We start from the raw sequence: 144,179 nt of genomic DNA, 5'->3' as shown, positions 1-144,179 counted from the left end.
TTGTAATTTATGTTGATTATCTGTGATTATTGTTGATCTTTTCAAAATCATTGTAATCTATGTTGATTATCTGTGATTATTGTTGATCTTTTCAAAATCATTGTAATTAATGTTGATTATCTGTGATTATTGTTGATCTTTTCAAAATCATTGTAATTTATGTTGATTATCTGTGATTATTGTTGATCTCACCATATCCGCTGGAATATACATTTGAGCCGCGCTCTGTGAAAAGGGGGTTTAATGCATGTGCGTAAAGTGCAGTCCACATAGGCTAATCAGGGACGGCACTTTCCGCTTTTATGATATGTTTTGTTAAAAGAAAGTCTCTTCTGAGCAAAAATCGAGTTTATCGGAAAGGTTTGTCCCTAATTAGCCTGTACGGAATGCACAGGCTAATATGTGACGACACCTTACGCACATGCATTAAACCCCCTTTTCACAGAGCGAGACTCATTTGTAATCTGCGATTTTTGTTTATCTATTTCGAATCAATATGATTAAAATATATTTTTGGTGAGTTAGCTTTTTGTCTCATTGGAATCATTGTGCGAATTGTCAACAATTACATGTAAATCTGTAATTCCTTCTCAAGTTGCACATAGGCCAGTTTAATGTTTTGCGTATAAGCTATTATTGCGATACGGGATATTCTTTGCAGCAATAAAACAATTAATCTGCATATGTTTGGTTCGTTTTGTTGTTAAAGACACTGATCTTGTTTGCGTTCAACCGCTGGGTTTTTCAATGTTTTTCACAGTATAGTTAGACTTATCTCGGTGAAGTGTACTTTGTCATGGATGTAGTATGCCTTCAGCTTTATTTTAAGTATTATCTCCAACAATCATATTGTAAGATTGTCAGGATTCTCACGTTACACATAAAGACATTATATTGTATGACCAATATGAAGACACTAGTGATTTGCAAGGCGCCCATGTAAAGGTCAATAGTTATTATTATATTTAAAGTTTCGGATCAAAAGATAATGGTATACACCTAAAATGAATACTATGTCTTGCAGAATAAGAGGAATCGATTGTTTTATTTGCTTCATGATACCTCTCTCCTTATAGGTCCACATTATTTATCATTATGCAACTAAAAGAAAGATACCTTTTTTTTAATTAACAAGATACAAGATACATGGCATTTTTTAGAAACTGTAATTTTAAAACTTGAAACAAATAACAGCAAACAAAATAAAGTTAGATCCAATATGTCTGTTGTTGTTTCAAATCCCCCAAAAAGGTTGAATATACCGGTAGGCCTCGTTAAATGAAGCATCCCACAGCGTCAATATAGGCAGCATATTATACGGCCCCAATATTGGTAGCTCCTCAATGCATAAACATAGAAAGAGCAACACAAAATCAAATTCAGTAGCATTACACGGAATCAATATAGGTAACGTTGGTTAACGAATATCAAAAATGACAGCTGTCTTTTAAAGAACTACAAACTGTCGTATGATATTATGATTTCCTTTTACGGGTCAATGTCAATTCCCATTTTTGATGTTAGAAGCATTTTGCTGTCATTTCGTCTTGCCCTCTCCCATCGGACACCCAACGTTCCCTTCTGGAGAGCGTTTCTGCTTGTTGACACGGTGTCAAATTTTCGTTTAGGTTCCTTCCGTTTTGGAATGTCAAATTCGTGGTCCCTGAAACATGATATTTGTTATCGAAAACTATTTATTTTACAACATTTACCATCTTATTTACTGAGAGCGAGTTTTTCAGCTTGACATCATCCGAAGCAAAGACAATAAAATGTAATCACATTTTATGTCGAATCATGAATTATTAACAGTACTGAGTATCATTTTCAGGCAATTATGACCCCTGTACTCGTCGACGGTTCGAACCCGTGTCCTAGACTCTTAGTGAATACATGAAATTGATCTTCTTCAACTTGGCAATTAACCTTTTTGACGACAGATGCAAATTAATCCTGTTGAATATTACGTATTGATAAGTTTATATAACGAATTTCACATTTTAGGAAACATCTGCATTAGACACATATAATCCTCTTCATTACAATGCATTTTCTGAGCACGTGCCTCAGTGTACAAAGCATACCTTTAAAATAAAATAAATGTTGACTGTCTCCTGGCAATTAAATAATGATTCATTTTAAAAAGACTTTTGTTGTAGACATCTCTAAACCTAAAACATTTTTAAATAATTTTAAATCACAGGATCTTGGCTTACTTTAATCTTATTTTTCGAATGATGTCATTCTGCTGTTGCGTATTGCATCCGTCACTGTTGGTCGGCTGTGCAGTGCTGCTCTCAGTTGATCCAGTCAAGCCATACACATGGGAGCGACTAGTACGGTAAAAAAACTTCCTGAAATCATAAAATTTGATTTAGATTATTTTCTGAAAGCCAATGTGAACACAATCGGTTTGAATTATATCATACCTATATATTTTGGTATGCAATGTAAACGATATTCTTCAAATACCTGATTATTGATTGTAACAATTACCTACTTATTTGGTAAATTATTATATAGAATGGTGGTACGGTAGTCGAGTGGTAACACAATGGTCTACGAATTCAGTGGTAATATATAATCATATCGCCTGTCGACTGTCGCGTTTTCAAAAAATCAGGGGAGACAAAAAGGGGCTATTTTTACTGCATTCATAATCCGAATGTCAATTTCAAATGCTTCGATTGGTTTTATTGCTCGTTTGTGTTTTCTAATTGCATAACAGTGCTTTCGAAACATTGATTTGGCGTGTTATTATTCTGATTTTATTTTTGGTTTTACAAATGGGCAACATTATTTGTGTTTTCAATTTATTCATTAAGAGAAATAAGATAACATTGGTTGTTATATTTATCCTCATCTGATGATGCGGATGGAATTAAATTATGTTCATATATTGTAATAAGTAGGTATGTCTCTTTTTATCATGGTTAGGTTAAAACAAACAAGCAAGTAAGTTTATCTGGACGAAGCGGGTACAGATTTTTTATTCGAATGAGTGGTGTTGCTCTCAGTAATTTTAATCAGGCTGACAATATATGAATGTGCTAATTAATATTAAGAATGGGTTTTAATATTCTCAAACTTTTTAGACTCGGAAAATTGGGCGTCGCTCTGCGAAAAATGGGTTTAATGCATGTGTGTAAAGTGTTGTCTCAGATTAGCCTGTGTAGTCCGCACAGGCTTATCAGGGACGACTCGTGCCGCTTGTATGATTCTTTTCGTTTCAGAAGTCTCTTCTTAGAAGAACGCCCAGTTTAGACGGAAAGTGGCGTACCTGATTAGCCTGTGCGGACTGCAAATGCTAATATGGGACAACACTTAACGCACATGCTTTCAACCCCCTTTTCACAGAGCGAGGCTCAGTTCAATTTTGCTATTATATTAAATTTATACTGGTACGTTGCTAACGGAGACGCCGTGCTACAACCTGTAACTCGAGCCCATTGTCGTAAAGTGTCTCAACATTCAGGTGTTCAATACGTTTTCCCAAACACCGTATATTTTGTTTTTATTAACTTTCAACATTTTAGTAAAATGCTCGTGTGCCGAAAATATAGTATTATGAATTGCGGAACAGTAGCAACACTGTAGAGATGATTCTCACAGTTCTTCTATAAATTGTTCCCTCAATCTTCACAGCTGAGCAAAACATATGCATACAATTGTGTTCATTCAAATTGCATTCTTTAACTACCAAATCTTAATATTAAGATAATATTTAATATTAAATATATTTGGACAACTAACAAAACAGCATGAGAAAAATAACATTCCGACAAATTATTTTTCAATTCTTTTGAGATCTTCATTTTACAATACTCCGCTCCGAATCGCGATTTATTTTATGATGATAATGGCGATGAAGATGGAGATGATGATGATGAAGATGTTGATGATGATTTGATTTGAACAGTACATATCGAGTATCGCTTCGTGTGTCGTGTGTCGCGGTCTGAAATTAGACCGCGTTACACGAAATTCGGATAATATGGGCGATATTTGAATAATAAAATATCGCGCGTCGCCGCGACTGTCGCGCAAAATATCGTGTATCGCTTCGTGTGTCGTGTGTCGCCCTTGATGAAAGAAGGGCAAGAATATAGATGTCACTATCCGGATTCCGTAATCTTAACCAACCTGCGTTTGCCATAATCCAGCTTCAGCAAACTGCGTTTGCTCAACCAACCCGCGTTTGTAAATTTTTGAAATAGCAAGAACTGCCCAAATTAAATATAACAACAACAACTTATATCGCAAATACAATAAATCATCAAAAATTAAGCATCGTGTGCTCTCATTTTTCTAGAAATATGATTTATTCGTGAATGGAAAGTAAAAAAATATAAAATCAAACTGCGTTTGCATCGAAAATCTAAAGTTTGTGTCGAAGTGTTCTTAAAAACTGCAAAGCTTCGAAACAAGTGCAATGCGTCTTAATATGCGAAAAGGTATGAAGCATGTCATAAGCTTTGTATTGTCCAGAAATTTTAACATATTCTCTATAAAAAGATGAAAATTACCTGACGGAGCGGGATTCCTGATGTAATTCAACAACCTGCGTTGACTTTTGTGGTCACGTGACAAAAGTTGTTCATCCCCGGTGATGATGAAACCTTTAGTTACATTCACATTTGTTTTTCAAAATCAATAAACTGCCTTTGATCTATAATCTGTTTTTTTTTCTATTTTATTCCAGCTTTTTATTAAATTCCATAGCTTTTCACGGAATTCCACGGCATTCTATGGAATTCCACGGCATTCTATGGAATTCCACGGCATTCCATGGAATTCCACGGCGTTCCATGGAATTCCACGGCATTCTATGGAATTCCACGGCATTCTATGGAATTCCACGGCATTATATGGAATGCCACGGAATTCTATGGAATTCCACGGCATTTTATGGAATTCCATCCCATATCAAGTCCCCCTTCTGTTTTTTTTTCACTTTTCCATTGATTGCATGGAATCGGATGGAAAGTTAGTGCCAATACTCCACGGAATTCCATCTAACAATTTCCATAGAATTCCATATGATTCCACGGCAGATCTACAGACGGGGAGGACATACAATCAATGCCTGTTCAACATTATCTTCTCTTATTTTATTTGAAATAGCTCCCATAAGACAAAAGGGTAGGGAAATGTATGGAGTAAATTTGGTCCAATACAATGAAAATGCATGTGTTGCAAAAGCATTTGGATCTGGCATCCATGAAACATACACCTCTTATTGACAATTAAGCCTTGAGGCAAATAAATCACGATTTGGATGTACAAGTTGTGTGATCAGTCTAGAAAAAATGTTATTTTTAAGCATCCATTCAGTGCTATATGAAAAATCTCTGAGAAGAAATCTGCTTCTACATTATTCTTTCCTGGTATATGATATGCTGTTATGAAAACATTTCTTGCCAAACACCATTCCCAAATATTTTTCGCCAGACTATCTAAAGTCGTATTTCCCATTCCACCAAAATCATTTATATATGCAATGGCTACCATGGAATCTGACTGAATCCCTACATGTATGTCATGTTTATCTGATACCCAAGATTTCAATGCGAAAAATATTGCAAGTAATTCTGAGAAATTAATATGGTTTTTTGATTCCTTAATAAGCCATCTTCCATTTGTTGATAGTTTCTTCTCAACACAATAGGACCCAAAACCAGCATTGGAGGCATCAGTTTGAATCCATAGAGTAATTGGATTCTGACGTATCATTTTGCCATGTTTGTTTTGAACATTTTCAATCCACCAATTAATCTCCATCAAAACTGCAGGATTTAACTGAATTGTCGAGTTAAAATCTGGATTCTTTTGCAAAGCCTGAACTTTGAACCTTTCTAATGTTCTGTAATGTAACGGTCCTTCAAGGACAGCATCAAATGAACTTATGATCAACCCAATGAAAGATGCCAGCTCTCTTATTGAAATTAATTTTTATGTCCCCCACTATAGTAGTGGGGGACATATTGTTTTTGCCCTGTCTGTTGGTCTGTTGGTCTGTTGGTTTGTTTGCGCCAACTTTAACATTTTGCAATATCTGTTGCTATATTGAAGATAGCAACTTCATATTTGGCATGCATGTGTATCTCATGAAGCTGCAAATTTTGAGTGATGAAAGGTCAAGGTCAAGGTCATCCTTCAAGGTCAGAGGTCAAATATATGTGGCCAAAATCGCTCATTTTATGAAAACTTTTGCAATATTGAAGATAGCAACTTGATATTTGGCATGCATGTGTATCTCATGGAGCTGCACATTTTGAGTGGTGAAAGGTCAAGGTCATCCTTCAAGGTCAGAGGTCAAATATATGTGGCCCAAATTGCTCATTTTATAAATACTTTTGCAATACTGAAGATAGCAACTTGATATTTGGCATGCATGTGCATCTCATGGAGCTGCACATTTTGAGTGGTGAAAGGTCAAAGTCAAGGTCATCCTTCAAGGTAAGAGGTGAAATATATGTGGCCCAAATCGCTTATTTTATGAATACTTTTGCAATATTGAAGATAGCAACTTGATATTTGGCATGCATGTGTATCTCATGGAGCTGCACATTTTTAGTGGTGAAAGGTCAAGGTCATCCTTCACAAGGTCAAGGTCATCCTTCAAGGTCAAACGTCATATAGGGGGACATTGTGTTTCACAAACACATCTTGTTAACTTGATCAATTCACACCCATGGTCTTAATTTTTTTGTATTTTATCCTCTGGCAAGAAAATCTTAAACAGCTCTGAGTCAATCACAAACCCAAAATAGTTAATCCTTTAAACGGGCTCTATGACAGATTTCTTGTCATTAATAATAAAAGCCAAAGACTCCAATATTTTAATCATTAGTTCAGCATTTGACTTACACAATTTTCTGTCATTATTCATTCCCATTGTTTATGCAGTCCTGATGAATGGGAATAGACCAATAAGCTGAACGCAAATCCAGGGAAATAAACCAGTCATTTGGTTGTATTAGTTCCAAAACAAAGGCAAAAGTTTCTTGTTTGAATTTATCATAGTGAACATATTCATTCAGCTGCTTTAAATTTATAACTGGTCTAAATTTACCATTTGGTTTAGAAACTTAAATAAATTTGATATGAATTCTCCATTCTCATGAGTAGAATACTCTATTGCACCCTCTCTAAGCATTTTGTTTACTACTTGGTCAATCAAGGTTTTTTCAATCTCAGAAAATTTGATTTGATTTGGAATATTTACTTGTATTGGAACCTGTTCAAAATTAATTTTGTATCCTTGAACAGTGTCTAAAATCCATGAGCTTGAAGTTATATTTTTCCATTCATCAAAACATGACATTAATCTTTTAAAGTTATTTACAGTAGCATCAAAATCTTTCGCCTTCAGTTTGGGCCAGCTGATGTTGCTGTTGCTACTGCTGCGGGTTCTGCCCCCTCTTGGCAGGTTGTGCTGATAGCCAAATTGTCCATATGGACTGGGTTGTCTGCCCATACCCCTTGTGTTAAAGCCGTAGCCGTGTGTGGCATAATTGTATGGCCTCGAGCGTCCAGCTCCCCTATAGCCCAGATTCCTGGTTGGGCCGAAACCCTGTGAATATTTAGGGTATCTGTTATTTGAGACAAATTTTCCGATTTTGACGGTAGTCTAATATTTTTCGGCGAAGCTGTATACGCCAGCTTTTCACCTTACCTGACCTTTGTAACTGTCCAATAACATTCAAATAAAGTTTCCCGCGGCTAGGTCAGAATGAATACACTTCATTTATCCCATAGTCTGATTTGAGCATACGACCAGAACATTGGAAACATGTCCGCGTCTTTGTAACACTGTTTTACTGCGTGTTCAGCATGAAACAATTATATCTCTAATGAAAAGACTTAATAGATAGAACAGTTAAACACTCAATCTCAACATCAATACAGTTTGAGCGTGCACCTTTTATTTTCCGGAGATTCCCAGAGCGAGAACGTTTGTACTTTAAGGCTTTGTTCTCGTATTTAGTACTAACTTCTATATTCCTGTGTTCATGTTAACGTGTAAAAGTATGAAGAGCAGTGGAAGCGAGACCTCGCTGTAATGATTGCATTTCAACCCGCGAGGTATCGGGTCAATTCTCGGTTAGTGTGTTTGAATGTCAGAGTTTATATACAGGTCATCGCTGCGTCTTCAAGACTACATGTACCTTATGTGCTGACCGAGTTCGCGGCCAGTAAAATAATAATTATAATATAAAGGCGCTATAGCTCGGTGAACTGGAATTTTCTTTAGACCAGAAAGATGTTAAATGAAGATATCCAGCGATATAATATGGCATGTCAATAAAAGATTCTTCGTGTGTTTTCAACAATACCATGATAAATATTATTTTTATTAAATTTAACAAGAATTATTCCACCATATTGACTAATGTATTGAGCATGAGCGCGATGATTCTCGATACTGCTAATAATCGAATCAAATAGCAATGACCGACAAACCTAAAACAGGTTTGTTTGAAGAACGCGAGTATAAATATTTAAAATATGTACGGATGATTCGCGTGTGGCCGGTTGACTCGTTTGTTTTAATTTCAGTTCCATTCTTCTTTTGGTGTTCTGTTTTGTATCTATAGGTTTATGACCAGAAATATGTAATAATGTAAAATAAATTGCGAAATCTCCGCGTAACATCCCGTACTGCGTGTGAGGCAGCTAAGAACTGCACAGAAAAAGACATTCGCTGTCCTTGATCTCATTCATTGAACTCTTTACCTGTAATAAACTCCAACCAAAATCAACGCTGTATATCTTTTTTAAAGATATTTCTTGTTTCAATTATCTTGACATCATCTCCAAACAAATATGATGTAATGGGGGTACTCAGACTACAAATGTAGGAATATTTTGATTTAATGAGGGTCTTAACAAAAACCACCTCCTAATACTCAGATGAAACTGAGATTGTCCCAGTAATGTCAGTGCATCAGAAATGTAGTCTTTAGCTCCAGGAAGTTGGGCAATATGTGGCTTAATAATATTTGCCAATGACAAAATTGGGATGATTCCAGCTGTTATCAGCCCTTGAATGTCTCTTAAAGACTTGTCTGTTGTCTGAACCCTTCTAGACTTCATCAAATCACTCCAAATTTCCTCATTTACACAAGGAGCTGACATAAATTCACAATTTGAGGGAACTTTATATTTGTCAATAATTTTGTAAACCTGACATTGCTGAGTACAAGCTGTATTGATAAGTGATGCCAGTGACTCAGAAAGTAGGTCGCCCTTGTCAGGGGCCTTCAATTTTGGCATATCACCCTTGTTCTCATTCTCATTGAATAATGAATCACTAATGTTAAGGGCCAAATTATTGTCCGAATCGGACACATCCGAATACCCGTGCAACGAGGCATATTCCTCTGGACAAGTTAGGTCAACAGACACAGAATTAGTTTGAGCGAAAAATACATCTAAAACTAAAATTGACCGTAATTTGTTGATCGAATCTCCATTCACATTATCAAGGTTCATTGCACTCGAAGCCAGAGAATTTGCCCTCAGACGATTTGAAAAGTGACAGGACATCGTCCTTGTCGTGTTTTTTAGACCTACTTGACATGGTCAATCAAAAACACAGTAAACAATATGCCGGCTAGCACGTGCACAACACCAAAGTATGCACAAATAGTATCGATATATTTAAAACCTCGCCATATAATTCCTGTAACAAAACAAATAATGCCGGCGTACAAAAAACTGTAGAAAGATAATTCAAAATGACAACGCAAAAGCCTTTCTTAAAAAAGGTTGAAATAACAGAAATATCATTTCACGTGGTCTTTACTCACCCAAAGAACGTACTCAGCTTACGTTCTAGAGGTATCTGTACATAGATGACGGTCGCTGAAATAACTATGAGCGCCTCGTGCATTTTGTTGTCTTTATAGATGGTAATCACGTGATGTCAAAATTTTTACCTTTAAAACAGCGAAATAGACTGGTCACTGGAGTAATATGCTTGTATACTGTAGGCTGGAGGCCTTGTGAAAATAATGTCACAATGTGTAGTGGATATGGTGTCCGCTTAGTGATCAGGAAATCATGGGATCAATGCCTACTGAGGAGTTCTTTCCATCTCTGCCAAATACACCAAGTGCTGGTTCTAGTCCCAGGAAACAGACTCAAGACCTAAGGCTTTTGATGCAATCAAGCTAAAATAAATATGTTTAAACTAGTGCTTTAATAACTTGGGCCACATTTATGACTCTTGATGAAACTTGGTGAGACTGTTCATCTTAACAATATGAAGGTCATGTTTGAATTTGGGTTAAGAAAAATCAATGAAGACAGCAAATTGTCTGATATTTACCTTAAAAAAACTGTATTGATGGATGTATCTTTGAAAAAATGGATCTTTTTTGTACTGTTATATTATGGGTAATATTGTTATTTGGCGTTAAGAATCACAGCAAGGTTGAAGTCCTTGCCTCATGAACTAATAACACAGTGATTTTTTCAGATTAAATTAATTTGAGGCGATTATGTCATCCATAGATTATTCTTAATATTGTCTAAGATGAACTGCATTCAAAAATTTGTCCATCCAGATGACTGTAGTGGATCTGCTTAGGCAAATCTTCCTAGCCCAAAAAATCATAGGAGCTGTGCATTGTGAAAAGGGGGTTTAATGCGTGTGCATACAGTGTCATCCCAGATAAGCCTGTGCAGTCTGTGCAGGCTAATCTGGGACAACACTGTACGCAAACGCATTAAACCCCTTTTTTCATAGAGCACAGCCCATATTAATTCATACTTCCTCAAGTTTATAGCAAATTGGATCGTATATATTGTTCTTGAACTTCAGATCAGATCATGCATTAAATCATGATACATGCAATAGACGCATTTGTAATGCATCACAACCCACTGTATTCATATCTTAACATTTATGCAAACATCACAATGAACCATAGCCTGAATTCTCATTGAAAGGCCTTTATCAGCTACCAATGGCAAATTGTGTGATCATGGACAATAAAGGCACACAGGTGTTAATCAAGTATTTATAGATAAGTTTCTTGACAACCCTGTTATTCTGTTATGTTTTACAGTGAGGAGCATTTATATTCTTGATATTTGCAATATAGAAACTTGTGAGATTGTTTAACATGGATACAACCTGAATACATTTTAATTATCAGTAACATAAAGTCAGGATTGAGATTGTTAATATTATGTTTTGTAGATACTTGCGTCCTGTCATTTCCACATTAAAGGGGCCTTTTCACAAATTTTGGCATATTTTAAAGTTTGTCATTAAATGCTTTATATTGATAAATGTAAACATTGGATCTTAAAAGCTCCAGTAAAAAATCAAGAATAAAATTTAAAAAAGGAAAAAAAAGTAGCCAGTACCAGGGCTTGAACCAGTGACCCCCGAAGTCCTGGAAATAGTCTAAAGTAAAAACGCATTAGCCCTCTTGGCTATTCCGCCGGGTATACACAGTTTAAGTATTTTATACCTTATATAAGCAATCTTTGTAGTTTCGTAAATTTAAAAGACAACAACAGAACTCTCCAAATTATTCAATCGTTTCGCGTTGCAGCGCTTTATAATTTTTAGGTTTTCAAATCGTCAAAAGATACATATAATGGCTATATTGGACTATGGTAAATGTTCAGTATATTGTTTCCTCACAAATATCATAACTAAAACGAAAATTGGCAAATCTGAAACAACTTTTTTCAATTTTGTCAATTTACCAAACCGTGAAAAGATCCCTTTAGTACATGATTTTAATGCTACCACAAAGTGGAACTCTGATTTAAGCATTTCTATTGTCTGTCTGACTTTCTTTCCACACTATCCACAATTTTTTATCTTGACAGTATATAGCACATGTATGAAATTAGATCAAGTGTGGTCAACAAATAGGCCACTTCTCACAAACCATGTATTACCATGTTAAAAGCAACAGTTTTGACTAAGTCTTGATTAACCATAATAAGAAAAGGTCAATTTAGGTAAAAACAAGATGTTTTGGTGAAACACTATGTCCCCCCCCCCCCCCCCATATATTTGATCTTGGACCTTTAAGGATGACCTTGATCTTTCACCACTCAAAATGTGAAGCTCCATGAGATGCATGGCAAATATTAAGTTGCTATCTTCAATATTGCAAAAGTAATGGCCAATGTTAATGTTCTACGCAAACAAACAAACCAACAAACAGACAGGGCAAAAACAATATGTCCCCCAGTTGGTTGTACTTTGAATTCAGGTGAGATGGTGGACTGCTATGGGCCTCTTGGTCCCTATCATAGAAGATAATTATAGTAAACATCATTTTGTGTAGTTGAGCTTTTATTACTGCCTTTTGTCTCTCTTGCTCCCAGTTGTTCGGTTTGAAATAGGGTTAATTAATATCAGAACTAGTGAACTAGGTCTAATGAAATAAACAGCTTTTAAACACTATACCTCACATTATTGGTCCTATCATGAATAAACTTGCTCAGAATATTTGATCTTAAGAAATATCTCAGCAGGAATTGAAAATGATTCCACTTCTTTTGAAAAACATGGCCACAAGGGATGGGGCAGAAGTGCGAGAAATTATTTTTCTGTATGCAACACTATAGTTTGCAGAGTTATATACTTTCTAACTTTGACAATGTTAGATACTTACATTATTGTACATGTTAACTGTTTTCATACTTCTGGGTGTAAATGACCACATCCCAAGGTTCACATTCATAATATGAACATACAAGAAAATAACTGTAACATCTTCGTCTGAAGAACAAGGCCCAGCGCTTTGATATATACAGTAGACTCTGCCAATACCGGACTCTCCAAATACCGGAAATCTCCCGATTCCGAAAGGTTGAGCCAGCCCCGTATTTCCCCTTCTATTTCTTTGTAAAAAAAATGTTGAATAAACCGAACTCTCTCAAAACCGGAAACTGAAGGGAAAACTCCTTGAATTTCGTCATTTTCAGCGTAAAATACATTGAGAACACCAGACGGTCTTAATTCTCAAGATGCCCGAGGCTTGTAAATTACAATACCTAGTCAGCACCGCGCGTGTGGTGTTACACATTCCGCTCACGCGATTATTGATAATCGGATTAAACATACCATAAAGGTGTCAAGTCGTTTCCGCGCTATTGAAGTCCGATTAAATAATGTAAAACAAACTGTGAATGTCTGTTATAGACGTGCGGTAACACCAAAAAGTGATTGACGTGATCGTCTTATGATAAACAATTTAATTACAAAATTATTGCATGCTGTTGCGACAAGCACTTTCTTGTGATCTTCTTTGGTATTTTAAAAGATCTTATACATGTAGCCATGTTTTTAATACTTAAATGGTTGTTTGTTGGTTTGTCAGATAAAACTGTAAGAAATATGACCGTTAAATATCCATCCATCTGTCTGCAAATTCATGGATTGCCTCATCGTAATTTCAAACGCATCTTTAGTATTAATAATCTAAAATCGGTATGGAATGGTTTTTTTTTGTTTTAGTCGAATAAAAACACATTTTTTGAAGAATACTTGAAACATAAACATGACATACGTACAGTTATCACATGGTTCATGCAAATGTATATAGTTTGTTTTATTTTTATATGATTTTATACACAATGCATACAAAGTATATGTAGGCAATATGCTTACTCTTGGTAAACCGGAACTCTCTGAATACCGGATGATCAGGCCGGTCCCTAGACCATCCGGTTTACAGAGAGTCTACTGTACTATGTAATTTCAGATAGTGGTCTTCTACAAATTAATTTTAAATCCTGTCTCTGGGTTCAAAACCGACCACACCCTAGAAATATCATAATATTTAAAGACTCAAAAAGCAAACTAAAGAGCAAGAACAGTCAATATTGGTAAGAAGCATCTTTTAATCAGGTCCCCTGCATAGTTTGTTTAACCCTTTCCCACTCAGAGGCAAAGTGAAAATGGCTATGTGCAAACAGCATAAAACCACAACGGTCTGCGAGTAACTCAAAGTCTGTTCAGGTTTAATGCTGTTTGCTGCTCATCAGTAACTGAGGGTCGGAAATGAAGCATGTAAAACATGAATCTAGTAAGAAAGGTCTTTAATGAAATTTTACTTTCTGAGGGACTACAAATGTGCAAAAATACGTATCTAAGTGGTAAAGGGTTTGAATGTATGCTCCTGAAGTCAAAGTTGCTTCAGATCAGCGTTTTTTTGAGTATTATTCCTCTGAGCTACAGGTGAGCTTTCATGGATCCTCAGTGTCCTCTTTTTTTGGTCTATGTCTGACTATTTGTTGCAAAGTTATATGCCCTCCAACTTTGATTCAGATCGGAATGCACTTTGCTTTTTGTCTGTAAAAGTGTGTGATCAACTGTTAAGGCAGCAAACGAAAATCAAAGTTCTGACTACTGGTGTGACGATGCTTTTGAAGAAGATGGATATAAAAGCATCAATTTAAGTTGATCTACGTCATCACAATTGTAGATGTGGGTATGAAAAAAAAAATTGGTACGAACATTTTGGAAACAAAAAAATTATGCCAAAAAAAATTTAGTTACGAAAAAAAATTGAGTACGAAAAAAAAATGGGTACGAAAAAAAATTGAGAACGAACAAAATTTGGGAACGAACAAAAAATTGGGTACGAAAAAAAAATTGGGTACGAAAAATTGTTGGTACGGAAATAAAATTGGGGGTACGGGGACGTAATTCCACTGGGTAACTTGACCCACAATCGCACATTCTTGGCCCTTTCTGTCAAACATCAGATAAGTACCTCGATGGCAATAGTATGAATACACATTTATGGCTTACCATTTGGGTCGAAAGTCAACAAGACCTAGTAGGTAAAAAGAGAAATGTACTTTGACGTACAATATGTAAGTCGAAGTACATTTTTATGCCCCCTTTCGGACTGTCCGTCTGCCTGTCCGTCTGTCTGTCCGTCTTTCCGTCACACTTTGCGTTTAGGTTTCGAAAAATGCTCATAACTTCTATGTCCCTTGAGATATAATCTTTATATTTGGTATGCATGTGTATATGGACAAGGCATTTCCATACGCACAAACATTTTTACCCCTGTGGCCTTGACCTTGAACTTAGGGTCCGGGTTTAGGTTTCGAAATCTGCGTTTAGGTTTCGAAAAATGCTCATTACTTCTATGTCCCTTGTGATATTACCTTCATATTTGGTATGCATGTGTATATGGATGAGGCCTTTCCATACGCACACAAAAATTTACCCCTGTGACCTTGACCCTGAACTTAGGGTCCGCGTTGAGGTTTTGAAATCTGCGTTTAGGTTTCAAAAAAAGCTCATAACTTCTATCAAGCGTTATATATATGGTACGCAAACTTTAACATTTGCATGCTAACGGGAATGCTAACGCCGACGCCGGGGTGAGTAGGATAGCTCCACTATATATATTTCATATATAATAGTTTAGCTAATGAACTGTTCTGCATATAATTTGCCATTTTGATAGGTGTTTGTTAAGTGATTTTAAAAATGTGTAATTCCCTTCAAATTTGATGATAAAAGTGTAAAAGAGTTGCATAAGCACAAAAAAAACATGGAACAAGTATTTCTACTATTGACAAAAGTGTCAACAATGTTAAGATCAAGGATAGTATTTGATGTTTATAGATAAATTGTTCCGATTGACACAAACCACAAACTCTTAAATTCTCTTATTATGGACTTTAGTGAGCCTATGGTAAACAGTAAAAAATGTGTATACCAAAAAACATTCCCTCATATGAAGTCAAAGTCAAGTAAGGGGAGGCTATGCTAATAGTTCCATGATTTTTTCAAAACTTGCCTGTGCTCATGCAATATGCAGAGAATGCTTCTACCTATGAACTATTAAAGGAGAAGATACAGATTGCTTTGAAGGTCAAGGTTTTAATCTTTTTTTTAAATATGAAATGTTTTTTGACTGAACACTTAGCCATGACAATTAAAATCATCATGCTAGTTTGTTGTGAGGAAAGGATACAACTTTTGAGGTAAACAGGCTAAAAGTCGATGTCCCAGAGATGTTTGACATTATAAATTCTTAGAGCATTTTTTTCTGCAGGATATTTATAAAATATGACAAATTTGAACAAGTAAAGAAGTTATTCCATAAAAGACAACAACGCTTATTATTTATTAGCTTGACTTATTGTCAGATGTCAAACATCTCTAATTCTTATGCAGTTTAAATTATGGTTATTGTATTATTTGTGCTAATTATTGTTTCAGTTTTTGTGGGAGTTCCACCAGAAGAAACAAGAAATGGGCAGAAGTAGTGTAAGTGATTTTCTATTAGAGTTATGGTTCGACACTATATTGATAGACCAGTATAAGTTGGCTATAATGCAGAGATCATGAATTATCCCTCAGCTGCAATATTTTGACCCCATCAAGATGTCTTAGTTTGAAGAACATATCTTTGTTATGATGCTTTGGATGTAAAGTAAATGCCTTTTGATTTTGAGGTCAAATGTCAATGTCATACATGCCAGCTGTCCCGATCTTGGTGGGACAGTCCAGTGCTTTTGGGGTGTTTGTCCCTGTGTCCCGATGTGACACAATTTGTCCAAACATTCGTACACAACGACATAATGTGCTATCAGGTCACAGTAAAATTTGCTATTCAAGCTCTATATTATATATATATATCTTTATTGCCTCCATTTTCTGAAGATGTACATGATACAAACAAACGATACAAACATAGCATAAATACAAAAGACAGGCAATGTAAATAAGTAGAAATTAAGTCAAATTGTTATAAATATATATATCGTCGCCACATAACTAGGTCTTGTATCGACACCCCGCTATACAGGGAACAGGGAATGTCAGTATATATATATATATATATATATATATATATATATATATATATACAGTACAGCCAAAGCGGAACAAACGTATTTCGCGATCCGCGGCGGCAAGGCGAAACGAGTCGATGCCGCGTCAGTCGTTGAAGCCGCGTCAGTATGCGGCGGCAAGTCGCATTTCGCCGCGAAACTTCGCATCTGTCCGCCGAGGCATGCCGCGGTCCGCGACATGATGCCGAGTCGATGCGATCATGAAATATTTTTTTTTAATTATTAGTTACATGTAGTTAACAAATTTTGAAAGAACAATTATAATAATAATTAAAATCATAATAAATTTATTGTGCGCGGATTGTATTAGCATATACATGTAAGCATAGTTAATGTGTCTGGCCAATTATTAAGTTTGTTTCCCGCCCGTAGCGTATGTATTTCACACATAAACAAGGTCACGTAATTATGTTTTCGCACATACAAGTGGTCAAGGCTCCAGCATATGGTGGATTTATAAATTAATTGCATGTTGATTCCGCTATTATATTTTAGCTGAGAAAATTAGCAGTTTGAAGCCACATCAATAATCAAGACGGTGACGACGTATTTGTAGTTTTGTTAATTATCAGCTTATTATAACTATTGTTTGAATATGCGTATATAAACACGTTTTATTTTGTTCATATTATACAGTTAATATCGCTACTAATTACCCGATAATCCCGTATATTCCAGTTTTAAAGCAAATGCTGGTAAATATTTACGATACACAAACATTCTCGATATTTCCTTATGAATCAAATACATTTTGGCATTTGTTACTATTTATAGAGATGATGAAATAACGTCTAATCGGGGCGTTTTTTTTCTCCACTGAACACGCGATTTACGCCTGACGTGATGTTCATGTATTTATTCAACACAAAATACACCCAAACTTTCCAAACGACGTTCTACATGTCTGCATAATTTTCGCGCGCTTTTTATGAAACAAAGGATATTTTAGCACTGTTTATTTGACGCTAGAATTTGCCAAAGGACGCGTTAGCATTAAAATTCGGAAGTGTGTTTCGGATTACAAATTTAATAATGATAATCGAACGAAACATAAACAGTTGCGCGTAATTAATTCTACGCTACACATACATGTATGTACATGTAGGTGGATATCTTTTCACTCGATCCGCCGCGTACGTATGCGGCGGATTTACTCCGCGAAAGTACGCGTGGTTAATACAGACTCGGCGTCGTTGCGCGGATCGATGCCGAGTGCCACGGCGATACGCCGCGTGAACACACGATTCGGCCGCCGCGGACTAATAATCTGGCCGTGGCGTAGCCGCGGATTATGTTTGTGCCGCTTTGGCTGTACTGTATATATATATATATACATATATATATATATATATATATATGTTTTTTTGACACCTTATCAGTGCTCTATCGGCAAATTATTGATTTTGTCAGGCATTCACACCATGGTGTTTGTATGATAGGATCGCTAATTTCTAACGATAGATGCATCGTAGTGAATTTAAAAGCAAACTGCTTTTGTATTTCATGGACCAAATCAAGTCCAAAGATTTTATTACGCTGTATACTGAGTATTATACCACCTGGGGCTGAGCTAAAAAAAACTGTCAAAACACTAGTTTTGTAGATCAAACAAAATGAGCGCTGACCGTTCGTTACACATTGATGTCTCATATAAATTTACTTTCGTTTTTGACTCATTTTCAAAAAACAATTTGTACCTACATGTATGAAGCCTATTGAATCAATCTAATTTTAGAGTTAATGTTGATTGGTTTGATAAAAACAGTGCTCAATGCGCGCACAAGGCGTCGAACGATAAACTCATGCCTCTGTCCCAAATTGAAGTCAAATAGAGTCATCAGCATAGTGCACATGTGTGTTTACTTCCGGAAAAATGGAGAGCGTCTATGTTCATGAAATTCTTATACACATTTATCATCAATATTTGCCAGAAATTATGAGGTTTTGTAAGCAATATACTGATTACTGACTACTGTAAAGGTGGCATGATTGATCGTTTTAGGCGTCAACGCTTTTTGATCAAATGTCCTGACATTTTTAATGGAATGTTCCGATTTTGCCCAGAACATTTCTGGCATGTATGGTCAATGTCAAAGGATTGAATATGATGAAGTTAAGACAATTATGCTTCAAATTATTACTTGAAAATGCTTTGACCTACAATCATGCAGTTTGATATGATTGTTACAGTGTATGAAAGAATACCGGAATTAACCCCCTGCGGAAGAAACAACCTTCCCTAAAAACGGCATAGCGGAAGAAACACCCTTTCACATTTTGCATACATGGAAGAAACACCCTTCCATAGCGGAACAAACCCCCTTCAAGTTTTCAGACAGGCTGAATAAACCCCCTTCCAAAATCCATAATTAAATGAAGGTGCGAAAATCTGATAAAAGAAGTGTACCCGCCCTTTGTTCACAAGTTGTTAATGATACACAATATATATTTAAGCTTTGAATCTCAAACATCGTTATTGAGATAATTGACCCATTTGAAAGATACTTGGTTGTTAGAATTAATCAAGATGATAGTAAAACAAATAATTTATGATGGGGGGAAAAATAATTATTATTGAAGGATAAAATAGACAAAAATATAATAACATGTATTTACATTTATTTACAAAGATTAAACAAGCATATATTAAAAAGCAATAAACACATTGTTGATGAAAAACAGACACGCATTTATTGTGGTGGTAAAAGCCGCCCTGAACAATAAAAAAGATAAATGATAAGGTATTTGGTCACAGTGATGTGAAATATGTAGAAAACAGCCCTGTAAGTCAGTAAAATCCGACATCGTCGGAGGAAATTACAGAAATTTATGGATATTTACCAATATTCCTTTTAAGTTTTAAATCCTTAAAAACCAGAATTATACATTATCTTAATATGAAATAATTAATACTTCACTTGTTTTTGTTGATAATAATAGAAATAGATATATAAAATGTAATTTAAAAAACTGTACATAAATTCACACGAGCAGCACTTTTTCAGAAATGAATGAAATACATCACCGATCTTGACACAACTTCTCATAATTATCTACAATAGCCGGTACATTACAGAATATTGAATATAATGAAATGAAGGTGCGAAAATATATTTCCAAACTGATTTGTGCTGATTAAAGAAGTGTACCGGCCGTTTGTTCACAGGTTGTTAATGATGAGATGAACGTTACCTTTTATTATGTGGCTCGTCACAGTGAATTTTTCTTGCACTCGTGAAAGTGAGATGATACAATTTTTATGCCCCCCTTCGAAGAAGAGGGGGTATATTGCTTTGCTCATGTCGGTCGGTCGGTCGGTTCGTCCACCAGGTGGTTTCCGGATGATAACTCAAGAACGCTTGGGGCTAGGATCATGAAACTTCATAGGTACATTGATCATGACTCGCAGATGACCCCTATTGATTTTGAGGTCACTAGGTCAAAGGTCAAGGTCACAGGTGAAGGTCACAGTTACTGGAAATAGGCATTTTAAGGATTTAGCATGGTTCAAACAAGGGAAACAACTACCGTTTATGCATGTTCTTTTTATTACAGCATTTGCCTCCCTTTAATTCATTTAAAATCTCATTTTACAGCAGAGATTCCAAATCTGACCTGTAAATGAGCCCCATATTTACTGCCAGTGCTAGGTTACCTTTTCCCATTTGATCATTCTTAAGTATTGGTATTGTAATGCTGCTGCTACTGCTACTGCTACTGCTACTACTACTACTACTACTACTACTACTACTACTATTACTACTACTACTACTACTACTACTACTGCTACTACTACTACTACTACTACTACTACTACAACTACTTCTACTACTACTACTACTACTACTACTACTACTACTACTACTACTACTACTACTTCTACTACTACTACTACTTCTACTACTGCTACTACTACTACTACCACCACTACTACACCACCACCACCACCACCACCACCACCACCACCACCACCACCACTGTTCACAGTGACAAAAAACGTATTCACACAATGGCTGCTACTACAACTTATAGCCCATATAGGGCGGCATGCATGTTTTACAAATAGCCCTTGTTATATGTGTTAAATTGTACTATATTGAGAAAAATATGTTACAAAAACACAAAATAGGCAAGAAAAATTATACATTGAAGACGAATTTCATAAAATGTAGCAAAGACAAATTAGCGCCCGAGCCGATTGTGACGAAGATATTTCGTACATATTTTCCTACAAAAACCCAAGCATCAAAATCGTGCATTACCTCCTTAAACACTCAATATTACTTTCTTATTCTTATCCCTTAAAACGGCACAGCGGCCGAAACCCCCTTTCATAATTTGCATACACATGCTTTCACTATGGAAAGGGATTGTTCCGCTATTGACGGGTTTATCCTGCATATGCAAAACTAGCGAGGGTGTTTATTCCGCATATGCAAAATATGAAAGGGGGTTTCTTCCGCTATGCCATTTTTAGGGAAGGGTGTTTCTTCTGGAGGGGGTTTCTTCCATACACCTGTATGAAATAAAGACCCCTATCAATGTTCAGGTAGTTTAGTATAATTTTAAGATCAAAAGCCATTGTGAAATGAAACTTAATCCAAAAGGATATTTTTCCGATTATGTTAGTGTATGTATGTCCTCTTAATGCCTATATGCCAAGTTCAGTGGTCATGGTCTCCACGAAGTCGGACATTGGGGTATATTGGAGTCACAAGAACAACGTCTGCTAGTGGGGAAAATTGAGTCACTCGAACAAAGTCTGACAGTGAGGTATATTGGAGTCACTCAAACAAAGTCTGACAGTGGGGTATATTGGAGTAACTTGAACAAAGTCTGACAGTGGGGTATATTGGAGTCACTCGAACAAAGTCTGACAGTGGGGTATGTTGGAGTCACTTGAACAAAGTCTGACAGTGGGGTATATTGGAGTCACTTGAACAAAGTCTGCTAGTGGGATATATTGGAATCACTTGAACAAAGTTTGACAGTGGGGTATGTTTGAGTCACTTGAACAAAGTCTGATAGTGGGGTATATAAGAGTCACTTGAACAAAGTCTGGTAGTGGGGTATACATGTATTGGAGTCACTTGAACAAAGTCTGCCAGTGGGGTAAATTGGAGTAACTCTAACAAAGTCTGCTAGTGGGGTATATTGGAGTCACTCGAACAAAAACCAACAGTGAGGTATATTGGGGTCACTCGAACAAAGACCGACAGTGGGGTATATGAGAGTCACTCGAACAAAGTCTGACAGTGGGGTATGTTGGAGTCACTTGAACAAAGCCTGATAGTGGTGTATATTAGAGTCACCTGAACAAAGTCTGGTAGTGGGGTATATTGGAGTCACTTGACCAAAGTCTGCTAGTGTGGTAATTGGAGTCACTCGAACAAAGTCTGGCAGTGGGGTATATTGGAGTCACTTGAACAAAGTCTGCTAGTGGGGTATATTGGAGTCTTTCAAACAAAGACTGACAGTGGGGTATATTGGAGTCACTGGAACAAAGTCTGACAGTGGGGTATATTGGAGTCACTCAAAAAAAGTCTGACAGTGGGGTATATAGAAGTCACTCAAACAAAGTCTGGAAGTGAGTTTTATTGGAGTCACTGGAACAAAGTCTGACAGTGGGGTATATAGGAGTCACTCAAACAAAGTCTGGTAGTGAGTTTTATTGGAGTCACTCAAACAAAGTCTGATAGTGGGGTATATTGGAGTCACTCGAACGAAATCTGAAAGTGGGGTATAGTGGAGTCACTTGAACAAAGTCTGACAGTAGGGTATATTGGAGTAACTGGAACAAAGTCTGTCAGTGGGGTACAAGTATATTGGAGTCACTCAAACAAAGTCTGACAGTGGGGTATATTGGAGTCACTCGAACAAAGTCTGACAGTGGGGTATATTGGAGTCACTCGAACAAAGTCTGACAGGGGGGTATATTTGAGTCACTCAACAAAGTATGACAGTGGGGTATATTGGAGTCACTCAAAGAAAGTCTGACAGTGGGGTATATTGGAGTCACTGGAACAAAGTCTGACAGAGGGCTATATTGGAGTCACTTGAACAAAGTCTGACAGTGGGGTATATTTGTGTCACTCAAGTAAAGTCTGAGAGTGGGGTATATCACTCGAACAAAGTCTGACAGTTGGGTATATTCGAGTGACTCAAACAAAGTCTGACAGCAGGGTATATTGGAGTTACTTGAACAAAGTCTGACAGTGGGGTATATTGGAGTCACTCGAACAAAGTCTGACAGTGGGGTAAATTGGAGTCACTTGAACAAAGTCTGCTAATGGGGTATATTGGAGTCACTCAAACAAAGTCTGACAGTGGGGTATATTGGAGTCACTCGAACAAAGTCTGGAAGTGAATTTTATTGGAGTCACTCGAACAAAGTCTGATAGTGGGGTATATAGGAGTCACTCAAACAAAGTCTGGTATTGAGTTATATTGGAGTCACTCAAACAAAGTCTGATAGTGGGGTATATTGGAGTCACTCGAACAACGTCTGATTGTGGGGTATAGTGGAGTCACTCGAACAAAGTCTGACAGAAGGGTATATTGGAGTCACTCGAACAAAGTCTGTCAGTGGGGTATATTGGAGTCACTCGAACAAAGTCTGACAGTGGGGTATATTGGAGTCACTCAAACAAAGTCTGACAGTTGGGTATATTCAAGTGACTCAAACAAAGTTTGACAGCAGGGTATATTGGAGTTACTTGAACAAAGTCTGACAGTGGGGTATATTGGAGTCACTCGAACAAAGTCTGACAGTGGGGTAAATTGGAGTCACTTGAACAAAGTCTGCTTATGGGGTATATTGGAGTCACTCAAACAAAGTCTGACAGTGGGGTATATTGGAGTAACTTGAACAAAGTCTGACAGTGGGGTATATTGGAGTCACTCGAACAAAGTCTGACAGTGGGGTATGTTGGAGTCACTTGAACAAAGTCTGACAGTGGGGTAAATTGGAGTCACTTGAACAAAGTCTGCTTATGGGGTATATTGGAGTCACTCAAACAAAGTCTGACAGTGGGGTATATTGGAGTCACTCGAACAAAGTCTGGAAGTGAATTTTATTGGAGTCACTCGAACAAAGTCTGATAGTGGGGTATATAGGAGTCACTCAAACAAAGTCTGGTAGTGAGTTATATTGGAGTCACTCAAACAAAGTCTGATAGTGGGGTATATTGGAGTCACTCGAACAACGTCTGACAGTGGGGTATAGTGGAGTCACTCGAACAAAGTCTGACAGAAGGGTATATTGGAGTCACTCGAACAAAGTCTGTCAGTGGGGTATATTGGAGTCACTCGAACAAAGTCTGACAGTGGGGTATATTGGAGTCACTCAAACAAAGTCTGACAGTGCGGTATATTGGAGTCACTCGAACAAAGTCTGACAGTGGGGTATATTGGAGTCACTCAACAAAGTATTACAGTGGGGTATATTGGAGTCACTCAAACAAAGTCTGACAGTGGGGTATATTGGAGTCACTCGAACAAAGTCTGACAGTGGGCTATATTGGAGTCACTTGAACAAAGTCTGACAGTGGGGTATATTGGAGTCACTTGAACAAAGTCTGATAGTGGGGTATATTGGAGTCACTTGAACAAAGTCTGACAGTGGGGTATATTGGAGTCACTTGAACAAAGTCTGACAGTGGGGTATATTGGAGTCACTTGAACAAAGTCTGACAGTGGGGTATATTGGAGTCACTTTAACAAAGTCTGACAGTGGGGTATATTGGAGTCACTTGAACAAAGTCTGACAGTGGGGTATATTGGAGTCACTTGAACAAAGTCTGACAGTGGGTTATATTGGAGTCACTTGAACAAAGTCTGACAGTGGGGTATATTGGAGTCACTTGAACAAAGTCTGACAGTGGGGTATATTGGAGTCACTGGGTCTGTCTGCATAAATGTGGAGCAAACTACTTTCTCATTTCTCAATAGATTTAAATAAAACGTGCATGACCAAAAGCTGTTTCAATGAACAGATGCACTTTGTACTTAAAATGATTACTAGAATATGTTAAGAACATGAATAAAGAGCAGTTTGACTATGTGAGTTATTTAATGTTGCAGAGGTGTGTTAAAGTGCTTTAATATTTGTTTTGTTCATTTACATACAGGATTTCATGTTAGATGACTTTAGATAAATATAAAATTACACAAAATAGGTACATAGGAAATACACTAAAACGCTGGGTTTAACGCGCATTTATGTATAATGCACTTTTTGAAGCAAAAAAATCGGGAAAAAAGTTTTTGAAGCTAAAAAAAATGGGGGAAAATTTCCATATCGTAACTAAAAATCGTTTTTATTTATATTGCTGATCTTGCGCGTTATTTTATTGTTTCAATAATTAATTATCTTGAAGACGATAACCATAAAGATTCAACTTGTTTGTGTTTTTTTATAAACGTAAAAATAAATATTTCGATTTAAATGAATTATGCATGAAATGCACAATTTCCACCAGGATAACATCGAGGTTTTCATCATAAGTCTCCAAAGTAACTGTCCACATTTTTATCGTGGAAGAGTATACATTACGGACTGATTAGTGTGCTTGGTATAACTAAGACACTGACATTTTTATTGGTATTGGCACAGGGTTATTCACGCATGTCTAATTCACAACCGGGCGTTTTTATTTACATTGCCCATCTCAAGCTTTCTTTTTGAGCATCTATAATTGACAGGAGACTTCAACGACTCAGACTTCTCAACACCATTACTGACATTACCGGCGATAAACAAACAATGTATATATGAAGCCGTTTGCTGGTTCGCATGTTTTGATAAAACCCCAGCTAAACAAAACTTGACAGGTGACGCAAATTACTGGATAATCACAACCCCAATCTTGACAAGACGTATGAAAACACATTAGAAAAGCAAGAAAAATAATCATAAATATATTGGGAAATACCTTGCCGACATACTATTGTAAATTGACAATAGCCCCCAAATAAATTGTGTAACCCTAGTACAGTAGGGTATAATATTGTGGGGAAAAACAATAACATTTAAATAATCAAAGCGCTGAAGGCACTGAAGATGTTCGCTATTGCATAATTTAACACGCAATTCATTTTTGAAAATCAATCGCAAGTTTAAAATGAACACACGCCATTCAACTTTATTAAGTGTGTGTCATAGCGCACTAGTCGAATTTTGTGTGCACTTTTTATCATCCTTATTATTTCATAGAAATAACTAAGACAAAATAAAAACAACATGCTTTTTTGGAAGTTCTGAAAGCATAGAAAGTATGATGAAAATGGTTATGAGAACCACGGAGTGTATATTGAAAGGAGATGAATCGAGTATTTGACCCTTACTGTAGTAAATTCAATCTTATGCAAAAAGTAGTCATCCGATTTTATTGGTTTATACGTTATCTTGTTGCTTATTTATTCCTCTTTCAAAAAAATATAACTTTTAGTATATCCCCGTTGTTATTAATGGATTTATAGCGAGTTAAACACAAGAAATACACATTTTATGTTTACCACCGCGCGTTTTACCGTGTTGTGGCTATCGATCTTTTACAATTAGCGTACAGCGAAGCGCCGAGGTTATACATTTTGATGTACCTTCTCACATCTTTTGTTAAATTATAGTTTCATTTCTCGGCCGATTTTGACAAATTATATATCATTAGAAAGCTTACGTTACATAGTAAACAGATATATAAATATATATTAAGTTTTTCATCTGATTTCGACAGCCCGGCGAGTTATAACTTTAACTTTTGCAAATATCATGCCGTTTTGAAGTTTTAGAATCTAGATTTACGGTTGACATGTTCGTATTCAATACCAATTTGTAGCGTTTATATTTGGAGTTCAGTTTTAAAAATTACATCTTGCTTAGGAGAATAGAGTTCTGTATACGATAGAAAAAAAAAATTTGTGTAAAAACGAAAGTAATTAAGGAATGAAGGCGGAAGAAAGTAGTGCGAGTTCCTAACGCACTGAACTGATGCTACGGTCTTGGCGATTATGCTTTTGTTTAGAAACCGGCCATTGAATTTCCTCTGCCATATTATTATATTTTTTATGGAATATATTATAGTATTTTGTTCACGAAACATATCAATAAAGCTTATTATAAATGAATCTTAATAAATTAACGATTTCAGCTCTTGTTTATAACACAGAAAGGGTGTTAAATTTATGATGAAACAGCGTATATAGCGGGCCCTCTCGATATTATTCGGCTTTGCATGCATACTTGAAATAAAATGGGTGTCAAAAACATTCATCGTTTGCTGTTTATTATCAACGAGGTAATTATGTATAATTATATGAAATGTTATTTACCTTAAATTATTATTTTATTAAAGAATCTTGAAAATCACGGTCGATGTTACGCGGGTCAGAAAGATACTCATAACAAGGCATATGAGGACACATATGAAGTGCTCTCCAGTAGTATATTTTTTATTTACTCACACTAATGTGTGGTTTGACAATGCTAACACACATAACATGTGGTGAATATGCAGCTTACAAGTGAAAAACACAACACAATAGTTACACTTTTGTTTAATTGTATTTAATTATTTAGAAAAGTAAATTGCTAACTTTATTTCAAAGTCAGCGTATACGCCGACTACATTTTTAAAAGACATTTATTGTTATAAATATATTTAATATAATATATTTAGTTGTTTTCGGTTTTAGTGATTATAAAGCATTTTCGAGGTTGCCTATAGTATGCCTGTAGTAATTGATGAACCCATATCCAACTGTCTATGTATTGAGAACTGTGAATATAAACAAGCTAAACCTTCTACTTACCTTCTACTTCTGCGTTACTAGCACCCGTAAATACAAAGATCGCCGCTATCTGTTCAGAACCAAAGAACGTTTTTAGAAATACCCGCTGTAGTAGCATGAACGAGGTAATGAAACAGGTCATCCGTATTATTATTATAAATTGTTTGTTATATTCGGGTTTAGCGATTATGAAACATTTTTTTTTTGTTTTTGTCTATCGTATCGCTGAAGTTATTGTTGAACTTATGTTCAACGTTTTATAAATTGAGAATATAAATAAGCGTCAACTTTTTCCCGAATCTCTCAATTTATGACCTGTACTACGTCATTGAGTTGTATGTGAGAGCATAACCTATTGCGTTGTTATAACCCGTAAACTTTCCAATGTTTATCGACAGGCGCATCATTTAATAGCCTCATATCATGAATGCCAAAACACCTGCGAAAAAAGAACCACGTGACCAAATAGGACGCTTAACGCAAAAACCAAAGAACCACGTGACCAAATAGGATGCTAAACGCAAATACCATGCGACTACGACTTTTATTATCGCTCCACAATTCCTTTGAAGCCGGAGCCTTGTGGTTGCTATTACGTAAAGAATTGACCTCTAACTGAAGTAAGCAAAGGAAACGCAGCACCCATTTGACCCATTCCTTCTATGTGCGAAGGCAGATTGAATTTTACTAATGTATGGTTTGCCTATTATAACACACATTATAATGCGGTAAATATGCGACTAACAAGTAAAAAACACTATTATTAAACGTTTGTTTTGAATTAAGTTATATAGAAACCAAAATTCCAAACCTTATTTCAAAACAGCAAGATTACATTTTTTAGAGAATATTCTTGTTATATTTAAATGTTTTTTAACAGTTTCAGCGATAATGAAACATTTTTTACGTTGTCTATCGTATCCCTGTAATAATTGTTGAACTCGTGGTCAACGTATTATTAATTGAGACCTGTCAATATAAACAAGCGTAACCTTATGCTAGTGCATTATTCTCACCCGGACTCCCCTTTGTTTATCGCCAGCCGCAGAGTTATGAATGAGCTGAGCGAAAATACTACGTCACGCAGACGCAGCAGAAAGTGGACTATTTTAATCATTCATAAACAATCTCCTCAGCGACACGTACAATACGATCATTGTTTATTGATTCTTTTCTATAAAACACCGTTCAAAAATATTAAATGTAACACGATATTAATATAATGTTTCCATTTGTGAATACACATAATTGGAGAACTCAAACCTCTTGCATAAATTATACAACTCTTTCTTGCGCGGATACGCAAGCGGGTGTTGGGTTAATCATACCTAGGCCGTATCGACCTGAATTTCAGATCAAGCACTTTAGACGGTCGCTAAAGCAACCATCTAAAAATGGCTTTCTTGTTTTTCATTTTCTTCTTCAAATTTATTTGATTTCAATGCTCTGTACGTACCTGAAAAAGATAGAAAATATTAATGTAAACTTTTTAACGTTTGTCCATGTATATTCAGATCGTAAATATAACACAATTATTAACATAGTTACAGTTAAAACAACAGAGAGCAGAATGGTGCGAGTTACAGTAATTCGGTAACTGACAGGGAAAAAATGTCTTGGCAGGGCTGTAGTTGTGCATAACGCGCATTAAGTTTTTATGCCCCCCTTCGAAGAAGAGGGGGTATATTGCTTTGCTCATGTCGGTCTGTCGGTATGTCGGTCTGTCGGTCGGTCTGTCCCTCCACCAGCTGGTTGTCAGACGATAACTCAAGAACGCTTGGGCCTAGGATCATGAAACTTCATAGGTACATTGATCATGACTCGCAGATGACCCCTATTGATTTTGAGGTCACTAGGTCAAAGGTCAAGGTCACGGTGACCCGTAATAGTAAAATGGTTTTTGAATGATAACTCAAGAACGCATACGCCTAGGATCATGAAACTTCATGGGTAGATTGATCATGACTCGCAGATGACCCCTATTGATTTTGAGGTCAGTAGGTCAAAGGTCAAGGTCACGGTGACCCGAAATAGTAAAATGGTTTTTATATGATAACTCAAGAACGCATACGCCTATAATCATGAAACTTCATGGGTAGATTGATCATGACTCGCAGATGACCCCTAGTGATTTTGAGGTCACTAGGTCAAAGGTCAAGGTCACGGTGACCCGAAATAGTAAAATGGTTTTCGGATGATAACTCAAGAACGCATATGCCTAGGATCATGAAACTTCACAGGTAGATTGATCATGACTCGCAGATGACCCCTATTGATTTTGAGGTCACTAGGTCAAAGGTCAATGTCACGGTGACCCGAAATAGTAAAATGGTTTCCGGATGATAACTCAAGAATGCATACGCCTAGGATCATGAAACTTCATGGGTAGATTGATCATGACGCGCAGATGACCCCTATTGATTTTGAGGTCACTAGGTCAAAGGTCAAGGTCACGGTGACCCGAAATAGTAAAATGGTTTTTGGATGATAACTCAAGAACGCTTTTGCCTTGGATCTTGACACTTCATGGGTACATTGATCGTGACTCACAGATGACCCCTATTGATTTGGAGGTCACTAGGTCAAAGGTCAAGGTCACAGTGACAAAAAACGTATCACACAATGGCTGCCACTACAACAGACAGCCCATATTTTGTATATTAAATATTGTGTTAATGTTTAATTTTGTTGCTTAATACAAATATGAGCAGGACAGGGGAGGTAATACACTATTATATCTACCTATATACAGGGGAAACAAATGCAATAAGTTTAAATTTATTGTTACAGCATTTGCCTAACTGCATTTTTGTAATGCACACTACTACTACTACTAGTGCTGTTGCAGCTGCTGCTGCAGCTGCTGCTGCTGCTGCTGCTGCTGCTGCTGCTGCTGCTACTACTACTACTACTACTTCTACTACTACTACTACTACTACTACTACTACTACTACTACTACTACTACTCTACTACTACTACTACTACTACTACTACTACTACTACTACTACTACTACTACTACTACTTCTACTACTACTACTACTACTACTACTACTACTACTACTACTACTTCTACTACCACCACCACCACCACCACCACCACCACCACCACCACCACCACCAGTGACAAAAAAACGTATTCACACAATGGCTGCTACTACAATTTATAGCCCATATAGGGGGGCATGCATGTTTTACAAACAGCCCTTGTTAAAATTAAATTTGGGGGTAAAAAAGTGCGCCTTATACACAACGTTTTACGGTAATCATGAGATGTTAGGTTTACACATGAGAATGAATGTCACTGTAATATGCACAACCTTTTTTCACCAGAGGCCAATCATCTCAGTTTATTTAAGAAAGTTAAATTTGCATTTCAGTTAAAACATTTGTAACATTTATAAAACAATTTACATTCTGTTAAAAAGCAATGTGAAGGTAATGCACTTTTAAGCTCACATAAGCATAAAGTGCTTGATGTGATCGACTTATGATTGTGCGTTATCAGTCATGCATAATCATATTTTAGCTTATTATCACTTGAGATGACACATTTTTTTTTCCAATCTTGGTAAAACTTGGTCAGAATATTTATCTTGACAATTTGTGTGTCAAAATACCAGGTAACTAGGTAACTAAATCAAATCTCATACAAAATATTGGTAAGCTCTATAGGCGACATCGTTGACATAATCTTGATGACACTTGGTCAGTATGTTAATCTTGAATTGTCTAGGCTATTTTAAATCTTAGTGTGAATCCAAAAACAAGTTCACCAGGTCAAATCTTAGAAAAAAATGTGTTGCTGCTCTAGAGGTCAAATTTTTAGCTCAATATTTAAAAAAAAACTTGGTCAGAATGATTTTCATAAAGATGTCAATGTCTAGATTGCATATGGTTCACATATGTCCAAAATCTAGGTCAAACAACAAAATCTTAGAAACACCTCATTACTACTCTAGAGACAAGAAGGCCACATTTGCAATTTAATCTTGATGAAACTCGGTCAATGTTAATTTTGACAATATCTAGGTTAAGATTGAAATTGGGTCACATGTGTAAACAAATTAGGTCACCATGTTAAATCTTAAAAAAACATATTACCACTGCAGGATCACACTTGTCTTGATAAAACTTGGTCAGATTTAAAGAAGAGGGTGTATATTGTTTTGCACATGTCGGTCCGACGGTCGGTCCGTCAGTCCACCAAATGGTTTCCGGATGATAACTCAAGAACGCTTAGGCCTAGGATCATAAAACTTCATAGGTACATTGATCTTGACTGGCAGATGACATCTATTGATTTTCAGGTTACTAGGTCAAAGGTCAAAGTCACAGTGACTCGAAACAGTAAAATGGTTTCAGGATGATAACTCAAGAGCGCTTACACCTAGGATCATGAAACTTTATAGGTACATTGATCATGACTGACAGATGACCCCTATTGATTTTCAGGTCACTATGTCAAAGGTGAAGGTCACAGTGACTTGAAACAGTATAATGGTTTCAGGATGATAACTCAAGAGCGCTTACGCCTAGGATCATGAAACTTCATAGGTACATTGATCATGACTTGCAGATGACCCATATTGATTTTCAGGTCACATGGTCAAAGGTCAACGTCATAATGACTTGAAACAGTAAAATGGTTTCCATATGATAACTCAAGAACGCTTACGCCTAGGATCATGAAACTTAATAGGTACATTGATCATGACTGGCAGATGACCCCTATTGATTTTCAGGTCACTAGATCAAAGGTCAAGGTCACAGTGATTAGAAACAGTATAATGGTTTCTGGATGATAACTCAAGAACGCTTACGCCTAGGATCATGAAACTTCATAGGTACATTGATCATGACTGGCAGATGACCCCTATTGATTTTCAGGTCACTAGGTCAAAGGTCAAGGTCACAGTGACTCGAATCAGTAAAAATAAATCCGGATTTTAACTCGCAAATGCTTACGGTTAGGATCCGGAAAGTCAATGGGGACATTGGTCAGGAGTCTAGGTCAAAGTTCAAGGTCACAGTGACCTGAAGCCACTACAACTGACAGTCCATTTGGTAGGCATGCGTGTTTTACAAACAGCCCTTGTTTATCAATTTATATCAAGGCCATGATTAAATATGTTACGTGGGGTCAAACACCGTATCACTAACATGTCTTTGTCAACTAGTGAACCCTGAACTGAGGTGGTTGCTAATGGGCCTTCATGGCCCTCTTGTTTTATTACTAGAAGTTTTTTACCTGACCAGTAAGCGTCCCATGTATTGGATGCAGTTCTTTTAAAGCCCCTTGTTTATATATTGTTATTAATGATGGATTGTTCCTTGTGTTATACCTCATTAGTTATAATCTGACACTGACTTCTGTGCATGTATGTATTTTTAAAGTCAATAACACAATGTTTGTTACGTACTGGTATCAAGTAAATAATATATTATAATTTCCCACTAACTGTTACAATATCACTAAACCTTTATGAAACTTTCATTAATAAAGTTGAGAATGTATATAGGAAAGACTTCAAGCATTCAATTGATGCTAATAGACCTCTTGTCTACCATGTGAATGTTGGCTAGTTATACACAAGAGTTTAAATGACAGTATTTTACAATTGTGCTATTTTATGTTTTATGAACTTGTATGGAAGCAGAGTGCATTCATTTGATAGAAAAGATATCTATGTATCAATTATATTATAGTTGCCATATTTTTAGAAAAAAAACAATGAAGTAAGGGATTGCATAAATACAATAAGAAACACACTTTTTTAAAGAATTTTTTATTCACTCACACAAGAAGGTATACAACAATAACATGTAGATTGTGCTTATCAGAGTTGTTCTGTTGCTTTTTCACAATTATTTACAAGTTAAATTATATATCAGATGTTTTAAAAAATTGTTATCAATGTCATTAAACAAAGTTTGTTATCATGAGACTGGCTTGTGGTCTAAATTAATTATATGGACAAATTAATAAAAATCAAATGCTGAGTTGTCCTGTTTAAATGATGGCTTATTAATTGGCATTCTTTTTTTCATGTAATAAGTCAAATCATATGATCAAACTGTCATTATAAACTCTTTTTTTTATTAAAGAAACTAAGCTGTTTTGCACATCTCTCAGTATGACACTAAATGTTTTTAAACAGAGGACCAAAACTTCCACACAATGTGATAATGTTATTATCCCCCGCCATAGGTAGAAGGATATTGTTTTGGCGTTGTCCGTCCGTCCATCTGTCTTTCCGTCCGTCCGGAGCCATATCTTGAAAGTGCTTTGGCGGATTTCATTAAAACTTGGTATGAATATGTATATGGATAAGAGGATGATGCAAGCCAAATGGCATTGTACACCATCAGTTAATAACAGAGTTATGGCCCTATGTATCTTGAAAAAATGCTTTTTTGTGTGTCCGGAGCCATATCTTTGGAAGTGCTATGGCGAATTTCATTGAAACTTGGTATGAGTATATATATGTATAAGAGGATGATGCACACCAAATCGCATTGTGCATCATCAGTTAATAACAGAGTTATGGCCCTTTGTATCTTGAAAAAATGCTTTTTTGAGTGTCAAATATAATACTTTTGTGTCCAGAAGCATATTGGCGGGGGATATCAATTCAACGAATTTGCTTGTTGTCATCATGCTTCAATTACAATGGAATAAAGTTTGCACCATTGTCAACCAAAATGGTTGACCTTTTACAATAGTAATACCACAAACATAACTAAAGGTTGAAATCAGAAACTAAGGCAATGCAGGGAAAACACACATACAGTTCAATTTAAAACATCAATAAATGTCAACAGATAGAATAGAAAAATAGAAAATGAAAGTATTTCATGATTTAACTACATTTTATTTTCTCTACCAATGTTAACATCTGACTCTTTTAAAGTTAAACAATTTCTTTAAAACATGCATGAGATTGATGTGGAGTCCAACATGTTATTAAAATACAGCTACTTTTGAAACTGATAAAATTATATTATACTAAGCTTTGCAAACAATTGAATAGTTTTGAATATGTCTAGTGTTTCCATTTAATTTTGTAAACACACATAGATCACTTATATTCAGTATAAAAGTCTGTATACAATTCCATTCCTTTTATTATAGTATAGCTCGTAAGTTCTTGGATGAAATTCTAGCAAATTAAGCCATTTACTCTCTCTATATTCTTTAAGGTCATAATACACCAAATAGTTTCCCTATATAATTCAATGTAAAAGCGACAACTTTGAGGGAAAATAAATGCAACATTTTGCACATAGAGACCCACATAACCATACCTTTTCTTAAAGGCCATTCTAAGCGGAATCGATTTATGCAATAAAAAAGATATGTCATGTACAAAGCAAGAAAGAACTTGACACAAATCAAAATCGACTGTTTTTGCAACTTTTTTTTCCGGCCGTTTCTTAGTGAAATGTAACCTTTTCTACTGCAATGGTTTACTTTAGTCTTCAAGTGTATCATATTTCAGGGATTCAGTTGTGAACACCTATTCATGCCCTACCATTATCTCCGCAAGATAACACCCTAATAATGGTAAAAAGTGTCAAACATGCCTTCCTGTCAACTATGATATTTTTTTAGAGAGTACAGCCCTACATGAAGCGATCATTTAGTGTATTGTAACCTTAATTGAACTTTGCACTTTTATACAAGGAACACACACAATATGATGCAAAGGAAACTAAAATAGATACATGCTAAACTTTTAAAAAGATCCTATGGGCTAGAAAAAAACAATTAAATATAACTGATGCTTATGTGCTTAATTTGCATGTTTTTGCTTTATCTTTCACTTAAACAAATGGTCAAAGCCAACATATTGTGATAGATGTCTTTATTGGAAACAATTTTCTCATTTGATTACTATTTCCAATTTTTTTTTACAGATCTGCTGGACCTGGTTCCTAAACATGTTAACGGCTGGTTGAGGTAACTGACTGTTAACTTCAGACCCAAATGAAATTTATTGTACAAACAATGCTATTATCGAACATTTTAAAATTATTTGAGGAAACAAATTTGTTTACAATTGATACATATAATGAAGTGTTTATAATAAAGATACATACATGACTTGATCAATATATTAAGAGCTGTTAGTGTAATTGTCCAATGTAGTTTTGAACAACTAGACCCAGCATTTTAACAAAAAATGATTGGCTATAAGCTTTCAATCCAATTTATAGACACCAGATGGAATCCTGAAATTTTTAGATTTAAAAACAGTTCATATTTTGTAACAGAGAATGCAATTACATATATGTATTAAGGTTTGATGCTTAAGCAAATATTAAAAAAATATAGCAATCATGCCTAACCTGATGCATGCTCTTAAACATTGAATTATATTGTTAACATTGTCAGCATAAGTGTTGTTGTTTTAAGTTGTATGTTTACTTTGATATTCATTCCAAATTTTAATTGCGTGGAAACAATCTGAATATATTGTAAACATGATCAGCATTAGTATATTTTGTAAAAAACATTAGTGGCTTAGACATTAAATTCAGATTTAATTTGTGGCATTAACAAAAATTGGTTGTATAGTAAGACATAAATCTAAAACATTACATAACTGACCATGCTTTTGTTGAAATAAGGAAATGGTAAAATTAATATAATGTATGGAACTGATTCTCTTTAATTTTTAATCAAAGTGTGTTCAAGAGGAGTGGTTGGATGAACTAAATGTTTCTGAAAGATGTCAAATACCATTAATATGCCCCTCAATTAAACCATTTATCATCTTTCTTTTTTTAATTTTTTGAGAAAAGAGACTGTATTTACCTCGTCCATAGGTATGTGGAGGTTGAGGCCATCCTGCTCTATAATGTGCTTACGTGTTAGTAGCGAAAATATGAGTTAATATTTCCAGAGAGACAAACGAACATAATGTTTACTATGGATATATAGACATTGTAAAAATCATACCACAAGAATTAATTGTACTTTAATTGTTTGAGTAGTACATATTTTATAATAATGAATTATATTGGATTTGGTTCATTGTAGGAATATTCTTTGAAATGACCAATTTGGGAATTCATTATTTTGGTGAGAGGTCTGTTTTTGGATTTTCCATGACCAAAGTAGACTTCTTTTAAGTCCTGGAACATTCAAGATTTTTTTGTTTACACATTAAACTTTTCCTTTTAATTTCTAGGAACAATATTTTGATAGGATTCACTTTTTCAATAAAAAAAACAACCAAGAATCATGTCCTGCAGCAACAGAGTGTAGGCGTATTGAAATTATTTATATTCAATACATTTGAAATATGTTGACCCATTGTTTGGATGTGCTTACAACCCCATAAAAGATGAGTTAAAGTTTCCCCATATTTATTACAACTTGTGCACGTATTATCATCAACAATTTTCATTTTGTACAGCAGATATTGAGTTCCTTAAATTCTATGTATCATTCTAGTATGTAACCATTGTAATTGTAAATATATCTGGTTATTTTTAAAACAAAGCTGTGAACATGCTTTCAGTCAATATTACTAAATAGCCCATTCCATCTTGTTTCACTTGAAAGTTTTTTCAGTATTTGAAATAAGACTTTCATATACTAGTTTATTTTGTTTCTGGGTAAAAATCAAATTAAGGTAACAAGAAATATAAGCTCCATTATTGGTTGTTGTTTTTACAGATGCAAAACCTGAGTTTTTCATGAACTATGCTACAGATCTATTTAGACCCTCGTAAAATAACAAATTGATGTTTTATCTGTACACTTAGCTTCAATTTCTAATGCTTAGACTTAAATTTTCCAGATGTACATATTATGTCTCTTTTAAATTGTATGCCACATTCATTCATATTTTTTTCTTAAATACAATTGCCATTTATCATCATAATTATAATTATTATATTTATATAAAGCAAACAAAGTTGTGACCCAATAAAAATTGGAAAAAGGGCCACGTTTGCCCCATGTCACTCACCTAAGTTTAAGTTAGCAAAATGGATTTTCAAGGGATTTAAAGCGGCTACACTCATGTTTGAAGTTCAATGTGTTGTTCACAGAGAGCCATTTCCAACTCTTCAAAAGTTTCAAACTTAAACTGTCATAGGCCCCAGTCACAGTTGGCCTCTTATACATTGTAATAGAGCTATAATTATTCAATCAGCTCAATTGGAGCACCAATATTTGAATTTGAAGAGTACACTTAAGACAGAAATGGAAGGTTGGAGAAAAGCAGAAGTCAAGACCCACCCCATGTTATATTGGATTGACAATGTAGGCAACATTTTAACTTAACAATGCAATCACAAAAGCTCATTTTAAGCAGGTTATGCTCAAATGAACTCAACAAGTAAAAGCATGTCACATAAGATCTTCTTTAGTTTACAAACATCAATCTTTGACTAGTAAAGCATAAATTACGTGTTCTGATTGATTTTATATTTTTACTCAATTGTTCAAAAAGCATGTTTTGAACTCATTTACTGTAATGTTAACTGTATTGAGTGCCATCTGAAGCTTATAGTTAATATTATTTGCTCAGCTATGAAGTAGACATGCTGGCTACATAAAACAAAAATGTTGCTTGAAATCTCAACATTCATAGAATAAATAATTAATAACCTTGTATTTGCACACACAATGCCGTGTTTATAAAATGTTTGCAAGCTACACATATATACAGCTTAATGCAATCATTTTATTGTGTAATTGTAATGATAGAGCTTCAATACACCAATATTACTGTATTGGCTGACTCATTTTATTGTAATGCTTTGATCAACTAACTGGCATTAATGTTTCTGCAGTTAGAGGTCATATTCAATGAACTTTCTAACACTAATGACAGTGTTTCAATGCTTAAAATGCCCCCCCCCCCCCCCGCCCCCTAAAAACACACAAAACAAACATCAACAAACAACTATGAAATTAAAAGTAAATGTTTTGAATCATTTTTAAACACCTTATTTTCTTCAAAATTTTGTGACACACGTTCTTATGAACACAGAAATTGGTCAACCAGAATATATGGAAGGTTATCTTCATTTGATTTAAAGGCAGTTTTTGAATTAAATTTCAATGAGAGAATTCAATTAAAAATCATTAGCACTTGCCTCTTATTTTGGATAACACACTTTGTTATGTAGATTTTCTGATTAAATGTTTGTTCATGCAAAACACAGAAAATACAATATAATTTACACAACATTTTCAATTAAAAGTAAAACTGTATATTCATTAATTTTTTTTTGGAATTTTTTTCATGTTATTTTTTCTTATCCCTGGCATACAAAAAAAAAATTCTTTTCAATTTACCACTCATTCATAAAAAATACAATTAGTTGCATACATTTTAACATAAGAATAATTATAATTGATATTCAATCATATATCATACAAAGGCATTTGGATATCAGTGCATAGCAAAAAATTGGATAAGTAATGGACATTTAAAAAAAATTACTGTCCAGAAACTAAAACAACAATTATTTTCAAAAATCTCACCCATAGCTGAAACACACGTGTGAGTTTTCTAATTTTACTGTTAATTGCAAAAAATAAAATTCAAAATAGATATATTAATTGACCTTCAAGGCTTGTAAACATCAGTTATATACAGAGGAGATAAGTTTATCAATATTCACATCAGTAACATACATAGGAGGACAGCTGTCTAATATTCACATCAGTAACATACAGAGTAGGAAAGCTGTCTAATATTCACATCAGTAACATACAGAGGAGGACAGCTGTCTAATATTCACATCAGTAACATACATATGAGGACAGCTGTCTAATATCCACATCAGTAACATACAGAGAAGGGCAGCTGTCTAATATTCACATCAGTAACATATAAAGGAGGACAGCTGTCTAATGTTCACATCAGTAACATACAGAGGAGGACAGCTGTCTAATATTCACATCAGTAACATACAGAGGAGGACAGCTGTCAAATATTCACATCAGTAACATACAGAGGAAGACAGCTGTCTAATATTCACATCAGTAACATATTAAGAAGGACAGCTGTCTAATATTCACATCAGTAGCATATAAAGGAGGGCAGCTGTCTAATATTCACATCAGTAACATAAAGAGGAGGACAGCGGTCTAATGTGCACATCAGTAACATACAAAGGAGGACAGCTGTCTAATATGCACATCAGTAACATACAGAGGAGGACAGCTGTCTAATATGCACATCAGTAACATACAGAGGAGGACAGCTGTCTAATATTCACATCAGTAACGTATATAGAAGGACAGCTGTCTAATATGCACATCAGTAACATACAAAGAAGGACAAATGTCTAATATTCACATCAATAACATACAGAGGAGGACAGCTGTCTTATGTTTACATCAGTAACATACAGATAAGGACAGCTGTCTAATATGCAGACCAGTAACATACATGTACAGAGGAGGACAGCTGTCTTATATTCACATCAGTAGCATACAGAGGAGGGCAGCTGTCTAATATTCACATCAGTAACATACAGAGGAGATAAGCTTTTCAATGTGGTGGAATAATTCTTATTAAATTAATCAAAAAATAGAATGTATCATGGGATTATTGAAAACACATTCAGAATATATTATTGACATAGCCTAATAATAGTTTATATTTCTACCAATTGCAAGGCAACAAAGTGACCCAAAGAAGTAAGAATTATGCATTTTCATGCAGTGTTTAGATTCTGACGTCTTTGTTTGTATAGACAATGTGATTGAAACAAACTGCTAAGTCACTGAGTTTAAATACAGTTGTTGCTTAATTTAACACAATAGTTCTTAAATTAAATACTCATGATCAATGGCAACAGATATCATGCCTATACATTAAAATAATATGAGTTATAAAAATCAAAATCATAATGTTTTTTCTGCTTCAATGATTGAACTGACTTGCGATCATTGAATTGCATTAGGATTATTCAGGTACAGGCTGTGGTATTGAAGTGTATATGCTATGTAGACAACTACCTATCATACAAACATTTTCAAATTTAACTTTTCAGAATGAGACCTTACCATTTATTTCTAAATAAGAAATTGTGACGCATATTTCCAGATAGTCCAAAGAATAATTTAAATTCCACAGTGTTTTACCACACAAGCTGGGAAAACCGAACACAGTTCCATATCAATATTAATTTCTCTTTTAATGGTGTTTGTATTCAATCAACAACCCTTCTGTAATTTCAAAATGACAATCAAGGAGCAGGGCAAAATAGAATTCATTGTACAACTCTTGTATGCAAATTTTTTTGTGTAAATTTCGCATATACTTTTAATGTAGTCACAACATACATAAATGTCTCACAAGTAATCAGTTTTGTTTTTGTTATAGAAAACTGTTTATTACAACATCTTACATTATTGAACAAGATCTTTTATTTTTTTCTTGATTTTCAATTTCTCTTCTATAAGCATCAAAAGCTTCACGTTCTCTTCGAAGTTGCTCTTGTAGAGCAGCGTCAGCAGCCACAGCTTGATCTTTGAAACGTGAGCTGTAGTGAGGAATGGACTTTGCAGCATTTGCGCTGTCTATGAATGTGAGAATAACTTGTATCATTTGATCTTTTTGCGAGGCTCTATTGTCTATGAACAAAGCCTTATCTTTACAATACCTGAATAAAGAAGTAATCCCTGCACCTTTGGGGTCACTTTTGGTTGGAACATGCCTTTCACACTCTGCTTCATTGTTGGTATGAGTCATGATTATGAAAGCATAATCACTTGCGAAATCTTCAAAGAACTCCATAAATGGCTGAAATTGTTTGTTCACATCTGCCATCTTATTTGGATCTAATATAAAACAAACAGCATGAAATCCCGGGTTCAACTGTATCTCAGCTTGTACCATTAGTTTGCGGAAATCTTCTACACTTTGACTCAGACTGTTCTTCATCGGGAATTCCACAACCTTTACATTGCGATTAAAGTTTATCCCATCCTTAAAAATACAAATAAAATTTTTTTTATACAAAGCAATGTAGTATATATTTCATATGAATACAAAAAGAAACAATTTATATAAGACTTGCGTATGATGGGCAGATTGATAAAATGGTAAGTGGATGAGCACCATCAAACAGGTGGTTTCCAGTCATTAACTCAAGTTTGCAGCGACCGATGTTAATGAAACTTTAGATATAGCAAGCCTGAATGTGACCTAGCTTGGGATTGTATTTGTGGCTAGTTGGGTCATGGGCGCAAAAATAGAAAAACAGCTTCTCCCAAATAATAGCTCTCCTTCAAACACTAAATATTTTACTGAAATTGTATGTGTATGTAGCTTATATATGCAGACTTCAATGGACTGTGTAAATGCGTTCTTATAGTTACATTTAACAGCTAATCTAAGGCTGACCATCACCGCTGGTGGGATTATTGTTTTAATAGTGAGTTCAAGGTCTTTTAGGTAAACATGGCAACAGTTTGTTTTGTATGCAATTACTGTAAGTTGAGAGAAACACAAACTCAAAAAAGTATTGATTTTCTATTGACAACACAAGGCATATTGTTGGTAATCGAATATTTTATTATGATGCAGAAGCTGTGTACATTATTTCATAGCATAAATGACAGTAAGAGAAATATATGCAATGGAAAAGCTATACTATCCAAAATAATATTTGGAGATTTAACAAATAAATTAACCATTGAGATGCTTTGAAAACTGCAGGGTATAACTTACTTTAGTTTGTATGTATGCCTCTCCAAATCCTGATTCTTTTTCTGTAAACTTTGATTCAGATTTTCCCATAAGTGCGTTCCCTGTTGCACTTTTTCCATGACCAGGAAGGCCAACCAGGAGGATTCTTAGATCTAAAAGGCACACCCAAATAAATTGAAGATGGTTATAGATTTTATTAGATTACAAAGACACACCCATTTGGCCTGTATAGCTACAGTAAAGATCAGGAAATTGAAACAACAGTTCACTTATTGGAAATCGACAATATACAAAATAATGTGTTAACCAATTCACAATGAAATTAAAGTGTGCGTAAAGGAACTAAATAACATAAAATGTTTTTGACATATACTTAAAATACAGTTTGCGAATAAGTAATACAGCCCAAATATTGGTTAAGTGAGTCCAACACGAAAAGGCAACTTGTCAAATCTTCAAAAAGTTAAAAAGCCATATTTTTAACTTGTTCTTGATAAAATGTTTGACCAACGATTTAAGTCAATATGTAGAGAAAAGTCCTTATTACTGTTGTGACATTAAAATGTGTTTCCACTAAAACGGTTGCTAAATGGATTTGTTATGTTTTGGATTTGTCTGGAATAGACACTATTATACTCAAATGTTGGTCAGGTTTGTCCAAAATCTAGGTAATCAGGTCTAAACTTATAAAAAACATTGTTACCACTTTAGAATTACGCAGGTATTAGGAAAGGTCATCACTTACTTATATTTAGGTTTTAAGGCGTTGTTTCATCAAATGAATTGTTGCTGAGATGGGAGAAATGTGAAATTTTATACATAATTACAACAAGACAATAAGTCGTATTATTGTAAGTAATTACCTTCCTTAGACCGTTCAGAGCCGTGGCGAATTATTTGTGTTCGATAAAACTCTTCAGCCTTTTGCTTGATCATTTCAGTATGTTTGTTTTGAAAGTATTGTTTTTGCGCTTTGGCATTAGCTTTTTCTACAGCCATCAATATGTCCCAGACCATTTCTTCTTTGAGATGTTTGTCGGCCTTGTTGTCAATGAACAACATTTTTTGTTGACAGCAGTTTCTCAGATATTCAAAGGCTTCTCTTCCCTTATCTGAAGGGGTATTCAAACCTTCCCCAATGTAATTTTCAAATTGCTCTTTTGTCTCAAAGTGAGTGAAAATGACAAATGCATATTCACTAACACCAGGTCCAAAGAATTTAAAGAAAATTTCAATAGTTTTAATAATTTGCTCATTGAATCGGTCAGGACGCAGTACTAAGAAGATAGCATTGAATCCAGGTAATGTCATCCCTATGCAATCAGCTAATCTGTCGTACACAAATGAGTCATTGGATGTTGTGTCAAAAATTCCTGGAGTGTCCACAACATGTATTGTTCTTCCAAATCTTTTGCTTTCCTGCAATAACGTGGTGTAATTTTATTAACAGAGCACCGCATAACGGATGCCACGCTCGGCTGCGAAAGCTTGTCAGAATTTTTTTTAGAGGTCACAGTGACCTTGACCTTTGACCTAGTGACCCAAAAATTGGTGTGGTGTGTAGAACTTATCGAGGTGCATCTACATATGAAGATTCAAAGTTGTAGGTGGAAGCACTTTGATTTTAGAGCCATTGTTAAGGCTTTAGCACCACGCCAGCGGACAACACAACGAGCTGGCTATGACAATAGCTCTGGTTTTCGCGAAAACAGCCTCGCTAAAAATCAAGTTAGCTATAATATATTTAAACATAAAAAATATGTGAACACCGCTATTAAACCATGATGTCTATATCACATCACGACCGTTAATCACTGGCCCCACCTATTCCGAGGTGGAGCTAAGCATAGGAGGTTTATTTAATACTTCAGGAAATGTACGGGATTAAAAAATTGATATGTGCTTTTTTCCACATATTTTGAATAATTTAAAAAAAGCCGGCAATTTAGTGCTAAGATTTATTCATCCACAAATGTAGAGAAATATATAATCATTATCCATTCGGAAACGTTAGGACGTTTTATAGGTTGTAATTTTTCCTCACTATTATTAAGTTCATATCACATGTATTTGACAAAGCGCAATGTGCACATAATCTACCTTTACACAGTTAAGGTTGTTATACAAGGTCAAAAGTCACACAAATTATATTTATTAGCTTGAAGTCAGTTAAATTAACTTTTTTGATGACAATTATTTTCAGAAAATAGTACAATATGAATGTGTGAATTTAAAACAAATATGTTTTGAAAAAAAATAAAAATTTAATTTAATTAAAATATGTTTATTGCATGTTATCTTTCAACTATAAATTTCAACAAACCTTTGTTTTAGAATATTTTGTAACAGACTGAAGGCTCGTTTGATCATGAAATCCTTCTTCTCTTGTGATCCCCAACAGTGAGTTCCCTGTTGCGCTCTTGCCATGGCCAGATTGTCCAGCCAAAAGAATTCTTAAATCTGAACAAATGGTATTTAACTTGAATCATTTTGTATTTCCCTGCGTGTTACAGATAAAGTAAAGCATATTCACTAGTTAACCACTGAAACAACAAAGTGTTCTGATATATTTATTATTAGGACCCTCTTCCATTTATACATGTAATAATTGGCATGGTAATTATACACTAATGATAACTCCAACAGTTGTTTAGTAGTTATTGATTCTTTGATAAAATTATGTCCTCAATGTGCAAGGTCTATGACAGGTATTAGCCAATTTTACATGTTCAGTCAGCTTTCGATCATCCTTGTCAAAAGACAAGTTTAGCAGGTAAATTATGAGACAAACATTTAATAGCAGTACCGAAGCCACATTTATGACTGAATCTTAAAACTCGTCAGAATGCTATATTTACAAAAAAAATGGCAAAGATTGAATCAAGGTCAAGTGTGTCCAAAATTAGATAAACAGGTCAAATCATAGACACTCAATATTTTCATTATAGAAGCCACATTTATGACTCAATCTTGCTTAATTTTGGTCAGAATTATAATCTTTAAAATATCTATGCCATGTTTGAACCTGGGTCAAGAGAAGTCAAAAAATAGGTCACAAGGCTGAGTTGGCATTCCTTTAAATCAGATGAACTGTAAAGAGCCCTTTTTGCATGTAAGTTTTTATTATTACACTTTTAAGCTCACCAGAGCAATGAGTGCTCAATGTGAGCTATTGCAATCACCCTTTGTCTGGCGTCTTTTTTCCTGGTGCATGTGTGTCAATAATGTTTAGCTGGTTCATGTGCATTAAAAAACTAGGTCACCAGGTAATCTAATAAAAACCATGACACCATTCTGCAGGCAACATGTATAACTCAATTTTGATTGAACTTTGTAATCTGGATGTCAAAATATTTATCTTGACATGTTCTAGACCAAGTTCTTCTCTGGGTTATGTGCATTCAAAATTAGGTCTTGATGAAACCTGATCATGGTTGTGTCTCGGTCATGTGTGACATCAGTTAAGATTTTTTGAAAAATGTTGAGTTACCACTCTAGAAATACATGTATATCTATTACTCAATCTTAATGAAACTTGAAATGCTTATCTTGACATGTTCCAAGAAAAGTTTGAATCTGGGTGATGTGCGACCAAAAAGTAATATCAGAATATCTATCTTGAAAATATGTTAATGATTTTAAATCTGGGTCACATGTGTTCAAAAACTATATAATCATGCAGGTCAAATATAAGAGAAACCATGTTAACTCTATATATTTATTATTAAATCGTGATGAAACATGGTCAGAATATGTATCATTAAAATATCTAGCCAAAACAAGAATACCTGAGCTGTGCTTCAAAAAAACTAGGTCATCAGGTCAAATCTTAGAAAAAAAACTTGTATTCACTTTAGAGGCCTTGAATTAACACAATCTGCATCAATGAGGGTCTTTAAACTAGGTCACCAGGTAAAGTCTTATCAGACTTATTACCACTCTGGAGGTGACATCTATGGTTTAGTCCTGATGTATATTGGTCAGTATGAGTATATCTGACAATATGAAGGCCAAACCCAGATCAACAGGTCAAGTCTTCAACAGTTTGTGTTGTGAACTCAGTTGAACACTTAAGAAGCAGCATGGTCCTCTTGTTATAACTGTTGCTGCTAGGCAATTACAGTTTTTCAAATAACTATACTTGAACTTTGTTTTGCCTCAGATGCAACTGCAGTACGGTCAAATGTTTTGTTTGAGTACATGGCTGATATGTCATCTGTTAAACCAGTTGTGTACTAGTGGAAGGTTTTGGATCTTGAACAAGATTTACTTTTCATTGATGTTTATTGGTAAATCAAAATTTATCAATTGCTATGAATGGAAATAAGTTAATATATATAGCCATCACTTTTGTTCTTTTTTCACTTTTGTTCTAGTTATTTATTTCAGAATTTAGGCATGCACATATATGTGATTCATATGAATTGGATTATTTGTCTGTGCTTTTGCTTTTGACGTAACAAGTAAAATATTATATAAGCAAGGGCTGTTTGTAAAACATGCATGCCCCCCATATGGGCTCTCCGTTGTAGTGAGAGCCATTGTGTGAATATGTTTTTTTCACTGTGACCTTGACCTTTGACCTAGTGACCTGAAAATCAATAGGGGTCATCTGCCAGTGATGATCAATGTACCTATGAAGTTTCATGATCCTAGCCATAAGCATTCTTGAGTTATCATCCGGACACCATTTTACTATTTCGGGTCACCGTGACCTTGACCTTTGACCTAGTGACCTGAAAATCAATAGGGGTCATCTGCGAGTCATGATCATTCTACCTATCAAGTTTCATGATCCTAGGAATAAGCGTTCTTCAGTTATCATCCAAAAACCATTTTACTATTTCGGGTCATCGTGACCTTGTCCTTTGATCTAGTGACCTGAAAATCAATAGGGGTCATCTGCGAGTCATGATCAATCTACCTATCAAGTTTCATGATCCTAGGCCTAAGCGTTCTTGAGTTATCATCCGGAAACCATTTTACTATTTCGGGTCACTGTGACCTTGACCTTTGACCTAGTGACCTCAAAATCAATAGGGGTCATCAGTGTGTCCTGATCAATCTACCTATCAAGTTTCATGATCCTAGGCCTAATCGTTCTTGAGTTATCATCCGGAAACCATTTTACTATTTCGGGTCACTGTGACCTTGACCTTTGACCTAGTGACCTGAAAATCAATAGGGGTCATCTGCGAGTCATGATCAATCTACCTATCAAGTTTCATGATCCTAGGCCTAAGCGTTTTTGAGTTATCATCCGGAAACCATTTTACTATTTTGGGTCACCGTGACCTTGACCTTGGACCTAGTGACCTCAAAATCAATAGGGATCATCTGCGAGTCATGATCAATGTACCTATGAAGTTTCATGATCCTAGGCCCAAGCGTTCTTGAGTTATCGTCTGACAACCACCTGGTGGACGGATCGACAGACCGACCGACCGAGGCCCAAGCGTTCTTGAGTTATCGTCTGACAACCACCTGGCGGACGGACCGACAGACCGACCGACAGACCGACAGACCGACATGAGCAAAGCAATATACCCCCTCTTCTTCGAAGAGGGGCATAAATATTAGTATACAAAATATTATACGCATTGGAAAATTATAAACAACAGAAATTCAATTGGAAAAGAGTCCTACTATAAGCAATATTTTACATTCAAAGAGCCCAGATAATTAATGAATTCACAAATACATGAATCAGAACGATATCAGATGACCAATACAGATGGTAATTATGAATAACGTGAAAACAGACCAGAATAACACACCAAGTTTATTAATCATTGCTTATCTCATTAATTAAACATGTCTTGTTGTATGCAACCTGCAGATTGAATGTTGTATGATTTCATGTAAATAGCGTACTTCCTTATATGTCTATCTCATATATCATCTTTGCTACCTTTTGGCATGTGGTTTTGCAGGAGACCCTGTCGGAAATTGACACGTCAGCATTGGGTGTTCCAATCTATATTAATACACTGTTCCTCCGTCGAGGGTAGTTAGAGAAAGAGACGGCCGAACATTACGGTCACACAATTTGTTATTGTCATGGGACCAATAGGTCATAACATTTAACTTATAGAATATTATATGAACAGTTGAAAACTTTGTGTTGAAATTAATTAAATTGTTTTGAACACTGAAAAGGACTTGTGTATGTTTATATTTAGTTTTAAGACTGTGTCACACAGTCATTTTGATAAAGATTATGTCACATGCTTTGTCTTTGAAATGGCTATGTTCTATATGTTCCAGACAATCTACTTGCATGACTACATTGATTATCACTGCTTTGGATGTGGTCAAAATGATTTAAAAAGAATGCCATTTCAGGGCTTCATGGCTTCTGAATTCTATGATAGTAAACCATCTTCATTAGATTTCTTTCAATGGTCCAGGCATGGTCATCCATGATAATTCAATAGTCATTACCCTTTGGTTCTAAAAAGGTTTTGAGGTTTTTTTTCGAAAATTTGACCAAGTTCTAACTTGGTTTAGATATTGTCAAAAAATATTCAGACCAAGTCAGAGCCTGAAATATTGCCTCAAGAATGGAAAACAATAAAAAGTGTACAATAAGAAGGTTTTTACAAGATTAGATCTATTGACCAAGTTTTTGATTGCAAATTTGTGTCTATATATAAGGATAAACAATCTGAGAAAATTTGCCAAGTTTGATCCATTAATGTGGCCAAGTACGCTAAACATTGAGATCAATCGAGGCCCCTCTGAATTCTGTCTCTAGAATAAAAAATGTGCCAGGTTAATCTTGTATTCTCTCTAATATATTTAACCATTTTTTTCTCTTCAAACCTGTTTTCGCCACAACTAAATCTTAAAATCACAGATCAATGTAACCCAGACTGTCACACACGCGAATTACCTGACAAAGTTGTTGGCAACTATTGTTCACTACATTATTACATATATTTCCATTCCTTTTAACATATTGATACTCATGTCATCTCACCTTTGGATGAGGTTATGTCTGGAACCCATGTTGATACATAAAGATAGCAAGATTTTATGTTTAAGAAATATTTTACTGAATGTAAAATATGTTAAAATGTGTACATTACCATCTTTGCCGTTCAGTTTTTTTGATGGCACATTTGGTTTTGGCTGCTCTGAAATGATTTGAGGGAAACATGATTAGAAATGTGATGTTTAATTTTGGCGGGCCACTATCAAAGTGTTAAATGTATGTGCATTTTTCTGAAACAAGAGGGCCTAAAGTGCTCACATGAATTATAGAAACACAAATGGTTAAAGACTTTACTGGGTAACATGTTTTTGACCCCACATGACTCTTATTCAAACTTGGCCTAGATATAGTCAAAATTAACTGGTGACCTTTTTTGTGGGGCACAATAAAACAAGATGAGAACTTGGTCTAGATATTTTCAATATAAACATTCTTACCCAGTTGGATCAAGATTGAGAAAATACTTTGGTTTTAAGCGTTAACAAGCTAAACGTAGACAGCACATATGGGGCTTCTATAGTTACAACCTAGTTCTTGAATATAATGTTACATGAACCAGAGTTTAACTTGCACTAGATATTTTCAAGATAAAGATTCTGACAAGTTTTAACAATATTGAGTGAAAATGTTGGTTCTAGATGGTTAAAACACCAAATGTAGACTACATACAAAAAGCATGACACATTTTGCTGGTTTTAGACTTGCAATAAAGGTCCTATTGAGAATGTCTGTCAAGCTGGTGTGAGTTTAAAATGAAAACCTGTTTCAGATTAATAATTTTAATGGAGATTTTGCACTGACATTGTCTGAGGAGGTATCTCACATGCAGACCTTGGTATTGAAATGGCTGGGGATCTGTTACAAAAATAGAGTAAAGTTTAAGCTCAATAACTGAAGATAAAGGTTTGGTGCGAAGTTGTGTGTAAATCAAGCTGGCATGTGGTTGGAATCGTTTTGGGACCAGTTATGTAACTCACTAAAATTCGATAATGGTTTCAATGCAATTCCTTAACTTTTCTTTTTCTTTGTAACTGTGTGTTTTGGTAGCTTACATTCTTAGGTGCAGATGTAACTTGGTACAATAGCTTTTGGGGCCTGTCAGAACAAGATCAAGGCAATATTAATAATATAAAAAAATATGTTTCTGCAAATAACCCGAGTTTGGAGCTATTATGGTAGGTGTGGTTTAGTGTGTCGTCCTTAATCCCTTATAAGTCATCAACAATATGCTTTAAACAATATCTTGTCCTTAACAGCTGGTAAGATGTTCATGACATTCACAGGAATCATCCCTTTTTTCAAATGTTTTCATACAATTTTGTATGTGACCTCAGATAGTAATGCTGTATGAAGTTTGTTCAAATCATGTCTCTTGGTTCTAGACTGGAAGCAGTCCATGGGTTGCATTTTAACATGGATTTTATCCACTGTATCAAAATTGTTCAAATCATGCCCCTCTAAGGGTAAACATTGGCATTTGCATGGAGGGGGTAAAATAATCTATATAAACACTTAAGGCTAAATAACTTTAAGTGCTTCTCTTATAGGCTTACTAACTTTAAGTGCTTCTCTTATACGGTATTAGAGGAGCACAAAATATGTCCACGTTGGACCTCTTGTTTTAAAATTTAATGTATTGACAATTAATTATGAAAAATACGTACATTTTATTAATGCAATTTAAATGTTTTGTTGTTGATGATTTCTTATTAGTTGAAACCAACTTGTCCAAGGCAAAACATTTTTTGACCTGAATGAATGGTGTCAATAAATGCTGTTGAAAGATCATAACTACCATTTAAATTTAATTTGGCTTGCTATAACATGTGCAGTTTACCAGATTTACAAGGTGTATCAGCTCTTGGTTCTAACTTCTTCTCAGGCTTGATATCATCTGAAATTAGAAATTTCAAAGTGTATATTATTAGCGTTTATAGTGCATCCTCAAATTTTCTGAGGTACATCATTACAATTAAATTAACTATCCAAAGAAACAATAATGCATGTTTTGCGTCCTTTGTTTATTGTCACTAAAATGGTTTGTTGTGATAATCACTCTCTGATGTGGCTTTAAACTTATTTCTCCACATTTTATTTACCAATGTTATCAATTTAAATTACCTTGTAAGCACCAAGTATTTGTATGGCTGGAGGAATTGGAATCAGTGAACACCATTTATTAATTTGTGTGCATTTTAACATTTGTAGAACAACGATTATTAAATAAAATGATAAGTAAACAACAATTGTTATTATGGTTAAAATTTGTGTTTCAAATATTATTTTTCTAGTGACCTTATTTGTATTACATGTATTTTTCATGAATCCTTAGCCTTGAATAAAAGCATGCAAAAATTACACTTGTACTTGTACAACATCCTTTCATCCTGGGCGCAAGCATGGTCCTAAATAGTTTGTTGTTTAATAAAAGCTTTGTGGCAAAGAAAACTTTGAGATATTCAGTTTGTAAAAAAAAAAAAAGTGGATCGTATTGCAGTTGCATTTTTACAAAATATGGAAAACCTTTTCTCCAAATAAAAAATGAATATTTTATTTCTACAGCGCTATAGTTATTGAGATTGGTCATAACTTATCTCTGATATGTCCACACATGCATATAAACTGCATGTTAATGCTGCCCGTGTGCTGATATTCTTTGATGTTTGGCAAGTCAGGTAAATAATCATTAAATATGGCCAAAAATGGAGGTGTCCAAAAACTTAGAGTTATTATGGTAAAGTGAATCTTTTGCTTAGTATTGGTTATTATTTTTAGCATGACAATATTTGCTTTTTTTAATGCAAACACAATTTTGGGATTGTGCAAATTATTGTCTGACTTAATTGTTTTTTGTGATTTCGTAAATAAACTGAAAACAAGCAGTGTGGCATAAGCCTATTGTTTTTTAAGTAGTCATTGCTCCAGCATATCCTCCAGGATATCCAAGAGTATGCAGATATGAACAAACTTATATGTGCTCAGATATTTTAATAAAACAGGGATCACTCAAATATGGCCAGTTGGTTATATTCACTGCACAAAGATAAGGCATAGAGGTGTTGTATGATTTATTTCGTTGATTTAAATCAGTCTTTGAGTATTGCAGACATTGCTATTAAACATTTTGGTTGAATTACCCTGATAATTCATAATTAACTTTGTTAAAAGCAATACTAGGTTATAAGCAAAAGAGCAAATATTGACGGCTAATTATTGTTTCAAAATTACAATTTACTTGAACATACAGATTGAAAAAGCAGTCGCTGCAATGAAATGAACTGTGTTTAAAGAGACTCAATAGACCTATAAAAAACAAATACATTAACTATTTGTAATGTTTACTAGAAAGTGAGCTTCCTTTATGTATCAAGGCTAAAAATATTTGAAAACAACTAAAATACATTGATTAGAGTAAATTATACATGTGGTAAGAATTCAGAATGAAAAAGTTCGAGAACACAGCCTCTGATTAGGCCTCTTAAAGTATTTGGCAATGGTGCAATAGGTAAGAAGTGAGTTTTTGAGCTTAAATATATCTAATCTCCATCACAAAGGAAAACACTCCAGTAACAAACTATTACATCTCAAACTGCAAGTTTAATTTGAAAAGAAAATTAATACTTACAATAGCTGACTTAGTTCATTGAACAGACCCTTAATGATACACTTACTTGGGCTGGTTTTATTAAACAACAGTAAAACAAGAGGGCCATGATGGCCCTGTATCGCTCCACTGTTTTTTTATGCGAAAAAAACGCGCAATGCACATGGGTTGAAATGTACTCAAGCATGTGACTTTCTCTGTCTATCCCTCGTCCCACTGGGCGCTTAAAGTTGGAAGGGTGAGCATTTTTATATATAGAAAAAGTTACTACCGTGTTAACTAAACAGACTAAAAAGCCCGGGAATTGTTCCTTTGAAGCACAGTCCCATTGCTTATAACGTAGGCACATTTATCTCTCCAAAAGATATTGTCATTCTTTCTATTTCACATATTTTTAGATGCTGAAGATCAAATATACGCATTTGATTTGAAACAGATTCACAAGACCCGTAGGAATCAAAATGCCTTAGCCCTTTACCAAACGACACATTTTGGACTTTCCCAATTTGAAAAAGGTTGCAGACGACAATTAAATTGTAATGGAATATTAAGGAAATAATCAGGTAGGGTAGAAATAATTGTGAAAAAAGGAGAAATTGCTCATCTTGAGCAATTTCTCATTTTATCATAATTATTTATAAAGTCGTCAGCTATAAACCCGTAAAATCCTGTTGGTGTTTGGTAAAGGGTTAATAATCTCTGGTTCCTTCTTAGAGCCTTTCACACATTTATAACAAATACAATAGTAGCATCTTTCTTTGTAAAGAATCATCTCAAACAAGGGCTGTTTGTAAAACATCCATGCCCCCCCCCCCCCCATATGGGCTGTCAGTTGTAGTGGCAGCCATTGAGTGAATATGTTTTTTGGCACTGTGACCTTGACCTTTGACCTAGTGACCTGAAAATCAATAGGGGTCCATCTGTGAGTCATGATTAATGTACCTATGAAGATCCATGATCCTAGGCGTAAGCTTTCTTTAGTTATCATCCGGAAACAATTTTACTGTGTGAAGTCACCATGACCTTGACCTTTGTCGTAGTGACCTGAAAGTCAATAGGGGTCATCTGCGAGTCATGATAAATGTACCTATGAAGTTTCATGATCCTAGGCTTAAGTGTTCTTGAGTTATAATCCGGAAACCATTTTTCTAAGTTGAGTCACCGTGACCTTTGATCTAGTGACTGAAAATACATAGGGGAAATCTGCGAGTCATGATCCATGTACCTATGAAGTTTCATGATCCTAGGAATAAGCGTTCTTGAGTTAACATTTTATTATTTCGGGTCACAGTGACCTTGACCTTTCACCTGAGAATCAATAGGGTCATCTGTGAATCATGATCAATGCAACTATGAAGTTTCATGATCCTAAGCATAAAACGTTCTTGAGTTATCATCCGGAAACCATTTTACTATTTCCGGTCACCGTGACCTTGACATTTGACCTAGTGACCTGAAAATCAATAGGGGTCATCTGCGAGTCATGATCAATGTACCTATGAAGTTTCATGATCATAGGCATAAGCGTTCTTGAGTTATCATCCGGAAAACATTTTACTATTTCCAGTCACCGTGACCTTGACCATTGACCTAGTGACTTCAAAATCAGCAGGGGTCATCTGCGAGTCATGATCAATGTACCTTTGAAGTGTCATGATCCTAGGCCTAAGCGTTCTTGAGTTATCATCCAGAAACCATCTGGTGGACGGACATAAGGATGACGGACGGACAGACATGTGCAAAACAATAAACACCCTCTTCTTTGAAGAGGGGCATACATATAATTAACAACCCACACATCCCTTAGACCAAAATCAGCAGGGGTCATCTGCGAGTCATGATCAATGTACCTTTGAAGTGTCATGATCCTAGGCCTAAGCGTTCTTGAGTTATCATCCAGAAACCATCTGGTGGACAGACATACGGATGACGGACGGACTGACATGTGCAAAACAATAAACACCCTCTTCTTCGAAGAGGGGCATACATATAATTAACAACCCACACATCCCGTAGACCAACAGGCCTGAGAATATTATGATAATCTCAAGATTATTTCTTATATTTATAAATGTATTTAATTAAGTAATACATATGACTTCTAAGATCAATTCATAACTTATATTAAGAAAATTATAAAATGATCAGAAATTTAGATTGATCATTGAGCAATTGACAATCATATCTCCACAATTCATGAGTCACAATTCACAAATGGAACAATGAATCATTAGTTATAAAAAAGCAGCATATACGATAGTTAAGAACATTGCACTTCATTAATTCCAACACCTTCTCTTGGATACAAAGGTTGAGTTTACAATGCAGTATCATATATTCAGAGCTCCAGATAAGGGTCGTATTTTCGTAATTACGAATTATTTTCAAGTCCGTTACGTATTTATTTTAAAATCTTGTCGTACCATTAAGAATTACAAAATCAAGTTACGAATATTATTTTTACATCGCTTCGTATCGATTTTTATTGAGTTCTTTTCCCGTATTAAAGATCTTTGCGGTGCTTATTTAGAATGGTTATCGGGTTTGTTTAACAAAGCGCATTTTTTCCAATAAAAGCGGCGTATACAGTCTATCTGTCAAAAACAATGGCGGCGCCCAAACTGTCCTAAAAAACTGCAAAGCGTCCAAAAACACGCTTTTAACATATTGTACGCAAAGTGAGCCGAAGTTAAATGTTTAGAAAGACATTATAGAAAAGATCTTATACGATGCTGTATGTTCAGTTTCCGACACAGTCGGAAAAGCTAAACAAAAACGCGACACGACGGGTCCAAACTTAAACACAAAAATAACATTGAACGAGTGGAAGGGACAAGTCCCGTGGCTAATTGTTGAAAAGATTGAAGGGGACACCCGTTTTAATTGTGAAATATGCAAAAATTCATCTAAGGCATGCAATCTATGCACAGTTTGGGCATATGAAGGTATTTGAAAAATAAAATTGTTTAATACTGAAAAGACACTGTTGAACTCGTATAAATAAAGTTGCTAGTATGTTTATTTTGATTTTTTTTGCATGAAAATAACCATTATTATTTATTTTTAGGTCATTTATAAAAAATAAGAATTATTTTCCAAAACTTAGTAGAAACGTTAAGAATAAAATTTCAGAGTTAAGAATTCTTTTTGAAAATCTGGTAGTATTTAAGAATTTCACAAAACCTTATCTGGAGCTCTGCATATATTGACTTTTATGGAAATAATTATGTTCATGGAAGTTGTGTTTTAAAATCGATAAGATATTATTAAACTGGTTTAAACACTACAAAAAAGACATTAAATAAACATGTCATCCGAAAAAAAATTATCCGGATATATGGTCACTTTCGACATATTTAAATAAATCCCGACTTTTTTCAGTTTATAAGAAAAACATTCAGAACACATGTTCTTACTTCAATTCCTTTGTAAGCAGTCACCATCTGATCTAAAATGGCACTAAATGACAGGGTTTTATCTAATGTTTACAAGATGTTGTTGTTGTTGTTGGTCACAACCACACGGCCGCAGTAATCTCCCCTGGTACACGTCATATGTTCAGTTTTGTGACCTCCCGGGACAGGGTCAAATTTGAGCCCTGGGGAATAATTTGAACAAATTTGGTAGAGAACTATTAAATATCACAACATACCAAATTTTGTAGCCCTAGGCTCTATAATTAAGAACAAGAAGATTTTTTAAGTTTGCACAAAATAGGCCTTATTTAAGCATATGTTCATTTTTGTGACCCCTGGGGCAAGGTCAAATTTGTTCCCAGGGGCATTATTTGAAAAAACTTAGTAGAGAAATATTAGATGTCACTACCTACCAAATTTTATAGAAATAGGCCCAATGGTTATGGACAAGAAGATTTTTTATAGTTTGCACAAAATGGGCCAAATATAAGCATATGTTTAATTTTGTGACCCCTGGGGAACGGTCAAATTTGGTCCCAGGGGCTTAATTTGAACAAACTTGGTAGAGGACTATAAGATGGCATTACATACCAAATTTGGTAGCCCTATGCCATACGGTTATGGACTAGAAGATTTTTAAAGTTTGCACAAAATAGGACTTATAAGCAAATTTTCGATTTTTTGACTCCCCAGGGCGGGGTCAAATTTGACTCCAGGGGCATAATTTGAACAAACTTGGTAGAGGACTATTAGATGTCACTACATATCAAATTTGTTAGCCTTAGGCCCAATGGTTATGGACAAGAAGATTTTTAAAGTTTTCACAAAATAGGCCTTATATAACAAATTTTCAATTTTTTAACCCCCCGGGGCAGAGTCAAATTTGACCCCAGGGGCTTAATTTGAACAAACTTGGTAGAGGACAATGAGATGTCACTACATACCAAATTTGGTAGCCCTTGGCCCAATGGTTATGGACAAGAAGATTTTTAAAGTTTTCACAAAATAGGCCTTATATAAGTAAATGTTCAATTGTTTGACCCCATGGGGCAGGGTCAAATGTGACCCCAGGGGCATAATTTGAACAAACTTGGTAGAAGACTATAAGATGTCACTACATAGCAAATTTGGTAGCCCTAGGCCCAATGGTTATGGTTAAAAAGATTTTTAAAGTTTGCACAAAGTAGGCCTTATATAAGCAAATTTTCAATTTTTTAACCCCCCCCGGGGCAGGGTCAAATCTGACCCCAGAGTCATAATTTGAACAAACTTGGTAGAGGACTATAAGATGTCACTACATAGAAAATTTGGTAGCTCTAGGCCCAATGGTTATGGACAAGAAGATTTTTAAAGTTTGCACAAAATAGGCCTTATAAAAGCAAATTTTCATTTTTTTAACCCCCCGGGGCAGGTTCAAATTTGACCCCAGGGGCATAGTTTGAACAAACTTGGTAGAAAACTATAAGATGTCACTACATAGCAAATTTGATAGCCCTAGGCCCAATGGTTATGGACAAGAAGATTTTTAAAGTTTGCACAAAATAGGCCTTATATAGCAAATTTTCTATTTTTTAACCCCCCCGGGGCAGAGTCAAACTTGACCCCAGGGGCATAATTTGAACAAACTTGGTAGAGGACTATGAGATGTCACTACATACCAAGTTTGGTAGCCCTACACCATATGGTTATGGACAAGAAGATTTTTAAAGTTTGCACAAAATAGGCCTTATATAAGCAAATTTTCAATTTTTTGACCCCCCGGGGCAGGGTAAAATTTGACCCCAGGGGCATAATTTGAACAAACTTGGTAGAGGACTATAAGATGTCACTACATACCAAGTTTGGTATCCCTAGGCCCAATGGTTCTTGACAAGAAGATTTATAAAGTTTGCACAAAATAGGCCTTATATAAGCAAATTTTCAATTTTTTGACCCCCAGGGGCAAAGTCAAATTTGACCCCAGGGGCATCATTTGAATAAATTTGAAAGAGATTCACCACAGGAACATTCCTGAGAAATTTCATCAGAATTGGACCAGTAGTTTAGGAGAAGAAGATGTTTTAAGAAAAAGTTAACGCACGCACACACGACGGACACAGGACCATGACATAAGCCCCGCTGGCCTTTGGCCAGTGGAGCTAAAAATTATAAAATGGTCAGAAATATATATGGGTTGTTGAGCAATTGACAATCATTTCAACAATTCATGATCAGTCACGATTCACAAATGGAACAATGAATCATTAGTTATTAAAAAGCAGCATATACGATAGTTAAGACATTGCACTTCATTAATTTCAATACCTTCTCTTCGATACAAAGTTTGAGTTTACTGTGCAGTATCATATATTGACTTTCCTTGAAATAATTATGTTCATGGAAGCTGTGTTTTTAAAATCAATAATATATTATTAAACTGGTTTTAACACTATAAAAAAGACATGAAATTAACATGTCATCCAAAATATTTTCATCCGGATAATATATGGTCACTTTCGTCGACATATTTAAATAAAACCCGACTTTTTTCAGTTTATAAGAAAAACATTCATAACACATGTTCTTACTTCAATGCCTTTGTAAGCAGTCACCATCTGACCTAAAATGGCACTAAATGACAGGGTTTTATCTCATGTTTACAAGATGTTGATGTTGTTGTTGGTCACAGCCAAACAGCCGCAGTAATCTCCACTGGTAAACGTCATATGTTCAGTTTTGTGACCCGCGGGGCCGGGTCAAATTTGAGCCCAGGGGAATAATTTGAACAAATTTGGTAGAGGACTATAAAATATCACTACATACCAAATTTAGTAGCCCTAAGCTCTATAATTAAGAACAAGAAGATTTTTAAAGTTTGCACAAAAAAGGCCTTACTTAAGCATATGTTCATTTTTGTGACCCCTGGGACAAGGTCAAATTTGTTCCTAGGGGCATAATTTGAACAAACTAAGTAGAGAACTATTAGATGTCACTACCTACCGAATTTGGTAGAAATAGGCCCAATGGTTATGGACAAGAAGATTTTTATAGTTTGCACAAAATGGGCCCGATATAAGCATATGTTCAATTTTGTGACCCCTGGGGAACGGTCAAATTTGATCCCAGGGGCTTAATTTAAACAAACTTGGTAAAGGACTATAAGATGTCACTATATAGCAAATTTGGTAGCCCTAGGCCAATTGGTTATTGACAAGAAGATTTTTAAAGTTTGCACAAAATAGGCCTTATATAAGCAAATTTTCAATTTTTTAACCCCCCGGGGCAGGGTCAAATTTAACCCCAGGGGCATAATTTGAACAAACTTGGTAGAGGACTATAAGATGTCACTACATGGCAAATTTGGTAGCCCTAGATCCAATGGTAATGGACAAGAAGATTTTTAAAGTTTGCAGAAAATAGGCCTTACATAAGCAAATTTTCAATTTTTTAACCCCCCGGGGCAGGGTCAAATTTGACCCCAGGGGCATAATTTGAACAAACTTGGTAGAGGACTATAAGATGTCACTATATAGCAAATTTGGTAGCCCTAGGCCAATTGGTTATTGACAAGAAGATTTTTAAAGTTTGCACAAAATAGGCCTTATATAAGCAAATTTTCAATTTTTTAACCCCCCGGGGCAGGGTCAAATTTAACCCCAGGGGCATAATTTGAACAAACTTGGTAGAGGACTATAAGATGTCACTACATGGCAAATTTGGTAGCCCTAGATCCAATGGTAATGGACAAGATTTTTAAAGTTTGCAGAAAATAGGCCTTACATAAGCAAATTTTCAATTTTTTAACCCCCCGGGGCAGGGTCAAATTTGACCCCAGGGGCATAATTTGAACAAACTTGGTAGAGGACAATAAGATGTCACTACATACCAAATTTGGTAGCCCTATGCCATACAGTTATGGACAAGAAGATTTTTAAAGTTTGCACAAAATAGGCCTTATGTAAGCAAATTTTCAATGTTTTGACCCCCCGGGGCAGGGTCAAATTTAACCGCAGGGGCATAATTTGAACAAACTTGGTAGAGGAATATAAGATGTCACTACATACCAAATTTCGTAGCCCTAGGCCCAATGGTTAAGGACAAGAAGATTTTTAAAGTTTGCACAAAATAGGCCTTATATAAGCAAATGTTCAATTTTTTGACCCCCCGGGGCAGGGTCAAATTTGACCCCAGGGGCATAATTTGAACAAACTTGGTAGAGGACTATAAGATGTCACTACATACCAAATTTGGTAGCCCTTGGCCCAATGGTTATGGACAAGAAGATTTTTAAAGTTTTCACAAAATAGGCCTTATATAAGCAAATGTTCAATTTTTTGACCCCCCCGGGGCAGGGTCAAATTTGACCCCAGGGGCATAATTTGAACAAACTTGGTAGAGGACAATAAGATGTCACTACATACCAAATTTGGTAGCCCTATGCCATACAGTTATGGACAAGAAGATTTTTAAAGTTTGCACAAAATAGGCCTTATGTAAGCAAATTTTCAATGTTTTGACCCCCCGGGGCAGGGTCAAATTTAACCGCAGGGGCATAATTTGAACAAACTTGGTAGAGGAATATAAGATGTCACTACATACCAAATTTCGTAGCCCTAGGCCCAATGGTTAAGGACAAGAAGATTTTTAAAGTTTGCACAAAATAGGCCTTATATAAGCAAATGTTCAATTTTTTGACCCCCCGGGGCAGGGTCAAATTTGACCCCAGGGGCATAATTTGAACAAACTTGGTAGAGGACTATAAGATGTCACTACATACCAAATTTGGTAGCCCTTGGCCCAATGGTTATGGACAAGAAGATTTTTAAAGTTTTCACAAAATAGGCCTTATATAAGCAAATGTTCAATTTTTTGACCCCCCCGGGGCAGGGTCAAATTTGACCCCAGGGGCATAATTTGAACAAACTTGGTAGAGGACTATAAGATGTCAATACATACCAAATTTGGTAGCCCTAGGCCTAATGGTTATGGACAAGAAGATTTATAAAGTTTGCACAAAATAGGCCTTATATAAGCAAATTTTCAATTTTTTGAATCCCCGGGGCAGGGTCAAATTTGACACCAGGGGCATAATTTGAACAAATTTTAAAGAGGTTCACCACAGGAACATTCCTGAGAAATTTCATCAGAATTGAACCAGTAGTTTAGGAGAAGAAGATGTTTAAAGAAAAAGTTAACGCACGCACGCACGGACGCACGCACGGACGCACACACGACGGACACAGGACCATGACATAAGCCCCGCTGGCCTTTGGCCAGTGGAGCTAAAAATCAGAAGCTAATCTTGAAATGCTCTCTGATTTTTGTAAGATCCTGTGTTATTCTGTTAATTGCATTTTGAGAAATTTTAACGTATATTTAAAACAAGAGGGCCAAGATGGCCCTAGTTCGCTCACCTGAGAGGAGTCGGTTCATTCAATCTTTGTCAAAAATATGACCTAGTGATCAAGTGTTTGACCCAGATGAGTGAGATACGTTTATTACTTTAATTTGCATCAAGAAAATAATTGTCTTAAAATACTCAAGTATTAGGTGAACAAGCTGTGTTTGTGAAACACGATGTCCCCCGTATATTTTACCTTTCACCTTGAAGGATGACCTTGATCTTTCACCACTAAAAATGTGCAGCTCCATGATATACACATGCATGCCAAATATCAAGTTGCTATCTTCAATATTGCAAAAGTTATGGCCAATTTAAAAGTTTGACACAAACCAACCAACACACCAACAGACAGGACAAAAACAATATGTCCCCCAGTATAGACTGGTGGACATAAAAATACAACTCCTAAAGCTTCTGAGTTCATTAATGTGTTTAATAATAGAAATAATAATAATTAATAATTAACCAAATTTTGATGGATGGACAGACAAATACCGATCCTCAAACCTCACCTGAGCAATCAGGTGAGCTAAAAAGTGTTTTTTTCACCGATCTGAGCCATTTTCCAACTTGTCTGAGATATCAATAAAACCAATTTCTTGACTAAATTTCACAATGATTAGGCGAACATTGTGACTTCATTAGTGTTCACAAGGTTTCTCTATGGTCATATAAGGAAAACTGCCCCACCCCCCTGGCGGCCATGTTTTTTTACTGATCGGGACCATTTTCGAACTCATCTCTGAGATATAAATAACACCAATGTTTTCACCAAGTTTCATGATGATTGGGCAAAAAATGTGACTTCTAGAGTGTTCACATGATTTTTTAACTATATAAATATAAGGGAAATGCGCCTACCCCCCCCCCCCACACCCTGGAAGCCATGTTTATCAACGGACTGGAACCATTTTCAAACTCAACTCTCATATCTAGAAAACACCTGTTCTGACCAAATTTCATAAAAATTGGGCCAAAAATGTGACTTCTAAAGTGTTCACATGTTTTCATTATAAACATATAGAGAAAACTGCCCCACTAATTGGCGGCCATGTTTTTTCAACCGATCTGGACCATTTTCGAACTTGTCCGAGATATCAATAAAACCAATGTTTTGACCAAGTTCATGATGCTTGGGCAAAAAAATGTGACTTCTTGACTGTTCACAAGCCTTTTTTACTATATAAATATAAGGAAAACTGCCCCGTCCCCCTGACAGCCATGTTTTTCAACAGACCAGAACCAGTTTCGAACTTAACTCGCGTATCTAGGAAACAAATGTTCTGACCAAATTTCATGAAGATTTGACCAAAAATATGACTTCTAGAGTGTGTGTGTGTGTGTGTGTGTATTCAGGGTTATTTACAGGTCGCATCCGCGTCTTCACGACTACATATAGGTACGGACCTACCCCTGTGACCTTTCAGGGGAGAATATTTAATTGTGAGCCAATTCAGATTTACCCCGGCTATTCGGGCAGCAGGTAAATGTTTTGAATGGAATGGATCAGTGCACGATGGCCAATGAGACCTTAATGTGCCCCCCTTTTCTTTTTTTTTTTTGTGTATGTGTGTGCGCGTGTGCGCGCATGTGTGTGTGGGCGTTATGTTGATGATGTTGTGTGTGGTGGTTTTGTATTTGTCTGGCGCGTAAAAGTAGGGGTTTAGTCAAGTTGTTCGTGTCTTAGCGTGTATTCCCATGGGCTCTCTCTGCTGTGCTTTTGGATAGTGTCAGGTGTTTAATGGTGTTGCAAGGGTCAGACTAGTTTTTGAAAGATCATTTAGTTGAATCTTATAGAAAAGGGGCTGAGTTTGTGTGGTTGGACCGAGATGATTAGTTTGTAGGGGGTCAGGAGCGACAATTCCTGGCTCTCACCTTTCTTTTGTAATGATTTTGCAGTATTCGTATTATCTCTTAGGTTAGCATTGTTATTATTGGCATTAATATCTATTCCTTATAATTGTGTGTGGTTTTTGTGCTCTCCGCCCCAAGAGGGGTGTTAGTGGGGGTTCGAGCGGGATACAAAAGACGCCCTGATTTCAGAGGCGCCCCTGGTTCTTTTAAGTGCCCGGTGTACAGCACCGATACACTGCACCCCTGTTTAACGTCCCTCGCAAAGGACTGGTTAGTACATAATAATAGATTAGTATAGATATTGCTCTACTGCCTTTTGTCTTAGCGTATATTCACATGGGCTCACTCTGCGGCACTTTTGGATAGTGTCAGGTGTTAAATGGTGTTGCAAGAGTCAGACTAGTTTTTGAAAGATCATTTAGTTGAATATAGTAGAAGAGGGGCTGAGTTTGTGTGGTTGGACCAAGATGACTAGTTTGTTGGGGGTCAGGAACAACAATTTCTGGCTCTAACCTTTCTACCTTGGGGAGACACTTTTCAAGCGCCATTATTTCTTATAACAGAGGTCAGAGGATTATATTGGTTTGTTTTTGAGAGAGAGAGCACGCATGTTGTTGATACTATTTAAACTACTTATGGTGACGCAGGCAGCAATAATTTGTATTATTGTATTTTGGTCTGGGTGGGGGAACTAGAACTGGGATGTTATTGCTGATCATACCTCTAATTCGATCATACCCTCATAATGACAAGGGAAATAGATGCAGGTTAGTAATAACAGGTTACCAGTCAAGGTCAAAGGTAACAAGGCAAAGGCATGCAAGGAAAAAAATTAAATGGGTGCATTGTACCAGCTATATCCAGGCCTGAATGTTGATACAACAAGCGGCGCGCTATATATATCCCCTTAGGACTACATTGCAGAATCTGACTAATACCATGTTAAAGGGATCTTTTCACGTTTTGGTAAATTGACAAAAATGAAAAAAGTTGTTTCAGATTCGCAAATTTTCGTTTTAGTTATGATATTTGTGAGGAAACAGTAATACTGAACATTTACCATGGTCTAATATAGTCATTATATGCATCTTTTGACGATTTAAAAACCGGAAAATTATAAAGCGTTGCAACGCGAAACGATTGAATAATTTGGAGACTTCTGTTGTTGTTGTTTAATTTTGTGAACTTACGAAGATTGCTTATATACAGTTTAAAATACTTCTCGTATAGATACTTGGCAGGATGGCCGAGCGGTCTAATTGGTTTTTCCTCCAGGACTGGGGGTCACTGGTTCGAGCCCTGCTGCGGGCTACTTTTTTTTTCCTTTTTTTAATTTTATTCTTGATTTTTTACTGGAGCTTTTAAGATCCAATATTTACATTTATCAATATAAAGCATTTAATGACAAACTTCAAAACATGCCAAAATCTGTGAAAAGGCCCCTTTAAACGAACAGCGGAAGACAAATTTTTGCATCTAACATTTGGAGCGACAATCTATTAGACATATTCTTTCTTTGCCCCAGGGATCGTAGGTTGTATGGGACTCCTTGGGAGAGCACCCATGTTAAGTTAGCGTTTGTGTAATTTACGATATAGCGAGGACAGTCCAAGTCGCTGGTGCGATTTGCATTCATAGGTAAATTAAAATTTCCTTACTTATTCATTTAACACTGCTGTCATATAGCAGGTACCATGCAGTAAACATTGCACTGTTTACACTACACTACGGGAAAGCATCATCTACACTACAGTCGGGAAAACAACAACAACAAATACTGTCACCATTCTTTTTTTTTGTCATGTTTGTTGGGTGGATCATGTCAACAAAGCCAGAGTGCACTGACGAGTTGGTATTTCGCCAGGCGCGCCCTACTAGTCCAGCCGACACGCTCCATTCAACGTGTTTTAATAGGGTACATATGAGAAAAAATAAATGCTTATCGTATTTAATTACAACATTATTTACACCTAAAGGGGTTGCACTGTGGGTAAATGCGATTTGCCCACGTGCGCACTTATTGCATCTTCCGATACTCTGTGGAAGTATGTTGTCTGTGTGCTTTCCCCTGTCTTTGTAGTCGATGGCTGTTTACAGCTTGAGAGAAGGAAAATGAGGGTCTCGCAGAACCCTGGGTTTTGTTGTATAGAGCGTTATTTGGTTTTAAAAGAAGGATTAGAACTTATCAATAGTGGTCTAAAAAGGCCGAGTGACATATGTATTAGGGGGAGCGTACCCTTCCGTCGTTGAGATTCTCAATTCTCATTTGAATTTATTTCAGCTAATATGTATATATCTGGTTTCGATTTTGTGAGGGCTATACTGTAGCCTGATGATCACAGTGTGATATCGTAATTCTCACAAATATCTATTCCAGACATTTGATAGTAGTGTTGATCTGGGTTATAATTAGACAAGATAGGCTATATTAGAATATGACTGTTTTGTCCCTAATATCCTACATGTATATTTATCCTGATTACCTATTTACCGGGGTTGTAGTTAGTCGAGATGTGTGTAGATAGTTTGAGTTTTATTTAGTAAGTCATTGGAGAACGAGTGGCACGGGCACGCGGTTTATTATCACGCTTTGCAGGGAGCAGGTTTTATGCATATACGTATTTTTGTTATTCCGATAAGCTTAAGGGAGGTAATTTATTTATTTAAGTCAACGCGAGATTTTTTGAATGCCTTTTTTATATCGCTTATGTCCTTGATTTAATGCGGATATACAGCTAGCTTTAAATTGAATTCCACCAGAAAAGAAATTCGGAGAAGGATATATTGAGATTTTGATCGTTCGTAGGATGCTAGTTTTCTTATATATTTTCTATTGTAGGGGAGGTAATTATAGAACGTTGAAGGCTTCAAATTAGTCTATGTTTGTATATATTAATGGTTCTTTTTCACCAAATTTCATGAAGATTGGACCAAAAATATGACTTCTAGAGTGTTCACATGGTTTTACTATCTATATATAGGGAGAGAAAACTGCCCTGCCCCCTGGTGGCCATGTTTTTGAACCGATCTGGAGCATTTCCAAACTCGTCCGAGATATCAATAAACCAATGTTTTGTCCGAGTTTCATGATGATTGGGCAAAAATAGTGACTTCCAGAGTGTTCACAAGGTTTTCTATAGCAAAATAACAAAAACTTCCCCGTCCACTGGCGGCCATGTTTTTCAACGGACTGGAACCACTTTTGAACTCAACCAACATATCATTAAGACAAACATTTTGACACAGTTACATGAAGATTTGGCATGAAATGTGACTTCTGCAGTGTTTACAAGGTTTTTCTATTATGAGTTTCGAACTCGATCGATGTATCATTGGGACAAAATCTTCTGACCAAGTGTCATGCAGATCGGAAATGTGGCCTCCAGAGTGATTACAAACCAAATGTGGACAGACGACGGACCGATGACGGACAAAGACCGATCCTAAAAGCTCACCTGAGCAATCAGATGAGCTAAAAAATGTGAATTGAGGTATTTATATTTGTTTAATTAATGCTCTAAATAAGATTTCCTGCAATTTTCAAGAAGTCATGTTGCGTATTGTGTGTATTCTCACACAATAGCAAAATGGTGCTTTCATTCTAGTGTACATAGTATTGCTTGTTATCAACAGTTAGTTTACTGTGTGTTGCATTTTATCAATAGTCATTGGCCTGTGTAAAAAGAATAAACAAGAGGGCCTTAAAGGCCCAAAGTCGCGCACCTGAGATAAAAAGAAATGACTTGTTCTTTGAAGCCCAAGATATCAATGGAACAAATGTTCTAACTAAATTTCATGAAGAATTAACAACAAATGGCCCCCTGGCGGCCATGTTTTTTTAACAAAGCCGAACCATTTTTGAACTCTTCCAAGATATGTCAAAATTTCATGAAGATTGGGCAAAAGATGTGTTTTCTAGACTGTTCGCATCTTTTCACTATATACATATAACGAAAACTGCCCCACCCCCTGGCGGCCATGTTTTTCCACTGATCACAACCATTTTCAAACTCGTCCGAGACATCCACATAACTAATGTTTTGACCAAATTTCATGATGATTAGGCAAAAAATGTGACTTCTAGAGTGTTCACAAGCTTTGTTACTATATAAATATAAGGAAAAAGACACATCCCCCTGGCGGCCATGTTTTTTTACCAATCCAAACCATTTTCGAACTCAACTGTCGTATCCAGGTGTGGTAGTGCGGTCTCGTTCGCTTACGCAAGTGAACCAGTCACGGGACGGTTAGGAGTTGTGTAACTTTGTGAGAACTTATGTAATGCGGAAATATTTATTCGACAAACGCTTATTTCCGGTCAGGATGACACCACTGACTGGTTGTAATTTAATTAACTCAAGGCGTCCAGTCAGATACGCCTGAATACACTCAAAGAATTAATCTATAAGTGAAAACCAAAGCAGCTTTAACGAAAATAACTAACTTTTATTCCAAGAACTCGGAAAATGAAGAACAATGACAGAGAATTAAGAACAGGTACAAGCCAAGTCTAAAGAATCTAAGTATCGTTATAAAAATGAAGTAAATACAGCAAATACCTTAATGAATGTAGTTCACAGTCTGTCAAAAAACTGATATAAATATTAGTAACTGTAAGTCTAGAAGTTGCTTCAAAAATCAAGTTAAGAAAATAGGTCTAACTTAATCTAAAGAACACAATTTATGGAGATTAGGAAACTTCAGTGAATCAAATGTAAAAATAAGAAGAATTTACTAAAGTTATTGAAATAAAATAGAGTCTTTCTAATTAAGAAAATACCAAATAAAACTAATCTAAATAATAAAAATAATTTGGAAAATAATGCCAAAATGTCTTGATGCTGGTGTTACAATAATTTAGAGTTCAATTATTTCAAAATTCCAACCTTTCAAGAGCTGTAACCTTTTCAAGAAAGCATCAAGATGTGATTAAATCAGCCAAACAGCTTATTTTATACAGTTCTGAGAGCACTGGCAGAACTGAAGAGTCTATTTTCCCTCAGAACAGTACATTTATCAATGATCAATATCTTCCCAAATTCCAGAGCAGAACTAAAAATAGATTACTGAACAAGATTTAACAAGGGAGATAAATACTGCAAATTATGTACATGTTGTCTTTCTGTTAGCTATCTCTTAGTTGATAGGCTTATCATTAGTGCTAATGACTAAAACAGTTATGTTAATTATGAAAATTCTGTGTTATGAAAAAATACATAATACAGTTAATGTTACATAATAATGACATAATAAAACCAATGTTCTGACCAAATTTCATGAAGATTGGGCAAAAATGTGTCTTATAGACTGTTTGCACTATATACGTATAGAGAAAACTGTCCCACCCCCTGGCGGCCATGTTTTTCCACCCATCATGACCATTTTCGAACTCGTCCGATATATCTATAAAATCGATGTGTAGAAAAAAAAAGTATGATGATTAGGCAAATAATGTGACTTCTAGAGTGTTCAAAAGCTTTTTTTACTATATGAATATAAGGAAAATGACCCCCCTTCTCTGGCGGCCATGTTTTTTACCGATCCGAACGATTTTCGAACACAACTGTCATATCCAGAAAATACATGTTCTGACCAAATTTCATGAAGATTGGACCAAAAATGTGACTTCTAGAGTGTTCACATGTTTTCACTTTATACATATAGAGAAAACTGCCCCGCCCCCTGGCGGCCATGTTTTTTCACCGATCTGGGCCATTTTCGAACTCGCTCGAGATATCAATGGAACCAATGTTTTGACCAAGTTTCATGATGCTTGGGCAATAATTGTGACTTCTAGAGTGTCCACATGGTTTCTCTGTAGCCATATAAGGAATACTGCCCCGCCCCCTGGCGGCCATGTTTTTCAATGGACCAAACCATTTTTGAACTCAACCAACATATCATTTAGACAAACATTTTGACAAAGTTACATGAAGATTGGGCATCAAATGTGACTTCTACAGTTTTCACAAGGTTTTTCTTTTTTTTTACCAAGTGACCTAGCTTTTACCCAGCATGACCCAGTTTCTAACTCAGTCGAAGTATCAATGGGACAAATGTTTTGACCAAGTTTAATGAAGATCAGACAATAAATGTGGCCTCTGGAGTGTTCACAAGGCAAAATGATGACGACGGAAGACGCACAACGAACGACGGACGACGGACAAAAGGCGATCACATAAGCTCACCATGAGCACGTTGTGCTCTGGTGAGCTAAGAACTACAACCCCCCTGAGAGCCTTGTTTATAAACAAACATGAACTTTTTTCAGACTCACCTTGCAATTATATTTCCAATAAAAAAAATCAATACATCCGTTTTAAAACACAAATATTTGATAATGTGGGTTATTGTATTTAACAATAAAACCCAGTTTATTTTTGCAGAAATGTGGAACCTTCAAGGGAGAGTATCTTTAGCATACTAGTATGTTGATTAATAAAGAGTTCTCTCAAATTAGTAGTAAGAGTAAGAGTTGCTGGCCATTCTATTAATAGAAAGTTTTGAGATCACTTCCTTTCTGGCATTAGATTCCAAGGCTTAAACCTAATGAAAAAATCGAAATTACAAAATCTACATTAATCTGCATATATATTTCTTAGTTATATAACAAAAGCATCGCTCAATGTCTGGAAGAGGTAAACCAGCAAGAAGGAAAAGGAAAGCTCAGACAAAACTGCCAGAAAATCATGAACTTAGAGTGTTCACAAGCTTTTTTACTATATAAATATAGGGAAAAAGACCCTCCCCCCCCCTCCTCCCTGGCGGTCATGTTTTTTTACCAATCCAAACCATTTTCGAACTCAACTTTCGTATCCAGGAAACAAATGTTCTGACCGAATTTTATGAAGATTGGGGAAAAAATGTGTCTTCCAGACTGTTCATATGTTTTCACTATGTAAGTATAGTGAAAACTTCCCCAAACCCCTGGCGGCCATGTTTTCCCACCCATCATGACCATTTTCGAACTCGTCCAAGATATCTATAAAATCGATGTTTAGAAAAAAAAATTATTATGATTAGGCAAAAAATGTGACTTCTAGAGAGTTCACAAGTTTTTTTTTACTATATAAATATAAGGAAAATGACCCCCCCCCCTCTTGTGGCCATGTTTTTTTTACCGATCCGAACCATTTTCGAACTAAACCGTCATATTCAGAAAACACCTGTTCTGACCAAATTTCATGAAGATTGGACCAAAAATATGACTTCTAGAGTGTTCACATTTTTCACTATATGTATATAGAAAAAACTGCCCCGCCCTCTGGCGGCCATGTTTTTTCACCGATCTGGACCATATTCAAACTCGTCTGAGATATCAATAAAACCAATGTTTTGACTAAGTTTCATGATGATTGGGCAAAAATTGTGACTTCTAGAGTGTTCACAAGGTTTCTCTATAGCCATATTAGGAATAATGCCCCCCCCCCCCCCCCCTGGCGGCCATGTTTTTCAATGGACCAAACCATTTTTCAACTCAACCAACATATCATTTAGACAAACATTTTGACAAAGTTACATGATGATTGGGCATCAAATGTGACTTTACAGTGTTCACAAGGTTTTTCTTGTTTTTAGCTCTGCTGGCTGAAGGCCTGAAGAGCTCATGTCATGGCGTGGTTTCCGTCGTCCGTCCGTGCGTGCGTGCGTTAGACTTTTTCTTGTTTACGCGATAAAGTCCACAGTTTTCATCCGATTCTTTTCAAACTTGTTCAGTGTCTTTATATTAATGAGGTTTCGAACCCTATTGAAAAAGGGTTACATCAGAGTAAAAAGTCCAGAATTATCTCCCCTTGAATTTGAGAAAATTGTGAAATAAGGCTTTTTTATGCAATAAAGTCCACAGTTTTTATCCAATCATTTCCCAACTTGCACAGTGTCATTATCTGAATGATGAGTCAAATCCTATTGAAAATGAGCAATATCTCCCCTTGAATTTGAGAAAAAAAAATGAAAATTCAGGTTTTTATGTGATCAAGTCCATAATTTGCATCCAATTCTTGGCAAACTTGCACAGTGTCTGTGTATCAATGAGGACTCAAACCCTTTTTTTAAAAAAGCAATATCGAAGCAATAAGTCCAGAATGACTTCCCCTTGAATATGAGAATATTTTGAAATCCCGCTTCTTTACGCCACAGTTTAATTTTCATAATTTTCATCCAATTCTTGGCAAACTTACACAGTGTCTTTGTATCAATAAGGACTCAAATCCTTTTTATGCCCCCCTTCGAAGAAGAGGAGGTATATTGTTTCGCACATGTCGGTCCGTCCGTCCGTCCACCAGATTGTTTGTCCGTCCGTGCACCAGATGGTTTCCGGATGATAACTCAAGAACGCTTAGGCCTAGGATCATTAAACTTCATAGGTACATTGATCATGACTGGCAGATGACCCCTATTGATTTTCAGGTCACTAGGTCAAAGGTCAAGGTCACATTGACTCGAAACAGTAAAACGGTTTCCGGATGATAACTCAAGAATGCTTAAGCCTAGGATCATGAAACTTCATAGGTACATTGATCATGACTGGCAGATGACCCCTATTGATTTTCAAGTCACTAGGTCAAAGTTCAAGGTCACAGTGACTCGAAACAGTAATATGGTTTTTGGATGATAACTCAAGAATGCTTACGCCTAGGATCATGGAACTTCAAAGGAACATTGATCATGACTGGCAGATGACCCCTATTGATTTTCAGGTCACTAGGTCAAAGGTAAAGGTCACAGTGACTCAAAACAGTCAAATGGTTTCCGTATGATAACTTAAGAATGCTTACGCCTAGGATCATGAAACTTCATAGGTACATTGATCATGGCTGGCAGATGATCCCAATTGATTTTCAGGTCACTAGGTCAAAGTTCAAGGTCACAGTGACTCGAAACAGTAAAATGGTTTCCAGATGATAACTCAAGAATGCTTACGCCTAGGATCATGCAACTTCATAGGTACATTGATCATGACTGGTAGATGACTCCAATTAATTTTCAGGTCACTAGGTCAAAGGTCAAGGTTACAGTGACTCGAAACAGTAAAATGGTTTCCTGATGATAACTCAAGAATAATTAGGCCTAGGATCATGAAACTTCATAGGTAAATTGATCATGACTGGCAGATGACCCCTATTGATTTTCAGGTCACTAGGTCAAAGGTCAAGGTCACAGTGACAAAAAAGGTATTCACACAATGGCTGCCACAACAACTGACAGCCCATATTTCATTCATTGTATGTGTGTGTCCAAAAACTTTTACCTTGGTTAAAGTTCCTTGGTTAGAGTTTGATAACTTTCATAATATTGAAGATAGCAACTTCATATTTGGCATGCATGTGTATCTCACTAAGCTGCACATTTTGAGTGGTGAAAAGTCAAGGTCAGGGTCATCCTTTAAGGTCAAAGGTCAAATATACTTGTATTTTTCTTTCCTAAAACTTTAACCCATTTATGCCTAGTGGACTCTTACATCCAGCTAAATTGGAACAATTTCATCATGACTGGCAGATGACCCCTGTTGATTTTCAGGTCACTAAGTCAAAGGTCAAGGTCACAGTGACAAAAAACGTATTCACACAATGGCTTCCGCTACAACTGACAGCCAATATGGGGGCATGCATGTTTTACAAACAGCCCTTGTTTAAAAAGAGCAATGTCGAAGCAATAAGTCCATAATGACTTCCCTTGAATATGAGAAAAATTTGAAATCCCGCTTGTTTACGCAATTATTTCCACTGTTTTCATCCAATTATTTCATATTTGTACAGTATCTTTATATCAATGAGGACTTGAACCCTATTGGATATGACAAGTATCGGAGAAATAAGTACACAATAATCTCCCCTTGAATTTGAAAAAATTCTCCTTGTTTGCGCGATTAAGTACACAGTTTTCATCTTATTCTTTCCAAACTTGCACAGTGTGTATAGCTGTAGAGCGATTCAGGCCCTCATGGGCCTCTTGTTTGACCTAGTGACCTTGTTTTTGACCCAGCATGACCCAGTTTTGAACTCAGTCGAGGTATCAATGGGACAAATGTTCTGACCAAGTTTCATGAAGATCGGACAATAAAAGTGGCCTCTAGAGTGTTCACAATGCAAAATGTTGACGACAGACAAAAGGCGATCACAAAAGCTCACCATTAGCACGTTGTGCTCAGATATCCATCCAATATTGTTATTTTAATGCCCCGAGTAGAAGGGCATAAAGCAGTGGAATTGCCTGTCCCTCTGTATGTCCCTCCATCTGGCATTCTGTTTTGGAGTTTTTTCCTAAACTCTTTCAGATATTTACCTGTTTGACCAACAGGTCAAGTACAGTTTTGTTCCGGTCCATTGATTTTTCTGGTAGGTTATACCCCAGAGAACAGATGAAAATGTTAACAATTTATTTTCAAACATATTGAGAGAAGAAATTGTGCACCTAATGTGGAGCATTAATTTAATGAAGCGAGTCAATGTAAGTTTTTAAAGATTTGATATCTGTATCAACATCAAATTATGTGACCACTATTAAGATATGCCTGAACGAAATGTTCCGCCCAGAATTGAGACGGAATTTTATTGACCGTTCCGCCTGGAAAATTGTTGATTTTGCCCGGAATAAAGTGGTTACAAGAAAGAATGTTTTCCAGGGGGAAATGGCGCGGAATTTGGGGCGAAATATGCTAATGAGGTGGAAAAGATTTCCGGGCGGAAATTAGACTGGGATGGAAATTTCCGGGCGGAAAGACAGGAGAATAAGTGAATGATTTCAAGGGGGGGGGGGGTATTATGAACTACTCCGGTATATACATAGCTCCTTAAGCTGCTAATGAGTTGATGGACATTAAAAGGTCACAAAAGTTAAAAAAAAAACTTTTTAAAAATCACAAAACAACATGCACCTTTCAAACTTTATCCAGATACAGTCAGTCATAAAACAAACCTTTTTTGCAGATGACACAACATACTTCATTGATCGAACAATTAACTCATTCACTGCTTTAATAAATGCATTACATTGACTGTAGTGGCTTAAAACTAAATACTTAACATACTTAAATACTTAAAAATCAACAATTATGCTTGTTGGTTAACTAAAACATTCACTAATTAAATTTAAGGAATACAAAAAACTTTATCTGGACCTCTGATGGAGCTAAAACACTTCGATTCTATTTCACAAATGACAAAAATCTCGATATGGCATAAAACATTCAAGAAGATATAGACACCTTTGACTGCATTATGTTTTTATATAATTAGAAATTAACTGCAAAGATTACTAACTTGAGCATTCATTTTAAAAGTTATAGGTTAAAGCCACCCGCAAAACAGATATTACTGTTAAACAATAAAACTATAATAAACACAGCATTATAAGAAAACAAAGTAAATATAGAAACAAACCTGTTTTATTAGTAGTTCAGAGCATTTTTAAAAATATCCATCATAACTCACTGAATCGCTCTTTCTTTTCAGCCTTTTTTACACACTGAATGTTGACTTCCACATTTTACTTAATTATTTCAGAATGTTCATCAAAGTAAGATTAATTCCTCATATTATTAAAACTTCAAGTTAAAAAAAGCCCAATCATTGCTTTGAAACTGCATTTCAAATTTTCAAGCCAGAGTAACAGTTCTTGCAAACACCCCCGCTCTTATTTTCAAAATTCTGATTCACACAGTGAACCAGTGTCTGTCCTGCCAGAGGCTGTAGGATCATATTACCCATGCATTTTTTGTTTACAACTGGGGGAATACAAAGATTACAGCCACCAAATTGACATCATAAAACAAAACACTACTGATAAACAGGGATAAATTTACTGCATTTCACAACAATTTTCAACTTTCATCATACATCTCTTAATCAAATTTACTCTAAGACCCTTAATTCAAAGATAGTTTAAATACATAGTAGATTTACATGTACTTTAAATGTTGTAAGGTAAATTATCATAACAAAGTGATTTAATTATAAGGTCTTATAAAAATAAGCCTGAGCCAAAATATATATAAATTTCATCCAGAACAGTATATCTAAGTTAATTATTTTCCTCCAATTGTTTAGGAGTGAAAACTTGCTGCTGAATTTGTGGATTAGTCCTATTTTTTTAGTCATTCCAGCCTTAAATTTGTGTCATTTTAAGCTCATTTCAGCCTTTTTAGCATGGGTTAACTATTGTATGAATTGAATATAAATGTTGTTTCCCTTGTGTATAGCAAATGTTTCCTACAATAACCATTTAGAAACTGAAATCAAAACTCTGTTTATTAATTATCTTAAAGTCCCATTTTGAAATTCTTTTAATATCAATACTTTACTAAGTCCAACATTTTACCCCAGAGAAATGTATAAGTAAGAAATTCCGCCCGAGTTAATTTTCTTAGTCAGAAAATCCGCCCCAGACAAATGTTTTAGTATGAAATTTCGCCCGAGTCTTATTTCCGCCCGGAATTGCTAATGAGGTCCGCCTGGAAAAAAATCAAGAGACATGGTCTTTTTGGGGCGGAAATCAATCTCCACCTCTAGTCTGCCCGGAAACAATAGTTTCCGTCCCAATTCCGCCTCATTTCCGGCTCATTTCCGCCCCAAAATTTCGTACGGGATGGACTTCTTCCAGATAGTGTGTATGAAACTGTCGAAATGGGGTAGTTCACTGGTGTTTCACCTGAATAGCTAGATATTGATGTTTATTCGGTTTGATTTTGTTTCGAAATTGGCAGTGTAAACATTTCTGACCACGCATTTGTCATCAAGTGTACACAACAAATTCAAGTAATTTTACATTGATTAATATCAAATTATCATATAATCATGAAACATACATGCACATATATCATACAACATACTTTCGCCCATGTGGTATAATTCCTATGCACAGGAACTCCAGACAATTGCTTATAACAATAAAAATCAACAATTAGCAGTAAATAATTTTCAAATTTCATCATAAAACACATAATTCCTCGATTATCAATAGCATTCTTAGCCTATTAGAGCCTAAGAAAGTACTGCCTGTTGGATAATGTTTATGGAGTTTACCTGATTGTGGTGGTGCTATTGGATCGTGTTGCTCAAATTGATTGCCATCTGTATGCAGACCTTTCTCTTCCTTACTGAGATTAGTATGTTGCAACTCTGTCTCTCCTAAATATAGATACCCTGACTTGAAAAATGTTTAATGAATATCTATTATTGTTATGTTAAATGTTAAATAATGAGGATATTATATCCAAATCAAATTTACATAAAACTAAAATATAACTTTGGGTAGTTGGGTGTTGGATGTCTTGTGTCATGTGTCGTCAAAATTTAGCTTTGGGCAACATCCTCTTAAAATGCTTGGCAGAATTTCCGAAACATTCACAAAAATGACCCCCTTGTGATCCTTTTTTCAGTTGTCTAAATTATTATTGTGTGCAGCACAAGTAAGTGATCAAGCAAACATATCTTAAAATTTAAAACAAATCTCCTCTGCAACGGCAAGTCTCAGAGTTTTAAAAATTGATAGCACACAAATTTCACACAATCAGCTTCTCTTTTACCACATCTAGCTTTGATGATGATGATGATGATTATGATGATGATTATGATGATTATAATAATTATGATGATGATGATGAATACCTCAATTTGATTTATAAATAATTCACAAGTGACCTATTACTGGTAACCTTTGACAGCCTCTTTTTCAGAAGAGACAACCAACAACTTGCTTACTTGGTTGTTCCAGTAGAGTTGTTCCCCATTAATATGTTCTGTGTTGGAAATCGTTTCAATTATCATAGTTTGTCCTTTAAATGTTCCTGGCAATTAAATATTTATGTTTGATGTAGTATTTTTATTCTTCTTAACTCCACCTTCTTATAATAGTTGTGTTCCTTAGGGACTCACATCATGGCCCTTTTTTGCTTGGCATTGAGTATAGGGTCACCCATTGAACATTTTTTTAAGTGTGACGACTGATTTCTCAAGAAATGTAAAGAGATTTAAAAAGAATTACTGTTAATTTGGCTTTACCTCTTTGGGACTGTCCTGGTGGAAAGCCACTTCCTTGCATGTGTGGAGGTGGAGGTTCTTGTTGATACCATCCATGCTGACCGCTCCAGTCTGTATGGAAAAGGATCAATGTTAAAATATATTTCTAAATTTAATGATTCTGAGATTCAACAATTTTGAGTAGGGTTACCTTTTTGTGACTGTCCTGGTGGGAAGCCACTTCCTTGCATGTGTGGAGGTGGACCTCCTTGTTGATACCACCCATGCTGACCACTCCAGTCTGTAACATTAAAGTATGAAAGTCAAATTGTATAGCGTATAGCAGTCACCTGGCATAAGCAATCAGTCACCAGAAGTCATTTCAATTTGCACAAAGTAAACAATGAACTCGATCGGCATTTTTGTCCCTCAACTCTGACATCAAAAGGTTTCTTGTGCCGTTAAATTTATCTGATTACTGTAACTGTGTGTGATTTAATTATGTGTTTCCCACTGAGAGAAAAAAAGATAGGGTCCTAAGAAGATTTGTATTTATGGGAAAATTAGGGGAAATGTCCACAATAAATGATATCAGTGTATGTAACAATTTGTTATTACCGGTTGTCACTGTGAGAAAATTGTACGGCCCGTCCGGGACTCGCACTCAGGACACCTAGTTAACAGGACGAGTGCTCTCTCGACTGAGCTAACCGGGCTGCCACACAACTTCTCCCCTAACTTTACAATGTTAAGACCGTGACATACACCCCACTTGAATATGTATTCGTCCTCGAATACAGGGATTCGGGGCAATATATAATTAACCATGGGTCTCCGTAGGAGTATACGCAGGTAACGTCACGACCCCCGTTTGGCGCAAAATGTCACAGGGTGAGAAAATTGTATGGCCAGTCTGGTACTCGAACCCAGAGCAACTCGCTAACAGGGCGAGTGCTTTCCTGACTGAGCTTACCGGGCCACCACACAACTACTCCCCTAACGTGACCAAGTTCAGACCATGACATACACCCCCACTTGAATATGTTTTCGTCCTCGAATACAGGGATTCGGGGTGATATATAATTAACCATGGGTCTCCGTAGGAGTATACCCAGGTAACGTCACGGTCCCCCGTTGGGCGCCAAATAACACAGGGTGAAAAATTGTGCGGCCAGTCCGGGAATCGAAACCGGGACACCTCGCTCACAGGGTGAGTGCTCTCCCGACTGAGCTAACCGGGCCGCCACACAACTTTTCCCCTAATGTGACCAAGTTCAGACTGTGACACGGTACTAAAAATATAATGATCTCTAATTATAACATTACAACGTTAAGGTATATAGTAATAACATAATTAAATATGGATTTTAAAATATTATTTGTTTAGTATTTTTTAACTAAGCTTTTTATCGTTCACATAAATTTTATATGCAATCGGATTTATTGAAAAAATATGGATTTATGTTGAGCTTAAGGCAAGTACCTTACGAAAATAAGCGAGTCAAGGGTATGACACTGTTATTCTTGAAAAAGTGATAATGATTCTATGTGGTTTGAAATAGACATGTTATAAAAAATTATACTTATTTAAGAGAAATTGTGTTTAGTTTTGAGTTGTTCAAATGAAAACTATGTTTGTGCACAAGTTAATTTTTCTGAGCCTTGGTTTTTGTTTCTTTGCCTGAGAATGATATTATCAGCTGACCAACCATCTTAAAAATGGTCACTTAATTGACGACTTCCTTTTACTGTCTTCAGCAAACAAGTTGAACTGTATGCAATTCAAGAATCAAATTATATGCAAGTTCTCTTATAACAAGTTTGTTTAGTATTTGTGATTGCCTCTGTGTTTAGTCCTGCTAAATAACATTGAAGGCGGGGGGAAAGCTGTTCAATTGCCATCAGAAAACATTACATGATTTTGTAACAACAACTCTGGCTGTTTATACACTCAACTAAATACCTGAATATGGTACTGGAAGCAGTAAAAGTGATATTATTGGCATTATTCACTGTTGATTGAGCTGAAAAGAATCAACAGGTCAAAAGAGTGAGTTAAAATGTGGTTACTGACCAATTATCTGCAACTCATCTTGCTACCAGTTGTTTCTAAAAATATATTTTATATTCGATATTTTACATGACTCACCCAGTCCTCTAAGCCGAAATGATCCGTAAAACAAAATTGTGTCTTTGTGTCGTATGAATGAATCTGCACTAAAACTAAATTTAGGTTCACATCGTACATGCATGATCAGTTGTCAAACGAAAGTACGGTTGATATTCAAATGCATTATTTTTCTCTTTCCGGGATATCGTTTTAGTATGTTGATGCTGCATTAACAAATATAAGTGAATATGAAGTGAAAACACCAAACATAAACAACGGTTGCGATAGACACCTATAAACTGTTAGATGCCCATAAAATCACTTTAAACTGCATTCAACTGAAATAATCCTATTTCACAAACTGTTTTAAAAAACAAGAAGGTCATGGTTGCCCTAAAGCACTTACGTGAGTTAACAACAATTACCAAAGACGTGATGTGGTGATAATGTTTTTGAACCCATTAGTACCAGATTTAAACAATTCATTTATATTGTCAAGATTAACATGATTGTCATCCTACAGTTTTTCAATGAGACTGGAAATTTCCCTGAGAACTTAATTAAAAAGTTGGATACATGACTGATTAGAGTGTCCTTCAATTTATCTCAAAATTTTTCATTGATTTCTGACTGCAAATTTCGAATAATAAAGTAATAAGACAGCTGAAAATGACAGTACAAACAGGATTTTTGTATAAACTGTTTCTTAAATGTGTATGTAACAGGGTATTCACTCTGACACAAATCTTTTTAACAATACTAACCCAATCAAGACTGAGAGAAGTTCAGTGTGAGAGATACTTTGTGATGTATGAGTGAGTTTAATTACTAACAGTGCATGCTTTTATTGTGAGATGATTTCATAGTCATCTATATAATTTTAAATCATAACTCAACATGTGGTCACTTGTTTGTAAAACCTTGTAAGAGGTAGTAGGCTTTTTGCAATTGCCACTTTCTACAATAAGTCTTGAGGTCACTGGTGAGTGCATTATTCTATGTTTATATAATTGTATTTTCTTGAATTACATTGTATTGCATATTATTATATATAATTGTAATGTCTTGAATTGTAATTGTATTGTGTTGCATATTATTATGTATTACAATGAATTATTTAAAAAAAAAAAATATAATTGTCATTTGTTTATTATAACATGATTTTTATTCATGTTTCAGGCCATCATTTACATCATTTATACTTTATAGTATTAAAAGCTTGGAACGTAAAACCCAGGTTGCGTTATAAACTCAAACCTCGGCAACATGTATATTTAGCTAATATACACTGTAAATCCAATATAACGCGCCTTGTTATAATGGGGAATCAAATATAATGTAGGTGGATCTTGGGCACCAGTTTTTTCTTCAACCTTACATTTCAGTCTCAAGCATTTTCGTGAAATTCAAATTTTGCTGGGATGTTGTGTTGACTGCATGATTGCTCATTATAATCGATAAGAAACTTATCATTTCTGGGGCATTTGACAGTAAAAGTGTGATAATCTAATGTTTGATGCAAATAAAGGTGTGAACAATAACACGTGTTTATTGGTGTTTCAAGCTCTCATGCTGTTACTATGTATGCACTATCTATCTTTTGAATTATTGAGAGCAATTAATAAATAAGCTCAGAACTTAGGAGGATCCATTTTTAACACCAGTGCTGTGGCTTGGGCCCCATTATCTGCGTTACATTAGAGGTACAGTGTACCTCAATATATTTATGTCCAAATATATAGTTAAAACGGCCATTGTGTGCATTTACTCAATATTTGTCAAACAAGATGAATACTAGAGTTGTCTCATACAAGCTGTGAATGTTTATCTTGACAATAAACTAAGTCACCAAAACTAGGTAACAATATAAATCCTAAAACAAAAACGTACTTTATTCGACTCAATTAGCCACATTAATGATTCTGTCTTAATGAAAGTCAGCCGAATGTTTATCTTGACAATATCATGGAGAAGTTCATGTCTGGCTCATGTGTGTTTATAAACAAGGTAAATAGGTCAACTCATTAAAAACAAGACCCGCATTTGTGAATCACAATGCCCCCCACTGTGCCTTGAAGCTGCACCTTTTTTAGCTATGTTAGAGAAAAATTTAAGTCAAAGGCCCATAATTTCACAAAAAATCAATTGACCAGTAAGAAACTCACACTTCATCTGTAAGTCATGTAGGTAGACTCAAATACCAAATATCAGCTCAATATGTGAAAGCGTTTCGTAAAAACCCTTCGAAAAACGGTTATAATAGAGAAAATAACTAAGTTAAAGGCTAATAACTTTGCCAAAAATCAATGGGCCAGAACAAATTTCATACTTTATCTGTACGTCATGTAAGTAGACTCACATGTATACCAAAAATCAGCTCTATATATGAAAGTGTTGCGTAAAAATTCTCATGAAAACGGAATGCCAGACGGACAGACTGACTGACAGATGGTCCGACTGCTATATGCAACCATACCCGGAGCATACAAAATTGCTACCACTCTAGAACCTTGCTGCAACTCTAGAACCCAAATTTATTAACAGTCCAGATGAAAATATGTCAAAATGTTAATATTGACAATTTATTGATCATGACTAGCAGATGACCCCTATTGATTTTGAGGTCACTAGGTCAAAGGTCAAGGTCACGGTGACTCAAAATAGTAAAATGGTTTTTTAACCAGGTTTTCCGAAGGAAAAAACTGGTTATTAGATTGGCGAATGCGGGCGGGCTGGCTGGCTGGCTGGCGGGCTGGCTGGCTGGCGGGCTGGCGGAATAAGCTTGTCCGGGCCATAACTATGTCGTTCATTGTCAGATTTTAAAATCATTTGGCACATTTGTTCACCATCATTGGACGGTGTGTCGCGCGAAATAATTACATCGATATCTCCAAGGTCAAGGTCACACTTTGAGTTCAAAGGTCAAAAATGGCCATAAATGAGCTTGTCCGAGCCATAACTATGTCGTTCATCGTCAGATTTTAAAACCATTTGGCACATTTGTTCACCATCATTGGACGGTGTGTCGCGCGAAATAATTACGTCGATATCTCCAAGGTCAAGGTCACACTTTGAGTTCAAAGGTCAAAAATGGCCATAAATGAGCTTGTCCTGGCCATAACTATGTCATTCATTGTGAGATTTTAAAATCATTTGGCACATTTGTTCACCATCATGGGACGGTGTGTCCCATGAAAGAATCACGTCAATATCTCCAATGTCAAGGTCGCCACGACTAAAAATAGATTTTAAAAAAAAAAAAAACTTACAAAGGGGGTTAATTTTTTTTGGTCATTTCAAAAGTTCAGTTTGAGTTTTCTCCCTTTATCAGATTTTTTTTTCACAATGAAAACCTGGTTTTGTGACAATTTTGTCCCTTGTTGAATGATAATTTTAGAATGCATACGCGGCCAACAGGGCACACTCTGAACAATATTACTGAAGCAACTGGTCTGTAATCCTAAATCTATAATTATCAGTCCAATGAAACATCATCCTTTTAGTAAAATACAGTGGATCAGTAAAAATATTATCAGAATATGAGATTTTTTGTATATTTTGTATATTAAATATTGTGTTAATGTTTAATTTTGTTGATTAATATAAATATAAGCAGGACAGGGGAGGTAATACACTACAGGGAAAACAAATGCAATAAGTTTAAATTTATTGTTACAGATTTGCCTCCCTTGTAATATATTTAAATTTTACCAAATGTAAGGCTAACTGCATTTTTGTAATGCATACTACTACTACTACTACAACTACTACTACTACTGCTCCTACTGCTGCTGCTGCTGCTACTACTACTACTACTACTACTACTTCTTCTACTACTACTACTACTACTACTACTACTACTACTATTTCTTTTGCTACCACCACCACCACCTACTACTACTACTAATCTATTACTACTACTACTACTACTACTACTACTACTACTACTACTACTACTACTACTACTTCTATTACTACTACTACAACTACTACTACTACTCTACTACTACTACTACTACTACTACTACTACTACTACTACTACTACTACTACTACTACTACTACTACTTCTACTACTACTACTACTACTACTACTACTACTACTATTTCTTCCACCACCACCACCACCACCACCACCATTCACAGTGACAAAAAACGTATTCAGTGACAAAAAACGTATTCACACAATGGCTGCTACTACAACTTATAGCCCATATAGGGGGGCATGCATGTTTTACAAACAGCCCTTGTTATAAATTATCATGTATTATAAATGAATTGTGTGTACATATTTATTTGCAAAAACAACATAGATAAGGAAATATGTTTCGCATTTTTTTTCACACGTCTTCAAGCCCCTCGGCTTTATGCTTAAGAATGTTCTGAATTTGAGTTTTACCGACTCCAAACTCATCTGCGATTTTACGTGCACTTTTAATCTTTGACAATTCCAAAACCCAAATTTTTTCGTTCAACATTAACACTTTTCGTTTTGACTTTTTAATTTCTGCATGTACGCTTAAGGAAATCTGACTCGATTATGATACATAATGAGCTGAACAAATTAAAACATGTTAATTGAAAACAAACAAACAGACCTGATTGTAAAATTTATCAAGTAAATAACAATGTGATTGGCTAACAAATATCTAGTAATTAGTATTAATACAAATTGTTAATGTATGGATTTCGACAGATGTTGCCGATTAATAGTGTATTTTCCGCACTTCTCAGGAAATGTATGTCACGTACAGTTCATTATTTCTGCACCTGTTATCTATACTCGAGAAAAATCGGCATTGTCTCTTAAACTTCCACAAAGTAAACTATTTAAGCTGTAGACTGTGCTTAATACGTTCCTCTATTATTCAACTCAATAAATTGATACGCAGTCTACAACAATACCGGTCAGAACCGGTCAACGAGACAAAGCATAATCATAATGGTTGGTGTGAAAACAAAGCAGAGGTGTAACAGTACATCTTATCGGCTTAGATAAACAATTAACACGGATTTGTCCCTGAAAGATCAATAGATTAACCACTTTTACCTCCTAGTGGTCGCTAAATTCAAGACTCGGACATCAAAATACACAAAAATCAGCGGTCGCTGGTCGCGTAAGACAAAAGTCGCTTAATACAATATCATTATATAGCGAAAAAGCTCCGTGGGATTTCAAAATGGTCGCATAAGACAAAGGTCGCTTAATACAAGTGGTCGCATCCACAAGATTGACTGTATCTGCAAAATATTCCAGCAAATTTCAGATATGGGGCACATGTGTTCAAACAAAAGGTAAAATCTTATAAAAATCGTGTTTCTAGTATTATGATCGTTTTTAGGCTGTTGAGGAAAGCCAAGACCTATTGAGAGTGCAAAATCTGAAAAATGTATGGACCAAATAATTTTGCCCTTTAAAGCTTACTAATGTTAAAATAAATATTGATGAAAAGAACTTCTCTCTTAATATTTTTTTGTTAAACACACCTTATCTGTATTAAGACTTCCCTTTCCACTATAAAGTCCTATTGTTCAACAGCAATGAAAATGGCTAACATTGAAACTTAAAAAAAGAAAGCACTGAAAGTATTTGTCAAATAAAATTGACCAACTATGCCAATGTGTAGAGATATTACTCAATTAAAAAAAGGTATACCCAATTGAAAAATGGTGCAAAATGGAAATTGAATTTCTATTAGGAAAAATGATCTGGACATTTGTGATTTGTCAACTTTTACAAAGTATTGAATAATTATTCCTGTTAGACATAACAATTGACATCTCATGAATTAGAAGCAAAACTTTTTGCTTTAAGTAAATCATTGTTGTGAAAAAATGTGAACATCTGTGTAATTCTTGTGGAGTGGCCTGTTTCTGTCACAGTTGAAGTATTTTCAAATAATTTTGTTAATATTAATATGCAACAGTCAAAGGTGGTAACATTTTCAAGGTAAGTGATTAACAACACTTAATTTTACCTCTCTTTATAACTCTCAAGTTCAACCTCAAAAATATCATCACTTAATAGATTAATTCACCACATGTCAAATCAAAGTGTAAAAGACATGTTAATATCCAACAGGCTTCATCTATGAACCCAGTCTAGGGAAAGATCTAGAGTTAAATCTGGATTAAACCTTAACAATTCAAAATCAACAGTTTTAAGAGTAGGGCTTTTCAAGAATACTACAATCCGTTTTTGCAATGATCACAAATTTATTTGGACATCAGAATCTGCAAACACTCTTGGGTTATCCTTTTATAATTGTAAAATAAAAAATATGTCGAGGACTTAGAACCAAAATTATGTGCATTCAGTAATTGTCTTAAACAATGGCACCACAGAAAATTGACCTTACTAGGGAAAATTACAGTACTAAAAACAATCGCTCAACCAAAACTAGTATATCCATTCACTGTATTACCAAACCCTCCAAAACACACCATACAAAAAATAACTAAGGAAATTTTTAACTGCTTATGGGATGGTAAACCCGACAAAATAAAACGCAGCAAAATAATAATGAATTATACAAATGGAGGCCTTAAATTAACAGACATTGAAATGTTCCTAAATTCTATAAAGGGATCATGGGTTAAACGACTGCTTACAGAAAATAATAGTATGTGGAAGTGTATATATGATACAATCCTACAGAAATACGGAGGAGAATTACTATTTGAATCAAATTTACAAACTAAAGATATTAAACGTATATGTAAAGACAACGAATTTTTAAAAAACATAATTCAAGGATGAAATACATGTAAAAGTTGCTATAAACACAACTTCAGCACACATATTACATGGAATAATAGTAAAATAAAAATTTAAAATAAAACTTTGTACTGGAAAGATTGGCACGACAAAGGAATCGAATTTTTCATAAGTTAATTGACTTTCGCGTGAAGAAATTTTATAGCTTTACTGATTTCAAATATATCTTTAATGCATCAGACAATGACTTTCTTAAATACAATAGTCTTATAAATAACATACCTAAAGACATATTGGAACTTGTAGACAAGCGTTTTCTAACAGGATCAAGGAAAAAATCATAACTAGATATAATCAAAACTTCGTACCAACCAAATAAATTTTTATACAATCTTCAGCTATCTGAAATAAAAAATACAAATTCGAATGCGAAAATAGATGGCAAAATATTTTTCAAAATAAAGAGTTAAATTGGGCAAATATATACACCCTAGTGTTCGGACACAAATTTAAGATGCTTCCAATATAAATATATTATGCGTTTAACTGCTACAAATACATACCTCTTTCGGTGCAAACTTACGAACTCTAACTTATGTGATCTGTGCAATGAATACGATGAAGATATTGAACACTTGTTTTGGAAATGCCGGGTAGCACAACATTTATGGAACAGATTAGCGGACTACATGTATGATAAAGGCATTTTATTATATTTTAACTACGAATTAATTTGTTTTGGACAGATGGAATATAATAAAAACATGCAAACAATTAATTTCATCATTTATTTAATGGGTATTATATATTTAAATTGAAAAAAATGCACCAACCATATGATTCCAAAATTTCCTTACATTCCTAAAATTACGCTTTGATATAGAACAAGAAATAGCCCTAAAAACGATAATCTTGAACAATTTAATACAATTTATCAGAGATTACTTGACGGTCAGTTTTGAGCTTCCAGCTTCTCCTTTTTTTATATTTATGCCCCCCTTCGAAGAAGAGGGGATATATTGCTTTGCTCATGTCGGTCGGTCGGTCGGTAGGTCGGTCCGTCCACCAGGTGGTTTCCGGATGATAACTCAAGAACGCTTGGGGCTAGGATCATGAAACTTCATAGGTACATTGATCATGACTCGCAGATGACCCCTATTGATTTTGAGGTCACTAGGTCAAAGGTCAAGGTCACAGGTGAAGGTCACAGTTACAGGAAATAGGCATTATAAGGATTAAGCATGGTTCAAACAAGGGAAACAACTACGGTTTATGCATGTTCTTTTTATTACAGATTTGCCTCCCTTTAATTCATTCAAAATCTCATATTTACAGCAGAGATTCCAAATCTGACCTGTAAATGAGCCCCATATTTACTGCCAGTGCTAGGTTACCTTTTCCCATTTGATCATTCTTAAGTATTGGTATTGTAATGCTGCTACTGCTGCTGCTACTGCTACTGCTACTACTACTACTACTTCTACTACTACTACTACTACTACTACTACTACTACTTCTACTACTACTACTACTACTACTACTACTTCTACTACTACTACTACTACTACTACTACTACTACTACTACTACTACTACTACTACTACTCCTCCTCCTCCTCCTCCAAAACCAAGATTTGGTCAGGGAAAAGTCAGTGAAAAGTCGGGGAATTTTATTTCATCAGGTTGGTGGCAACCCTGATAAACTACATAGCAACTTCATATTTGGCTTACTGGGGGGCATTGTATTTCTCAAAGAAATCTTGGTCTTTCTTACTTTTTACTTTCTTTTGTTTACTCTTCATATTGCAAAAAGACATAAATAATAACCTATGGTTAAACCAAAATTATCACTATTTTTCCATGCAGAGTGGGTATATTTTGAAGAAAAAATATTAAAAAAAACAAAACATTCTATTGTACGTGCATATGCACCCATAACTGTATTGTTATCTTCTTGAAGGAAAAAATGTTTGCAATGTATTTACATGTATAATGTTTGTTTTTTAGTTATATTAAATTTAAAAAAAAGAGTTAAATAGCAGGTTGCTGCCACATTTGCTTTTTAGCCCCCTCCTTGCCGTCTGGGGGTAGGTGGGTAGGTGTAATAAATAAAGCAAATAATGTGAATAAAGTAGAAATTTGATATTTGCTTAATTGAAATTACCATAAATAGCAGTACCTTTATATGAGAACATAGCGATTAAGTATGAACACTCTGGTGCCGACAATGTGTAAAATATAAATGTACACACACACACACACACCCGCACACACACACACACACATGCACACTGTATTAATTTTGAGAGTAAAGTGTTGAACTGCTCTATCCGCTTAGCCTTTGTATTCAAAACAAACTAGTTTCATGCTGAATGCTCAGTTAACACAAAGCAAAATGCAATGCTGAATCCATATTATTAAATTAGCCCAATCAGAATTTTGTTAACGCTATACTAGACAAAATAGATAATCAATGCATGAATCTGTAATGGTAAAAGTGTCTGATTGTTTAGTAGATTGCAGTTTTTTTTGTTGTTGTTGTTTATCACAAATATGAAAATTACATTAATTTATTTGAGCCCACTGTTAATAACAGTTCTCAAGAATTTATTGGACAGGTTAAGTATTGTCAAAACCTGGATTGGACAGCTACACCAAGAAAGCATTATTGTTAATTTGGCCTTACCCCTTGGTGACTGCCCTGGTTGAAAGCTTTGCATTTGATTAAAGCCACTTCCTTGCATGTGTGGATGTGGAGGACCTTGTTGATACCATCCATGCTGACCACTCCAGTCTGTATGGAAGAGGATCAATGTTATATCATATTTCTTTAATTAATGATTCTGAGATTCAACAGTGGAATCTTCTTATTCAAAAAGTACTTTTGTTCAAGTTTTGAGTAGGGTTACCTTTCTGTGACTGTCCTGGTGGGAAGCCACTTCCTTGCATGTGTGGAGGTGGACCTCCTTGTTGATACCACCCATGCTGACCACTCCAGTCTGTAACATCAAAGTATGAAAGTCCATGCAAATTAAATACATTGTCCATGTTAATTATGAGTTACTAAACTGACATTTTTCTTTTGACTGATATAATATGAAACTTGGAAAAAAGTAATAATTACTTAATATGGAGAAATCAAGAAAAGTGATTTTAATGATCCCCTTTGTCTTATTATATAAGGACTCTCAAAATCAGAATGAAATTATTTTATAACCCCAATGTCCCCGCTTTAAAGTTGTTTGTAAGGCTGTCGTGCAGTCATTGGGTTTCTTATCCGGGGCAAAATTTAATTTGAGTTATCATCTTCAAACCTCATTTATATATGGATCTCCTTGCGGAGAAGTGCTGTGAACAAGAGCCATAACTATTTCTTCCATATTGTCAGAGTTATTGCCTTTCATGTATGTTTTAATTAAATTTTGTCCGCAGTCCATCTTGAATTTAAAAGTTATCAATTTAAAACTTCATAGGTAGGTAAACCATGATTCACATTGAGAAGAAACACATTGCACAAGAAATATTACTCTTGTTTCCATATTTTTAAAGTTATTGCTTTATATCAATTTCCATGCCTCGCTATCAAAGAAGGCGGCACATAGCAGTCGCACTTTCCATCTGTTGTCTGTATGTCTCTATACCTGTGTGAAGTTTAATGTCTCAGCCATAACTTTGCCATATATACTACTGGCACACTTCACACAATTGTCCACCATCACAATACCATGTGTTGCGTCTAACACCTATATTCCTACCTTAATGGTCAAGGTCACAGTCGGAAGTCAATGTAAAACATTGCCATAAAATAGCTTGAACATTCTTTTCTCAGTTATAAATACCCCATACACTGGGGGATTTTGGAATAACTGTGTAAAACATTTTTCGGCAAAGCTGTCTTACCCAGCTTTTTACCTTAGCTGACCTTTGTAAGCAACCATTCAGTTTGAATATAAAATTTCCCGCCAGTAGGCCTGACACTTTTCAAAGAAGAAAACTTTCAATCTGCAAACTGTTTTCACATTTACATTTATATGTTATTCAATTCACTTTCTAGTTTTGAGAAGTATAGGGTATGAACAGGGATGCATACTACAGTTCGTTTAGCAACGATGTTATTGCGTATTCAGTATGAAACAATTACTTCCTTTATGATAAGGCTTGGGAGATAAAACAGTTCACAATCAACTTTCGACATCAATACAGTATGTGTGTGCCCCTTATATTTAGAATATTGTCAGCGCCAGAGTGTTTATACTTAAAGGCATTCTGTAGACTCATAAATATTAGATCATATAAGCATTGCTTTTCAATAACCTGATATACGCTTTGAAAGTATTCAAATTGTTTTTGAAATTGACCCTTAAACGTATACAACTTTAAACAAGCCATCGTTACAGCATGCAGTGGATTCGTTACCCCACTTTTATGCATTGCATTCTCCAACCCGCAAGGTATGAAGGTCAGTTCGCAGTCAGTTACAATCATTTTATAAACGCTGCCGCGTTAATTATGTACACTTAATGTTTATTTTGATCAGAAAGATATTGAATGGCGATATTCGGCGATATTATTATGGAATGTCAATCATAGATTCTTAATATGATTCCAACAATTGCATTATAAATACCAGTTCTTATTAATTATCCCCCGCCATCGGAGGAGGGATATTGTTTTGGTGTTGTCCGTCTTTCCGTCCGGCCGTCCGGCCGGCACTTTTGTTTCCGGAGCCATGTCTTGGAAGTGCTGTGGCGGATTTCATTGAAACTTGGTATGAGTATATACATGTATATGGATAAGAGGATGATGCACGCCAAATGGCATTGTACACCATCTGTTAATAACGGAGTTATGGCCCTTTTTATCTTGAAAAAATGCTTTTTTATGACCGGAGCCATATCTTGCAAGTGCTTTGGCAGATTTCATTGAAACTTGGTATGAGTATATATATGAATAAGAGGATGATGCACGCCAAATGGCATTGTATACCATTGGATAATATCGGAGTTATGGCCCGTTGTATCTTGAAAAATGCTTTTTTGTGTGTCCGGAGCCATACTTTGGAAGTGCTTTGGATGATTTCATTGAAACTTGGTATGAGTATATATATGGATAAGAGGATGATGCACGCCAAATGGCATTGTACGCCATCGGATAATATCGGAGTATTGGCCCTTTGTATCTTGAAAAAATGCTTTGTGTGTCCGGAGCCATACTTTGGAAGTGCTTTGACGGATTTCATTGAAACTTGGTAGGAGTATATATATGGATAAGAGGATGATGCACGTTGGCGTTGTCCATCCGTCCAGACAACTTTTTGTGTCCAGAAGTATATTGGCTGGGGATATCAATTCAACGAATTTGCTTGTTTATTTTAAAATATTTAACCCTATATACCGATAATAAAGCATGAGCGCGATGATTTACGATACTACATTTATTAATTATGGAATAAAATAACATTGTCCGACAAACCACAAAAACAGGTCTGTTTTAAAGGGACCGTCAACCACGAATGACGAAAAATGAAAAGTTCTAAAATACCGTATTTTTTACAATTATTAGCTAAATTGATTAAAAAATCACGACTGGTATATTACAAATCTTGAAAAAAAGTTTGTTGTTAAGTTTTCATATTTTCATATATTCGGTAATAAATTTTTACTGGGTACGTGTACCAGGTAACTACCAGTTAACTATAAATAACGCAAGTAGATTGATCACTACGTCACGTGGTAAACCCAGGAATGCACATGGTGCATAATATATATATATATAATGATATATATAATATATATATATATATATATATAATGATCAATGTACTTGCGTTATTTATAGTGTGTTTATCGTGATGTCACCTTTTTTCGCGATGTACTTTCGATTTCACATCGCGAAATTGTATTACCGAAAATACTGAAAATACTTTTTGTCAAGTAATGTAATATACCAGTCGTGATATTTTTATCAATATAGACTAATAATTGTAAAAAATACGGTATTTTAGAGCTTTTCTTTTTTCGTCATTCGTGGTTGACGGTCCCTTAAAGAACGCGCATATAAATATTTCAGATAGGTACGAATGAATCGTGTGTTGCGGCTGCCCTTTCTCCTATAAATATGAGGTCGATTTACATCGACTAATTATTTGGACTACGGCTGCCCTATATGCTTTCATTTATTTTCACTCCTCTTGCGTTCTTCTTTTCTGTAAATATAGATATCTTATCAATGATATCTTATAGAGCAAAATAATCCAGGAAATCTGGCGCAACTACCCTTAAAGTAACAATCACGCTAAAAAATATCGAATATTTCGTTAAATAAAGTTAACCCATAAAAAATTAATGTTCCTTTTAGCAAAATGCAAAATTTCAACGTTAGATGTTGTCTGGTAGAATGGATTTAACGAGATACAAAATGCTCGTTTTTATTTTTTTGTGGCCACAAATAATTCCATTTATATCTCCCGTGAAATATCCGAACATTTACGGGCGAACATGAGATTGGATACGGTAAGCGTCGGAAGCATGACGCAGCTCTCATGAATAATCATTCTGTGAAATCAAAATGAATTCTGGGTAACTGGAACTTAGCGAATGAGAAAATGGCTTGTATAAATTATGCAAATGAACGCAACCCGAATGAATCCGATCCTGACTCGAAAGCGAAAGTAGATTACATCGTGGAACGATATTGAGATATGTAGATGCTTAAAACTTGCCGAATGCTTGTATTATATCGTTTTTACATCAATGTTACTTGTTTTTAGGGTATTCCTATTGTAATTAACCATCGTATGGTACTACTTGTTGTCGAATGTTTTATATAGCATAATACAGTAGCCGTATGTATTGGTGAGCGTGATAGTGACTTTAATTGATTTGCGTGCGATGCAGCTAAGAACTGCGCAGAAATAAGGCATTCTCTATATTTGATCTCATAGATATAAATTTTAATCGTTCACCAACACCGACCACAATCAACGCCGTATTTCATTTTTAAAGATCTGTCTTGTTTAAGACGATGTGTCATGTGTTGCGCAGTTCTACCTACTTAAAAGATCAAGGTCATAAGAAGAGGCCTAAAGCAGGGGTCGGCCGACTGAGGTGAAAATTTCGCCCTCTTGGAGCAAACATCGCTTTTTAAAACAGTAGGGAGAAAAAAACTTCGCCCTTATTTCCGAATAAATTCATTTTCAAACTAAAGATAACACGCGCATGTTCGCAGTAGGGAGCGGCTTAGCAAATCAATACACGAGGATATTCGAGTGCAAGATATCCGCCCGCTGTAACTGACCTGGTTCAATTAGATTCGCCAATACAGCACGTCATTGTAAACGTCGCTGATTAGCTTACAGATCGCTGACTATCCAATCAGATCTGTGATAACATACCACATATGGTCTCCTTCTACTTCAATAAGCACAAGCTCTCATCTTGTGTAAATTAATCAATTAAAGAATAATAACAAAAATTGATTAGTTTGAAGTTCGGGTGGGTTAATTGGTTGATATTGAGTAAAGAGTTTTGTCTTTTGATTGTTTACTTTCTTTTCGCACTTTCCGACGACTTATTTTATTTTAGAAAATAATAATCACACATGGCACCTTCTTGTTATTTAACTCGTACCGTATAGAAGAAAACGTGCGAAAGTTCTAAATTATCTGGTATTGCAAACAAATAACACCAACAGCGTACATATTAATGATGAAAAAAATGTAAACGATCATTGCACGTTTGTATTTGCAACCGCCAATAACGAATTTCAAAAGGCACTTCAGGCGTGTACAAAATTACATCGTCGTGTCATATTTAGCCAAACTGGCAGTAATGAAAGTTACACTAGTAATTGAACATTAACGTCAATTATCGTACAGGCTAGAATTTGGTACATTACCAGTATATATTTCATACTCGAGAAATACTCGAAAGTGTCAACATATTACCGCATTATCGTGAATCGAGTCCGGATTTTAATACAATCGAATTTCAAGGATATCTAAAATAGAACAGAACGTTTGAAAAACAATAGAATTACGTATCCTCCAATTACCGTGAGTCGAGCGGTTAAGGAAACAAGTTAAAGAATTTCTGAATTAATTCGAACCATGCCGTAATAAGCTATGTACCTTTAAAGATTTATTTCATTCCCGTACAATACGTGTAAAAATTGTTTATTTACAGCGTGTTAAACCACGCAAAGCCGATTTCCGAGTTCCATACACACCCGCAACTACGCGCGTTGTTTACCTGATGTCGAGACGTCACATAGGAAAAGCGAGAGTACTCGATTGCAATAGGCCCTAGGCCTTAGGCCAACAAAACTTCGAAAATTCGATTCACTGAACACATTTATAGAGACTGAAAGATTAATATAACTTTTTTTAAACGTCTTTTTACAATTTAACAAGTTTCTGTTTTATCGGTCGATCTTCTTTTGAGCAACATTGACACGAAAAAGTCCTCAAGAATTGCAAAAAACAACGTTCGCAATTTGTTCAAATAAAATTTCGGCATAAAGGTTAAACGATATAACTATTCTTCATTTGTTAGCAGAAGGTGGGTTGGGTGTAGCAGGAATGATTATTTGTACATTACAGAGTTTACATAAACTTAATGTATACAATGTGTAATTTTTGAACAATTTATATTTGATGGACTATGAAGCAACATTAAACAATAACAACATTAAACATTATTTTATTTTATTTGTACTCATTGGATAAATAATAAACATATTAAGAACTTCTAGAAGGAATGCATATAACAATGGAATAATACAATACAAGTCTTGTAAAACTAGTCGGCAAATGTCACTTCTCCCTGATCCGCCCTGACTTCTCCCCTAATTTCCTGTCAAGAGAGAAGTGACTTCACCCTAAAATTTGACTCTAGGCCGACCCCTGCTTAAAGTCAAATCCAATACAACAACTTGTCTGAACTGTAACATTGTGCCCCTCCCAAAGAAGCGGTTGCGGTGGGGGGGGGGGTTGTTTGCACTTGTGGGCAGGTTAAGATGGTTGGTCAACGATAGCCCTTTGACTTACACACGAGCAAACTGGTATCAGTGTAACTTGATAGGAGAGGATTTTGAGATAAACAAGTCATGGTACATGGGCTTTTAAAATGAATGTATATGAGTAAACAAGTCATCTGTTGTTTATGTTTATGCATTATTCCTTAAATCAGAATATGGATTATTGAATATTAAATATGCATTACCTTTATGTGACTGTCCTGGTGGAAAGCCACTTCCTTGCATGTGTGGAGGAGGACCTCCTTGTTGATACCACCCATGCTGACCACTCCAGTCTGCATAAAAAGGATTAACGTTTAAACATATTTCTTAAATTAATGATCCTGAGATTCGACAGTGAAATCATTTGATGCAAAATAAAACTGTTTAAGTGTTGAGCAGGGTTACCTCTCTGTGTTTGTCCTTGCATGTGTGGAGGTGGAGGTCCTTGTTGATACCATCCATGCTGACTGCTCAAGTCTGTATCGAAGAGACTTAAGAGTATAAGGCATGTAGTGCAATTGGAATGTAAAAAAACTGTATTGATGATATTTATTTCATAAAAATAACAGCAAAATAACGACATTATATATTTGTTTTTTAATCTCACATGTTTGCACTGTGTAAGTCCACCACTGGTTTCACCAGAGGGGACTATAGGTTTACCCACAATTTGCCCGACCTGTCTGTCCATCAGTCTGCACAAATATTGATCCTGCAATGTTTTTGTAAATACTGAAATACTTAGATGAAGCTTGGTAAACCTATTCAGGGCAATGTATGCTTTTATTATATTCTTTTTTAACTTATAAGATTATTAATGAAGGTTATTCAATACTACCTGACTGCTTCCCTGGTGGTTGTGGTAATTTATCTTTCAATGCTTGACCATCACTATCTGGAAATATGATTCAAACTGTTTGCCAGCATGACATTTTATCAAATTTTCCCAGCTATACTACTCACCCTTTTGTCAAATTCAACCTTAGTTCAATGCTGTTGTTCAAGTTGGCATTCAATATCTTCATAGGTTTTATTTCAGAATACATTAGGCTTTAAGCCCATGAGTACAAAAACATATAATACACAATGTAGTAAACCGTGGTCAATGACATACAGGTATATATATATATATAAATATATATATATATATATATATATATAAATATATATATATATATATATATATATATATATATATATATATATATATACTATTATAGGCAATATAAGTTAACAATTTGTAACGAAAGAATTGGCAACTCTAAAGACATTCATATTCAAAATAAACAAATATTTTGAACATTTATATATTAAGGTAATTATATAATATGCATATTGTAAAGTCTTATCGTATTCAAAATAAACTTAAGTGTTCTAACAATGTGAAAACATATAATTTTTATTGATTGACAACACATAGACAGTAATATGTGGAGAGAGGCTATTGATAATATAATTCAGTTCTCAATTTAGCTGCGTTAAAAATAAATGTTGCAAGATTTTTAATTGTTTTAGCGTTGTCAGTTTGTAAAAGTTCAATAAATTTCATATAACTGTTGTACTACAGATTATCAAAATTCTATTATTTCACACTATTTCCGGAATCAAATGAGATGTGCAATGACCGTATCGTTATTCGTCAGTGCGCTTTTGTATCTCAGACGGTGTAATGCTGTTTTCGGTTTAACACTGAGAACAATGTAGCGCCGTTAAATGTCGCATCGCCGTTATATGTCGCAGGCTACGAGATTTGTCGCAACGTTGACGATAAATGTCGCATAGGACAATACATGCCCCAAATCCTCCTGACGATATATGTCGCAACTTTAACGATTCATGTTGCAAAAATTTCAACTGCCGATATATGTCGCAACATTTACGATAAATGTCGTACATGTTAAAAATGATAATTTGAAGTAAAATGACTAAAACTTTAAGGTTACATCTAGATTACTCGACGAGATTTTGTGGGCCTACTTCCACCATAATGGTCAGTTTTTAGTTAGTATTGTCCGAAATTGTCTGTTGTGGTCAGTATTGTCCATTATTGTCAGCTGCGGTAAAGATCGAACGAAGCGATCATATTTATTCATTTTCGACCATATGCGTTAAGTTGAATTCAAAAATGATAAAAATCATGGTTTTAAATTGGTCGGAAATCGGAAAAGCGAGGTGCCCGTAAGTTTTTGCTATAGGTTTAAAGCCGTTTCGACTAGTTTAGTTGTATAAGGTCAGTCTTACAGGAACCGTCTCGGTAGAACAACATGTGAATTCCTCGGTATTTCTGCTTTAGACTGACAGTTTTGCCATCTTTGAATCAGTGATAGAAGGCGAATATTCTTGGATAAAATCATTGATCAAGGATCGCACCGATACCTCTGGTCCCAACCTCTGTGCTCAGCTCTTTGGCTAATTATGGACCGGCAAAGGAAAATGCCTCTCTATCGAAACTGCCAGGAATTAGGGGTTCTCTTCTGATGTGAACTTGCCGCGTGAGATTTGGTCTATAATATATATAAGATTATCGCAATATCTGGCTATGCCTGTTGACTGGTCCCGGCGTTTCGTCAACTTATGAGGAACTGCTCGTGGGTATATGCATGGCTATTTCTGTGTTTAGCTACTTTATGCGGCTGGTACACGGTAGAAGGAATTTGGTTTATACGGCAACGGCGCAATTAATGCCATAGCGTTATATGTTTAACTGAAGCGATGGATATACATGAAACATATTTATTGAATACATAATATGTGTTACCATTCTATTTTATCACTATGAACATTTACAGGAAAGTATGTATTTGTTCACAGAATGTGTTCGAAAAAAAACTACTTATGATATAACCAATTACTTTTACGGCATTTCATAATATGATGTTTTTGAAAATTTAGTAATTAAATAGTTGTTGTTGTTGTTTCATAAATATATATGCATTGACCCACGAAGAATGCCTTAATGTTTTTATACTTTTTAATTCATTTACTGCTTATTTCTTACAATATGTAGAAACATGTAGTTATTTGTTGTTTTCCAATTTAGTGTAAAATAATAACAAATTGTTTCGTTATTTTGTGTACTGTTGATTTTCCAATTTAGTGTAAAATGATCACAAATTGTTTCGTTTTTTGTGTCCTGTTGATTTCCCTTGCAATATACGTCCTATCTTTAATCATATTTTATCCCATGCTATACCTTGTTTTCAATGTAATACAGACATAACGTATTTTTATATTACATATGTGTAATCCAACGTTTTGTAAGCGTTTTCATTGCCTACATAAACAATTACTAACCAATCGCATGGATTTATTTTGTTGAAATGACGACGTCAACATCAAATGACGTCACGATAGTGAATAACTCTTAGATCTATATAAGAAATAGAAAACATCACTACGGGCCCTATGACAGAATAGTGACCAGCCAGGCAGCCACGAATAGTATACGGACCGAAGCCGAAGGCTTAGGTCGATATACTATTCGGGGCTGCCTGGCTGGTCACTAATCTGCCATTGGGCCCGAAGTGTAGTATAGTATACCGAACATTATGTAGCAAATATATGTCAATTCCAATAATCAAATTCCACGATGTGTAGCCATTTAATAACATTATAGATGTTAGACTGATAATTATCAAGTTTTCGTACAACAAAACTGTAACTGAAAAATATTTGCGTTGTGAAACTTGCACAACATTCTATCGGGCCTATTAGATGAGCGCGCATCGTTACCGGACTCTATTCAAATCACCGGACCTGTGTAGTTTATTTACGCACAGAACTAACATACTAACATACTTATGTGAGGTAAACTATAAGCAATTGTTTGGTAAATTAAGATTTATTATCCCCCACCATAGGCGGAGGGATATTGTTTTTTGCGTTGTCCATTCGTCCGGCACTTTTTTGTCCGGAGCCATATCTTGAAAGTGCTTTGGCGGATTTTATTGAAACTGGTGATGAGTACATATATGGAAACGAGGATGATGCACGTCAACTGGCATTGTATAACATTTGTCAATAACGAAGTTATGGCCCTTTGTATTTTGAAAAAATGCTTTTTAATATAAGCTTAGAGCTTAATCTCCATTAACACATGAGCCAGAGCCATGAAACTTGCCATAGTTGTTCTCAATCATCTGCGGGAGCTTCACATTCATCACCCATAATCCTAAGAGCTAAGATCAAGGTTACACATTGAGGTCAAAGGTCACAAATTTGATGAATTATTTGTTGTTTAGTCATTCCTTTACTATGCAATGCAACTTGCCATAGTTGCTCTCAATCATCTAGGGGTGCTTCACATTCAACACCCATAATCATAGAGGCTAAGGTCAAGATCACACATTGAGGTCAAAGGTCACAAATTTGACGAATTATTCACTATTTAATCATTCCTTTACTATGCATCAAGGTATCAATAAAAATATACTATCTGCATTTTATTGTCTACAAACCCATCACAGGTACACATGATTTAAAAATATAATTGATTAAAGGCACAACCCTTCTTATTATACTATTTTTTTTAGTTCTACACCCATTCATAAACTAAATTAATTTGGCGGGGATATCAATTCAACGAATTTGCTTGTTTTAATTAGTTTGAAAGCATGTGATAAAAACGATCTGACACGAGTTGTCATTCAATACCATATTTTATTAAACTCGTCCAGAAAATTAGTAACAAAATGTCTGAACGCGTTTTATAAAAATGGTATGAAAGGATAACTCGTGTCAGTTCATATATATATATATATTGTTTAAAGTAAATATTAACAATGATAAGAATTGATTGGGTCAATTATGATCACAACTGACCATTTTGGACAAGACGGACCGTAACTGACAATTATGGAAGATACGGATCACAACTGACCATTTCGGACATACTAAAAACTGACCATTCTGGTGGAAGTCGACTCAAAGAACCTCCTCGGGTAATCTAGATCTAACCTAAGCATGCGACATATATCGGCGATGCGATATTTAACGGCGCTACAAACAACTAGACCGTAACGATATTTGTCGGTAGTAAGATACTTATTATTTATGATATTCTTCTGAATATTGGTTTCTAAACAAAAGCTATCAAGGTAGCTAAATTGTATTTATTGTTTTCGGATAAAATATATACATTAAACATAATATTTATCTGTTCGCAGATTGAAATATAAGTCCTTTTACATTTTATTTTTACGGCATGTGTCGTAAGGTAGTCTTCATTTCACGTGTGTAATAGCGGACAAAGATGTGCAAATTTCCTAATCTTCAACGGTTTCGGCCGTCCGAGGCACGAAAGAGCCTAAAGCACCTAGTGAAAATGCAAATGCATCTGAAACTTCATCTTGGAAGTAAGATAACTCCTCAAAGGTACCCGCCACAAACGCGAACTTGCACGAAGTTTTAGAAATATTGCGAGTTCTTCATTCTAACGTCAATGCTAAAAATGAACGCATAGAAAAGCAAGAACAACGTTTCAATGAATTCATGGCGGTTTGTAAAGAGCCTATGGAAGATAATGGCAACTATGAGGAGTCTTATGATGGCGAAACAGAACAGGAAGAATCATCTATTGAGTCAGAACAAAAATGACAAGTCTTGTCAATTTGTAAACAAATTCATCGCCCAGCGCATTGTGACTCATTAGTAGAACAAAAGTTAACCAATGCATTTGGCGCCTGTTGAAAAGCTACACTCAAGCTGAAGATGCTAGACTTAGTGTCATACAAGGTGTCATGTTGAAGGCTTCCACACATATAGTTAAACTGGTTAAAAAGCTTGGAGGGTCCGAGCCAGATATAATGAATGAAGCAGATTTTAGTTCTCGTTATAAAAATGAAATTCTTGAATGGAAATTGGATAAATCTGTGTTTAAGGCAGTGGAATGCTTTGGTTTGCCAGGAATATACATGTTTGCATATCGTTTAAATAAGCAGATCAGTAGGCTTGTGTCATGGAAGCCAGATACGGATGCTAAAGCAGTAGTTGAATTTTCGGTTGATTGTTATAACAAATACATATATGCATTTCCGCCTTTCAGGTGCATTGCACAGGTCCTGAGATAGCCAGACAGGACAAGGCAGATGTTTTACTGGTGGCACCTTTTTGGATAACACAGCACTTCTATACCAGCATCCTGGAGATGTTTACTCACAATCTTTATATTCTGAAGGTTGATCCGAACATATTGAAATTACCTCAAACACAGAAGATTCGTCGTCAGCCAACAAACTACATTTGATGGTATGGTGCATATCAAGAAATCCTATGAAAAGCGAATCCTATCTAGATGTCTATTGACATTATCGTGGCATCATGGAGAAATACTACACAAAAGCAGTATTCCATGTACATTAACAGATGGGTTTACTTCTGAAATCAAAGGAAAATCGGTCCATTTCAAAGCCCGATAGAATATTGTATTGTTTTTTTTTTTTACAGATTTATATAATTCTGGACTGAGCTATGAAACACTAAACACAGCTAGAAGTGCTTTGTCAAATCTGTGTGAAAAGCAGGATGGTTATTCAGTTGGATGTTATCCTTTTTTAGTGGTTCGTTTCCTCACGGATGTTCATAATTTAAGAACCGCAAATCCAAAATATCAAGAAACTTGGGATGTATCTAACGTTCTGTGTTATCTCAAAACACTAACTCCAATGAATGATTTATCATTAAAAATGTTATCTTACAAACTTGTAATGCTTATTGTTGACTCAAGCAAGTCGAAGACATTCAATTTTATTATTGACATTGGAATACATTGTTAAAAACAATGACTCTTATGTTTTGTTCTATAGTGGATTGTTAAAACAAACAAGGAGAGGAAAAGTGAATTCAATCCTTTGATTGTGTAAATATTTGCCAGACAATGATGTTTTTGTATATATTACTCTTACTTGATGTATTAAACGCACAAGTGCACTGCGCAATAGTGACAAGAAATTGTTAATATGTTAAATTTATCCTCCCTCATAAGTCTATAATTTCAACTACTTTGAGTAGGTGGATAAAATGTGTGATGAAAAATTCTGGCATTGAAGTTGACAAGTTTAAGGCTCATAGTGCGCGCTGTGCAGTAACTTCCAAAGCGAAACAAAGTGGCCTTCCAATTTCTGAAATTATGAAAATTGCTGGTTGGTCAAAATATATGACATTTGCTAGATTCTATGACAAGCAATTGGAGAGAGAAAGCATTTGTTCCTTTCCATACGCTACATTACAGTATTGAGGTTTGTAATGCAAAAAAATGTGTATTGCCTCCAATTGTTTTCCTGCAAGCAAGGTTTGTTATTGCTTTAAAATCTCATTGATTCCGGACATAGTATGACGTAATAGAATTTCCACAAACAAACCAGACTTACCTGTAAGTTGATGTTTGGTTGGAATCATATGTAGTTATATTACTATTGAAGGCATCAAATGCCAACCGCATGTTTGCTTCTCATGGTCCACCCTCTTTTGAGGAATAGAATATGGTTTATCCTTCAATAGGACCAATCTTACTTGCGTGTTCAGCGTTAAATACTGACAAATTACGATACATTCAATGCACATCTCATTTGATCCATTCAATAATAATTTGACTACATAGAATTCCCTGTGTCTAAAACATGACACTTCACAAAAAATGCATGTCAAACAATGTCATCCTAAATTGCATACTTGCTGGACATTATTGTATAAAAAGTAAAAGGTGCATACTTTATATCTATGTTTCACCTTGACCTGTTACCTTAGACCTGTTCTTTAACATGTATCACATCTCTCACCACTTAATCATTGTCCTATGATTACATTGACAATGCTTAAAATTCTGAATCATTACTTGAAAATCATTGATTTAATTATTTAACAAGAAGCACCATGCACATGTATTTCTTTTAGCCTTTAGTGTGACATTGACCATGGTCCAAGGGGTTGATGGACCTTCCAAACAAAATCTTAAATTGCATGATGAACTTATCTCTGCATGTTCATATGACACATTGACACGCTATTTGGTCCAGATACGATTGCACATTGAACAATATCTCGAAGAATTGCAGGGTAAGTGTTATTCGTTAAATCATCAAGGAAAGACTGTGTATTAAAGCCTAATGTTGATAACAATGTATTGCTTTCAAGATGTAAAACAACACAAATATAAGAAAAATAAATGAATAAACACCTTTTGGTAATAGCCACTTTTTGTATTGAGAGATAAAAACTACCAACATAATATAGAGTCATGCTAAGAGGGAAATTGTTTATTATCTAACCACACATGTGTGCGTACGCGGTCAATCGGTATGGATATCGTTCTTGAGAGCCAGAATAGGCTAGGGACATAAACCAGTTTGCTATTGATAACAGTCTAATTTAAATCCCATGACAACTTTAAACGCCTGCATCAGGAGAAAATGGGTTTTATGCCATAAGAGGTAAGCAGTTCAAGCCCAGCCTGCGCAATTGGTCATGATATACATTTATAATCAGACTACAAAAATGTGCATGATTTACTATGTAGTTCCTTTTTCCGTTTCCAACTTTTTCAATCCGAATAAAGAACTAGGTTATCATTAAGTAAATGTAGTAGAGATGTACTGCAATTAATGTTCTTGATACCCAACCAACATTAACAATGATTTGCATTGATGTATTGGTGTTCATTTTTATATGTTATTCAGTATGAAAATGCCAGTTCCTTATTCGATTTGAATAAGGAATAAGGAACCAGTTACTTATTCCTTTTGCAACTCGAATAAGGAACTAGGTTATCATTGAATGAAAATTAGTAGAGATGTACTGCAATTAATGGTTTTGATACCCAACCTATATTTTCAATGATGTTCATTGATTGATTGGTCTCTTTGGTTCATTTTAGTAGTTTATTTAGTATGAAAATGCCAGTTCCTTATTCGATTTAAATAAGGAATAAGGAACCAGCTCCTTATTCACACTGATTATGGAACCGTGTTATTATTTAATAAAAGTAGGTAGACATATATTGCCCGAAACATTTCTTATATCGAACCTACATATACTATGATTTTCATTGACATATAGTATTCTTTGGTTAATTTAATTTTTGTTCGAGTAAGGCAATACCATTTCCTTATTATCGTCTTTATAATACTTGTTTTCAGCGTTTAGCGTCAAATAGAATATAACAAGAAATGTAAAGAATATGTCCATATAACAAAATCAAGCTGAATTTACACACACACCATCTAAAATATAACATATCCGAACGTCATAGTCAGAAATACAGGCTTCCGAATAAGGAACTAACTTAACACCCAATTCCTTATTCAGAGGCCATAATTTCGGATACCTAAATTCGGATCATTCTCGCATATCACCGATTTAAATTCGTTATTATTGGCGATGTTTAATTTAAGATTTGTTATTTATATCTCTGGTACAGTTCGTGAAGACTTATCTGACCCTGAACTTTGGTCAAGACTATATTAATGCTCAAAACTAAACATGTTTAAGATATCTCATTCCGTTTTCATACGAAAACAATTTCGAAGGGATACGATTTAAGTATGCAAAATGATTTCAACACGTCACCATAAAAGAAAGACTGCCCCGGGGGCAGCGGTTCAAGTTCCTCTAGCAGACTGAAAAGTATCATCGAAATGACTCAATATTTTATTTGATTTTATAATTGAAACGAAAAAAAGCGCGCGTCCTAACTGTAAAAGAGTGTTTTCGTCTTATTTTTTAATGCGAATACGCGTTTTCTAGCTCATGCAGACCAACTGTACCTTCGGCTACTTTCAACTTCGGCGCACGATACTTGACCGTGAGATCTAAAACACGGAAATGGTCTTGATGGTTTACAGTCCTTCGCCGTTCTAAGCGTAACAGTTCTGTATTCGCACCGAATGCCAATATGTCGGACTGCGTTGTCATCAGTGCGACCCCACAATAAAGATGTCAAAATACAGCGAGACTGAACCGGAAGCAGCGGCAAAGGTGCCTCTATTAGACTGGAAAGTTTCGTCGAAATGCCTCTGGATATCGTTGTTGTTTTTGTTTTGTTTTTGTTTTGTTTTTTGTTCAATTAAAGCCCAAAACTTACATATCTGTGATTGGGTTGTTTTATTTTAATTGATTTTCTATCTCCGAAAACGCGTTTTCTCGCTCAAGAATGCCTACGTTTCATTTGGCGACCTTCAACATTGGCGCATGATTAAAAGTCGTGGGAACCGACCAAATGGCGCTGTTCTCGGTGGTTATCAGTTATATTTTAGATAGTGCAACTGGTTGCGTTATCCTTATTCAGCCGAGAAAAAGACACTAAGAAGAGAACTGAGAAGAAATGTAGTGCAATAAATACATACATATATATAACCACTTCCTTATTCCTTATTCAAACTGAATAAAGAACTGGATTATCATTACTTAAACCTTAGTAGAAATGTATTGCAATTAGTATTTTAAATATACAACCTATATATAATGTTGTTATTTTATATGTGGTAAAATTTGGATCAATTGCATTGATGTCTAAGTAAGAAAATGACACTTCCGTTTTCGGCTTGAATAAGGAATATAAATATGAATATGGTTTATAAATAAAAACTAACATGTTGAAATGTACAAGTCTGCACTTTTATATCACATGCATGTAAAATAATGATATAGGTTTTAGGTTTTGTTGATGTGAAGTAATTATTCGTATTAAAAATATATGTTTGGTTTAAACAAGAAATCATATGCAAGCGCGAAGAAAAAACATTAATATGTAACGTTTTTTTTGTGTTTTTGTTTTTTTTATCATTTCTTCGCCAATATGCATTGTACTTTTGAATACAAACATTGCTGGAATACTAAGAAATTAGAATACAGTACAATCAGTCATGTTACAATAATGTATGCAAATGCTATAAAAATACAACACAAACATACTAATAATTATGAAGGTAAATTAGTTTTACCAAGAGATTCGACCAATTCCCACGAACTTTTATAAATATTGGCTAAATGCGTGTTGTGTATAACTACAGAGGCTATTTTGCAGCTACTTCGGAGACCATGAATTGTAAGGGTTGCAATTCTGCGTCTACAGTTATTTCGAGACATAAAACGTTATACTTTTCAGATTGGTTACCAACTGAACCCGGTATAAATGTTTTACAATCAAAACTAAAACTGTTGTCAATGTTTTTAATAGCAGATGTGATGTGATGTAAAAACATTTGTATGACATTGCAACAAAATAAATGGACAAGAGTCTCTGTTTCTGTTTTACAGAAAGTACATTTGTCTGAGTCACTTATTTTCATTTCTTTAAGAAATTATTTGTGGCTAGTATGTTGTGAGTCAGTGTCACTTGGAACCATTGGTTGTATGAATATTTTGTGATTTTACATACCCATGCATAAAGACGTGTCCATTCTGAGCTTTCAATACTGAGAAGGCTGTTCCATTTTTCTTGGCCTGTTGGACTTTCATTGTTGTGAATAAATATGTTATATACATGCTAGTTATTTTTGTTTTGCAATAGTATAGGCTTAGTATATCCCGGGATGATTGGGAAACAATAATCAGTATTCATTGTTGAGATGTTATCAAGTTTAAGCAATCCTAAGTATTTTTTAATCGCCTGTAGTATTCCTTCAAATTGTAGAAAGTTTAAGTTAGCGCATAATTTTTGTTCAAATTCGTTCTATTTAAAAATGTTCCATTATAATTCATGATATCTTTAACAAATCGTATCCCTTTATTAAACCAACTAGAAAGATAAAAATGTCCGTGTCCAATTCAAAACATATGGATAAAGTATAATGGAATTTCTTGAAATTTCGTAATATTGTCTATTGGAAAATGGTCAATAAAATTTGCGAAAGATTCTAATACGTCTTTCCAAAATGGATTAAACATCTGTCTTATACATAACTCAATATATTTTTTTCCGATGTTAACCATTTTTTCTAATACAAGTATATTTTTAAATACAAATCCATGGCATGTACTACTATAACATGTAATAAGTCTGTTTAACCATAGTATTTCTTATGTTTTAACATACGAAAAGACATCAACCATTTTTAAACCTCCACTGTAATAATCTTTAATAAGCACTTTATTTTTAAGTCTTGGCTGACCTTGCCAACAAATTCGTAAAACATGTTATGAATTATATTTAATATTTGTTGATTTGGGGTTGGTTATGTAGAAAATAAATTTGTTAGCAGCGGTAATAAAAGAGATTTGACAACTGTTATTCAACCAATTGGCGTTAACGCTCTTCTATTCCATAATTTGATACAATTTGCAATACTTTGTTTTTTTATCATTAAAATTTAACGACACCATTTTTTCAAAGTCAATATGAAACTGTATGCCAAGTAGTTTAAAATTATTGTTTTCCCAATCCAACTTCCATTTCGTTTTTTATCGAACGGGTGCTAAATTTTAAGGAACCTATCCGAATAACATGGGTTTTCTCGAAATTAATTTTTAAACCAGACAATTCAGAGAAGTGATAAAGGATATCGCGGGTTTTATTAACCGTGTCCTCACTTCCATCTGGCAGTAGTGTTGTATCATCTGCAAATTGTGAAATTTTATATTCTACGCCATTGATACAAATACGTTTGATATCTCTGTTATTTCTAATTTTAATTGATACAATTTCAGCACATATAATGAATAAGTATGGACTTATGGGATCCCCCTGTCTACAGCAACGACCTATTTTAAAGAATTCGGAAAGAAAACCATTCAACTGCACAGCAGTAGAAGTATTATGATAAAAAAAGTAATATCCATTTAATGAAACTGGGACCAAACTTAAAAAAGGTTAGCGTTTTAAACATGAAATCAAAAGATAGGGAATCAAATACTTTTTCAAAGTCTATCATCATTAATAATCCAGGTATATTATGTTTTTCAGTAAAATTCATAATATAATATACGAGGCGAATGTTTTCTTATTCCTTTTTTAAAAAAGGAACTAGGAAAAAGGAACCATCTTACTCTCCATTTCTCTTGGTGAGCCATTGGCATACCGTGATGACAATCGCCCGTCCATGTTTTAGATGCATTACATAATGTTGGTTAATCTGTCAGCTTTTACGTCACACAATTCATGTATCTGAACAATCGGGCAGAATTTGTAGAAACCTCATAGAATTTTCCTTGGGTAGTTCTTGATAAACTATAATATACTAACAACCATAAAAATCCTTTTGTCTCAAATCCCAAAGCCCATTTCTTTCATATTTGGTATGTAGCATTATCTATATGTTCTCTAAAATGAATGCAAAGTGGCCTCACCCTGGTGGACACCAGTTTTATATTGACAAATATAATAAAACCATTAAAGTTATTTTTGTAAAAAAATACTCTTACATAATATCTCTTATATGTGTTAAATATTACCATTCAAAGTGTAATATTTTTTTGCCCCTGGGGTCAAAAGTTGCGTCATCCCAGGGATCACCGTTTAAATGTCTTCTTGTTCGAAACATATTAATCAATAGCTTTCATATATTGCTTTTTCAACTGGCGATCCTGCACTAATTTGGTTCCTATTATCCCTCAGAGGTCATAATTGGCCACAACCTTGTTGTATTTTGAAATTTTTTATATTGACTTCGATTGCAAGTTATTTCAAATAATGCCCATTTCATCAAAAGTAGCCCCATATCAGTGGTCTTGAATATTAAACCACTAACAGTTTCTCATGGGAGCGTTTAAGGGCCCTCAGAGTCCTGTTGTCCTGATTTAGATTAAGTGAAACTGTTAAAAGTATTTTCCAGCTAAGATTACTTATTTATCTCTTTTTGACATCAGGTAAGGGAGTCAGGGCTGTTATTGTCCCCTTGTTGAGTCTGGTGGAGTCTAACAGTAGGTCATTACGTCATAACTTGGTATTTGGGTAGAATCTTACAAAAGTATTTTTTACCACTCTTAAAGCCACATCTATAATTTGATCTCATCCACATGATACTTTGTAAAGGTTTTTATCTTGACTTTGAATCTGTGATAGGTGTGTCACTATCAGATCAGATCTATGAAATGCCCTTGTTCAAACTCTAGAAGCCTCAGTTATATGGATCTTTACGACAGTGGCTTAAAATGTTTACTTAGAGTTTAAGCATGGGCCAAGTGGGGTCTAAAGCTAAGATTTCCAGGTGATATAATATAACATTGGTTGAAAAACTAGGTCACTATATAAGTTGCAAAATAACACTTTGAAATCATATTTAGGACAATCTTTTGTAAAACTTTGTCATGAGGTTTATCTTGATAATGGAAAGTTTGGTTCTGGTTCTGTAGTGTCTGAAAACTAGGGCACTTGGTGAAATCTGACAAACGCCTTCTGATTGTTCTTGAAGCCACATGTTGACAATATGTAGGCCTTAAATGTGATGTCCAAATCTAGGTCACTAGTTCAAATGGACTTGAAAACTCGTTCAAACAAGTCAAATCTAAGGAAAGCACTGTAACCTGTTTAAAATTCACATGTATATGGTCGTCGTGAAACTTGGTCATAATGTTAATGGGGCATGTCCTATGGGAATTTGTTCAAATCTGTGTAAGATGTGATGAAATTGGTTTGGTTATATTTAAATGTTTATAAGCTTCTTACCTTGCTGAAGCAGTTCATCTGATCCATTGATTTTCTCTTGTACTTCACCTTAAATCAAGAATCATCATTAAACAATAAATTCAGCATATGTCATCATTATAAAAGCTTAATAAACTCATTGACTACATTTAATTTCACTCTTTAAGCCCAACTATTCACACTTAGACTATTGACAATTTCAATAGATTTTTTTAAGGAAAAAATATCGACTGAATTTTTAAGGTATTTTAGAAAGACACAGATCAATGAACCTTAACTGTTCTGCAACAAATACAGTCTGATCATTTTATAAATATATCCTTCAATAATGAAATATTAATAACTTCATAATGTTGAAATCATTTGAGCAAAAGTTGCTCCTGTTGAACTTTTGTTATCGCCGACTGCTTTTTGTGAATTATTATTCTTCGGGAATCATACCAGGTCATCATTTACATTGTTCACACACTTGGGGACACATTTTGTTCATATCTTCATGAAACTCGGAATGAACATTTGTAATAATGCTATCTCAATTGGGTTGAAACTGAGCAATGTGAAGTTGAAACTAGGTCACTCTAGAAGTTGCGTTTTTGTCCCATATTCATGAGAATTAATCAGAATTGTATTTACTTTAGCCCAGTTGACATTTGCCCTAAGGCGCTCAATTGAGACCTGAAAGAATTAAATTAAATTATTCTCAGAAGTTGAAGTTCAGAATATAATAAGTACTGTATAAAATAAAATAAAAATAATGTCTCTGCATATTTTTATTTTAAAATTTGTTTGAGATATCATTCGAAAAAAAAGTTTTCAGTTATAGGAAGATTAGACTTGAAACGTAACTTCCAGAGTTTTAAGAAGTTGTTTCTTCAATTATATCCAGTGCCCTTTTTTATCTCATGTGACACAATGTCAAACTTGGCAAGATATCATTTGAACAAATGGTGAAATCAAGTTTCATGAAAATTGGAAATAAATGTGGCCTCTAGAGTGTTCCTTGTGTAAATTTTGTAAATGGCTACGGTCAATTGAAAAAAATGGCCTCTAGGGGGCCAGGTTGTTTTCATAACATGGCTATAGTGTTAAACCTTAATTTGTTTACACTCAAGAAGTCACATTTTTGGACCAATCGTTATGCCAGGAGTTCATGGAAAACATGACCACCTGGAATCAGGAGTTTTTATTTTATGGGTAATGGTTTTTACCATGATAACACTTAAAAACTTACATTTCATGGTGTTACAATAATGTGTTTATGATAGGAGTTGCTAATTGCTAGCCAAGGAGGCATTTCTATGGAATAAAAGCCAAGTGCAATGGTACTACTTTCTTTTGTATCAGACCACCTGAGGTTTAAATATGCAAATATAATCTGTCAAACAGCGTTTTGTATATAAAACAAATCGAATGTAAACGCAAACAGTTTGATTTTTCACAAATATTGTTCGTTTTCTTCTTAACAACATAGTTCGTTCATATTGCATCAATCTAAATTTAAATTAATTTTATAGTTTATGGAATAGGAACAGTGCACATTGCGAACACTATTTACACATGCTCTAGGGGAATATCCCTGTTCCGATTGGACTGAAAATAGAAGCACACACTACATGTCATTTTACGACATAATGCTCATGACGTGTACTATTTTTCTTTATGACGTCATGCACAAGATGCATCTATGTTTTTTTAGGAGAATGGAAAAAACGTTTGTGTTTAAGAAATGTTTATGTTATCACGTACTTTTATTAGCTCACCTGAGCACAACGTGCTTATGGTGAGCTATTGTGATCCCCATTTGTCCGTCGTTCGTCTTGCGTCGTACGTCCGTCGTCAACATTTGCCTTGTGAACACTCTAGAGGCCACATTTATTGTCCGATCTTCATGAAACTTGGTCAGAACATTTGTCCCAATGATACCTGGACCGAGTTTGAAACTGGGTCATGCTGGGTCAAATACTAGGTCACTAGGTCAAAAAAAGAAAAACTTTGTGAACACTGTAGAAGTCACATTTGATGCCCAATCTTCATGTAACTTTGTCAAAATGTTTGTCTTAATGATATGTTGGTTGGGTTCAAAAATGGTTTCGGTCCATTGAAAAACATGGCCGCCAGGGGGCGGGGCAGTATTTCTTATATGGCTATAGAGAAACATTGTGAACACTCTAGAAGTCACAATTTTTGCCCAATCATCATGAAACTCGGTCAAAACATTGGTTTCGTTGATATCTCGGACGAGTTTGAAAATGGTCCAGATCGGTGAAAAAACATGTCTGCCAGGGGGCGGGGCAGTTTTCTCAATATGAATATGGTAAAAACATGTGAACACTCTAGAAGTCACATGTTTTGGTCAAATCTTCATGAAATTTGGTCAGACCATTTGTTTCCTGGATACGTCGGTTGAGCTCGAAAAATGGTTCGAATCGGTTAAAAAAACATGGCCGCCAGGGGGGTTGTCTTTTTCGTTATATTTATGTAGTAAAGAAGCTTGTGAACACTCTAGAAGTCACATTTTTTGCCTAATCATCATGAAATATGGTCAAAACATTGGTTATGTGGATATCTCGGACGAGTTCGAAAATGGTCGTGATCAGTTGAAAAACATGGCCGCCAGGGGATGGGGCAGTTTAGTCTATATGTATATAGTGAAAAAAATGTGAAAAGTCTAGACGACATATTTTTCGCCCAATCTTTATGAAATTTGGTCAGAACATGTGTTTCCTGGATACAACGGTTGAGTTCGAAAATGGTTTGGATCGTTAAATAAAACATAGCTTCCAGGAGGGGGGGTCTTTTTCCTTATATCTATATAGTAAAAAGGCTTGTGAACACTCTATAAGTCACATATTTTGTCCAATCATCATGAAACTTGGTCAAAACATTGGTTTTATGGATATCTTGGTTTAGTTTGAAAAAGTCGAGATCAGTGAAAAAACATGGCCGCCAGGGGGTGGGGCAGTTTCCTCTATATGTATATAATAAAACATATGAACAGTCTAGAAGACACATTTTTTGCCCAATCATCATGACATTTGGTCAGAAGATTTTTTCCTGGATACGACGGTTGAGTTCAAATACAACGTTTGAGTTCAAAAATGGTTTTGATCCATCTAGTCACATGATCGCCAGGGGTGGGGGTCATTTTCTTTAAACTTATATACTAAAAAAGCTTGTGAACACTCTCAAAGTAACATTTTGTTGGCCAATCATCATGAAAATTGGTCAAAACATTGGTTTTATTGATATGTTGGATGAGTTTGAAAATGGTCGTGATCAGTGGAAAAACATGGCCGCCAGGTAATGTGGCAGTTTTTTCTATATGTATGTAAGAAGCATTTTTCTTAAAAATATATATATTTAAAAAATCTGGATATTAAAACATGGCCGCAAGGGTGGGTGGGGTAATTTTCTTTATAGGCCTATTGTGAATACTTTGGAACACCTTATTTTTAAAGTCAGTCTTCTCATACCAATAATTTGAAATATTTGCTGAAGAGTGCTAGGGTGGGTGGGGTAATTTTCTATATAGGCCTATTGTGAATACTTTGGAACACCTTATTTTTAAAGTCAGTCTTCTAATACCAATAATTTGAAATATTTGCTGAAGAGTTTTAAACTTTGTTTCTTTTCATCTTAGTCTCTCAGGTGAGCGACCCAGGGCCCGTTGGGGCCTCTTGTTCACAGTTTATTCTCACTTGTGAATTTTGTTTGTTAAAAACTTTGTCACTAAAATCAAAAAGATCGAAGAGTAACGGCTCATATCAGGGATGTTGTTGTTTGTTTTTTTTGTCTGAAAGTTTTTGAATGCACTTTATGTACACAAGTTAAAATTAGGACAAACGGAATGTGCAACCGTCTTTGGAGATCCAACTCTGACCCTGTAAAATATCCAACGAACGCTGGAATTTGTGAAATGAAGCTTGAGGATGCAGATGTGTCACTTCATTTATAAATCACATTTTAAGCACAAAACACGAGCGCTTCAGATATTAATTACAATGATTATCTTTCAAAAGACAAAAATTGCTAGCAAAAGATTACAAAATAGACAATTTAATACAATTGGACAAAGTTAAATATAAAAAAACTAGACATTGCTCCACATGCATCGCGTGTATTTTTGTCCATCGTAAATCAAGCATTTAATAAACTATATTGCATATACTGTATATAGAGTTCATACGATTTATAATGGTACATCTCGCAATGTTTTCACGTATATATATATATATATATATATCACAACTCGATGCTATTTCTCAAGTTCTTGTTCTCACCATGCAAATAATTCCTTTACCTATGATTAATGTTTTAATATCTTTAAAGCAATACAGTGTTTTCATCATAAGGCACTAATCGATAGCCCATTCTGTCTTCACCCCTGGAAACCCGATCTGATGTGAAAAGTTCGACCTGCTTGGACAAGTTTCCGATAAATTCGGCTGAATTTCGGTAGATTACGTAGATCCAGTTCTATAATTGTTTAAAGGCATTTTTGAATTAAAATATCTTTTGGTATATGCAAAGAATGTATTATCATGTATGTAAGAAAAATTATGGTTATTATTATTCATGATTTATTTAAATATGACAGTTCCTATTTTGCTTAGTTAGGTATTTTTGCACATGCGAAAATTCCCGGCTATTCATTCGGGCCAATTGGTGGGAAATTTCTTTAAAATTGAATTGGCTGTTGATTTAAGTCAACTCAGGTGTCAAGCTGGGTTAAACAACTACACAAAAAATATGTACATACATCTTTATTTTGTCTGTAATACATAAAATCATGTAAAGATGTCAAGTGTAGATCAATGAAATAAGGGTGCGTGCAACTCGAAAAACTCATCATTTAATTTTCTTTTGCTTTTTCACATGAACTCGGTTCAAGACCTAAAAATAATCTTATGAACAATATACTTTTGAATTACAAATACATGTATTCAATACTCTAACAAGTCTCGCTAAAACAAGAAATTGTGAATTCTAAATCTCCGGCCGTCTGGCATGTACTGGCCAAAGTAATACAAAAAGTGAATAGCTATTTACCCATATGTAGGTAATATACATGGTAAACTGTGTAAATTAAACAGGGAATTTTCAGCCAATAAGCATTAGGTGTAATTAATAAATGACATGCACGCATAGGGGATTAACGAGTATAGGGCAAATCTAATTTACAAATTGACCTTGAGCCACACCATGAAATTCGCTTCATTGTAAATACAAGATTGTATCAATGTAACGAAGATAATATTAGTTTGTTACAAATATAAATAGTTTTATCTCAGCATAAGAAGCCTTTGTGTTATAATTGTTCAATTCTGGGGCATGTCCGTTTTTAATATTTTACATTGTGAACATTCTAAAGGCCATATTATTGGCGCATCTTCTTGAAAATATATTGGTCGTAACAATTTATATGCAATTGTATCTAAATGATTTATCTGGCTAAGTTCTGTACTCAGTCATAAGGGGTAAAAACTTGGCAAGTATTACACCAAATACCGGTGTAAAACTGTAGATGTTAGATTGTTTGCACAATCATCATGAAATTTGACAACGAGATTTTTTTGTTGTACTAAAATCTATGTCCATTTTGAAAATGGGGGCCAATTCTGTTTAATACATTACTGACAGAGGGCGGTGCGTTTTTTATTGTGTGACTTTACTAAAACGTTGTGAACAAGCAAGATATCACTTTTTATACAAACAACTTGCACGTTGTTTTCAATTTTTGTTTTTATATTACCATTTATATCTTGTGAGAATTCAACCAGGGGTGGATAAAATACCCGATAAAATACCTTGGGGTTAAAATGCCATGAGGTGATACAGCTTTCCCGGTATGACATGACATTGGTTAATGTTTTTTCAAAATGCTTAACCAACCATAAGCCTTCTTCAGTGCACAAGGGGTGAAAAACGTTTGTTCAGAAGTCAATTTTGATATACACAAACATTTCTAAAGCAGATCTGATTTTTGCTGTGTTTCAGGTGGGTACACAAGGGCATTTTGCACTTTTGTTTCAATTGTTACAGTCAAAAAATGAAATTACTGAATACCTTTACAAGCATTTGTTGTCATAAAAATTGTTGTTGTTCCTTATTATTTAAATGCATGTCATTATGATTGTTTTAATTAGAAGCATTTATTGAATTGATATAATATCAACACTTTATTCCAATCTTCAATAATTTGGTACTGACCAAAAATTAAATTTTCGTAAATATCAAGGACCTATTAAATGAACAAAAACTGTTAACCTTCCAATTTTCCCAACGGACTGTTTTTAATTCATCTATTAGAAACGATGTATTTTAACACTGTTTGTGATCTAGTTTAAAGTTTGTTACGATTTTCCATTTAAGATAAGGCCGAGTATATCCTTTGCAAACACCTTGCGTGTCTTTTTTAATGAAAGTGATAGTGAGCCATTCTTTGCACTTTTAGGATGCACACCTAAAGTTACTTTAATTTTAAGTTTTGCTTGCAATCCACTTTATACTGTAGAAGCCAAGTGTTGAAATTCTGTGCAGGTATTTTGGGGAAAAATATAATCTGCAAATATCTGGCAAATCATTGCTACCAATACAAATTCCTTGTTTGTATTCTGCAAATATATGGCAACAGGAAAAATGTGTGGGGATGGAATATGAATCAAGCATGCATTAAAATAAGAAATGCCAAGTTTTATGTGAACAAACCAACAAATATCAAAGTTTGATAACTAATTCTGATTTCAAATATGTAATACAGTTTTTCTTCACTTACCGGTACCGTTTCCGAAACTGGTGCCTTTGCCACACTTTGGGCAGAAATTGGCGTCATCATCAATGTTTACCCCACAATGTTTACAAAACATTCTGAAAGAAGATCATTTATATTACTTAGTTAACGTAAAAACATATCTTTAAAAAAAAGATATCCAACTCATATCCGGACTTCGAAATAAAGCTTAAAAAGTTCCTTTATAAATAAGTAAATTAAAAACAAAGGTTTAAGTATTGTGGTGTCCTTTTGTTACTTAAAAGTTGCATATCCACTGCATGACATGTTTGTCATGGAGTGCACGTAAATAAAACCCCATTATAGTGTTCGAAGATACAAATGTTACAAAGTTTGATCACATCATATGTGTCTCCACGCTTTTTTTCTTGTCATGAAACATTTTATGCTTGATTAAGACGCAGTTTTCTTTCAACGCATTCAAATAACACTCTTGCATCCGCGTCATGCGAAAAATGGTCTTATGGCATATGCTGCCAGCGTAGCTCAAGTTGTATCCCCCTAAGTATGCATATCCTGCGAATGCGCAGCCTTGACTGGAGGTTCCTAGGCAGCATATGCATTAGCCCATTTTCGCATGACGCGGATCTTTAAAAATCTGATTGCATGTTGTAAATGTAAATTCAATACTAATTGTAGGTGTATTATGACATAAACAACAATTTAGTTAGCATAAAAAAGTATTTAATGTAATGTCCTAAGTGGTAATGAAAAGGTAAAAGTGCAGAAGGACTTTTATGACATGTAGAAAAGAACAAACACAATATAGTTGATTAAAATGGCATTTAATATATCAAAGTACTGACAGTACTGGTGTGACGATGCTTTTGACGATGATGGATATAAAAGCATCAATTTAAGTTTATCTACATCACCACAATTGTGTATGTGGGTACGGAAAACAAAATGGGTACGAAAAAATCATGCCAAACAAAATGTGGGTACGAAAAAAAAATAGGTACGAAAAGAAACTTTGGTACGAAAAAATTGGGTACGAACAATTTTAGGTACGAACAAAAATTTTGGGGTACGGGGAAGTAGTACCCGTGGGGAACTTGACCCATTCAGCGAAATTGGGAGGCGGGTTACATTCTTGATCAAACCTAAAAATAACTACATTTGGGGTTTTCCCAGCGTCACAGCGTTTAAAGTGCCACCTGGCAGTTTCGTGTCTGGTTCCTGTCCCGAACCTCTCGATAAATTTGAAAGATAACGGGAACCAAGCTGCCTTAACCTTTATCAATCATAATCATCGAGGTATGCCGATTGAGAAAATTTAGCTAACACAATCGGACTGGTTCGGTCTTTTACATAGGTTGCCATTGTGAAGAATTTGTTCATGTAATGATAACTTAAGCAGCATCGTCAAAAATGGCGTAAAGAGTATCAATATCAAACCAATTGTTTTTACTGAATGAATTAAGGCGTGGTTAAAACGTCACGCCCCAAAGGGGATTTTTTTGTAGATTTCAGAATAGGACATCATCAACAAAATTATCTTATTGAAGTGGTATGTTTTTTTCTATTCATTTTAATGCGGATAAAAATCTGAAAACTTACTAGAGTTCTTTGTCCTTTTAAATTCGAAATCAACTGACAATCAAGATAAGCCTGTATCACAAGACATGCTATTATAAGCACTCAAATTGCTTTGCTTTGAAATTTATCAAATCACTTAAAGACCAACCTCCAAAGTATCAAATTCGTTAACGATTTTATGACCATTTTTATCAGGGATGACAAAACTATTCGAATAGTCGATTGAATGGTCAGTATTCGAATAACAGAATTGATATTCGCATATTCGCAATTTTTTTTCAAACGTAATTGCCTTAATATGTAATGACCTGCGAGCCGCTTACTAACTGTCACCCAAAATCACTTGGGATTTACATGTTTGATGTGACGTTCTTCGTGTCAAACTGATTACGCGGCCCGTATCAGCGTTGATCGCGCAATGCAATATACACACTTTAGGTAATGACACACATAATGCTTCCCTTAGCTCATTCTTATCATCAGAATCCTTACCTTTACTTAAAAATACAAGCAAATTTATACGCTTTATATTCAGTAAATTTAAACGCTAACAAAGATTCAATACAAGTACACATTTGTTTATAAATACAAATGCCACCAGACCACCAAATTATAGTATATGTTCTACTACAGTGCACTAATTGATTGTTAGTTTTTGTTAAGTCTCGATCTAATGCGTTATTATGTACTTGGAAATGAATTTCATTTCAAAACCTGTATAGCCATCCTTTTTATTATTAATTAGGGCACATTATTGTCTAAATAGTCTCCCTTTAATGATAATAACTACATTACTGCTTCTTCAAAGAGTCTACTTTTTTCTTACATCCGTTTACTACTGTATAATCTGTGGTTACCTACTTGAAATTGAATAAATTCAATTTACATGCCACATTCTCAGTCTTATGTACATGTATGCTTTACCGTTATAAACATTAATTGTTAAGCATGAGGAACATTTATGCTTATAAGTTATATTTAATTACTTGTTAATACTTAATATGTGTATCAGTGTGAGAAATGTACATAAATTTGCTATATTCTTAATTTCATTCGCTAGTTGATGATTGTATTATATTAATTCGGTTGGGTTTTTCTAATAATGTTATATATCATGAGGAACATTTATGCTTATAAGTTATATTTAATTACTTGTTAATACTTAATATGTGTATCAGTGTGAGAAATGTACATAAATTTGCTATATTCTTAATTTCATTCGCTAATTGATGATTGTATTATATTAATTTGGTTGTGTTTTTCTAATAATGTTATATATCATGACTATGTGTACTTTTGCATCATTTTGATATGTTAAAAATTTGTACATATATTTATTTGCTTTTCATGATCATGGCTTCTTAAACAAATACTTCCTCGGAAAACCGGCCAAAAATTTATAGAATAAATTGCAATAATAATAATCAGTTTATAACTTATTACACTTTCCTTTTGCTAGTGATTTTTATAATTCTGTACCATTTCTATCTACAAATTTGTGTTTTGTTTTAAATAGCCGACTTATACCACCAGTATAATAGAAAGTTGACTGTAGTTACCTACTTGAAATTAAATAAATTCCATAAATTCAATTTACATGACACATTTTCAGTCCTATGTACATCTATACTTTACCGTTAAAAACATTAAATGTTAAGCATGAGGAACGTTTATGATTATTTAATTACTTGTTAATACTTAAAATGTGTATCAATGTGAGAAATGTACATAAATTTGTTATATTCTTTATTTCACTCGCTAACTGATAATTTATATATCATGACTACGTCTACTTTTGCATCATTCTAATATGTTAAAAATCTGTACATATATTTATTTGCTTTTCATGACCCTGGCTTCTTAAACAAATACTTTCTCGGAAAACAAGCTAAAAAAAAAAAAAAAAAAAAAAATCATAGAATATATTGCAATAATAATAATATCAGTTTATAACTTATAACAATTCATTTTGCTAGTGATTTTCATATTTGTGTACCGTCTCGATTCACGAATTATCGTTTTGTTTTAAATAAGCCGACTCATACCACCATTATAATAGTAAGTTGACAAAAATCACCTCTTGATACCGCTTAGGCCTTGCTCATTCCTTTTGCATGCAGTACACACAATTTGCTTAATCCTAACGGTAGTGTCCTTGAGAAGTACAGCTATCATGGCCTCGGGTTGCTCCGACATTATCCATTCGCCCATTGGCAAATTTCATTGTGCGGATGCAGTCGAGCGAATAAATCACGAAAAAACATGTCTGCAACTATCCCGAATATAGAAATTAAAGCTACCAACTGCAAGTTGCATTATCGCCTTAAACGCACTGCTTTAACCTGCACTTTTTAAATAAACATTTTACTTTCCTGAAAACTGCTATCGGTAACAGCGCGTGCAAGTTAAGTGACGTGTGAACAAGACAACCCCGCATAATTAAGGTTAAAGATCACTAATAATATTAGAATCCTCGACAAATTAGGCTACACAATTACGAACCGTTATTTCATTCTCATGCATTGCTCACTATGTATGATAATTTGGTGTTTTTTGTAATTGATTAACTTTTCCCACATTCTCGTAGTCAATATCTTTATATATGCTCATTCTGAATACCCCCACCCTCGCTGGATAATATGTGCTGTTGTTGCTAAATTATCGGAAGTCAAAATATTGTTATAAAAATTGTACTTTGTTATATTGCCCTTATTGTATATGTTATATACTTGGGTGAAAATAAAAGTTCTGTTCTGTTCTGTTCTGTTCTAAAAAGTCCCCGAACTGTTGTTTGTTATTGGGGTGCCAATTAACGGCTTCAATTGACTGGAGAATATAATAATTACGATTCTGTGATCACAGTATGGACAGTCATTAAAATGTGTGAATTACTCAAATTGCACAATGCAATATACACACTCTAATAAACGGCACAAACTGTTGTTTGTCAATAAGGTGCCAATTAAGAGCTTCAATTGACTGGCGAATAATAATTTAGTTTTTGTGGTCACAGTTTGAACAGACATTAAAATATGTGAATTACTCAAATTTAACAAATGATATAAATTCAAAAAGAAAATTTTTGGTACAAAACTAATCTTCAGAACAATTATTTTATAAATTTTATATTTTACAGAAGCATTTATTGTATCTGTAGCCATCTTACTCTGTATTTAAATTTAAAGATTCATATTGCAATAAAAATGGTAAAGCAAATTACCTGGGGCATATGTTAGCACAATTGTCTTGATCTCATTGATTTCACTGATGATATTTTCACATTATTTTGCTAGCACCATTCTTTGTAAAATATATCTTTAAACACTTCCTATCGAATTCTGTATTTTTCTCTTACACCACCAATCATTTGTAAAATAGTGTGGTTATATCTTTTGAAACCATATCAAATTATTTTATATTTTTTGAAAAATAAGTGAATAGGGTGAAAATGGTTTTGTAATTGAATCTTATATTGCTTTTTGTCATAAAGTGGGCAAAGTGACTTAGTTTAATGAAAACAATGTTTTTGTCAACTGCAGATCATCGTCGTACTTTCATCTATGGCAAGCAAAGAGTAACATAATCACTGTTTGATTTTAAAACTACTAATTTTCAATAACTGAATTTCTATAAAGATTGTGCTTTTACTTATTCAATTAAATATTATTATATATATAAACCACTTGTAGTGGTGTACATGTAGTGCATAAAATCAAGCGGAATATAGTATATGTTAAATATTTAATGGAAAATAAAAACAGCTTACATGTATGCGAGTGTCCTTGTCTAACTTCCAAGTGGTATTTTCCTGAAGTCAGAGGTGTTTATGCTCCGCTTTTTTAAATGCTATGGCATTCAAAATGTCCTTCTTTATACAGCTTAGATCCTGTGCTTTTTTCTGCCAATCAGGTTTCTTCATACAAGATAACGACGATGTAAAGTAGTCATCAACTGCTTAGCTCACCTGAGCACAACATGTCGATGATGACATTTTATTTGTGAATGTCCCTCTAATATGTTGTCACTTAAAATGGTCCTTAAGGGGATTTTTTCTAAATAAGTTTCACAAAACATGGTAAAATAATCGATGCAAATCATTTTCTATAATAAGATAATAGTTTATGCATTGTGCGATCAAAATTATGTTTTAATATGGTGGGCCTTTTTGTGTGAACTTTAGTATGGTAACATATTGACTGCATTATTATGAGTATTCTTAATATCAATAGGTTGGACAGGGTAATTTACAAATCAAGATAGTGCAGTTTGTTACTGCGTTGTGTACTGTCATTTCTGCATTATTGATACATGAGTATGAAACCCTAAACTGCTTGGTGGATTGTAACGAAATCTCATAAGAATTATCCTGAGAAAACCGTTTTTCAAAGTTGTTTAATCCTTCCAATCCGCTACATATGTAGGTCATCAGAGATAAATATGGGTTTTAAAAGTGAAGATCTTTATTTTTTAAACCGCAATGCCCAGAGGTGTAATATTTGGTATGTAACATTGTCTAGTGGTCCTCTACAACGAATGTTTAAATCATTTACCTGGGGTCAATTTTGCCACGCCAAACGGGTCACATAATTGATAAAGAATAATAGTAAAAACATAAGAGATTCTCCTCTCTGGAGCCGCAAGTATAAAGGGCTTCATATTGGTTTTTAAGATTGTCTTTTCGTCCTCTACAACGATTGTTTAAATCATGTAATGGGGCTCAATGATATATATACATGTACACTACGTTATATAATAAATATCTTTTAAAAATCTTCTCTGAAATCATGAGGCTCAGAGATGAAATGTTTTTGTGAGTAATATCATATATGGGTAATATCGATAGGTTATCCAAATCAAGCCGTGTGGTTAAAACTGGCGACGCCCCATGGGTAACCATATTTATCATAAAAACTGATATATATCTATACTTCATTACATGAAAAATAACTAAAACCATTTCATCTCTGGTTTCAAAATTTAAATATATATATAAATCGATTCTTCTTAAAAACTAGAGTTCTAATGGGATATTTGCAGTTATTGTGTGAGTAGATAGCTTACATTCAGATGTAGGGTAATAAGTTATTTAAATGTTAATAAACAAACCGAAAAATCAAATTTCTTGAGAAGGTAATTTTTCTGGTTTAATTTATACATTTCCAACTTAACAGAAACTATCTCACTACTATTCAATTCAAGTTTGACGTTTTTGGTTATTATATCAGTCATTCACAGCAAGAGTGCATCTATCATACTACTATTCAATTTAAAGTGTGACTTTTTGGGTAGTTATATCTGCCAATCACAGCAAGAGTGCATTATACTATCAAGGTGGAAGAATACTCAAGGGCGCTGTCTTGCGATAGCTCTTGTTTATCAAACCCCGTATCAGCGACTATCTAAATGTTTTCAAATAAGTGTCTTTTTGTTCAGGTTTAAGCATATTTACAAAAGCTATTTAATGTCGACTTGATAAACAAACACTTAATGATTTGGTAATTCGAAACACCTTCAAGGACTTCCATGAAATTTGCAAAAATCACCAAGATAACTGAGCGCACATGGCTTAAATGCATAATTTGTTTAATGCCAATACAATAAAACAGTTTATTACATTACGTTTGCTTTATTTTGTAAAGGAGCAAACAATCATATTTCTACAATTTATATACATATTGCTTTTTCACAATTCTCACCCACATAATATATATTTATCTTTCACCATTAGCATTTCAACAATCTTCCAATACAATATATTAAAAAGATGAAGCTTGTTAACCAGATTACATAATGAACTATAAATTGTTAACTTATTTTAAAAGAAAAAACATGGACTGAATTATATCAATTATAGTATGTTAACAGTGTAAATATTGACACTATCTTAGCAAAGTTTAAATTTAGGTTCAGGGATCAAATATTAAACAAAGTCCACAACAGATCCGGGATATTTTGGTTTGCGATATAACTTGTCAGGTCATCCATGCATATTAATGTATGCATAAGCCTAGTTTGATAATCTAAAAAAAACGTTATTTACCTAACTATAGTGGGGAACATATTGTTTTTGCCCTGTCTGTTGGTTGGTTGGTTTGTTTGCTGCAACTTTAACATTTTGCCAGAACTTTTGCAATATTGAAGATAGCAACTTCATATTTGGCATGCATGTGTATCTCATGGAGCTGCACATTTTAAGTGGTGAAAGGTCAAGGTCATCCTTCAAGGTCAAAGGTCAAATATATAGCTTCAAAGCGGCGCAGTAGGGGACATAGTGTTTCTGACAAACACATACCTTGTTGCATTTGGCTTTTTATCAATATGGTACATGATACAATAGAACTTTGATATAAAAACAACCTGTGGGATTTTTCTAAAGTGGTCTCAATAGCCATGTAGTCTTAATTCTGAGTTTTCATGAATTCGATGGACATATAGTACAAAAACGTTTTGCATGCTATATAACAGTAATCAATTTAAACATTGTACACAGATAGTATGTCAGGCTTTTTTAACACGACGTCAAGTCTGTTAACCACAGTTCTGAAGCATACAAAAATACTTTTTCTTGAAGCATGATACCGGAGAGTGGTATATTCTATGCACTGGCTGTCTTATACCATTCCCACGTGAGATAATCATGTTGTGAACCGGTGATCTGGTACACCGCTTTTCCCTATCGTTGCCTTGATTTTGTTCATAGTCGTCTATAAATTAAGCTTTACTTTTTAAAATGGCTTAAACATACAAAGGAAAAATAAGAACATTTAAAAACATATCTTAAAAAATGAGTTGATCATAACAGGCATGTTTTATTATTAGCGCAGTTTTGTCTATGGCTAATACAATTTTGTAGGTTATCAGCTGCATTAAAATCTAATAAAGTGGATACATGTCAAACTATTAAATGACATAACGGAGTGGGGCAATAAACGTTTTGGTGGGACGGAACAAAAAATAAAAATTAACACACCTGCGTCTTTCTAATGCCGAAAAAAATCGCCAAATTGTCTTTGAGATTTTCCACCTCTCGTCTTGATTAAATAAATCTTTTATTTCAAACACAACTCCATTTGTAATGATGGCATACAGGTTGGTTTTCAGATCCATCAGGAACAAAATAATATTACTCAATTATATCTGTTAAATTATTCGCCTTATTTAATCTTTAAAGTGTGTACCAAACAATAACCAAAAGTAAAGGAGTAACATCAAGACTTGATAATAATAGCTTATTGTCAATCAAGAATCATGGGTTAAAAGGAAAAACAAGAGCCCAAGATCTAACATCGGCGTTGCAATAGATGCCAAAAACTGCATTGTGTACACACCGGTCTAACTGATCTGTGTGCTAACGCGAAAAGAATTATGGGTAGCGCTTCTTTAACGAGTGAAAAGTGAAAGCGAAAGCAGGTCATGTAATCGTGCTTCTGATAATCGCTATCAGTCTTAATAGAGATTCAAAATCACAGTTAAACATAATTAAATAACATTTCTTTCGACATCATTCCGTTTTAAACACACAATAAAAAACGATTTTTCTTTCATTATTTACATTTTCATTCCTACGCAGAACTACTTTGGCGGAAGCATAATCCCCCAAACCAGGGCAATGTGATGCGTCTTAGTATAGAGGCGAAAATAACGTATTGACGTCACCATTTATGTATGCAAAAACTGCTGTTGTGAATCGTGGCTAGTTGGGTCAAAATGACTTCGTACACAAACTCGATTGAATCACAACACCTAATGAAGTAAGGTGTAAAAATTACAGGTCGTTTGGCGAGTGTCAATCTGGAGCAATTTCGTTGATCGGCACTGATTTAAGGTGTCGGAATAGCGGATTTACGGATTGGTTGGAGAAGTAAGTGTAACGATCATAGAAATATAGAAGAAAAAAATCGGGACTGAAAAATGTTGGTCCTCTTAGCGAGTTGGTCGTAGTAACGAGGTGGTTGTTAAGAAAGTTTTTACTATATATAAAATAACATTATTCTATGAGGTTATTTTGAAATTCGTATAATTATAAATATGTATCTCTTAAGATACAAGTGTAAGGTGTTTAATATTTGTTGTGTGATTTCATCTATTAATCCTCTACCAACTCTGTTCATATCTGCCCCTGAGGTCAAAATTGGTCACACCCAGGTTATTAATATACACTTGTTAAGTAAATAACTTGCAAAATCTACGACACCACGGGGGTTATAGGTTTGATACTTGGTATTTCACATTGCATGGTCATCAACCAAATTTGTTCAAAGCATGCCCCTGGATAACAATTTGCCCAGCCCTAGTATACACTAGGTTTGTTTACATTTTTTAGTGAAAATTTCAAAAATTATCTCTTAAACCGAATTGTCTAGAGTTTTTTTTATTTATTTGGCATGTAACTTTCAATAGTGATCCTCTGCAAACTTTCATGCCCTTTTGGTTTAAAACTGGCCACTGATAAGTATAGACTTGATGATTAAATATCTATAAAATTTGTTCGAGTTTGTTCAAATTATGCCCTTGAGGTGAACAATTACCAAATATATTTTTTAATTCTATAACTACCAACCGTTTTGCAGCTGTTTTAACATATTGTGTGTGACATTATATGATTGTCCTCTGCTAATTTATCAAAAGTCATGGCGCTGTGGTACAAATCGGCCCAATCCTAGCGGTTTCTCATTATTTTTATGTGATATAGTAACGACTGTAGTTAAGTATTAAGTCTGTGTCAGAGTAATAAACCTAGATTAAAAACACAGTAAGTACAGAAACATCATAAAGTCTGCACATTACAGGTAAGTTTCTACTTCTCTGACATAAGCAACTTAGGGCTTTAGGCCCTCTTGTTATTTATATGCAAAATTGCATACACTTAAAAGCACTGCTTTAAAAATGAACGTCGTCCATAAGCCCAATACATTGTGTACTCAACTCCTCGTTAGCTTCTATCCGGATTTATCTCAAACTTTTACAGGTGAGTTAAGTTCATGTATAGCTTACTTTAAATAAATAACTTAGCTGCCAGCAGTTATGGAATTATTATTACTCTATTTGTCTGATATTCCACCAATAGAATGCATTTAGCCCAAGCATGTGTATACACAAAACCTCTTTAACAAATTGGCCGATTCTTCCCGCACTTTTACTGCAGAATGACCTTCATGTGTCTATTCATGTTATACATTCATATAGATATGATTTTTAACTGTGACATTGATAGTTAATGTGCATTATGCAGAACATATACAAGAATTGCAGTAACTTCATTCGGGGAGCTGTTCCCCAATTAAGATTTTGGAATTGGTTGCACAAACTTCATATAACAAACCCCTCACACCCTGTTTCGCCTATTCAGGATGCTCACCCTTAGAAAGATGAAAAACGTTTTTTACCCGCTGAAAGATCGCCACGTGCTCAGGCTCCTGTCTGTGACAACTATATATTTAACATTTTGGGCTCATGAATCTCTTGTTGGGTAATATAAAATTATTTCAGGGGTAACGATATAGAGGAAGTTGGTTTATCTCAATCCAACCCCGAATGGTCGACACAAAGACAGCCCCAGTGTACATCACTGCCTTTAAGAACAACAAGCAAACCATGTTGTTGTACGTTCATGACTTAGATTCAGACTCAATCTAGATTTTGTGATGATAAACATTCTTAGCAAGTTTCATTATGATTGAGTCATAAATGTGGCTTTTGGAGATTTTATCTTGTGACCTATTTTTTACGCACATGGTCTAGATTTAATGATGGCTTAGATATTTGTTATGAACAAAGTTTCACCAAGATTAAGTTATAAATGTGGCCTCTAGAGTGGAAACAATGTTTTCTAAGACTTGGCCTTGTGACCTTGTTATTAGACGCACGTGATCCAAATTCAAACTGTGCTTAAATATTGTCTAGATACACATCCCAACCAAGTTTCATCAAGTTAGGATGAACAAGAAATATATGAGGGTTTTTTCAATATTCGGCATATATCACTACTTTAGAATAAAGGAAGAACATGTGTGGGTATTTTTTCAACTTATTTAATTTAAAACAAGGTGTAAGTAATGTTGTTGTTGTTTTCACTAAATAGTCAAATATCAACCGCATGAAATGTTTGTTACGAAGTGCACGTATATCAAACCACATTATATCGTATGGTTGTTCACATCATATGTGTCCTCACGTGGCTTGCTGTGAATTTATTTCTTCTTTATTGAAACATACGATTTGTTTATATTTGATTAAGGCGCAGTTGTTTTTTCCACACATTCAAGTAACACTGTTACATCCGTGTCATGCAAAAATTTGTCTTGTGGCGTATGCGACCAGCGTAGCTCAAGCGAAGCATGCGCACGTGCGCGGTCTAGTCATGTGCTACGCCTTCCGCACTTGCGTAGTACCATCATAGGCTACGCTTTCCTCTATACAATAGCATTCAAGGTTTCGTGGTATCTCCTGAGTATCCTCCTCAGTATTCATATCCTGCAAGACTGCGCAGATGCGAAGGCTGAGCTTCTGCTACCCTGGCAGCATAATGCATAAGATCAATTTTCACATGACGCAGGTCTTTCAACATCTAATTGCGTCTGGTAAATGGAACATCAAACAACAATTCTTTCCGATTTAAAATTGAAATCACGCTTTGTTATTTATAGCAAACTGGCAAATGTCAGAAGCCTATTCTGGCTAGAAGGAAACATTTTCAGACAGATTGACCGCTAACGTCACACATGTGTGGGAAGATAATCTAACGATTTCCCTTCTATCATGGACACTATACTATTTAGGCGGTTGCTTCTTTCCCTAAAATTCGTGTTATTTTATATCTTGAAAACAATAATGTGTAATCAACATAAGGCGTTTATTGGTAGTACATGCTGTCTTCCCTGACGATTTACTTAACCAGCGCTGACCCTGAACGTCTTGGGGATTTGGGGATGGAACTTACCGGTAATGCGTAATTGTAACTGGGCTAAAATGTGTGTAAGATATGTTTCGTAAGAACCCAATAGAGTAGTCTGCATTTCCTTAATATGAGCAGTGTTACATACTATACCAAAAAGACGCGGTTATACTACTTATGTTCCAGAGGATTATGCTCAAATCAACCAATCGAATGCATGGAGCATATTCATTCGGGTCTGCTGGCGTTATGTAGAGATCATCTAAGGTGAAAAGCTCGGTTAAACAGCTACACCGAAGAAAGTAGCCTCTAGAGTGGTTACGAGCTTAAAGTTTACTATTCACGAGGCCGGACAAAGGATGATCTCAATAGCTGACATTGAGCCGTTTGTGTTTAGGTGGGCTAAAAGTGTTCAATTACACCAGTTGTGTTGAAAATCAGCGAAGTAATATATGGAGGGGGGAAAGCTGGTAAATATGTGAAGTTTTATCCCACTAATAGCATCACATTTTTTCAAGAAACAAGTTAAACAATGTAATAGTTTTCTAGAACGGTCATAACATAAGTTGTTTAAATAATCATAACCAAAAACTAAAATTGCGCAAGCTGAAATGCTGGTTGTTGTATTTGTTGTATTTCAATATTTGTATTATTCTAGCGCTAACATTTTGTAGTAACCCAAGGCACAAACAAATGGGACTAACGGAAGGAAGGACAGAAAGTGGAAAAACAAGGATACATATATTTGCCAACCCCCACCCCACAAAACTAATTTGCTAGTTGGAAATAAGAACATGTTTAAAAAACAAAGATGCATATGCATATCAGTGGACAAAGTGATAATCCTATTACTTAACAAAGCAAACAAGTTTTAACAACCAAGAAATATGTCCCGTATTATCGTGTAGGCCTACGTCTCCAATAGGAGCTTAACCAAAGTTGACACAGCAATAAAATGAAGTTAAATTGCCAGTTTATGTTTATCTTTAACATCATCTTGTGCGGTACAAAGTCTTGACAAGGAGATTAGAGTTCATATTGAGTGTCCTTAACCCATAATTGGTAGCATTTTGTCAAGAGTTTAGTATCTCTTAAGCTCAACTTATTTGTCTTTGGAACCCCTCTGATAAAACTTTCCCACGACGTCAGCATACAATGATTTCTACTTTTTTAAACCTACCAGTTGAGAAACATGTGTTGATCACCAGCCTTTATTTAATCATACATGTTTTGTTTCAAAAATGTTATCGCAATCCATTTGCAAATAACAGATAAATGATGGCCCTTTTTACTCAAGCATACTTCAAAACCTAAGCCACATATTGAAACTGCTTAGGCAGATTTTATTGAAACTTGGTATGAGTGTATATATGGATAAGAAGATGATTCACGTCAAATGACAATTAAACCATCTGTCAATATCGGAGTAATGGTCCTGTTGTACTTGAAAATACCTTTTTTAGAGGTTGTTTTTGTACTGAGCTGTATCTCCAATATAATATGAGCCACATCCACAAAACTTACCACCGTTGTTTTAAATTATAAGGGCCTAAGTCCAATCAAGACTCATAGACCTAGAGGCAAAGTCAAGGTCACACATTGAGGTCAACGTTCACAAATTTGATTATGTATTCATATTTAAGCTTTTACTTCACAATGAAGAAGGAGATTCTGTAACAACTTTCTACAATCGTTCTCTTTTATCTTGCTGTGTATCACAGGCGAGAGTCAGGTTTAGATTCAATATCAAGGTCACACACTAAGATCAAATGTTACACATTTTTCGGGATGGCTGTTTAACCCATCATTTCACCTAAAATGAACTTTTACATAATGCCTTCAGACTCGCATGAATACACTTCATGTATTTCATTGGCTGTTTTGATCATTATCACCCGGAACATTGGCAACATCACCGCGTCTTTGAAGTATTGGATGTAACAATTTTTAGATTAGGGAGATGCTGACACATTTTGGCCCAGTTACCGGTAAATTCCATCCCAAAAACTTTCAGGGTAAAAGCTGGGTCAATAATTCGTCAGGGGAAGACGGAATGTTCTTTCAATAAATGCCTTATGTTGATCAAACAGTATTGCTTTGAATATTTCAAATAACACGAATTTTAACTTAAACAAACTTATCGGTTAACGCTGTTTTTGTTGTATTGTAAGACAAAACTACCGAGATAAGTATAATGTCCTTGATTGAAGTTAAATCATTGAATATCTAGCCACACATGTGTAACGTATGCAACCATGAATAGGTTACCAATTTTTCCAGTTTGCTATGAATAACTCAGTGTGACATTAATTTTCTGTTGCAAAGTATCGTGGTTTGATGTCACATTTACAATCCGCAATTAGATTTTTGTAAAAGACCCGCGTCATGCAAACATGGGTCTTATGCACTATGATTCCAGCGTAGCTCCAACCATGCCTGCGCATCTTCAAACACTATTATCTGGTTTAATATACGTTCACTTCATAACAAACATTTCATGCGTTGTACGTGCGACTGATAATATAACATAACACTACTTAAACCTATGTTTTTTTTATTAAAAAACAATAAACTTCAATTTTCTACCTTCATTTCACAGTCAGAATATACGCCGAAGATCTTTTTTAAGGATATGTCTTGCTATAAAATATGCTTTATTTTGTTGTGATTCTCCATATATAAATGGATTTTAAAACGCGTGGATGTTATTGTTTATCGTTATCAGGCAGCGAAACACGTGCAAGACCCATGTCCCTATGCCAAGGTCAAGTCAACATCGCATTTATTATTGCACAGTTATCGCCATTCCTTATAGCGTAAAATCATTTTATAAACTTGTCGAGTATATACACGGATAGCTGAATGAGGCAATAAAAACTTTCTTACACACTATCTTTTAATACCACCAACGTTTAATAGCATCTATTGTTATTGTATAAGTAGGTTTGCGTTGGCAGCTTGGAAATTGTATCCATCTAGAAACGCAATTTATTGTGCGAAGGACACCAAGTCAACAAATTTACTTGTTGATATATATTGGTGAATCTGTTTTATAGCCAGACATGGTTGTCTGTTATGGAAGATTACAAAATAAAAATCACATTAGCAATTAATAACCTCTAGGAAGTCAGATTTTAAAAATGCCTTCGGATGACTGAAAAGGTTCAGGGTGACCTCTTTTGAAAAAAAAGGATGGTAAAATTTGTTAATTGTAAGTTAGCTTACTATGCGATTTCCATTTAGGTTTGTACGTCCGGGTCTTTTTTTTATTATTTAGGAAATATGACCTATACCCACGACACTGTGAATAAGCTTCAATTAACTTTCTAGTGGGGAAAAGTATCTATAATCTTATAACTTTTAATAATAGCAATATTATATAATATTTAAACATAAAACAACTAAATTAGATTGACATAACAACTTCAAACTCTTTATTTTGATTCCTAACAGTTTTATTACCAAACAAATGAATGTCAAACCATCAGTCGGAAATTTCGGGATTGGATCTGGGAAAATAATCTATTTAAAGATAATATATTCCATGAGATATGGTTTTTATTGACGATGCTGGAACAGCGTCGTCCAAGGTTTCATAACCAGTAGAAAAATTTCTCACAATGGCGGCCTATGTAAAAGACCGAGCCAGTCCGATTGAGATAACTCGATTTTTCAGTTACTTCCCTTTTGCATACGCCACTTTGTAGGAGCATTGATAACATTCTCCTAGCAGAGTTGTCGTTCGTGTTTCAACATTCAACAATGGCCGCCTTAATGAGAGTCTCGATTCAAAACTTTCTTACTGCATACATTGGCTTGTTTCGCTATTTAGAAGCTGTCATTTAGGATATATGAATTATTTATTCACTAAATCTCCGCTTATGACAACAATAGTTGGAATTCGAAGGATATATACTCGATGTGAATGAAGGACTTTCTGGATCGTAACAGCTTGACACGGCAAAACTGGCATACTACTGATAACTGGTATTTTTAGTTATCAATATAAGTCACATTGTGCTTTATAAATTGTATTCGAGCATTTTGCGACTTATTGAATGACTATGATACCCGATATCAACATTTCATCGGGGATTTGCAGATCACCACGCGGTCCTGAGATTCAACATTGATTTCAAACTCTTTACTGGTTAGTACTCTTTCTTAGTGTTAGTACTTTTTATCATTTTAAAGTTAAATGAACTGTGTCACAGTAAAAGAGACATTAAGGCGATTGTGGCCAGTTTGGATCTAGATAAGCCAGCAGTCGCTTGAAAGCTGTTTGCTTAAAAGCGTTTTTTCTGACAATAACAAATAATTTAATTGGATACTGATTTGACTGCGCTTTTCCTGTGACCTGGCTCAAATAACAGAATTGTCATTAATCAAATTATTTATTTCGAACATTAATCAATTGTTTTTCTTGTCCCTCGGGATCAATGACTCCAGCACTTTCCTGTTGAGAATTGAATACTGCTAAAGGCGATGCTAGGGGGCGTGAGAGATGTTGCACCTTCCAGTATCGCTCGATTGTTCATTGTCGTCTCGGGTACTACGTACATGTACCCCGGGTACTCTTAAGTATACTTACATGTATCCCGGGTACGGTAAATATACTAAAATGTACCCGGAAAATTTAACCTTAAATCAGTCGTTGTCGACTATTTTTTTGTAATAATTATATATACACATTTATGTCAATTTTTTGTAGGATGGCCTCCATATTATCGGAACACATACTCAAAAAGCATGTTGATGCAGTGTGTTTTAAGAGAAGTGTGTTTAAGATAATCGGTTGCGCCGACATCGGATTTTGGGCGCGAATACAACTCGGGTACAGTCTAATATGGACCGAGTACAATTACGTTTATTTACTGTACCTGGGATACATGTAAGTATACTTAGAGTACCCAGGGTACATGTAAGTATACTTAAGAGTACCCGGGGTACATGTAAGTAGTACCAGAGCCGACAATGACCAATCAAGCTCCATTATTCCTCATGAACCGACTAAAAAAACCGAGTCGGCAATATTTGACTTAATTTTTGGTTTTGTTCCTCTCGAGGGTCGAAAATTTCAGAATCTTCCTAAAAGCCCTACGGGTTTGATCCCCAGAAGCGACATTGAAAACTAGCATTCTTTGTTATCTAAAAGGTTGCTAAACCTGATTAACAATGATAATGTGAATTTTCTCTCACATGATGTTCATCAGTCATATTATATAAAAACTTACAGCAGAAGTAAACAACTGGACAATAATTAATGAACGCATCTTTCATTTGTTTTTGACACTTTGATTTTGACATGGCCTAGATTTTAATATGTGACTGGACTTTACCAGCACTCTTGTAACAGAGCTAAAGTTTAAATGTACCATTGAAGATCGCCTAAATCCAGATTTGCTATTATAGACGTGTGGAAAGTTTTAAGGGTGTGACAAGTAAGCAAAAATTGGTCATTACCCAGAGGCCACAACTGATCTATGACTGTATTAAAACAAGAAAAATCAGTGCCTGATTTAGATTTCCTTAGATGGTTCAATAAAAGCTAATTTCATAAGCCTGGTAACAGTTTAACGGTAATGCTACCAATGTGTCACACCAGGGCCTTGAATTTGAAATCTAGGACATGCATGGTCATTTCTTCATGAAATCAGGACACAAAATTGTATTTTAAGTCCTTAATTGACCTGGCTATAGTTCTCAGATTATTATAAGCTCAATCAGTATATTTATATCATTATTTATGATTTGTGTATTGTAAACATATACACAATCATGCAGTTACATGATAGCAATAAATTATATCAAAGCTACCCACACTATAAATGTCATTGACAAAGCCTATGGTCAAAATGTGAACACATTGAGTGTAATCGCCCTCTCGTGCCAGCAAAAACAACACGTTGACAGGTTGTCATTTTTTACAGTTCTACTTTCACTTTCATTTTTAGATATCAAACTATTAACAATTATGTGGATGAGAAAAATATCGCCATCGCTTTTTGACGATGCTGGAACAGCGTCGTCCAAGGTTTCATAACCAGTAGAAATATTTCTCACAATGGCGACCTATGTAAAAGACCGAGCCAGTCCGATTGAGATAACTCGATTTTTCAGTTACTTCCCTTTTGCATTCGCCACTGCGTAGGAGATTGCTCGTCATTGATTACATTCTCCTAGCAGAGTTGTCGTTCGTGTTTCAACATTATACAATGGCCGCCCCCATGAGAGTCTCGAGTCAAAACTTTCTTACTGCATAAATTGGCTTGTTTCGCTATTTAGAAGCTGTCATTTATAATATATGAATTATTTATTCACTCAATCTCCGTTAATGACAACAGACGATGGAATTCGAAGGATATATTCGATGTGAATGGATCACTTTCTATGGCTTCGCCCATGAGAGACTTGATAACACTCGTGTCAAAACTTTCTTACAGCTTAAATCGGCTTGTTTCGCTATTTAGTAATGCAACAATTAATTGAATTCGAAGGATATATTCAATGTAAATGAAGCACTTTCTGGATCTCGACAGTTTGACAGGGCAAAACTGGCATACTGATGATACAGGTATTTTTAGTTATCAATTTAAGTCACATTTTGCTTTATAAATTTTGTTTAAGCATTTTGCGACTTATTGAATGGCTATGATACCCGATATCAACATGTCATATGGGATTTGCATATCACCAAGCTGTCCTGAAATACAACATTGAATACAAACTCTGTACTCAAATTACTGGTAAGTATGAATTATTTCTTCTTTCTATTTAAGTAGTTGATGTCATTACAGTCCAAATAATTAGACGTAATTTACCGTTTAGTTCATGTATATTGACCTCATATTTATAGGAGTAGATATTATTTTAAAAGGGGCCTTTTCACAGATTTTGACATGTTTTGAAGTAAGTCATTAAATGCTTTATATTGATAAATGTAAACATTGGATATTAAAAGCTCCAGTTAAAAATCCAGAATAAAATTCTTTTAAAAAAAGTAGTCCGCAGCAGGGCTCGAACCAGTGACTCCCTTAGTCCTGGAGTAAAAACGCATTAGCCTGCTCGACTATTCTGGCAAGTATAAATGGTTGACGTATTTTATACCTAGTATAAGCAATCTTCGTAGTTTCACACAATTAAACAACAACAACATAACTCTCCAAATTATTCAATCGTTTCGCGTTGCAACGCTTTATAATTTTTAAGTCGTTAAAAGATGCATATAATGGCTATATTAGACCATGGTAAATGTTCAGTAATACTGTTTCCTAAAAATAACATAACTAAAATGAAAATTTGCAAATCCGATACAACTTTTTTCTATTTTTGTCAATTTACCAAAACGTGAAAAGATCCCTTTAAAGTTCAATGAACCATATCCCAGTAAAAGAGACATTGAGGCGATTGTGGCCAGTTTAGATCCAGTTCAGCCTGCAGTTGCTTGAAAGCTGTTTGCTTAAGAGCGGTTTCTGACAATGACAAATAGTTTAATTGGATACATATTAGACTGCCCTTTTCCTGTGACCTGGCTAATTAAATTCAGAAGCCTGGTAACAGTTAAACGGTAATGTTACCAATGTGTCAGACCAGGGCCTGGATTTTGAAATCTAGGACATGCATGGTCAGAAGATGTCATTAAAGATTATACATTTTTTCAAACACATACAAATGCATACACATATAAATAGTAAAATGCACCAAGTCAGAAGGCATTTGACTTCGGCTGGTGCCTTGGCACACCAGGTGTTTCGGTTGCAATAGTTTGATGGACTCACTACTTGGATGTGTAGTTACATTATTTACAGTATATCAAACAGTATTTCGCATGAACCAATGATTTTTTCAAACATAAATTATTGATGTAAAATGCTTGAAGGAATAATATTTAAGGTTTAAGAAGGCATTTTCTTTTTGTTTTAAAGGATATCTTTGAAAATTATATTTTTCATGATTTTTTTGGCAACAAGGGGTAATGCATTTTTAAAAAATGTGATTGATTTTCTTACAAAAAACTGGTACCATGAGAAGCATGAAACAATAATTTTTTTAACATTTGTAATTGATGAAAAATGATTGCAAAAATAATATCTAAGGTCATATAAAGCATTTTATGCCCCCCTTCGAAGGAAGAAGAGGGGGTTTATTGCTTTGCACATGTCGGTCGGTCTGTTGGTCTGTCGCTCCGTCCACCAGGTGATTTTCCGGATGATAACTCAAGACCGCTTGGGCCTAGGATCATGAAACTTCATAGGTACATTGATCACGACTCGCAGATGACCCCTATTGATTTTCAGTTCACTAGGTCAAAGGTCAAGGTCACATTGACAAAAAACATATTCACACAATGGCTGTCACTACAACGGAGAGCCCATATGGGGGGCATGCATGTTTTACAAACAGCCCTTGTTTATTTTATTTTAATAGGTTACTCTGAAAATTCTATTTTTCATGATTTTTTTTTGCAACAAGGTGTTATGAAATTTTAAAAATGTTACGGGATTTTTAGACCAAAAATGTACTATGATAATACTATGATGCACTTCGCCAAAACATTTATAATTATATTGTTTATTCTTGAAAATGTATTTCCCCTATTCACTAAAAATAACACTTTTGATCAGAAAATTCATATATAATGATGTTTACTTTTATTTTCAAGAATCATAATGCCTCTTTTTAGTTGTATTTAGCCACAAGTTCTTGTCAGCCACTTTAGGGTTATATGTTGCCTTTCTTTTACTAAATGCAAAATAATTATACACTTTGAGACATTCATTAAATATTTTATGTCTTTACAACACCGACAGGCTAATAAATTTATATATCAAGTACTTCCATACTAACAGGACCATTCTAGGCGGGCAACCTAGCAACCTTGATTTGTTCATATCTTCCTATCAATCTGTTATATGTGTTATGAGTCATTTGTTCGGAGAACATTTAATGTTTGTTATAACTTTTAAATAATTTAATGTTCAAAGTGATATTGTTATTGACCGATAAACCAACATACTGATTAAAAGGGAATATTTTATTAATTATTTGCAATTTATCTTACATGAGAAATATTTGCCTAAATGTTTTTCAAACTATAGAGAAATCTATATACAATTAATAATTGACGACGTTTAACAAAAAAAAGAAATAGTAAAATGGTTTCCGGATGATATCTCAAGAACGCTTATGCCTAGGATCATGAAACTTCATAGGTACATTGATCATGACTCGAAGATGACCCCTAATAATTTTCAGGTCACTAGGTCAAACGTCAAGGTCACAGTGACCCGAAATAGTAAAATGGTTTCCGGATGATAACTCAAGAACGCTTATGCCTAGGATCATGAAACTTAATAGGTAGATTGATCATGACTCGCAGTTGACCACTATTGATTTTCAGATCACTATATCAAACGTCAAGGTCACGGTGACCTGTTATAGTAAAATGGTTTCCTGATAAAAACTCAAGAACACTTATGCCTAGGATCATGAAACTTCATGTGTACATTGATCATGACTCGCAGATGACCACTATTGATTTTGAGGTCACTAGGTCAAGTTTACGGTGACCCGAAATAGTTAAATGGTTTCCGGATGATAACTCAAGAAGGCTTATGCCTAGGATCATGAAACTTCATAGGTTCATTGATCATGACTCGCAGATGACCCCTATTGATTTTCAGGTCACTAGGTCAAAGGTCAAGTTCACGGTGACCCGAAATAGTAAAATGGTTTCCGGATGGTAACTCAGAACGCTTATGCCTAGGATCATGAAATTTCATAGATACATTGATCATGACTCGCATAAATTATGACCCCATTTGAGGTCACTAGGTCAAAAGTCAAGGTCACGGTGACCCGAAATAGTTAAATGGTTTCCGGATGATAACTCAAGAACGCTTGTGCCTAGGATCATGAAACTTCATAAATACATTAATCATGACTCGCAGATGATCCCTATTTAATTTCAGGTCACTATGTCAAAGGTCAAGGTCACGGTGACCCGAAATAGAAAAATGGGGTCAGGATGATAACTCAAGAAAATTTTATGCCTAGGATCATGAAACTATATAGGTACATTGATCATGACTCGCAGATGACCCTAATGATTTTCAGGTCACTATGTCAAAGGTCAAAGTCACAGTGACTCAACTTTGAAAAATGGTTTCCATTTGATAAGTCAAGAATGCTTACGCCTATGATCATGAAACTTCTTAGGTACATTGATCATGACTCGCAGATGACCCCTATTGAGTTATAGGTCACTAGGTCAAAGGTCAAGGTCACGGTGACTTGACTCAGTAAAATGGTTTCCGGATGATAACACAAGTAAGCTTGATCCTAGGATCATGAAACGTCATAGGTACATTGATCATGACTCGCAGATGACTCCTATTGATGTTCAGGTCATTAGGTCAAAGGTCAAGGTCACAGTGAGTCAAAACAGTTTAATGATTTCCGGATGATAACTCAAAAATAATTACGTCTAGGATCATGAAAATTCATAGGTACATTGATCATGACTTGCAGATTACCCCTATTGATGTTTAGGTCACTAGGTCAAAGGTCAAGGTCAAAGTGACTCAAAGCAGTAAAATAGTATCCAGATGATATCTCAAAAATGCTTACGCCTAGGACCATTAAACTTTATAGGTACATTAATCATGACTGGTATATAACCCTTATTGATTTTCATATCACTTGGTCAAAGGTCAAGGTCACAGTGACTCATAACAGTAAAAAGGTTTCCAGATGATAACTCAAGAAAAGCAAGGCCTAGGATCATGAAACTTCATAGGTAAATTGATCATGACTGGCAGATAATCCCTATTGATTTTCAGGTTACTAGGTCAAATGTCAAGGTCACAGTTACAAAAAATGTATTCACACAATGGCTACCACTACAACTGACAGCCCATATGGGGGCATGCATGTTTTACAAACAGCCCTTGTTTGTCTTATGTTGGTAAATGTTCATCTCTGACAATTCTAGGTTAAGTTTGAAAGTAGGTCATACGTGGTCCAAACTAGGTCAACAAACCAAATCACAGAAAAGGTTAGTGAACACTCCAGAGGTCACTTTTTCTTCCAGATCTTCATGAAAATTGGACAGAATTGAATGTTATCTCGATGAAATAAAGTTTCAGTTTGAAAGTTGGTAGTTTGTCAAAAACTAGGTCATTAGGTTAAAATATAGAAAACTTCCTTTACCTTTCTACAGGTCACATTATCTTCCTGATTTTCATGAAAATTGCTTACAATGATCTTAATCAAATCAAAAGCTGAATTTGCAAGTTGGTCCTGGCAGGCTAAAGCTAGGTAACAACTTAGTCACATCATACACAAGTTTTTGACACTATAGAAGGAGTTTTGGGTGAGCGATACAGGTCTATCTTGTTTTAGAACAGCCTGTGGTAAGAAAGGGAAGGTATTGTATTTGTTTCAAAAGTAACATTTTATTGTTATTGGAAGTAACTGAGCAATTATATAATATCATAGTTTGGGTTATTTTGCTCACTTGTTATGATGTGACAAGGTGAGCTTTTGTTATCACTCTTTGTTGTATTTTATCCAAAGTTTATTGTGAACACATAAGATAATTTGGGTGTCACCTCTTTGCCAGGTTCTTATGAAACTAGTCACCTCTATGTCATTTTTATGCCCCCCTTCGAAGAAGAGGGGGTATATTGCTTTGCTCATGTCGGTCTGTCGGTCTGTCGGTCGGTCGGTCGGTCTGTCTGTCGGTCGGTCCGTCCACCAGGTGGTTGTCAGACGATAACTCAAGAACGCTTAGGCCTAGGATCATGAAACTTTATAGGTACATTGATCATGACTCACAGATGACCCCTAATGATTTTGAGGTCACTAGGTCAAAGGTCAAGGTCACTGTGACCCGAAATAATAAAATGGTTTCCGGATGATAATTCAAGAACGCTTATGCCTAGGATCATGAAACTTCATAGGTAGATTGACCATGACTAGCAGATGACCCCTATTGATTTTCAGGTCACTAGGTCAAAGGTCAAGGTCACGGTGACCCGAAATAGTAAAATGGTTTCCGGATGATAATTCAAGAACCCTTATGCCTAGGATCATTAAACTTGAAAGGTAGATTGATCATGACTAGCAGATGACCCCTATTGATTTTCAGGTCACTAGGTCAAAGGTCAAGGTCACGGTGACCCGAAATAGTAAAATGGTTTCCGGATGATAACTCAAGAACGCTTATGCCTAGGATCATGAAACTTGATAGGTACATTGACCATGACTGGCAGATGACCCCTATTGATTTTCAGGTCACTAGGTCAAAGGTCAAGGTCACAGTGACCCGAAATAGTAAAATGGTTTCCTGATGAAAACTCGGGAAAGCTTATGGCTAGGATCATGAAACTTCATAGGTACATTGATCATGACTCGCAGATGACGCCTATTGATTTTCAGGTCACTAGGTCAAAGGTCAAGGTCACAGTGACAAAAAACATATTTACAAAATGGCTGTCACTACAACTTAGAGCCCATATGGGGGGCATGCATGTTTTACAAACAGCCCTTGTTGTTTTCATATTTTATCAAAAATTAGGAAACTAGGTCAAATATAAGAAAAGGTCTGTTAATACTTTAGTGGTCACATTCTCTCTCTTATCCACTTGTAAATTGGTTAGAACATTATTATAAATGATTTCAAAGTCAAGCATGAAAGTAGCATATTTAACATTTATGTCACAAGGTCTAGTCTCAGTGATTAACAGTTCACGTTCCAAAGTGGGTCGTGTGCTTCCAAGCAGTTGATCAATAACTAAAATCATTAAAATCCATGTTAAAACTTACATTTTTACCTGATCTTCATGGCAGTTGATCAGAATGTTCAAATAAATAAAAGTAGGATCTTGGTAACAAGACTCAACTAGATCGGATGGACGCAAATAGTTTGTTCATACTCACAATGCCTTTTTTTCTAGATCTTCATGAAAAATTAGTTAACACCACTAGGAAACAATCAGTTTCAGGTGAGCCACATTGTGCTGTTAAAGCTATCTATGTATAGTATCGATTGTTACAAAACCTCGTTTATCAATAAAAATAAATGAAAAAAATGGCTTTCTAAAACTTGTAGTCTTGGATGATATATTCATCAATTTGTAATCTACGACAATCTTTTGAGAAGAAAAACAAAGTTTGATTATTATTATACCCCAACATACTGTGATTGGGGGCTAGCACAGGAATTCTCAATTATGTTCCTCGAAAAATAATGGGTTAGCATATTGTTGCTGTTTTATCCAGTTGTCTGAACCATTTCTCCCTAAAGAATTTTAAGTTCAAATATGAGATATTTAGGTAAATAGATTTCATTGAACCGATTGAAGGGATGCAGTGTCCAAGAACGAAATCGATTGCACCACACACATTAACTATTGGCCTGCGGATAAATGACAAGCAATAAAAATTACACAATTGCGGTGATGTAGATTAACTTAAATGGATGCTTATTTATGTTATGCTTTCCGGTGATTTATACAGAAATATCAGTGAAATAAACTGGTATTTCACTTTTTTAAACAGTGAAAAATAACAGCGAAAATATCGATATTTTCCGCATTTTTTCTGGGAAAATCGATATGCCACCGATTCCAACAAATATCTTCTATATATCCATCCTCTTCAAAAGCATCGTCAAACCAGTACTTTCAGTACTTTGATTAAAAATAAGTTTACCGGATTTGTTAATATCTAGTTATACTGTGCGTCACTATGTAAAATCTTAAATAGCCAAAAACATTATTAGTGTATCTGTAGTCTGGAGACCATTGAATAATAATATGGTACAAGAAAGGGTCCGACATAGTTTAAAAGGTTACATTTCTCTAAATCATTTAGTAACCATTCGTGGTTCATTTGAAAGTAGTGCCTATGAATGAAGAGTTATTTGTCTCTTCTTGAATAAAAGCCTTTTAAAAAAAATCTTAGACATGTCTTATGATGTTATTTCTAATATCCTATATGGGTCTGGAATGTTTTGAAGCCTTTGATTGATGGCTTACTAAAAAATATAAACTTTTGGCGTGGTGTTTTCTGCGGTATGTGGGTTTTGTCGAAAGAAGGCTGTCGAAACACTGTTTTTTCTGTATATGTATTCAGTGGAGATTAACTTTCCCACAATTTGAGTAAATGTATCTTTTTATTGCAACTATTGGAAGAGGACAGATTCAACTTTAACAGTATACCAGGCTTGCAAAAAATGTATGTAGGAATCGCAAAAAAATACTTTAAACATTTGCAGTTTTATAATGATGACCTTATGGGACTTTAAAAAAGTTTTATATAACCTAAAATGGTGAGGCATAATATAGGAGGGCCAGCCATGCAATTGCGTATTAGCTTAATCTTATAGCATGTACCTTCTGATGGTCAAGTGGAGGTTCAACTATATATCTTTACAAAGGTTACAGTTGTAATTGGTTGTCTATTCGTTGGAGTCGACCTGAAAGTTATAAAGGTAATTTCCTCATGCAGTGGGTAGGTCTTTAGCAAGTTTCTGTTGGAGCGTAAGAGAGAAACATACTTACTGGTGTTCAAAATGGCAAAACAACTGATCCCTCGATGTTTTCGTCAAACCTTTAAAGTGTTAGTACATTTAACATACGTATTCGACATTATCTTTATGCGCAGGATGATCTACTAATATCCATTTAAACTCGGTATAAATCCTGTAAATGCATTATAAATATTTAAAAAAAAATAGTGAAGACTTTTTTTACGCAATGCCTGATTATTAACGATTGACACGGTTCATTGTATGTGCATTTTTTTTTAAATATTATAGGTTTTCTTAGCAGTATTCATATTAAGATGGACTGACGAACCATCATAGTTTACCTTGCATGCTTCCAACAAGCAATTTGTTTATACAAAAGTCACAGTACAAAAATACAAACAACTAAAACTGAATAAAATACGTATATTTAGGTTTGCTACGTTAATTA

The 144,179-nt window shown here is 35.0% G+C and overlaps 1 protein-coding gene and 3 long non-coding RNA genes across 16 annotated transcripts in view; 2 read left to right on the top strand and 2 right to left on the bottom strand.

Moving 5' to 3' along the window:
- The window catches only part of LOC127868604 (uncharacterized), a 3,143-nt gene extending 2,461 nt beyond the window's left edge, over window positions 1–682 (top strand). The window contains exon 3 of the long non-coding RNA XR_008044198.1: window positions 1–682. This exon is cut by the window's left edge and continues 883 nt beyond it. This is a non-coding gene — a long non-coding RNA (uncharacterized LOC127868604).
- A 426-nt stretch (window positions 683–1,108) lies between these two features.
- Window positions 1,109–4,613, bottom strand: LOC127868594 (uncharacterized). Its single transcript, XR_008044190.1, has 3 exons — window positions 4,527–4,613; window positions 2,217–2,354; window positions 1,109–1,663 (listed from the first exon to the last, which is right to left on the bottom strand). It is a non-coding gene; the product is annotated as an uncharacterized LOC127868594 (long non-coding RNA).
- A 30,938-nt stretch (window positions 4,614–35,551) lies between these two features.
- On the bottom strand, window positions 35,552–122,210 carry LOC127868354 (GTPase IMAP family member 8-like). 13 transcript variants are annotated; one of them, XM_052410096.1, is made up of 17 exons: window positions 122,068–122,210; window positions 116,748–116,839; window positions 109,994–110,041; window positions 96,236–96,292; window positions 95,803–95,874; window positions 95,601–95,690; window positions 89,289–89,378; window positions 89,066–89,173; window positions 77,765–77,854; window positions 77,596–77,685; window positions 76,618–76,722; window positions 51,176–51,232; window positions 49,433–49,480; window positions 44,665–44,801; window positions 43,205–43,760; window positions 42,363–42,493; window positions 35,552–41,618 (listed from the first exon to the last, which is right to left on the bottom strand). In XM_052410096.1, exons 2-17 carry the CDS (start codon window positions 116,836–116,838, stop codon window positions 41,034–41,036), a joined length of 2,355 nt encoding a protein of 784 aa, XP_052266056.1. In that variant the 5' UTR covers window position 116,839; window positions 122,068–122,210; the 3' UTR covers window positions 35,552–41,033. The 13 variants fall into 13 exon arrangements, with proteins under 13 accessions (XP_052266056.1, XP_052266021.1, XP_052266030.1 ...); XM_052410061.1 differs by lacking the exon at window positions 122,068–122,210 and adding an exon at window positions 120,379–120,694; XM_052410070.1 differs by lacking the exons at window positions 77,765–77,854; window positions 122,068–122,210 and adding an exon at window positions 120,379–120,694.
- Window positions 122,211–129,553: 7,343 nt separating this feature from the next.
- On the top strand, window positions 129,554–130,167 carry LOC127868660 (uncharacterized). The gene is made up of 2 exons (XR_008044218.1): window positions 129,554–129,665; window positions 129,870–130,167. It is a non-coding gene; the product is annotated as an uncharacterized LOC127868660 (long non-coding RNA).
- Window positions 130,168–144,179: the final 14,012 nt, after the last annotated feature.

Source organism: Dreissena polymorpha, chromosome 1 (assembly GCF_020536995.1).
Source record: "Dreissena polymorpha isolate Duluth1 chromosome 1, UMN_Dpol_1.0, whole genome shotgun sequence".
In the NCBI taxonomy this organism is placed as follows: domain Eukaryota; kingdom Metazoa; phylum Mollusca; class Bivalvia; order Myida; family Dreissenidae; genus Dreissena; species Dreissena polymorpha.
This window is presented reverse-complemented; position numbering and strand designations above follow the sequence as displayed.

Coding starts and splice junctions, on each gene's coding strand:
- LOC127868354 (XM_052410061.1), bottom strand. CDS start 120,512: ATGGGCGAATGGATAATGTCGGAGCAACCCGAGGCCATGATAGCTGTA. Junction 77,686..77,764: donor ACCAGGACAGTCACAAAAAG/GTAACCCTACTC, acceptor TTTTCCATACAG/ACTGGAGCGGTCAGCATGGA. Junction 44,802..49,432: donor AAAACTGAACGGCAAAGATG/GTAATGTACACA, acceptor CCATTTGTTCAG/ATTTAAGAATTCTTTTGGCT.